General features: G+C 44.9%; 1 protein-coding gene across 5 annotated transcripts; it reads right to left on the bottom strand.

The window, feature by feature from the left end:
• Positions 1-3,257: 3,257 nt before the first annotated feature.
• LOC116943806 (uncharacterized) lies at positions 3,258-94,966 on the bottom strand. 5 transcript variants are annotated; one of them, XM_032957024.2, is made up of 17 exons: positions 94,616-94,966; positions 87,129-87,172; positions 67,135-67,217; positions 66,539-66,672; positions 65,587-65,683; positions 63,038-63,561; positions 61,051-61,125; positions 57,769-57,846; positions 53,032-53,191; positions 43,340-43,461; positions 41,172-41,237; positions 39,534-39,677; positions 35,267-35,377; positions 26,133-26,231; positions 23,849-23,969; positions 21,880-22,013; positions 3,258-19,013 (listed from the first exon to the last, which is right to left on the bottom strand). In XM_032957024.2, the coding sequence occupies exons 4-17, from the start codon at positions 66,656-66,658 to the stop codon at positions 17,259-17,261; spliced, it is 3,606 nt and encodes a 1,201-aa protein (XP_032812915.2). In that variant the 5' UTR covers positions 66,659-66,672; positions 67,135-67,217; positions 87,129-87,172; positions 94,616-94,966; the 3' UTR covers positions 3,258-17,258. The 5 variants fall into 5 exon arrangements, with proteins under 5 accessions (XP_032812915.2, XP_032812917.2, XP_032812919.2 ...); XM_032957026.2 differs by lacking the exon at positions 87,129-87,172; XM_032957028.2 differs by lacking the exon at positions 61,051-61,125.
• Positions 94,967-124,715: the final 29,749 nt, after the last annotated feature.

A 124,715-nucleotide genomic window follows, 5' to 3' on the forward strand; every position in this document is an offset into this window, starting at 1 on the left:
AGCATGAAGGATATGGACATTGAGGGACATCCTACAGCCCATTGTGCCATAGTTCTGCAGAGTCTCAACCAGCTCCACAAAGTTTGACCTTGTGATTGCCCAGGAAGCCATGAACCACTGCGACAAAAGCTGTCCCAAGGCGCTTTCTTCTTACTAGTGAGCTGCTTGGGGAATTCATTGCACTCCAGGATCTTCTTTATCTGTGATCCGATGAAGACACCAGCTTTGCCCTTTGCCTCAGACAGCTTAGGGAAGAAGTCTTGAAGGTACTTAAAGGCTGCCGACTCCTTATCTACAGCTCTGACAAATTTTGATTTAAAGCTTTTGTGACTGCAGGTATTCATATTCTTGGTTCTTTCAGTAAAGTCACGTAGAAGGGAAACAATGCAATAATAAAAATATAAAATAAAATTCTCACGTTTCGACTGCAGCACAAGCAATCATCATCAGGTGTGAAAACCACAACAAGAAAATTTGAAAAAAGTGGCATTTTTTAACGTTAGCACCATGGATAGCGATTTGACAGTTTGTTCAGATGGACGAGTCCATCTATGTTTGGAAAAGAGGGGGGAGACGAAAAATAATGGATGCGGTCTGAAAGCCACCTTAAGTGTGATCAATCAATTAAGACCCGAAATGGTTTAACAAATCCTTCCAATGATTGCTAAGCCAGAATCCATCTTCTCGGTTGAAATTGTCCCTGTGTTTGTATATGTGGATAGCCTCATGAACGAATCTCTCATGGTAGCCAGATGGCTTGCAAATAACCTCTGTCTTGGTGAAGTCAATGTCATGTGAACCTACTGAATTATAACAGTGATCTGCCACGGCCAAGGTGTTGGTCCTACCGTGTTTCAGGTCTGCTTTGTGTTCACGAATGCGGTCCGAGACATGTCGTTTGGTTTCTCCAATGTACCTACTACCACAGAGGCAACTTAGTTTGTAGATGCCAGGGTACTGTATGTCCGGAATCACATCTTTTACAGACGGAACCAGATCACGGATTATATGTAATGTGTTGAATCGGACCTGGATCTTGTGTTTATTCAAGATTTTGGAGATCTATTTTGTGATCCCCGCAATGTAGGGTAAAGTGATGGTTTTGAAACGATCCTCAAGAGGGTCCTTCTTCATGGTTGGAGTGATAGCTTTGCGGATTGTGTAGTCGGAATAACCATTAGCCTTAAGAGCTTGGTGTACGTGCTTGAGTTCACTGGTTATGTGTTCCTGGTCGGATATGCATTGGGCTTTATGGTGCAGAGTCTTGATGAGGGAATCCTTCAGTAGGTTCACATGACATTGACTTCACCAAGACAGAGGTTCTTTGCAAGCCATCTGCCTACCATGAGAGATTCGTTCAAGAGGGTATCCACATATACAGACAATTTCAACTGAGAAGATGGATTCTGGCTTAGCAATCATTGGAAGGATTTGATAAACCATTTCGGGTCTTAATTGATTGATCATGCTTAAGGTGGCTTTCAGACCGCATCCATTATTTTTCGCCTCCCCCTCCTCTTTTCCGAACATAGATGGCTCGTCCATCTGAACAAACTGTCAAATCGCTATCCGTGGTGTTAACATTAAAAAAACTCCACTTTTAAAAAAAATTATTGTTGTGGTCTTCACACCTGATGATGATTGCTTGTGCTGCAGTCGAAATGTCGTGAGAATTTTATTGTTTTATATTTTATTTTATTGTTTCCCTTCTACGTGACTTTACCGAAACAACCAAGAATACTCTGACAAATTGTTTCATAAGGCCCAATTTGATGTGCAGTGGTGGCATCGGCACCTTCCGGGGGTCCACCAGTGGCTCCCACTTGACGTTCTTCCTCCCGAGAGAACTCGGTCTGCTGTGGCCAGTCCCGCCTGTGGTAGTGCGCCTTGGTGTCCCTGCTGTCCCAAAGGCAAAGATAGCACGGAGACTTGGTAAAAACTCCTTGAAGATCCATCAGGAATGCCACCATTTTGAAGCCTCAGATGACCTCCCAGCTGTACTCATCATACTTCAAGGCTTCCAGTAAGGTATTGATGCTGTTGTAATCCTCTTTGAGGTGCACCGAGTGAGTCAGGGGAAGAGATGGGTACTTGTTACCATTATGGAGCAGCACGGCTTTGAGGCTCCTGGATGAGCTGTCAATGAAGAGGCGCCACTCATTCTGGTTACAGGGAATTCCGATTGCCTCAAACAGACACGTCACATTTGGGCAGAAGCAGAACCCACCTTGACGTGTTAAGCAGCTGCAAAAAGGTTGGTGACACTTCCTCTGATCTGTGACTTGCACAATTTTATCCAACAAGTTCCACTGCTTGAGCCTAGACATCTAAAGCTCGGCATTGGACTTGGTGAGACCAAGATCTCTGATCAAGTCGTTTGAGGTATTTTTGGTTGGGGTAGTATGGGTTTCTCTCCTCAGCTCCACCTCTGAAATTGTCATCTGGATCTACGTCTTCCTCGCTCTCTGACTTGCTGCTCTCTTCTAAAGACGGCTGCTCTCTCCCTCCGGAGGAGTGGGTATGGGAGTTCATGGCAGTGTGGCACTGGGGCGATGGATGAAGGTCCGGATACGTGATAGCAGGTGCATTCTTGCCAGTCCGACGTTTGGAAGGATCCATCATGCAGAAGTAGCAGTTTCTTGAGTGGTCAGTGGGTTCCCGCCAAATTCTTGGGATAGCGAGCATAATGGCTCTTTTCACCTCTGTACCATCCTACAAAAATATATTTATTTCACCCATGACTAATGTGTAAGAGATTCTCGCAACATTTTTCATATATGATATATTTTTTCAATAACATTGAAAATTGTAAAACATTTTAAATAAGATATAGCAAAATGTGTCTGCCGGATGCTTGCAGCCTCTTGATGCCATCTCATAATAATGTAGATATGTATACACTTCGGCAGCTGCAACTAAACTGAACTGATGGGCTTAAGGCCCCTGTATTTATACTAATATTTATATTACTGGAAAGTTCTAGATTGTTCTATAAGTTACTCCTAGTTTACTGAACACTGGAATTTTTGAAATATTCTGGAAAATAGATAAATTTAGAAATATCACTGTCCTGGCAAAGTTTGTGGGGAATAATAGCCATTTTCTGTACTTTTGAGGCACAAGCAATTCGGAAATAACACTTACTACCCAGGAACAAAAACAAATTGTTAGACAGTGTAATCTACCAGCTATAATACACCCCTTATATGTCTTGCATCATTTATAGTCAGTCGTAAAAACTTTCAAAACAACTCAGATTTTGTACAATTGCATTTATTTTGTAAGAGAATGTAAAAATCACATTATACTCTTAGTTTAACTGTAGCTAAAATACCCAACAGCCATTAAACTGCTATAATAACTCACAACAATTAGACCAGTCCCATAGACATCATGCAGCAACATAAAAACGCAGCCAACCTTATCGCTAACAAAAGCGATACAATTATAAACTATACGTAACGTAAAACAATACGTAAAATATTGCATATATCTCCATTTAGCCTCGCATAATGTCATACTTAATAAAAAACACATTTGTTTAAAGGCTTATTTCACAAGTGGAAAGCATAGCAAATATCTCCTGTGCATCAGTATCCCGTAATATGGCAAATTATTAATGCTTAAGAAGCTCAGTTTCACGAAAGATAGAATGCTTACACCTGGTTACCGTTTGATTGTGAGGTCATGGGAATACATTGGTTGTCCACGACTCGTGCTTTGTGTCTCATTTTCCATGAAAATTTCAGGGGCTGCACTGGAGAACAAAAACATTGGGACACAAGTGTTGCTTGTAGACAAATGGCTTCAGAGATGTTACTGGAATTACAATACGTCTATATCAACTTCTGAGAGGACTACTGTGGAGATGGAGGTGGATGCGTATAGCTCATGTGCAGGAGTGAGATGGATTGGTGGCATTGCAAGGACCATGACGAATGGCAACGGAGATGCCTTCATCCAGCAGTGGATAGATAATGGCAGAGAACATCAATGTTTATAAACAATGTGGTTATGGAGGCTCATATGCAGATACCGAATTACTTTCCATAGTTAACCAGTCTGATACCCATAAGACACCTCAACACCATAACACAGGGCTGCCCCTTTCTTTGGTTCCAATACATTAACATTAGCTGCCCCGCCCATCTCTAATCTTTTATAAACAGCCTGCCTCAACAGCTTTCCCCCTCTTTTTTCTCCTGATGACGATTGCTTGTGTTGCGATCAAAACGTCGTGATATTTTGTATTCACTTTATTTTCATTTTTATTCCTATTATTTTATTGTTATTATTTTTTCTACCGACGTGACTTTACCAAAAGAACCATAGAATATGAATTCCTGCAGTCACGAAAGTTTGAAGTCAAAATTTAAATGGAGATCATTCTCGGTCACATGCATGCTCGTGCACTGTGCAGACATTGTTATCCATATGTATTAACCTTCTCATAGAATATAAGGATGGTTTAATGTAGGTGTAAAACACTCAAACCCACATTTGGCATCTTTCAGCGACTACAGGCCTTAATTCCCCATCTTGGAAAACGGTGATGAAAACGGAAAGGTGCAGTCAAAATAAGGTGTGAACTACACTCCGTTACCATAGCTCTTGCGGCACATGCTGACATCTCCATGTGAAGTCAAACAATGACCTAACTGCTACTGAGCTTTTGTTGTCCAAGGTAACCACGTGGCCAGCGCTGCTGCCCTCTCCCATCTGAAGGAGGCTAACGGTCATCGTAATAAACCCTAGTAATTACACCAGAAACCCAAATACATGACCTATAATTTAGTGGTTGTGAATACTCACCTTACTTCCAATATTTCTAATAAGATTATGAATGACAAAAACAGTATTAGTATTTCAGTATTATATCTGCAACAGTAACAATAAGTAGGTTTTACTTGAACGTCCTTCATTTAAACTCTTGACCAATTGTTAAGTATTGTATGAAACCTGACTCTACACAGCAGTAACATCTATATAAAGGACAGTAACCTACTTTCTGTACAGTAAACCCTTGCAATGTGCGAGTTCTGGATTCGCGAGTTTTGCATATTCACGAGTTACTAAATGTATACTAATTCCCTACTCACGACCCGATGGACTCCAGTGTTCGCGAGTGTACGGAGTGCTGACAGACCACCCACGTCGGTGTGGGTGGTCTGTAAGCACGCAGAATGTTAATATTGTACAGTACTGTACATATTACGTTAGAAACTGCGAAGATTAGGTACAACTTCTCTGCTGCCTACTTAGTTCTCAGTGTCACAGTAATCCTGCTCTTGTACATTTTTACTTTATATATGTAGTGGATTAACACGTGCATACAGGGGGGAATGGTAAAGACGCGCGAGTTATGGACAGTGGGGTTACGTCGGGCAAGCCAGGTGTGGTGGTGGGAAACTGTGCAGTAATGACGGGCCAATTAAGCTGGAGAGCGATGTACGGCTGCGATTGGCTGGAGTTGTTGTCAAGGGCGTTGTGGCGCCGGGATGTCTGGGAATAGAGGGGGCAAGTAACAGGTGCAGGGGGACGCGGGGCGTCGGTGGCACGCGGCGCGTCGGTGGCACGCGGCCTAATTAATTGGTTGGTAATGAGAACGGGGATATATTCGGGAGGCGGGAAGAACGAGGGCAGTTGTGGTTGGGACTAGAACGACACAGGTGTGAGAGAAACGGGGAGAAGACATAGGAGACAGAACAGCTAGCAGTGGAGCAGAACAGCTAGCAGTGGAGCAGAGACAAGCAAAGACAAGGAGTGACTGAGAGGGATAGAGACAAGCAGAGACAAGGAGCGACTGAGAGTGATAGAGAGAAGCAGAGACAGAGTGAGACAAAGGGAGACAGAGAGAGACATAGATGCGGAGAGAGACAGGGAGAGATAAACAGAGTGAGACACAGAGAGACAGAGGGAGACAAAGAGAGACAGGGAGAGATAAACAGAGTGAAACATAGAGAGATACAGAGTGAGACATAGAGAGACAGAGGGAGACAGAGAGACATAGACACAGAGTACAGAGAGAGACAGGGAGAGATAGATGGAGTGAGACAGAGAGAGCGAGAGTGAGAGATGGAGTGAGACAGAGAGAGAGATGGAGAGAGACAGAGATGCAGAGTGGGAGACAGAGATAGCAAACGACGGAGAGAGACAGACAGCGAGAGACGGAGAGAGACAGAGACAGCGAGTGACGGGGAGAGACAGGGACAGCGAGTGATGGAGAGAGGGACAGACAGCAAGCGACAGAGACAGGGCGGAGCGCAGCGAGCGAGCTGTGGCAACCAGAGGAACTGTGAGGTTATAGACGTAATGTGGAGAGTTGTAATAAAAGTGGTCAGTTTAACACGTAGGCTTTCGCGACCAATATTATTCATAATAAAGGTTTTTGGGTTAGATCGCGTTTATTTATAAATGTGTCGTAACCCTCCACCACCCGACACGGCCAATCAGCAAAAAAAGTGTCACGTTGACAAAAGACAAATAATTCACTACTTTAGCCCACCGGTGTGTTGAAGAGTGAATCCACATTTACAGTTTGAGTACGACGTTTCGCTGGTAAATACATCCAGCATCATCGGGCAATTCGCCAGAATGGTAAAGCCCTCGCTTGCTCCCGATTTTATATAGAACAGCAGGGTGACGTCATCACTTAACTCATATCAGGTGTAGTGATTAGAGGCGGAGGGGGGGTATTGTAATTATATAATCGATTAGTAATCAGTCATTGGTTATTATTAGTAATGAGTTGTAGATTAGTAATTCTTTAAATCAAAATGTAATGTGTATTATTTAATAATACGCTTCCAGGCCGCACTAAGCCTGTAGCTGTCAGAGCGATTAAAGTTATTCTTGTTCCTCTCAATTTCAATGGATTCTCTAATTAGTCTTTGCCAGTAATAATTAGTTTTACACACCACTGCAACATTGTCAAAATCAATTGAGTGTCCTTGTTGCTTGTCAACAAGGAGACTCAATTGATTTTGTAAAACTAATTATTACTGGCAAAGACTAATTAGAGAATCCATTGAAATTAAGAGGAACAAGAATAACTTTAATCGCTCTGACAGCTACAGGCTTAGTGCGGCCTGGAAGCGTATTATTAAATAATACACATTACATTTTGATTTAAAGAATTACTAATCTACAACTCATTACTAATCATAACCAATGACTGATTACTAATCGATTATATAATTACAATACCCCCCTCCGCCTCTAATCACTGCACCTGATGAGTTAAGTGATGACGTCACCCTGCTGCTCTATATAAAACCGGGAGCAAGCGAGGGCTTTACCATTCTGGCGAATTGCCCGATGATGCTGGATGTATTTACCAGCGAAACGTCGTACTCAAACTGTAAATGTGGATTCACTCTTCAACACACCGGTGGGCTAAAGTAGTGAATTATTTGTCTTTTGTCAACGTGACACTTTTTTTGCTGATTGGCCGTGTCGGGTGGTGGAGGGTTACGACACATTTATAAATAAACGCGATCTAACCCAAAAACCTTTATGAATAATAAAAGTGGTGTCGGAGAAAAGAATAAAGTTGTCCGTGTGAAGTCGACCACTACATATATACTTAGTCGACTCGTTTATACATTTTGTCATGAGTCGACTGTGAGGTCCATTAAAAAGAACGTGATTGCAATCAGGGAAAGAGTTTGCGGCTAGCGCTCCCCAGTGCTAAAATGATAACTGTGGCATTATCAAACACTTGCAACTCCCGAGGAGTCATCCATCAGCACCACCACCTCCATCATCATCAAATCATCATCAAAAGTAATTAAAGAAGTGTTCTTTATAATGTATTATTTATTGTAGCCATTGTTATTAAACATTTACCATTTCCCCCATATGTTCACTCGTACCAGGAACGCAACCCCTTTTTTCCCAAATCAGCAAGGTTTATGCATGCGCGGATTCTGCGTTTTCAAGAACCTTACCCTCGCAGATAGTTTACTCTACTGCTAACCTAGGAAGCACAACACATTAACTCAATAAGATCAACCAACCCTACTTTCCAGTCCCTGGTGCACTAAATAGCAACCGCCATTCGCCACTAAGTGGCGGTGACGTCACCACGACGCTTGTGCCAGGCTATGTGCACCTTGAGGCCACGTGGAGTGTTGAAAGCCCGCTGGCAGGTCACGGGGCAGACCCAGGTGCCACGAGTCGACTGTCTGAGATGACTGGCTGATGCACCACCACACCCACAAGACAGGGTGTCAGTGGGTGATTTTATAACGTTTTAATAGTGTCAGCATCACAACAGCAGCTAAGGGTATAACAGTTTACCAGTTCCAGGTTCCCCTAAATAGACCCGTCAGTTTCCTCTAAGAAATGGATGAGAATGTTATCGAGGCAGCATTCCGTTGATACATCACATAGGTCCACAAATTCTGCTGGATAAACATAATTTCATTACTGACGCATTGCTGGCTCCGTGACCCTTGCCCAGCTTTCGCGTGACCCTTGCCCAGCTTTCGCGTGCCCCTTTTTAACCTGACCCTGCAGGTAATTACTATTGACAAGGAGGCATTTGCCGAGACGGATATGAAGCGGTGATGCTTCGGCCATTTTCCAGTATAAAACTTGGAAAAAACAGCCAACAGAGGGCAAAATTAACAAAGATGTATGCCGAACTGTCACTCATTATGATGGGAATCAGGGTCTACATTTCTTGAAAGGAACCTGCGCATTGATTACATTAATATCTCATCAGCTTTTTATCACGTCACGCTGTTACAAGAATCCCTCGCGATATTTGCGTTGTTTCGCCGATACGTGGCTGGTTAGGGAGCATATTTCCTTATAAGTGTAATGTTTCGCATGTGCGTTCTTTTTAAAGATTGTGCAATGATGAAGAGCTGTCACATGATCTGATATAGCTGTAACGAGCTGAGGAAGAGGCCAATGAAACGATACCACCATGAACATTGACCAGTGCCATTTACTGCTACACCAAGCTGTACCAGCAGCAGCAGAATATAAATGATATCCAGCTGTCTTTGGACAGATTTGTTCACCTTTCTGCAATCGAGCCAGATGGTCTGGAGAAGAGCCCAGAAAGGCAACTTCCTTTCTGGTGGACATTCCCGTGGCTACAGCTTCATCATCAGATGAACAGGCCGGTGAACCTGCCCCTTCATCTGCAAAACTCTACCACTGCTGACCCATCGACCAGCAAGCTTAACCATATCTGGCAAGTTTTACCTAATTATTTGTATTTATAATTAGTTAATTTGTATATTGACCTATAATTATATGCATTTGTGTGCACCTCATGACATTTAGTAACGTATTTCTCTCCCAAAATTATCAGCTAGGAACACAACCCCCCATTTAAAAGTTATGTCGATGGGAAATTAGTCCGCTTTAAGTAATTTCGAGTTAAGTAGCATTTCCCAGGAGCGCAACCCTTATATATAGCGGGGGGATTCCTGTATTCATCAAGACTAGTTGTGATGTCTGATAAGTCCCAGTCTTTGTGCCATAAGGGCAGAGTTGAAGGCTTGCTGACCGCTCGGTTTGAGAAAACATGCGATTGTTGGGAATTACCAAAAATATCCTTCACAAGCCCTCTCTTTAGACATATGCCCCGACATCACTAGTATAAGCCATGAACATTTACACTCAGTCTCAAGATCTCCTGCATCACATTTTCCCATTTTTTATTGAACCCAATGGTGTTTCTCTTTTTTTACATATGGTGGGATGCAAGACAAACATCTCTTATTCAGTACCAACCCATGGACTTTTTTCAAAAACTTTAAAGCATCAAATTAGAAAGTCAAAAAGGATAAAAAAATATGACAAAGCACCGATTCTCTCACAAGCCCACATCAAGATTTGCATGGGGGTGACAAGGCTTAGGATCCAGTGCCATTATCAAGTAAATGTCATGGCGCCTTCTAAAAGTCAAGGCATAGTGATGTGTAAAAAGTTTTGAGATAGTAATGGGTCACTGCTGTAGTACATCCACTGCTCTGCCCTCTTAAAAGCTGGACACCACTGTTGCGGTCGTGAAGTTGGGAGAACCATCATTGATGGTGCAGAGCTATCAGAGGCCAACACGTCCTACCTTGTGAGAAATCCAAAAACGGTAAATCATTAGATTGGCCAGCACACACATGATCAGAACCTTGGGCACCCAGGTATTTTCCATTATTTGTACAAGAGAATGTCACGTGTTCATCTCTGCAATGTTAAAGTGCAAGGTCAACTAAGTTGGTTACATTTGTGAGTTGTATATAAATTGTGGTTGCCATAGTGAAGGGCATCTGCCGCAGGCTTCAGTTTGGTTTCACACAATGTGAGCTGCTGTGCACACATGGGCCTAACAAATTGTAGTTGTTATACTCAACGAGATCTTACTCTCTAATTTCATCAATTGGATTTATGCGCAATGAGTCGTGTTTCACTTTCTATTTAATTGAAGACAATTGGCAGGTATGGAGTGGCAGTCTGTGGTGGGGTGCATTGCCTATTATGTAAGGAACACGTACAATAAGCCACCAGAAACCATAGCAGATGAGTACCAAATACCTTAAATATAGATTCATGCATCTGACTTAATTCCTGTGGGAGTATCGTTTTAAAATCCTGTGCTCATCACTCCCCCAGTTACATTGAGGAGCTCGGTGACACGTGTACACACCAAGTGCACCTTGCACTCGATCCCCTAAGAAGATGGTGTTTTATAAAGCACAAGGCTCTATTTTCCACCTGAACTAATCCCTAGTTCAAGTATCCCATCTCACGTCACAGTTGCTATTGCAACACAATTTAATTAATAAATTGGTGCCTCAACTATTTATACATTCTAGCACTAAAATGAATTACGGTGCCCAATGACAATAGCGAAGCTAATTTCCCGTATTCATCAATACAGCTCAGAAGCGATCATTTAAGTCCGAGAGAAGTGATAGCCGACCACCAATATAAAAACTAGGGCCTCAGAATTCCTTTCTGAAGCTTTACACACTTTTCCAGTCTCTAAAATATTCCACTGAGAAAGAGTGCACTCCTACTTATACCCGAGACCACTCATCTAAACATGAAAAAGATGCCAGAATATCACGCATATACAGTGAGGGAAAAAGTATTTGATCCCCTGCTGATTTTGTACGTTTGCCCACTGACAAAAACATTATCAGTCTATAATTTTAATGGTAGGTTTATTTGAACAGTGAGAGACAATAACAACAAGAAATACGGAAAAACGCATGTCTAAAATGTTATAAATTGATTTGCATTTTAATGAGGGAAATAAGTATTTGACCCCTCTGCAAAACATGACTTAGTACTTGGTGTCAAAACCCTTGTTGGCAATCACAGAGGTCAGACGTTTCTTGTAGTTGGCCACCAGGTTTGCACACATCTCAGGAGGGATTTTGTCCCACTCCTCTTTGCAGATCTTCTCCAAGTCATTAAGGTTTGAGGCTGACGTTTGGCAACTCGAACCTTCAGCTCCCTCCACAGATTTTCTATGGGATTAAGGTCTGGAGACTGGCTAGGCCACTCCAGGACCTTAATGTGCTTCTTCTTGAGCCACTCCTTTGTTGCCTTGGCCATGTGTTTTGGGTCATTGTCATGCTGGAATACCCATCCACGACCCATTTTCAATGCCCTGTCTGAGAGAAGGAGGTTCTCACCCAATATTTGACGGTACATGGCCCCATCCATCGTCCCTTTGATGTGGTGAAGTTGTCCTGTCCCATTAGCAGAAAAATACCCCCAAAGCATAATGTTTCCACCTCCATGTTTGACGGTAGGGATGGTGTTCTTGAGGTCATAGGCAGCATTCCTCCTCCTCCAAACACGGCGAGTTGAGTTGATGCCAAAGATCTCCATTTTGGTCTCATCTGACCACAACATTTTCACCCAGTTGTCCTCTGAATCATTCAGATGTTCATTGGCAAACTTCAGACGGGCATGTATATGTGCTTTCTTGAGCAGGGGGACCTTGCGGGCGCTGCGGGATTTCAGTCCTTCACGGCGCAGTGTGTTACCAATTGTTTCCTTTGTGACAATGGTCCCAGCTGCTTTGAGATCATTGACAATATCCTCCCGTGTAGTTCTGGGCTGATTCCTCACCGTTCTCATGATCATTGCAACTCCACGAGGTGAGATCTTGCATGGAGCCCCAGGCCGAGGGAGATTGACAGTTCTTTATTGTTTCTTCTATTTGCGAATAACTGCACCAACTGTTGTCACCTTCGCACCAAGCTACTTGGCAATGGTCTTGTAGCCCATTCCAGCCTTGTGTAGGTCTACAATCTTGTCCCTGACATCCTGGGAGAGCTCTTTGGTCTTGGCCATGGTGGAGAGTTTGGAATCTGATTGATTGATTGCTTCTGTGGACAGGTGTCTTTTATACAGGTAACAAGCTGAGATTAGGAGCACTCCCTTTAAGAGTGTGCTCCTAATCTCAGCTCGTTACCTGTATAAAAGACACCTGGGAGCCAGAAATCTGAGAGGGGGTCAAATACTTATTTCCCTAATTAAAATGCAAATCAATTTATAACATTTTTGACATGCGTTTTTCTGGATTTTTTTGTTATTATGTCTCTCACTGTTCAAATAAACCTACCATTAAAATTAAACTGATAATTTCTTTGTCAGTGGGCAAACATACAAAATCAGCAGGGGATCAAATACTTTTTTCCCTCACTGGACAATGTTAACGCTACTAAAGAGCCAGTGAAATTACCAATGCCCTGGATGTTTATGAACAGCTGGAGCAACAATGATTACATCAACACAATTGATCACTTCACTGCAATTTGATGTTTGGGAGCAAAATGTGTTTGTGAGCCTATTGTACAGACACCAGTCAGTGATGTAAATATTTTAAGACTTCAGTATCAATTCCACAAAAAAATCGAAGCTTGTGTCAAGTCGAATAACGTCAGCTTAACACGTAGGCTTTCGCAACCAATATTATCCATAAGAGGTTTTTGCATTAGATCGTGTAAATATAAATGTGTTGTTAAACCCGCCACCACTCGACTCAGCCAATACCTACTATAATCACCCAGGAATGTCTGTCCTTAATGCTCTTGACGTCACTACACATCGACCAGCCCCCCTCATTAATGTTCATGAGCAGGTCGTCCTCCAAATGGACACCCCCCCACTCCTCCTCATTCATAATCATGAGCGGGTAACATCACTCAATATGGCGTACTCCCCCCCCCACCCCTCACTAATAATCATGAGCAAGTGACGTCACTCCACATCGACCAGCCTCCCTCAATAATCATTAACAGGTGACGTCCTCCAAATAGACACCCCCCCCATTCATAATAATTAGCGGCTGACGTCACTCCACATGGGGGGCCAAGGCGCCTGCTCCCCCCTCCTCGGCGTAAACTTACAACCCTCACTACAAAGGCAGAAGGCTCATATCACGCGATCTCCGTAACGCTATTGAGACATCAAAGTAAAAAGGACATCATGATGAACAAGGGATTACAATCTAAAAATGAAATAGGTCTGTGTCACCGCACCCTTACAAATTGCACACGCGTTAATGCAATGAATAGCACGTCGCGGTCTGCTTTTCGCTTGCAAGCTTCAGATTTACTGCAATACACCCGTCCTTGGACGGGCAAAAGGCTAGTTAGTACGGTTTGTCACACCGGTGTTTGAGAGTAAACCCACAATATTTACAATTCAAGTATAAAGTTTTGCCGGTAATTACAACCAGCCTCATCAAGCGACAGCCAGAATTGTGGCTTGACTCTCCAACACAACGGTGTGCTGTACTAGTAACTAATTTGCACGTTTTGTTTATGAGATAAACCTTACTAATGGCCTGTGTCTGGTGGTGGTGGCTGGTTTAACGACATTAATATTTATGCGATTTAAACCAAAATAACCTCTTATGGAAGTCTAATGATCCTTGTACAATGCCGGTTTCTGCAATTTGAGGGAGACTTTCAACCGATACAAGTTTCCACTCAACCAATAACAACTCTACACGGTGCCTCCGTATCTACCTTACACACTTTGTGGTGTCACAATGTTTTATTTCACATTTTGACAGAGTAAAAAAAGAATAATGTGAAAGTGTAAAATTGTCATGAATTGATGGTTGATAAACATGTCATTAATGCTGCAGTTTCATGTGGGCAATAATCTATCAGCCAATGTTCAAGCAAAAACAGAGACACGTCCATTTTGTCTACTTTTAAATATTGGGGTGATTTAATGCCTGCATACTTCAATAATCTTGTAGAATTTTTATAAACCTTAAATTTCATGTATATGCCACTGCTGGATGGAAATGTGTTGTGAAGATTAAGTTAAAAGAAAATGTATCTAATGCATGCCAATACATTTAAACTGACAATACATTGTAGGCCACTAGTTTTGTCTTCACGTTGCTATTGTGTTATAAAAAATATATAGAACAGTATTTTGTCTGACATGCATTATTAAAAACAAGTTTTACTCAATTGAAGTTACAAATAACAATGAAGGCCATCATTAAGGATATGTAATCACCATAAATACCTGATATAAATGGCATTAATTGCATTCAAATAACTTAAAGAGTATTTTAATATTTCAGATGAACACAACGTTGTCTACTATCTAACCGTAAGCAAAACCAAAATAAAAACTATGTTAGTTGACATGTAGCATGTGTGTATTGTTTTAATAGCGAGCGATTGCCAAGCAGACTGTCCGGGTAACTCCTGTCTCGACTCAGCGCTGCATCACCTTGGCACAAGCAAAATTTTGTACAATTTACTACAACGACAAAAAACGTAAAAAAAGTATTACAATTGGAAAGAGAGAGAGATAAATCTTCAATGACCTTTCGTAAAAACCTTTTTTTTTAAATACAAAAAATATATTTTTGAAATGATTAAAGTCAGTTTCATATCACAGCGAAATTCGTGAAAATCGCTTTCCAACATTTCTATGAAATGAAACCCCCTTGTGGTGTCTGTGCTCACTCTGAGGTACGCCTGGATGAGTGTAGAGATTGAATGGCAGCCCAAGGAGATAATACATGTGAAGATAACCACTGTGCAGCAGATTGAGCAACGAGGTCAGTTCCTAAGGAGCGAGATGGAACCATGACCAAGCAGAATGGCGGCAGCTTGAGACTGCATTCACCAGATGTACACTACAGCTGATGCTTATATCAGAAGAGCTGACAGTGATAAGATAATGATGGTAGATGAGGAGCAAATGGCATTGAGGTGAAATTAATTAATGATGATAATTTTATTCCTGCTGACGACCCCATAACAAATTGCTGCTCATGCTGCCACAAGCCCTGAGGTCTGGCACACGACACGATCAGACTGTGACGAATTCATCCTATTTTAAAATTCATTCGATATCCTGCATTTAGTTTTGTCGACTAAAGTGGTTATGCACATGGTTAATTGTATGAGAATTCTGCTCACCTATAGTCACAATCAGCACCCACGACATTAATGTGGAGCGGTGTAATTTCGCTGGAAGGGCATTGGTTTTATGACTCATCACAGTAACATCATTCCACCATCGTAATGCCCTGCCGATGTGAACGATTCCTGTGGATTAAAAATAGGGACAAAATATTGCAAGCGAGGCATTGCACTTCTTATATGGCTGGCACCAGCGTGCCTCCTGATTTTGACGTGAAATTATATGAAGAAATTTAAAAAAACATCAGTGAGAAATTAGATAATGCGAGTACAAAGTACTTCCTCATTCCATGTTTAAACAGGTCTGGTTTACACGCGGCACGTTCACAGAACGGTCTCTCACGCAACCACCGAAATCCTTTGCAATTACCAAAACACAATAGGGTACCCAGGACATTGCAATCGTTTTACTTGAGTCTAAAACGTTAACGTTATTATAAAAAGTGTTGTTTTTAAATATGCTGTGTTTGAGTCCAAACAATGTTTGTTTATAATTTACTTGTATTTGATAAATCAGTAACAAAAATCCCAAATGAAGATACCTCTTTGGCTAATATGTACAGCCTTATAATCTTTGGCTTAAAATTAAAATGAGTGAACTACTCTCCGTATCATAAGTGAAGACGAAGGATTACAGAGTATTACTCAAAATAGTTCAACTTAGTTGAAGGCTAGTTTAGCTCAACTACATAATCGCAAACGACACACAAGACATTTAAGATCTTAGGCAGGTTTTAAGAGACAGCACGTGGAACGTTGCTGCACTTGTAATGTGCCATGCCGTTGAACGCAGCCTTATGATCAGTATACTGATTTCTGTGCCCTCAACAATAAACGCATCTACCATGTGATCACTGCCTTCGAAGGCCTACTGGATAATGCGTTTTACATTTCAATGCACGTTTAAAAAAACGTTTGGATTCAGTGGTTTGGATAATGCCTCGCTGTTTAAGGGGGTATATTGTGAAACAATAACCTTTGGATAGCGCTTATCGAATGCTCCCGAAAAATGTTGCAAATATAAAAATCTTGGGCGGGCAATGACTTTTGACATTGTAAATTGTATTTGAGCTTTGTATTAAAATATTCTTTGGGTCTTTTGGTAAATCCACGTAGATAGAAAAATACTAAAAATATCACGACGTTTCGATCGTAACACAAGCAAAAGTCATAACTTTTTTTTCACCTGATGACGATTGCTTGTGTTGCGATCGAAACGTTGTGATATTTTTATAATTTTTATATCTACGTAGCTTTACTGAAAGACCCAAAGAATAAGAATTCCTGCAGTCACGAAAGCTTTAAATCAAGATCTGTATTTCATGTAACAAAAATTAACTGTATTCTTTTATATAATTTCTCCATTACCCTTCGAATTGTACAGCTGTGCGATTCACTTCATTAAGCTGTGTCATTAAAACCATGCATAGGTGTACGGACACACATAAAAAAATTGACATGTGAATTCCCTTAACGCAAGTGACGACAAATAGAACCGGAAGGTCTGTTTGGATGCATGGTTGGTCTCTGGTTACTGCAGCGAACTGACATGAGTGATGACACAATGAGCAAAGAGATATCCACGACTTACTTCAGCACCGACGCACTGTACAGGGAGAGGCAAACACTGGGATGATGCGTATGTCCGTTGCCTGAGTTACGGCGCGTGTGACGTTCATGCAGAGGCCACGAGTCTCCCGCGTCACCTGTGTGCACGTGCGCGCCACTCCCCACCGGAGCGAGCGTCACATGCGGCTCAGCCCGAAAAGACGCTCGCACTCTGGTCGTGTGGGAAGCTCGGCGCGTAACGACGCTTGCACCCTAGTCGTGCGTGAGGCGGGTGCTGTTGTCCCGTTTGGGGGGCGGTGGTGGCGCCGCTGCTCGACGCAACGTGGCGTACCTCGAGACACCGGGAGAGGAGACCGACGGGCTGTCGGGCTCCCTCAGGAGCTCCGGCGGTGGCGGCGGCAGGGTCGCGTCATCCGCCCCGTGCATGGGCGAGCCCACGTGTTGCTTCAGGGACTTGCGCTTTAAGGTGCGATTGAGATCGGCAATGAAACTGGCCTGCGCCAGACCACCCGGCCGGCTTGGAGAGCTCGATGGCGAGGCGGCCGAGAGGGTGCTGGGGCTACCCGGGGCTCCCGGGTTGGATGCATCAAGAGCTTCCGCCACGGGCACTGGTGGAGAGCCCGGGGCATCTGCCTGTCCAGAGAGCCGTGTGCTGTCGCTGCGTTTGGGCAGCGTGGGCGGTGCCACTTTTTTCTGTGAAAAAGCTGCCTTGGTAGAGGAGGGTTTGGGCGGGGACTGAGCCGGTCCCTCGTGGCCGGAGGAGGCGGCTTGTTTGCGGAGAGGACTTTCTTGACCGCAGGCCACTTTGGAGGCCTGAGGCATGTGCACGGGCGGTGGCTTGGGCAATGTTGCTGGGGGCCCCGAGGGCTGCTTTGCATGAAGAGGCAGCTCTGGAGGGGGGGGTAAGCAATCTACGTTCATAAATGGCGGTGGAGGAAAGTCTGCCTCCTCTGGAGGTGGAGGGGGTGGCAGCTCAGGAGACATCACAGCAGACTTGAGCTTGCTCCCAGGTGGTGGAAAGACGATAGGAATATTCCTTGCTGCAAAGTTCAACTTCCCAGGCTTAGCCTGTGTGGAGGGAGCACGGCTCATTGCCGTTTGCTCAGTGTCGGTCACTCCCATTCTCTCCACTGCAGATGCCACGCCCGCTCTTGATTCCTTGACACTGGAATTCCGTTGTGGGGTAGGAGGCGGCCTCTTGCCAGAGCGCGGTGAAGCCCCATGCGAGGGTGAACTGGGCACTCTCTCCCCAGGGATGCTAGTGGGAAGCAGGTGATGTGGGATTTGTTTAGGAGGGGGCAGTGGAGGGGGAAAGGGTAGGAAGCCCTTTTGTGTGTCAGAATCCAGAGGTGGAGGTGGAAAATCCTCATCAGGTCTTGGCGGGCTAAGTGGAAATGTGGAATGGTTGTTGCTGACTGGAGTGGGACATCGAGCACTGAGGCTAAGCTGTGAGTGTGCTGCCAGAGGGTAGGCATTAGCAGGTGGAGGAGGAGGAGGTGGGGGTGGAGGAGGTGGGGGTGGAGGAGGTGGTGCCTGGCATGCAGACATCTGCACTGGTGGCTGTGTTTTGCAGACTTTGACTGCAGGCTGAGTTACCGCAGGAAACGGTGGCGGTTGAGGAGGGATTGGCTGTGTAGACAATGCATGGCCTGGCAGTGCCACAGGAGGTATTTGGGAGGTATTCACAGCCGATGTGGGCAGTTTAACAGAGTAGTTAATCACCTGGGCAGGCGCAGCAAGTTTCACTGGTGGCTGAGACAATGTTGGCATAGATGGAGGTGGTGGGGGTAGAGGCATCGCCTGAACTCCTGGGAGCTTAGTGAAGCTCGCTGGCAGTGGAGGGGGAGGTGGTGGTAAAGGTCCCATCGACAGATGTAGAGAGTCGGGGGGGGTGGGTGGGATAACTGAAGGGACGCTACAGTTTTGAAAAGGAGGTTTCAATCCTGACAGAGGGGGAGGTGGAATGGCATTCGCCTTGCTGTCACCCTCAGCTTTTGCATGCCTCTCCTGTTAAGGAAACAATGGGATAGGTTAGCATTCAGATACGTGTGTCCACGTTACATTCAACGAAAACCCAATTGTAGTTGAAAATGCCATGAACATTCACAATTACAGCAACTGATATGTGCCAATCTAATCATATACTAATTATAATGAATTTTTATTACACTACAGCTATTCCAAAATCACTGCTCGCCTAAGGAGTTTGAATTCGAGAGCAAATACTGATTCATTCCTTGTAATATACAAGTACACACATAGGAATGTTAAACGAAAAAGAGAATTAAACATTAAAATGCTTGCAAACTACGACAAAGCCTTTTGAACTCACAACTAAGTTTCAGCTCAAGAGACATTGATGAGCAGCAGCAAGTCAAGGGCCTTACACACACACACACAGGACCTATAGCAAAACCTCAAAGAGTTGGATTTGGGTAAGCCAGAAATGTTACCAAAACAATGGAGACCTTTATATTTTCAATATTCCAATTAAGTAAGCTGCAATGCAGCGAGATAAGGTGCAATGCCCGATGTATATATTGTGTAGGACATCTCAGGTGTGCTTATTAAGACCAGGAAGTGTAAAAGCACTATCCCGAATCATGGAGAGTAAATACAGCTGACATGCTGGAGCCATTCGAGCTGCATATACAGTTATCTATAAACAAGCACTGGCCACACATTTGCGAGGGATATAACTGAAGTGAATTCCTCTCTGGCCTGCTCTCAATCACAACATCAACAATAATAATGACATAACAGTAATATAACATTGAAATATGAAAAAGAACATCAACAAGAATGACATATCAACATTAACAACAAAAAGATGACTACTTATATTCTTGGTTCTTTCGGTAAAGTCACGTTGAAGGGAAAACAATAAAATAATAATATATAAAACAATAAAATTCTCACGACGTTTCGACTGCAACACAAGCAGTCATCATCAGGTGTGAAAACCAACGGCAAGAACATTTGAAAGAAGTGGCGGTTTGTATTCATTTATTTTTAAACGTTAGCGCCACGGATAGCGATTTGACAGTTTGGTTAGATGGACGAGTCCATCTATGTTCGGAAAAGAGGAGGGGGGAGACAAAAAATTAATGTATGCTGTCTGAAAGCCACCGTAAGCGTGAACAATCAAATAAGACCCGAAATGGTTTATAAAATCCTTCCAATGATTGCTAAGCCAGAATCCATCTTCTCGGTTTAAATTGTCTGTGTTTGTATATGTGGATAGCCTCATGAACGAATCTCTCATGGTAGCCAGATGGCTTGCAAAGAACCTCTGTCTTGGAGAAGTCAATGTCATGTGAGCCTACTGAATTATAACAATGATCTGCCACGGCCGAGGTGTTGGTCCTACCGTGTTTAAGGTCTGCTTTGTGTTCACGAATGCGGTGCGAGACATGACGTTTGGTTTCTCCAATGTAACTACTACCAGAGGCAACTTAGTTTGTAGACACCAGGGTACTGTATGTCTGGAATCACATCTTTTACAGACGGAACCAGATCACGGATTTTATGTAATGTGTTGAAACGGACCTGGAAGTCGAAAAAGATGGCAAGCTACCTTTTTGGATGTCCTAATAAAAAAGAGACTTTATGGTTCAATGAGCCACTCTGTCTACAGGAAAGCTATCCATACGATGCTTATCTGAAACCGGATTCCCACCACCATCCATCACAGAAGAATTCTCTCATCAAGACTCTGCACCATAGAGCCCAATGCATATCCGACCAGGAACACATAGGCAGTGAACTCAAGCACGTACACCAAGCTCTTAAGGCTAATGGTTACTCCGACTATACAATCCGCAAAGCTATCACTCAAACCATGAAGAAGGACCCTCTTGAAGAGACTTTCAAAACCATCACTTTACCCTACATTGCAGGGATCACAAAAAGATCTCCAAAATCTTGAATAAACACAAGATCCAGGTCCGTTCCAACACATTACATAAAATCCGTGATCAGGTTCCGTCTGTAAAAGATGTGATTCCGGACATACAGTACCCTGGTGTCTACAAACTAAGTTGCCTCTGTGGTAGTAGTTACATTGGAGAAACCAAACGACATGTCTCGGACCGCATTCGTGAACACAAAGCAGACCTTAAACACGGTAGGACCAACACCTCGGCCGTGGCAGATCACTGTTATAATTCAGTAGGCTCACATGACATTGACTTCTCCAAGACAGAGGTTCTTTGCAAGCCATCTGGCTACCATGAGAGATTCGTTCATGAGGCTATCCACATATACAAACACAGACAATTTAAACCGAGAAGATGGATTCTGGCTTAGCAATCATTGGAAGGATTTGATAAACCATTTTGGGTCTTAATTGATTGTTCATGCTTATGGTAGCTTTCAGACAGCATACATTAATTTTTCGTCTCCCCCCTCCTCTTTTCCGAACATAGATGGACTCGTCCATCTAAACAAACTGTCAAATCGCTATCCGTGGTGCTAACGTTTAAAAATAAATGAATACAAACCGCCACTTCTTTCAAATGTTCTTGCCGTTGGTTTTTACACCTGATGATGACTGCTTGTGTTGCAGTCGAAACGTCGTGAGAATTTTATTGTTTTATATATTATTATTTTATTGTTTTCCCTTCAACGTGACTTTACCGAAAGAACCAATAATATGAATCACTGCAATCACGAAAGCTTTAAATCAAAAATATGAATGTTCGCATCAACAACATCAACGACCCCCCCGATAGATGATGGGCCAAGATGACCACCCCTCAAACCCGGATGTGAACCTCATTATTGCGAGTCACCTAAGGCACTGTAACTACTTCAACACGTGCCGTTAATGGCTGCGAAATTCCAACGCAGGGCTCAAGAGCGAGCAGCTCACCTTGCTCTGTTCCTCTATCTGAGTGCCCCGTCGCCAGGCCTCCGAGAACATGGTGCTCACGATGCTCTGGGAGCGCGTGTGGCTCCCCGACGTGGCGTCCGATATGCCCACTTCCGTGTGGCCCGAATGGGACTCTGCATGAGAAACGGGCGATGAAAACATGGCAGGCCCCCCCACGGAAATGCGTCCGCGGATTCACGGTGTCCCCGTGCCAGGACATGTGCCGAGCGTTTCTTCTCTCAAGCTGATGCCTCTCGCTACTCGCTGTGGGGAATATTGAGCAGTGCTGATTATCTGGGGTAGAGAGAGCCAAGTTCATGCCTCGCTGCACTTGATAGAATGCAATGTAAAGCAGTTCAGGGCGATTTGTGATCCGAAACTCACCGATTCACTAAAGTCACTCGCTCACTGTCAGTCAGTAGCCTCATCATTACTCTTTAATTGCTACTATATTGTTATGATGCATACATTGTTATTTTTCCTGTGAATTTGACACATTAATTACACCACCCATGATGAGGACTTGGGTCTGCCAGTTTTTTTTTATCAACACTGTGTTCAACAACCACAGTTCAGCTAACATCACACCCACCCACCCACTCACTAAACCACCTACTCGCCACACTGCAGGTCACTACGCTTCCCCTTCTGCTTCTTCCCTTACACTGCTCCACTTTGGAATTCCCTCCCATCATCCATTTTCCCGACCTCTCATGTAAACCTCACTCAATGCAACAAACGTTATAACTCCTTAACTACTACAGATTTTATTATAGTGATGTTTGTTGTTGGCCGCTTTACATTATGGGTCTTTTGGCCTGTGCTCAGCAAGTGTTTATAAAAAAACGGACGTGGTAAAAATACACAACTCCATAAACAACAGCTGTACATGTTGCTCTTTGTATGCTTCTACTCATGTACAGGCACACAATACGGTCGTCCCTCGGCTAACGTATTTAATCCGTTCCACACAAACTACTGTTCACCGAAATAACTGTTAATCGAATTCACTTATAAGTTGAATAAAAATCACTGAGTATGTAAGAGAGCCGTTTCCACTGCCAAAACAGAAAGCGTAATGTAAACAAAGGCAGTCGAGGTCTAAACTCTCATAAATGGGTGTTACTGATTGACCGATGCATGGTTCAGTCCCACATGAGTGCTCGGATTGGCTGAAATTGGTGCCCGCGTGCATAACGTAAACATCCTGTTAATCAACATTTTTATGGAAGTCGAAACCATGGGGGGTCCTATGGGAGGCGAAACGTTAACTGAAAAACTGGGAACCGATGTCACTGTTAACCAAAGGACTACTGTATGACTACCCATTCCTGTGTATGCCGTGCCGGCCTTCATAGGTTTTCGCAAACAGCACTTGACCCAACAGTCTGACAAAGCTATACGGGGAGGATGTTTTGTCTTTGCCTTTATTTTCGTGTATACAAACATGCAGGCAGCTTTAAGAATCAGGGGATGGCTAAACATCGTTTTGTTTAAAGTAGATATGCAAGTTCCAGTGAGTCTGGGACGTGGCTGCCGTTGCTATGGACGAGGTCGTCGTCGTCCCCCCTTTACAACCAACCAACTGCCAGGCAGACAACCCCATGCAACATGGCCACCGTGAAATCATTGCTCTGCGCGTTCCAGCAAGTCTGTGGCTGCTTATGTACGTGTATTGGAAATTATGTACATGTTATTATTCATGATATGCGCTATAAATGTAATTCACGTTATTATTAATGTTTTTTTACATGAATGTTGGCAATATTTGTTATATTATTAACTATTGGTTGACTGACAAAATCAACTTAAGATTGGTCCTCGACTATCCCCAACTTCTCTCCTAACTCTACAATGCTTAGCCATCTTAACTCCCTCATGGAATCTGGGTCATGGCAAGACTTGGCTTATGCAAATTTTATAACAGTGCATGTCATTCTGTACTCAGGCCCCCAGGGAAGTAACGTACCCGGAATGCTTCCAGAGCTTGAAGCGGACTTCATGCTGGAGGAGGAGAGGGATGACCAGTCTGAGGTCACCTCGGCCCTCTTCAAAGCATCTTGATAGTTGTCGTACATCGTGCGCCCATACTATAAAACATAAAACAAGTCCATTGTCTCTATTGTGCACACCATTATTAAGAGGCATCATTACTTCCCCTAAGAGCCCCACAGGATGAAAGAATTATAACAAGGAGACAAATATGGCCGGTGGGTGGGCAGGGTGGCGCATTGGTAACAAATGGTTGCTCAGCAAGAAGGGCCTGGGTTTGATTCCTGATTTGGGCACCATTGTGTATGATGTTTTTTTGTTGTCTCGCTCTGTCCTGCATGGGTTTCCTCCAGCTTCTCTGGTTTCCTCACATACTGTCAATGGTATTGGCCAAACATGTCAATGCTAAAAAAATACCTGAAAATTAAGTAATTTGGATCATACTTTCACTATGACGAAAAACATTTTGCAGGACCCTCCTGAAAATATTTTTGGGACTCAATAAGGCCTTTCAGGGTAACAAAATATAAATAAATAAGTTTGAAATACTTGCATCATATGCATTCCATAAAACAATGGATAGTTTCTAAAACGCAATGTAACATACCGGGTCTACAAATTTCATTATTCACGATCGACTGCTTTAACATCAACTTACTGAAGGTGCGATATGGACACAATTGAAATTGAATGTCTGCTAAATTGCAAACGTAACTGAAATTAGACAGTTTGTAAAACACTAACGAGTCACGTGATGCAGCAAATTAATGGTCAGCTCGCTGGGCTTGAAAGCCGGAGGTCACCGGTGGAATTCCATTTCCTGGTGCTGCAGTTGCCAATAAAAAAGCAAGTGGCCCAAAATCTGCCCCTGGCTGTGTCCACTCAGCCTTGTAATGGAGACTCAGTGGTTAGCTGGTCAGCAGAGACTGTGTTTGGTGGGGTAAAGTGTGGGTAACTCTCCAACGTCTTTCACGACGTCTGACCGTCATGGCGAGCAGTCTGTTCTCCTATAACGCCGTGTGTTTTCATTATGTAAAATGGATATAAGGCAATGAATGTATTAGGGAATGCATTTTTGTTATAACGCAGATGCACACTGGATATAACGTGATGGAATTAACAGAACTATGTTGCGCAAGTAGGAATGAGCGGTTGCACGGCTGCCTTGGCGCAGCATCAAACAAGGCATTGGGATGCTGCTGGATGCTTCTAAATGCTACCCATGCGCCTCATTCTTTGTTAGGCCTGCGTACGCATCTCACGTGTTATCACGGACTGTGCTTTACACCCTATATTATATATTATAGCGCGATTTTACCATCACATGGTGTTCTTCAGGAATGTAACTACCACTGCGTTATAAGAGGACAGACTGTGGGTGGTGTTAGCAGAGCTCCCCCTGGGGTGGAGACCCTTCTGCCAACAGTGGTGTGAGCCAACATTCGCATGGTTGCACAATACCTCTTTATTTTTTTACTTATCACAATCGGTTTTCATGAAACTAAATTGTAACTTGAATATCAAGGAAGGGTAAAGGAATATAAATATCATACTTGCTGGACAACCGGGTATAGCTCAGGTAAAGATATTTATCACGGAAGATGAAGGGTGTGTAGCAGCCATAATATCAAGGGTTGGTTGGCGAGAGGTATTTGGTAACAGGGGAGAGTTGTAGATAAGGATAAGATAAATTGTCAAGAGGGAAATAATCATGACAACGGTGCGGAGAACAGCTTTGAATGGAGAGGACATGTGGACACTGAGAATGGACAAAATGAGAGAGTTTAGAAGTGTTCATGATATGGATATGGAGAAAGATGCAGAGAATGATCTGAGCAGAGAAGACAAATGAATATATCTTGAATGGCATCAACGAAACACACCAATGGAAGTCACCAGAGAGAGAAAGAAGAACAGGATTGGACAAATTATATGCGGGGATCGTTTGACGAAGGACATTATAGAAGGAAAAATGAATGGGAAAGATCGAAACGGTTGGGATGTTGGAGGAGCTGAAGGAAGGGAGCATATGTGGATATGAAGAGGGCAGAGAACAGAGGAGGGATGGAGACGATGTCAGCCATGGACCTGCCGCTCAGACAGAGCACCAAAGTAGCATCGACAAGTCAGTGCTTTTGACCATGCAAAACAGAGGGAGCATGGAATTAAAAAGCCACATTTGTATCGTGCATACTGTTCGTGTTTCCATTTACGAGCGAGATGCTGAGGGGTGGGGGGCAGGAGATGCGATGGAGACCCACCTTGGCGACACGAATGCCAGTCACCCACTGCTGCAGCCCACTCGCATCGTCACAGCAAAGGTACTTGATGTACTGAGACTTTTTCTGAATTTGTGGATGCTGTGAACAGAGACGATACACTTATTTTCCCATTCCATCTATGCTGCTGTTTTGTATTATTTAGACGTGTTTTACTTAGGGCTCGGTTTATTTGAGCTTGGATGACTAAATACATTTCCACTGTGTCGAATTACCTTTCAATTTGAATATTGAACAAAAATGCTAAACTTAACAAAAAAAATATCTTGAAAATTAATGAAATTCAAGGTATGGAAGAAATAATAATGCTGTTATTCTCTTTATTCAGGTTCACCAACACATGGTCCCCACTCGAACAATAAACATACCGCCCGGAGTTACAAGTCGTACGCATTCTTTATGGAGCCCATCATTGGGATTTCGCAGGGTTGGATATTATTTTATTGTATTAAATATGAGGGGTGAGGAAGGAGAAGGGGGGGTTGAGAGCAGGGAGCTGCAAGCACTGTCCGAGGGAGAATCACGAACGATTATAAGGAATGTGCGGCTGATAGCACTGGGCCCATGGGCTATCCAAGAGTGGATCCCACAGTCTTTTTTAAATCTGCCTCGTTTCCTTTAAGCACAGTTACCCCAAGAGGTACTGAGAAGCGAACCGATAAACAACGCACCAAGGACACAGGTTAAAAAGGAATCCCGGATGCCCTGTATAATTTTACCTGCTGCTACATCGAATGTTTTGAGTGTATTATTTTGACTTTTTGAGAAGCTTTGGCGTGGGTTGATTGCTAAAAGTGAGACCTCTAATTGACAGTGATGTTTGTGATGTAATTTTTTATGTTACGTAATTGTTCGATGGTAGTGGTGTAAAACTCTTCGATGTCCGGGCAAGACCAGAGCGCACGCTCGCACGTTCGGGCCGCGCCTCGTCGGCATCTGGTGAGACGTCACTCGAGAATGAGCGCCACTCCTAGCTGGTGCCGCAAGTGCCGTGCGGAAATTGTAATTAGATGGTCCCTAGGAGGGAGGATCTGGGACGATTATGTAGTGACTGAAAGTCTGATGGGATTAGCAGATATCCCATCCCATAGCGCCTTAGTTCTATATTTGATTGTTTCAGTTTCTTTATTTTGGTATAGCCCTGTGAGCCATTCGGCTCTTGAATCGGGTGCAACCACAACAAACAAAAAAACAAAAACACGAACAAGAAAAACATCTTAAAGTGACTATGTGACTGTGCAAACAGAAAATCCATGAAAAAAACAGCAAAATATTCCTGAAAAAAGCACCGTGTGCAAAAAATCCCAGTGGGATGCAAGTCAAACAACAACAACCACAAGAAAACTTAGATTAAGGCCATCAGTCTAACTCCGTACTACAACAAAACAAACATGTCCAAACCAAAAAAGTTTTCTAAATCACCAAAAAATAAAGCCAGAATTGCAACATAACAGTGATCATAGGGACTGTGACCGTTTTTTTACAATAAACTACATAAACAACATGTAACACCAATTCCTAGAGCCAAAGCTGGCTGCATGAGTTACTCCACAACAAAAGAAGCATCAGTCGGAGTATCAGATTTTTCAATGCACCTTTAAGATCAGCACGCTAAATCAAAATACAGATAATACTTTTCTGCGTCATCTGGAGCGAAAACATTTTATTTTATTTTACGCCAATGAATAGCAGTGGCAGCTAGGGGTGTACAACTCCTCTAGAGCAGTTTTGAGAGAAGATCTCATTGGTCGCGATTCAAGTTGCAGTTTATTGGCAATAGCATTCCAGACCCTGAGGGCATCAATAGCAAAGGCCCTTCCTCCAGTTTTTGTAAAGCAATAGGGAATGTAAAGCTGGTAAATGAGCAAAGACCTGAGGTCAAATTTGTTCTTTGAAACAGAGAGGAGATCCAGCAGGTAGTCTGCGGATTTTTTGTAAGTACATCATGAATAAATAAGATCTGGTGCACAAGCCGTCGAGCATTAAGAGATGTTAAGTTTGACCCAATGTAGAGATCATAGTGGTGAGTCCTATATGGGCAGTTCAATGCAAATCTTAAGGCCGAGTGATAGATGGAATCATGCTTCTTCAGTACATTACTTGGGGCTGATTTATACACAATGTCACAGTAGTCAAGTAGAGGCAGTATGGTAGCTTTTATCAATTCCAAACGGAACATTGGGGGGAAGCAGTGCCTGTGTCGATACAGAAAACCAATTTTTATTTTTGTCTTTTTACCAATATAATCAATGTAATCTTCAAAATTTAGTTTTGAATCCAAGATGACCCCAATATACTTATAGATCTTGACTTGCTCTATTTGATAATTATTTAAGGAGTGTAATTGGGGAAAAATAACTTCCTGCTTTAGTCCTGGTGAGAAGTATAGCACCTTGGTTTTGGAGGTATTCAGGACAGTTTAAGAGCAACTAGCTGATCTTCTTTGGTCCTTTCAGTAAAGTCACGTAGAATGAGAATAAAATAATAAAATAACACGATAAAATTCTCACGACGTTTCGGCCACAACGCAAGCGGCCGTCTTCAGGTGAAAGGAACAGACCTGTCAGGACGACAGAGCTTCAATGAACGATGTTAAGTTTCGTAGCGACTTTTAAGCTGATTGGGAGAAGTGAGGCACCTTGACAAAGGGGTTTACATATCAAATAGCTGAGGGATTAAGCTTGTGACTGGTCACAGAAATGGCTATGTTAAAGTCAAAACCTACACATCCACAGAGGCAACTAGTAATTTAGCATTGAAATAGCTAAGGGTTAGCTTGTGACTGGTCACAGAAATAGATGTTAAAGGCCTACACATCCACAGAGCTTCAATGAACGCTGTTAAGATTCGTAGCGACTTTAAGCTGGTTGGGAGAAGTGAGGCCCTTGACAAAAGGGGGTTTTGCATATCAAATAGCTGAGGGATTAGCTTGTGACTGGTCACGGAAATGGCTATGTTAAAGTCAAAACCTACACATCCACAGAGGCAACTAGTAATTTAGCATTGTTGCTGTAAATGTTAAGTGTCTACATCGGATTGGGAACATGTAGACAATATGTCTACCTCTTCGGCTGCCACTATGTCGACTAAATGTAGGGACAATTTGATTTCCAAATTCAATCACCTCTCCAACAAAAAATTAGATCCACACACCGAAAAGATAGACGTCAACAAAGTCGTAATTAATCGCAGTAACAGTTCCATTTCTGATGGCCTGAAATCCGTTTTAGCTAAAGGTCTAAACTTTGCTGTCACACCGAGACACATACCAGTTAATTATTTCATTGCCCATGTCGACGTTGCACTCAAGGGCTTTAGTTACATCTCTGCAGATGTAGCAAGATCAGAAATCGCTGAAACCCTCAAAAACGCTAAGATGCAACCTAGCAACATCAGCAAAGATGAACGCTTTGAATTATCTCAATTAAAAAAGAGAGATGATATTGTCGTCCTCTCAGCCGACAAGGGCAATGCCACTGTCATCATGGACAAAACAGAATATAACAACAAAATTCAAGAACTACTCAACGATGGCAGCTATACAAAAATAAAAAGAGATCCCACCAACAGCCTGGCTACCAAAACGAACAAAATCATCTCTGATTCAACAGCATTAATTGATCAGACCAAACAGTTCTCGTTGAAACCCTCTGCTGCCAGACCACCAAGAATATATGGCCTCCCAAAGATAGACAAAGAAGCTACACCCCTTCGTCCCATCGTCTCTACTATCAACTCCCCCACCTATAAACTGGCACGTTTTCTTGCTGATATACCACGACCTTTCACTGGAAAAACTACCTCTGTGGTACTAAATTCCACTCACCTAGTATCGACAATCAAAGGCATTTCCCTGTCCCCAGACGACCTGCGTGTCAGTTTTGATGTGGTGTCTTTGTTCACCAAAGTTCCGGTACCTGACACCATCGCTATCATTGAAGACCTGGTTCATCAAGGACTGCACACTGATGTACCCCCCCTGGTGAGACATTGCTTAACCAACACATACTTCACCTGGAATGGAACTTTCTACAAACAAACTGAGGGCACCCCAATGGGCTCCCCCCCCCCCCCCCCCCCATCTCCGGTTGTAGCCAACGTATTCATGGAAAAATTCGAAACTGACGCCATCCAGACTGCCACTCTACGGCCGACCTTATAGAAGAGGTACGTGGATGACACTTTTGTCATCTGGCCACATGGTCAGCCTGCTCTAGACCAATTCCGCGACCACATCAATTCCATACACCCAGCCATCAGATGGAGGTCGAAAAAGATGGCAAACTACCCTTTTTGGATGTACATAAAATCCGTGATCTGGTTCCATCTGTAAAAGATGCTGTTCCAGACATACAGTACCCGGGCATTCATAAACTAAAGTGCCTCTGTGGTAGTAGCTACATTGGAGAAACCAAACGACACATCTTGGACCACATCCGCGAACATAAAGCAGACTTGAAACACGGCAGAACGAACTCCTCTGCCGTGGCAGATCACTGTTATAATTCAGTGGGCTCACATGACATTGACTTCTCCAAGACAGAGGTTCTTTGCAAACCAACCGGCTACCATGAGAGATTCGTTCATGAGGCCATCCACATATACAAACACAGAGACAATTTCAACCGAGAAGATGGATTCTGGCTTAGTAACCATTGGAAAGATGTTTTAAACCATTTCGGTTCTTAATTAATTGTATTTTACGAGGACCTTCAGACCGCAGCTCTTTCGCTGGCACTGACTCTTAATACCTCTCACACCACGGTTAATGGTATGGTTTATAACATTAAGCATAACAGCGCCTTGCAGCTGTTTCTCCCCTCCTTCCTCCTCCGCTCCGACCATGGATGGACTCATCCGTCTGAACGGGGCTCGTAGCTGTCCGTGGTGCTGAAGTGGAAGGTAAGAATCCACCCGTTTTTTCACCATATAACTTTGTGATATAACATTGAGGTAGTTTATATTTTAGTTTTTATTGGTTTACTATATGGTATTCATTATATAGTGTAGTGTATACCCAGTTAATGTTAATAGCTTAGCTTATTGAAGAATATAAAGTACATTTATTATATTGATGTAATTTAGAATTAGGTTTTTCACATCGGTTTACTGTATGACAGTTGAGTTGTTGCAGCCCCCTTTGGCGTCCATGTATGAGGTGCCTCTGTGGATGTGTAGGCTTTGACTTTAACATCTATTTCTGTGACCAGTCACAAGCTAATCCCTTAGCTATTTCAATGCTAAATTACTAGTTGCCTCTGTGGATGTGTAGGTTTTGACTTTAACATAGCAATTTCTGTGACCAGTCACAAGCTAATCCCTCAGCAATTTGCACAAGCTAATCCCTTAGCTATTTCAATGCTAAATTACTAGTTGCCTCTGTGGATGTGTAGGTTTTGACTTGAACATAGCCATTTCTGTGACCAGTCACAAGCTAATCCCTCAGTTATTTGATATGTAAACCCCTTTGTCAAGGTGCCTCACTTCTCCCAACCAGCTTAAAAGTCGCTACGAATCTTAACATCGTTCATTGAAGCTCTGTCGTCCCAACAGGTCTGTTCCTTTCACCTGAAGACGGCCGCTTGCGTTGTGGCCGAAACGTCGTGAGAATTGTATTGTTATTTTATTATTTTATTCTCATTCTACGTGACTTTACCGAAAGAACCAAAGAAGATGAATCCTTGCAATCATGAAAGCTTTACATCGAAATTCAACTAGCTGATGTTGTAGTTTGTTGAAATCACCTTGTAGCTTAGCAATCACGTCATCTGGAGAGCGGCCAGCAGTAATCAGTATCGTGTCATCTGCAAAAAGATTTACCCTGGAATGATCCAGGTCAGTGCCCAAGTCATTGACATAAAGAGAGAACAGATTGGCCTGTTATATTATGGTGGGATATTGTGAGATTCTGCAATTGTATACGTAGTTCTACCGCTCCAAAGCCAGGTTATCAATTCGGGGTTTAGTAGTTAAGTCTTTGTTCCGTGTATTGTTGATGGCGCTTCTGATATGTAAGGTGTCTGAAAAAATATCAATTAGGAATATCGTTCATGGTTCCGATGTTTTGAAAAGTATCGACCCCATTAGCAGCTACGCAAATTATTTTAATATTTGCATTGCTCCAGGAGAGGCAGTCCACACCACCTTTGTTATTTATGCAGACGCTTAGGTTCCCCCAGGTGGCCAAGTGGGGCTGGATGCTTGAGGCGGACTCAGCATTAACATCCGAGCGATTCTCCACATCGTGCAGCTGGCTGACCAGTGGATTAAAGCGAGTGACTGTGTCCTTGGGGTAAGGAGATGATGGTTGGTCCTGCAAAGCCCCATGGAGCTACTGATACCTCTACCTATTCCTTCCAAGTACCTCAAAGACTGCCTGAATTAATATAAATTTGTATAAGTGCTCCTATTTAGCCAGTTCATATTTACAGAAGTCTGGGATCGCAAGACCTCATTTTCACTTCGCGGAGGATATAGTCTGGTAATCTATACTAACAAGTTTGTGGCCACAGATTAATGGAGAAATGTGCAAATTCTTGTTGGAATCATCAGAAGGTGGTAAAGAACATTGGGTAGAACCATCATTTTCAGGAGGTAAACTCAATTCAGAAGGGAAAAAAACTTATTCCAATCGAGGAGAGAAGCCTTGATTTATTGTCATACGAGGAGAAAGTTTGCCTGAAAGTTTATTTGGAAACCTCATGATAGCCCCAAGTAGTCAATGTGCGAGGGGGCTCCAATGGAAGGGGCGGATCAAGGCAGAAGGTTTGGCGAGCGTGAGGGACATCGCCTCTGATTTATCAGTGTATAGTTTGTATCCTGATGCCGTTCCAAAAACCTCGATTCCCTGAAAAAGTGTTGGGATTGAGGTTTTGATTTCAGAGAGGGTCAGAAGGATACACTCTGCACGTAGCTTTATTTTATGCTCTCTTGCTCCAAATTAAATTCCCCAAATCTCTTTTGTGGCTCTAATCATTGCTGGAAGGGGTTAAATTGTATATTCCAGTCTGGAAAAGAATGTTCTTGTGGAATTGGAGGAGCTGCTGAATGGCAAATTTGAATTTCAGACAAAGGGTGGTGATTTTCTCATTCAGGAGTCTGTCAAGTTTAACTTTGGTCTGAGCTATCTCCTCCTGGGTGACTGGCTTCTTAGAGGATGTACAGAAATTCCTCACCAACCATGGGTTTTCCAACCGCGGTTTCAAGTACCCATGCATCCATAAAACCAACCCCCCTCTTCCCCTAACATCACCAATATCGTCATCATCATCATCGTCACGGCCATCGTTATCCGGACTTCACTCTCAATATTAAAGGTAATTCAAAATATTTTTGCTCACTATTAATATTAAAGGCGTTTTTGTTTATATTTTGTTTTACAGTACACATTTCTCATGTTTTCTGAATGCATAGGATGCATAGCGAGGCCTCAATGAGTGTTAACCACAGCCACGGAACCTAACACCTTATTTTAAATAAGCCTCTAGTCTTTCCAACCACGGTTTTGCCAAACAAGGGGGGTGTTCAGGAACCTAACCACCGAACGCAGTTGGCGAAGGATTGCTGTACTCAGCATGGATGGAAGAAAAAAATGAATTTGAACAAAAATCCAGAACCTCTTTGTTCCCATAGTTTTCTCTTTTCTTTCAGACACTGCACTGATGCTGAGAGCAGCTGTCAAAGTGATTTGCTGCGACTGTACTCTATATTTTTTACTATATTTGTTCATTTAGTTTTACCAAGTAAGACCCACTGAGTTGTGTAGCTCTTTTTTCAGAAGCGACCTGGCTACAACTGGAGTGGTTTATCACGTGGAAATTTATAGCAGCCAATACTCTAAACACACGTTTATAAATGTGGAGGGAAAAACTGGAGGACTTGGAGAAAAATCACCACGACCACAGGGAGAACATGCAAACTCAAAAGATAATACACGTTTTTTGGGTTAGATCGCATAAATATATAAATGTGTCGTTAGACCCGCCACCACCCAACACAGCCAATTAGTAATTGTCACGTCAACAGAACATGCTAATTCGTCAAGAGTACAGCACAACGATGTGTTGGAAAGCCAAGCCACAAGATCTACAATCTGAGTTCGACGTTTCACCAGTAATTACAACAAGCTTCATCAGGCGACAGCCAGATTTGTGGTGAAGTCCACCTGTTTCGTTCCTTATGTAGTGACTTTGATTGTCACTGTGTGGTGCCGGGCATACGAAGCCACGGCGGATAATGTGCTGACATTATGTGTAGCCCGCTTACTGGGCGGAGTACCAGCCCTAGCGGGGCTTGGGTGAGCGCTGGTCAGCGCGGAGGCACCACGAGCAGTGTGCGGTGTGGGCTCCCGGTGCTAGAGCGAGAGGGAGCGTCAGCCAACTAGGGTTACGTTGGGGCATGATACGCTGGTTGACCTGCTGACACGTGACCGGATGATATTGGAGGGGGGTCACGGGTGGATATGGGCCGCTGGGCGGTCACGTGGTCTAAAAGAGCTCTTGGGAGCCTTCGAGAAAGAGCTCGAGAGATCTGGAAGGTGGGCGGGGTGAAGGGCGGAGCCAGCCCCAGCCCAGGGGGATATAACGGGGGTCCCGTGAGGAGCTCAGGGTTCTTCGTGTGCTGGTGTGAAGATCCACGTCGGGGAGAAGAACCCTCTAGCCACGCGGTTAGAGGCCGGGATAGCGAACAGTGTCTCGTTCTGCCGTAGCATGGTTAGATGGGCATTCGAGCCCCGAGTGTAGATTGTGGAATGTTGTGTTAAAGTTGCGTGATAAATAGTGTTGCTCCCAAGATAACGTCTACAACTAGTTGGACTCACTACACTTATATAGAGGCATAGATGTGACAACACAGCTTATCAAGCAAGGTTGTTACCATTGAAGGAGAGCTGACCTCCTGTTTACAACCTTGAGCCAGTAAGTGGGCCACAAAATGTATGGCCCAGAGGTTGTTTTTAATAATTCTGCAGGGTCAGCCTAAAGTTATAAATTGTAAAAAGAAATATCTCTCTAACCACTCATACATAATAGGTTCCCAACATTAGTGAATCAAGGGGTGTGATGCTGAAGCCAATACAGATCAGGAAAGGGTGACCACGAGCATGTTGCAGAGCTCACCTTGAGGGCAAAACAGTATTCCGTAGGAGCTTTGTATTTAGTCCGGAAGTCTTGACCATAGTACACGCTCACGTGATCAAACTGAATGAAGCACGACAGGTCACGCAATGTCTGCAAATCACACACACATGCAAAAACTATTAGATCCAATCACTGTATCAATCGCACAACTGGAATACTTTTGGCAGCCTACATTCCCATGAGAGCAATGTGATTGTCATAGTTGCTTTAATCCGCGTAATCTCCATGGACACATTTGCACACAAAATGTTCCAGGATTCTTAATAGATTTTCGGATTAGGCCACGTAATGGCTTGACCAAATCTGTGACATGTTAAACCCTCTCCCATCCAACACAACTGAAAAAAATCTAATTGTCTTGTGTACAACGTTTAAAAGGCCAATTATCATTGTTTTAACTCACTGCTGAGTTTAAGAACAAGTCTTCTCAGGCACATTCAGCATGAGATATGTGGCGTTTAACGTTACACTACAATCCAGGTAGTATGATACTCCAACTTCCCAGACTGTTACTCTGACTTCCTGGATCTTGTCCTGATGATGCTTGATGCCGCACTCTTAAGCAGACAGTCTGACTCAACTGCTGCATTTGGTTGCGAGAATTGTTCTTCAACTTACTCGTAAAAGCTGAAATTATAATAAATGATGCATTAAACACCTTGGCTGTGTCGGGTAGCAGAGGGTTTTTAGACACAGATGTGGGGCAACATGGTGGCGAGATGTTAACTACCTCACTTGGTATGCAGAAGGTCATGGGTTCTATCCCAAACCCTGACACCTGTATATTTGGAGTTTGTGTCTCTCTCCCCGTGATCGCGTGGATTTTTCTTCGGGTCTTCTGGTTTTCTCCTCCACTTTTTGAATAAACATCATGTGCAGTAAAACCTTGGATTGCGGGTAACTTGATCTGCGAGTGTTTTGCAAGACGAGCAAATTTTTAAATAACATTTTAACTTGATAAACGAGCGAGGTGTTGCAATACGAGTAGTACGTATACGCTTTGTCTGCCAAGCATCACGTGATCACAACTGAACCAATGGTTCTTCTCTCTCTCGCTGCGGGATTGTGGGTAATCATCTCCCATGCTCGGTCTCAGTCGGCGTGCCTCACTCATATAGTCAACATCCGTGCGAGTGTATGCTGTTTACTAAGTGTTGTGACCACGTGTGTGTGCATAAAGCATTTTTATCTATTTTATGTCCAAGTGTAGTGACTGTTCTTTGGTAACTGTACTGCAACAATGGCCCCCATGAAATCTTCAAAAGGAGGCAAAAGCAAGTGTCACTGGCTAGGTTCCTTGTTAAAGTCGCACAAAAAGAAAAATATTCCAGTGAGCCAACAGATAGCAGTGATTCCGTTAGTGACAGTGAAAGTCGTCCTACACAATAACCCTCCTCTCCTCTCGTCTCCCTCACACCAGCCACGATTAAATTTAATTAATAAATAATAAAATATATAAAGGTATTTTGTATTAATCATTTTTACATGAATATTTTTGGGTTGTGGAACGAATCATCTGAGTTTCCATTATTTCTTATGGGGAAATTCGCTTTAATATACGAGTGCTTTGAATTATAAACACGTTTCCGGAACGAATTATGCTCGCAATCCAAGGTTTTACTGTATTTAGAGTGTTTAGGCTGTTGTAAATTTCTACGTGATAATCCACTTCTTTGAGCTATCATTTGGGATAGCCAGGTCACTTCTGAAAAAAACAGCTATATAGCTCAGTGGCCCTTACTTGGTAAATAAAAAATCTTTACAGTTGTAGTTTAGTCAAATCATTACACTGCCTAACCCAAAACTCTTAGAGGAATCATATTACGGCTACCTCTCGTTTTACGTGGGGCTTGTGTTCTTGAAAAATGGTGCGTAACTCAAAATCGGATAAATTAAACAGAAATGTCCCATAAGAAAAAAAGGAAATGGTTTGCAGTTAGGGAAAGCATGCTATCGAACCCCATTCTCACGTCTACATATTTCATTGGTTACAGTAACATATTTACAACACAAGCATACATGTATTAAAGATAGCAACAGCCAATTTTAAGAAAATAAGAATTAAGTAAACCAAAAATATTTGTAGCATGTAGTGAAGTATGCAACACAATATTCATGCGGGATAAGATCTTAAAAATGGTGCGTGAGAAACTGACTGATGCTGCTGCCCGTGCTTTGTGGTTGCCGTACTGCACCTCAGGCAGCATCGTGACTGAACTTTGCTGCCTGACTAACGATGAGCTCGCAACGTGTTCACCGTACACCATGGCCCGATGCGCTGGAGCGCATTATTTCCATAACAGTGCACGCGCAACAAAAATAAGTGTAAATTAATCAAATGCGCTATTTCAAAAATCTCGCTACGTTAAACGTGTGTAGAGACACAGATGCCTCCGCAGGTAGCACGATATAAGGGCACGTGTCCGTAAATGGACCCGATTGGGCGACCTAAGGGCAGGTACCCGGAAGCGGTGCTCGATTGGGCGAGCTAGGGGCACATGACCGGAAGTGGGCCCGATTGGACGACTCAAGGGCACGTGACCTGAAGCGGGGTCTCAATTGGATGGGTAAGGACACGTGGCCTTGATACAGTAAGGGGCGGGGCCGGGGCCAAGGGATAAGGGGGGAGCGTAAGGGGGATTCGCGGTTCGTTTTGGTGATCCAGCTAACTAACAGACACCCACATAGTGAGCAGCCTAACTAGTAAGAGAACCCAGTCTACAATAAAGTTTTGATTGAAAGCTTCCGTGACTGCAGGGATTCATATTCTTGGTTCTTTCGGTAAAGTCACGTAGAAGGGAAACAATAAAATAATAAAAATATAAAACAATAATATTATCATGACGTTTCGACTGCAACACAGCAATCATCATCAGGTGTGAAAACCACAGCAAGAAAATTTGAAAAAAGTGCCGGTTTTTTTAACATTAGCACCACGGAGAGTGATTTGGCAGTTATTCAGATGGACGAGTCCATCTATGTTCGGAAAAGAGGAGGGGGGAGACGAAAATAATGGATGCGGTCTGAAAGCCACCGTAAGCGTGAACAATCAATTAAGACACAAAATTATTTATCAAATCCTTCCAATGATTGCAAAGCCAGAATCCATCTTCTCGGATGCTTACCTGAAACCGGATTCCCACCACCATCCATCTCAGAAGAATTCCCTCATCAAGACTGCACCATAGAGCCCAATGCATATCCGACCAGGAACACATAGCCAGTGAACTCAAGCACGTACACCAAGCTCTTAAGGCTAATGGTCACTCCGAATACACAATCCGCAAAGCTATCACTCCAACCATGAAGGACCCTCTTGAGGAGCCTTTCAAAACCATCACCTTACCCTACATTGCGGCGATCACAAAAAAGATCCCCAAAATCTTTAAGGAACACAAGATCCAGGTCCGATTCAATACAGTACATAAAATCCGTGATCTGGTTCCGTCTGTAAAAGATGTGATTCCGGACATACAGTACCCTGGCGTCTACAAACTAAGTTGACTCTGTGGTAGTAGTTACATTGGAGAAACCAAACGACATGTCTCGGACCGCATTTGTGAACACAAAGCAGACCTAAAACACGGTAGGGCCAACACCTCGGCCGTGGCAGATCACTTATAATTCAGTAGGCTCACATGACATTGACTTCTCCAAGAGAAAGGTTCTTTGCAAGCCATCTGGCTACCATGAAGGATTCGTTCATGAGGCTATCCACATATACAAACACAGACAATTTCAACCGAGAAGATGGAGTCTGGCTTAGCAATCATTGGAAGGATTTGATAAACCATTTCGGGTCTTAATTGATTGTTCACGCTTACGGTGGCTTTCAGACCGCATCCATTATTTTCGTCTCCCCCCTCCTCTTTTCCGAACATAGATGGACTCGTCCATCTGAATAACTGCCAAATCGCTCTCCGTGGTGCTAACGTTAAAAAAACCACCACTTTTTCAAATTTTCTTGCTGTGGTTTTCACACCTGATGATAATTGCTTGTGTTGCAGTCGAAACGTCGTGATAATTTTATTGTTTTACATTTTTATTATTTTATTGTTTCCCTTCTACGTGACTTTACCGAAAAAAACAATACAGTAAAGTTGTTAATAAACGCGTTGCCTCCAAGAACGGTGTGTGCGCACCTCAGTTATATACACTACACGTGCGTAAAACGTGAGGCGGCCATGCTGGCTTGGGGGTGGGGGGAACGGAACACAAATGTCGCCCGAACTCCTGACTGACCAACCTTGGTCTTCCCCTTGGGTACGTAGTAGATGCCAGATGCTCGCAAAAGGAAGTAACGCTTCTTCCACGATTTCTTGCCATCCTCCTTCAGGTACAGCACTCCCTCCAGCTCTGGCACCGTCACAGTGGAGCCACAGAAACACTCCTGCAGCGCGACGCATGCGCAGAGAGAGAGTGACGATGCAATGCCGTACACAATATGGGACGTCAAAACACGTTTTGAAATTATTGAAATTGAAGGTATGTAAGAAAAAAAATCTAATTGGAACAAAATATTCAGAACCTCAGCATTCACATTGTTTTTTTACTTACACTGCTTTTGAGAGCCTTATCAAAAATATGGATAGCATTTAACATTAACTTTGAATTCAAAAGGCAGTGTTTTCCTGCTCAAATCAGGACCGAAGTAGCACTGATCTTTTTTCATAGGCTTGAGCTCAGAGTGCAAATTCCATATTCCTATGGTGGGTACGAGTGTCCACAGGACAACCACATGGCAACACATTTTTTTGCACTTCCCCTCATCTCACTCTGTTGCTAAACCCCTGATGCACTCCCTCACTTTCCCTCACATCTACAGCAACTCTTCTTCTCGGCTTCCTTGCCGACTACAGCTTCTTCGCTCCTCTCCAACAGATACAAAATTCCTCAGCCAGGATCATTTTAACCTGTGGCGCCACAGTGGCGAGATATTAACTCCCTCGCCTGGTATACAGGAGGTTGTGGGTTCGATCCAGACCCCGACGCCTGTATATTTGGCATTTGCATGTTCTCCCCGTGATCACGTGGATTTTTCTCTGGGTCCTCCAGTTTTTCCCTCCATGATAACATGCGTTTAGAGTATTTGGCTGCTTTAAATTTCCACGTGATAAGCCACTTCGATGACCTATCATTTGTGGCCAGGTCCCTTCTGAAAAAGAACTATTACAGCTCAGTTAGCCTTACCTGGTAAAATAAAAATAGTTTATAGTTTAACCTGCCATACAATTGTCACCGTTCTGCTTTACTACTTTCTTAACTCAGCTGGCTCCCTGTCTACTATTGCTGTCCGTTTAAATGTCTCACTCTAGTCGATAAATCCCTCCATCGTCTTGCCCGACCTCTCATCTCTCACTACTCTATCCCATCCTGTCCTCTACGCTCCCCGTCTCTACCGTCCCTCTCTGTGCCTCCCTCACTATCCTGCACCCAGTGTCGCTCTCTCGCTCCTTCTCCCTTCTCGCTCCCGTTCAATAGAACCAACTCCCACTGCACATGAAACAATCATCTTCATTCACCTGCTTCCACTCCTCCCTTAAAACAACCCCCATCTCTTCTCCCCTAGTCCATCATCCTGCTACTGCTACTCCCTCCCCCCAAACTTCGACCAGGCTTATCCCTATCCGTATCACGAGACCAACCACTATCACTCTCCCTACCCCTTCTTAACCCCTCCCACCTGTTCTCCTGTCACTACAACTACACCGCGACTTTCAATAATACCTCTTTATCTCAGCCACTTTCATCTTGTATACAATTGTATAGTTTCTGAAAAGAAGCCCTCAACACGCTACAACAAGCAGCGAACGCTCCACAACGAGAAGTGAACGTGCTGCCGCTGGACCACGTCACCGCCCACGCACACGTCCGATGACCTTACCTCCAGCAGAGCCTCCTTATTGCGATCTGCCATCTCACTCGTTTCATTTGTACCCAGAAGGTAGTTCTAGATAAAGAGCAGCGAAGCATCAAAATCATAAATCTCGCATGAAATCAGTTATTCATTATATGCTATTATGTTGCGTGTTTAGCCAGTAAAGCCTCATTGAGTCTCAAGACAATTTTTTAGGAGGATCACGCCAAGTTTTCGTTGCAACAACGGGGCGATGTTTCTGCTGAGTCTTAATCCCAATGGAGTAATTGCTGGTCATTTTTAAGCATTGGAATGTTTGGCCAATGCCAGATAGATTATTTTTTTACTCTCACAAGAAATCAGAGAACCCAGAGGAAACCCGTGCCGAACAGGAGTTGAATATACAGGGGCGCCACAGTGGCTAGATGTTAACTCCCTCGCCTGGTATGCAAGAGGTTCTATTCAGACCCCAACGCCTGTATATTTGGAGTTTGCATGTTCTCTCCGTGGTCGCATGGATTTTTCTTCAGGTCTTCCCTTCAAATGTTGAAACAATGTACGTTCAGAGTATTTGGTTGCAATAAATTTCCACGTGATAAGCCACTTCATTGAGCTATCAATTGTGGCCTAGGTTGCTTCTGAAAAAGAGCTACATAGCTTAGCGAGCCCTAACTGGTAAAATAAAAAATCTTTTTATCGTTTAGTTTATACAAACTCCACACAGAAAGGGTCCGAGTTCATAAATTAAATCAATGCCCTTCTTTATGTGAGGCATGAGTATTGTCACTGTGCCCCCTGCTGACAAAAAATAAATATATCCTATACCACTCTGGATGGATCAAAGGTGAGATATCATTTTGCCCTCAAAGCCGGCTCTCAGCTGGTATTTGAGAGTTGGTTGGACGTGCGTGTGGGGTCCAGCATGGCCCATTTGCTGTGAGGCCAAGCCCGACGATCCCATTACACTAAATCCAATTGACCACTAAACACAGCAACAATAAGCATTGCGGTCGAGAAGATAAGCAACACAATAAATAATCAGACAATTTACCTCCTTCCTATATATGTCCCACCGCATGAAAACACGTTAGGTGCACATCCCATCAAGTACATGGCATTCGGTGTTGAAACGCACCTAAAATTACGCATTTCCTAGAAGGCCGGTGTGACTAATGGAATGACTAAAACAACATTTTGTGTGCACAGACAGATGTATGTAAATGCACGAATGGTGAACTTCTTTCGCACCATACACAGCCAAATGTGCTCATTGGAGGTGCAGGGGAAGGACAACAAACTACACACAAAAAGCAGTTCTAAATAAATGAGTTTTCAACGTAGAATGAAGAGTGCATAGCTCCAGTGGCTTCCTAATATCGGAAAAAGAGCGTTCCAGACAGCGGCAGAAGTGCATCTGAAAGCAAGCGATGGTTATCCAAAAGCTGCTGCGAGCATTATCGGAGTTCGCGTGATGGTTTATGCTCCTTGACGAGATCAGCAAGGTATTGTGGTTCATTTGTGGCAAGCACTTTGTGTGTAATGAGTGCGATCTTATAATGTATTTGTTCGGCAACTGGAAGCCAATGCAGCTCGATGAGCACTACCATCACGACACGTGCCAAAGATTTTTATACATGCTACAAGCTTGGTAATGTTTTGCCAGACGTCCCGTAGAGTAGTGACAATAACCGAGCCTTGTCGATACTACGCTACACACCACCGTGTTGTCTATGTCATGACTCAATAGTGATGGAACGTGTTGTAAAGTCCCGATATGAAATTTGCAGGACCTAACTATATTTTGCACGTGGTGATCAAACGACATTCTGGGAGAGTATGGTGCCGAGGCTCTTTAGAGGAGTAGAAAACTGAATCCTGGAGTCTATGACCGCCACACCTGATCCTCCCACAAATGTTTTTGCCTGAGCGCAGCATTTCGTTTCGTGCAAACTACACATGCACCGCTTGCGTGTGATCTTCGAGGTTACAGAGGCTCTCCATACCTAACTTTGACTTCACTGCGATGTACAATTGTGTATCATCAGCATATTTCTGCCATATAATATTTCAAAAGGAAAGATTCATGTTCACACTGAACCAGCACAATAGTGGCGTATAAAGGTGTGTAGATTCACCGACTCTCTTTGGGACACAATGCATGTGTGTGCCAGTGGTACCTAATGCTTGCGCCTTACCTGCGGGTTTTTAAATATGGCGTACTTTTCCTTGCGCGCCACAAACATGAGCATATTGGGACTGTCCCGTGTCCAGTTCAGCAGGTTCTCCACCAGGTTCTCGCTGTCTTCAAAAAAGCGCTCTGCAAAGCAGCACAGCAGTCCAAAGAACCACAGCGGAAATCAGTACCACCCAGTAGCAGCAACGTTTTTGGTCATACCAATGTATTGTGATGCTAAGAGTAAATTATTTGATAAGCTGCTCATTTCAAATGGTTGTCGCGTAATTTACTTCTGTTGGCCAGACAGTTACAGCCACCTCAGTTGGCACTAATAAGTGAAATATCTGGCTCATTAACGATGCAACACAACGTACTGGTAACGTTATTTGTGTGCATGCATTTACGGGTGCCTGTGTGCACATTGTTTTGTCATCGACTCTAAATATATTTTTGGGAATGTCTTGCAATTAATCATATAAACGGCCACATTTATCTGGGATGAATATGATGAACGCTGCACTTACCGTCGTTTTCATGCAGGGGGCGCTGCAAACCTATGCGCCCCCTGCATGAACGACGGAGGCGCAGGGACAGACGTTCGATTACATTGGAATCGATCTGCAGACGGCGGTCTTCTCGCTTGGCCAGTGCTATGTCGCCTTATCTCGATCCCGCAATCCCAAACATGTGAAAGTCCGCATCGAACCGAACCCCCAGAAAGGACATCTACCGTATTTTCCGCATATAACCTGCGGGGTATACCACTTTTTACAAACAAAGCAAGACCCTGCGGGGTATATGGAGGTACGGGCTATCCCAAAAATATTTTACACGTGTGACATGTTGACTCGTTTAAATGTTTTCATGGTAGGACTATCCACTATGCAACACTTACCTTTGACTAAAGCACTGCTGAATAAACCACTCACACTAAAATTGCACGTTATCACGTTTTAAATAAATTGTTTGTACAATTAAACGACAATGTTTGAAGTGCGAGCACTGTTTACTGGCGATGGGAGAGCTGGGTGGAGATAGAGGTGGGGGGTGGGGCAGCTGGGGGGAGAGAGAGGTGGGGGGGCAATGGAGTTACCGGAGTGCTCCTATTTGCGCAGTGTGCAATCTACCAGTGCTAAAACTGTACTTATCTACCAGTTATGTGTTATTTATTGGACATTTACCGTTTTAAGTTCACTCGTTTCCAGTTAATTTGTTTTCTTTGTGCACGTTATGTTTTTAATGTTAACAATTGATAGTGGAATGTATTACAAATGTAAACTTCGTATTAATATGATGGAATTAAGCTGCGGTAACAACGTTAAATATATGAATGCATGCGGGGTATATGGAGGTGCGGGCTATCTGAAATTAGTTTTACAGAAAACACTATTTTTGCGGGGTATAGGCGTCTGCGGGTTATATGCGTATGCGGGCTATATGCGGGAAAATACGGTACTTAACGACGAGAGAAAATTCACACGAAATTTCGTTTTCAATGAAGTCTTCCAGATGTAAAATGCTATTTATATATAAAAACTCTCTATTTGTCTATGATGAATATGATGAACGCTTGAGAGAGAGAGAATGAGGCGATTCGGAATTGATTCCCAGAATCGACTTGGCCCCCACTGACACGACTTTGCCATTTGTTTTGCGACGATGACAATTTCCCATTCTCCCCGCATACGCTATCACAATCAACAAGTCGCAGGGACAGACGTTCCATTACGTTGGTAAGCGCACAATTTCATCTATCTTTCTATGATAAATACTAGGTTGTTGGGGGGCGACGCAGGCACCCCCCAACAACCTCGTATTGTTATATTTAGAGTATCGCCACATCGCTGAAGACATTTGTAAACAATATGGGCCTTGGAATATCCCCGTGTATATCCCACAATGGACAGGATTTGAGCTGTTTCTTGGAGTACCATGGAGGCTTATGCTCAAGTCTGGCAAAATCTCCCATGATGCTGGATGTAATTACAAGCGAAATGTCGTACTAAAATTGTAAATGTTGTGGGTTTACTCTCCAAAACACCGGTGTGCTCAACTAGTAAATAATTGTCACGTTTTGTTTGTGACAAACATTACTAATTGGCTGTGTCGGGTGGTGACAGGTTCTGACACGTGTCGATATAACCCAAAATTTACAATAAAAAATATTGGTCGCGAAAGCCTACGTGTCAAACTGATCTTTGTTTACATTTGGTCAGCCAATGAGAGCGACATATGCTCTGAGCCAAACCGCACCCCACTCCCCCCACGATTAGATTATCATGATTCATGGTCACAATTATATTTTTTACGTCGATTTTTTTTCTTTTAAGAATGTATTATTCAATGTTATCACGGTATAAGCTCGAGCCACGCAGTGCTCGCCAGTTTTTAAGAAGACACGCCCTGCCCGCCGTCATTCAAAGAAGCATCAGTTCCTCGAGAATGGAAACATTCCTATGTCCGTCCACTTCATAAAGGGGCCCTAAAGATGATCCCAATAACCACCGACCTATCTCAATTTGGTCCCCATTGATGAAAATTTTTGAAAAATTATTGAACGACCAAATTAGCAGTTTCCTGTCCACCAAACAATCTACTACATTCAATTCTAGATTTAAAGCTTTCATGACTGCAAGAATCCATACTCTTTGGTTCTATTCGGTAAAGTCACGTAGGTAAAAAAATAAAACAACAAAAATCACGACGTTTCGGCCACAACACAAGCGGCCTTCATCAGGTGAAGGGACCAGGCTGTCTCAAGGACAGCACTGGAGTGAAACACAGCTACGCTCAGACCGCGACCTTTAAGCTGTGTGCGAGGAAACAAGGTGCCTTGACAAAGGAATTAGCATAAAAATTAGCATTTGATTGGCCGACTTAGCATGATGAACGGTGTAGAGGTGCTGTACATGCGGGTGCACATGCCGGTTGGCGCGAGGGGGGGGGAAGGAGGAGTTTACCTATTGATGGTGTGAAAAGGGCATTTTTAAGAGCTGCGAAAGTTTGGGGTACCACTACTTGAAAAATATACTGTACCATTGAAAATTAGTTTAATGTTTGGTTCGATTTAGAACATCTTTCCAATGGTTGCTTAATTTGAAACCATCTTCTCGGTTGAAATTGTCTTTGTTTGTAGATCTGAATTGCCTCGTGAACAAATCTCTGATAAAAACCCGTGGGTTTGCAAAGAACCTTGGTATCGGAGAAATTTATATCGTGATCACCCACAGCATTGTAACAGTGATCAGCTACGGCAGAAGAATTAGTTCTGCCGTGTTTCAAATCTGATTTGTGCTCGCGAATTCGGTCAGAGACATGTCGCTTTGTCTCCCCGATATAGCAATCACCACAGGTACAACTCAATTTGTAAACCCCGGGGTACTGTAAGTCAGGAATGACATCCTTCACGGATGGGATCAGTTCACGAATTTTGTGTACTGTATTGAACCGGACCTGGATCTTGTGTTTGTTTAGAATTTTGGAAATCTTTTTAGTAACGCCTGCTATATATGGTAGTGTGATGGTTTTGACCGGAGTATCAAGTGGTTGTTTCTGTATGGAGGGAGAAACAGCTTGGCGGATGGTACGGTTAGAGTATCCATTCCTATTGAGGGCCAGGTGTACGTGTTTTAATTCACTGGTCAGGTGGTATTGGTCCGAAATGCAATGAGCCCTATGGTATAAAGTTTTGATGAGAGAATTATTTTGGGCTGGGTGGTGGTGGGAATCAAGTTTCAAGTAGGAATCTGTGTGGGTGGGTTTCCTGTAGACAGAATGCCCCAATGAGCCATCAGGTCTCATCTCAAACAGAACATCTAAGAATGGTAGCTTGCCATATTTCTCCACTTCCGTGGTAATTTTGATGGCGGGATGTCTGGAATTGATGTGGTGTAGGAAAAGGTTCAGAGCTGGGAGGCCATGTGGCCAAATGATGAAAGTGTCATCCACATATCTCTTCCACAGGGAAGGTCTACATCTAAAACAATCTGGGTTCCGAAAAAAATACAGCACCACATCTGCTGCATTAGACTCTCTGAATCAAATTTACAGTAGCCTTGATAATAAGCAGTACTGTGCTTGTCTTTTTCAAGACCTGTCCAAAGCTTTTGATACAGTAGACCACAACACCCTGCTTAAATTTCGATTTAAAGCTCTCGTGACTGCAAGGATTCATCTTCTTTGGTTCTTTCGGTAAAGTCACGTAGAATGAGAATAAAATAATAAATTGATAAAATAAAATAACACAATAAAATTCTCACGACGTTTCGGCCACAACACAAGCGGCCTTCATCAGGTGAAGAGACGAGACTGTCTGGAGGACAGCGCTGGAGTGAAACAGCCATGCTCAGATCGCGACCTTTAAGCTGTGTGAGAAGAAACAAAGCGCCTTGACAAAGGAATTAGCATAGAATTTAGCATTGAAATAGCTGAGTGATTAGCTTGTGACTGGTCACAGAAATGGCTATGTTAAAGTTAAAACATACACATCCACAGAGGCACCCCTTGACAAAGGAATAAGCATAGCATTTAGCATTGAAATAGCTGAGTGATTAGCTTGTGACTGGTCACAGAAATAGCTATGTTAAAGTCAGAGCATACACATTCACAGAGGCACCTAGTACAAATATAACTAGGAGAATTTAGCATTGAAATAACTCAGAACAGAGGAGGGGGAGAGAGACAGCTGCGAGGCACTGTTATACTCCATGTTGTAAAAGAGCTGCGGTCTGAAGGTCATCGTAAAATCCAGTTAATTAAGAACGGAAATGGTTTAAAACATCTTTCCAATGGTTACTAAGCCATAATCCATCTTCTCGGTTGAAATTGTCTCTGTGCTTGTATATGTGAATGGCCTCATGAACGAATCTCTCATGGTAGCCGGTTGGTTTGCAAAGAACCTCCGTCTTGGAGAAGTCAATGTCATGTGAGCCCACTGAATTATAACAGTGATCTGCCACGGCAGAGGAGTTCGTTCTACCATGTTTCAAGTCTGCTTTGTGTTCGCGGATGCGGTCCGAGATATGTCGTTTGGTTTCTCCAATGTAGCTACTACCACAGAGGCACTTTAGTTTGTAAACGCCCGGGTACTGTATGTCTGGAACAGCATCTTTTACAGATGGAACTAGATCACGGACTTTATGTACTGTGTTGAATCGGACCTGGATCTTGTGTTTATTCAGGATTTTGGAGATCTTTTTAGTGACCCCTGCAATGTAGGGTAAGGTGGTGGTTTTGAGTGGCTCCACAAGAAGATCCTTCTTCATGACTGGAGTGATGGCTTTGCGGATTGTGTAGTCGGAGTAACCATTAGCCCTGAGAGCCTGGTGTACTTGCTTGAGTTCACTGGTAATGTGTTCCTGGTCGGAAATGCATTGGGCCCTATGGTATAGAGTCTTGATGAGGGAGTTATTTTGGGATGGATGGTGGTGGGAATCTGGTTTCAAGTGAGCATTTGTATGGGTAGCTTTCCTGTAGACAGAGTGGCTCATTGAACCATCATATCTCCTTTTAATTAAGACATCCAAAAAGGGTAGTTTGCCATCTTTTTCAACCTCCATGGTAAATCTGATGGCTGGGTGTATGGAATTGATGTGGTCGCGGAATTGGTCTAGAGCAGGCTGGCCATGTGGCCAGATGACAAAGGTGTCATCTACGTACCTCTTCCATAAGGTCGGGCGTAGAGTGGCAGTCTGGATGGCGTCACCTGGAATGGCCAGACTGCCACTCTACGCCCGACCTTATGGAAGAGGTACGTAGATGACACCTTTGTCATCTGGCCACATGGCCAGCCTGCACTAGACCAATTCCGCGACCACATCAATTCCATACACCCAGCCATCAGATTTACCATGGAGGTCGAAAAAGATGGCAAACTACCCTTTTTGGATGTCTTAATTAAAAGGAGACATGATGGTTCAATGAGCCACTGTCTACAGGAAAGCTACCCATACAGATGCTTACTTGAAACCAGATTCCCACCACCATCCATCCCAGAATAACTCCCTCATCAAGACTCTATACCATAGAGCCCAATGCATTTCCGACCAGGAACACATTACCAGTGAACTCAAGCAAGTACACCAGGCTCTCAGGGCTAATGGTTACTCCGACTACACAATCTGCAAAGCCATCACTCCAGTCATGAAGAAGGATCCTCTTGTGGAGCCACTAAAAACCATCACCTTACCCTACATTGCAGGGGTCACTAAAAAGATCTCCAAAATCCTGAATAAACACAAGATCCAGGTCCGATTCAACACAGTACATAAAATCCGTGAACTAGTTCCATCTGTAAAAGATGCTATTCCAGACATACAGTACTCAGGCTTTTACAAACTAAAGTGCCTCTGTGGTAGTAGCTACATTGGAGAAACCAAACGACATATCTTGGACCGCATCCGCGAACATAAAGCAGACTTGAAACACGGTAGAACGAACGCCTCTGCTGTGGCAGATCACTGTTATAATTCAGTGGGCTCACATGACATTGACTTCTCCAAGACGGAGGTTCTTTGCAAACCAACTGGCTACCATGAGAGATTCGTTCATGAGGCCATTCACATATACAAGCACAGAGACAATTTCAACCGAGAAGATGGATTCTGGCTTAGTAACCATTGGAAAGTTATATTCTTAGTTTTTTCGGTAAAGTCACGTTCAACGTGACTTTACCGAAAAAACTAAGAATATGAATTACTGCAGTCACGAAAGCTTTAAATCATTGGAAAGTTGTTTTAAACCATTTCCGTTCTTAATTAATTGTATTTTACGATGACCTTCAAACCGCAGCTCTTTTACAACATGGAGTATAACAGTGCCTCGCAGCTGTCTCTCTCCCCCTCCTCTGTTCCGAGTTATTTCAATGCTAAATTCTCCTAGTTATTTCAATGCTAAATTCTCCTGTTTGATTTGTACTAGGTGCCTCTGTGAATGTGTATGCTCTGACTTTAACATAGCTATTTCTGTGACCAGTCACAAGCTAATCATTCAGCTATTTCAATGCTAAATTCTATGCTAATTCCTTTGTCAAGGGGTGCCTCTGTGGATGTGTATGCTTTAACTTTAACATAGCCATTTCTGTGACCAGTCACAAGCTAATAACTCAGCTATTTAATGCTAAATTCTATGCTAATTCCTTTGTCAAGGCGCTTTGTTTCTTCTCACACAGCTTAAAGGTCGCGATCTGAGCGCGGCGTTTTCGCTCCAGCGCTGTCCTCCAGACAGTCTCGTCCCTTCACCTGATGAAGGCCGCTTGTGTTGTGGCCGAAACGTCGTGAGAATTTTATTGTGTCATTTTATTTTATCAATTTATTATTTTATTCTCATTCTACGTGACTTTACCGAAAGAACCAAAGAAGATGAACACCCTGCTTAGTAAACTAAGTTGCCTCGGTTTTTCCGAAAACACAATAAATAGTTTAAAAATTGCCTCTTTTCTCGCACCCAAACTGCATTCACAGATGGTTGCAGGTCAAGTGTTAAGATAACAAAAGGGGTTCCACAGGGTTCCATCCTCGGCCTCCTCTTGTTCTCTCTTTATGTCAATGACTTGGGCACTGACCTGGATCATTTCAGGGTAAATCTTTTTGCAGATGACACGATACTGATTACTGCTGGCTGCTCTCCGGATGACGTGATTGCTAAGCTCCAGGATGATTTCAACAAACTACAACATCAGCTAGTTGCTCTTAAACTAGTCCTGAATACCTCCAAAACCAAGGTGCTATGCTTCTCACCGGGACTAAAGCAGGAAGTTATTTTTCCCCAATTACATTCCTTAAATAATTATCAAATAGGGCATGTCAAGATCTATAAGTATCTTGGGGTCATCCTGGATTCAAAACTGAATTTTGAAGATCACATTGATTATATTGGTAAAAAGACAAAAATAAAAATTGGTTTCTGTATCGACACAAGCACTGCTTCCCCCCTATGTTCCGTTTGGAATTGATAAAAGCTACCATACTGCCTCTACTTGATTACTGTGATATCGTGTATAAATCAGCCCCAAGTAATGTACTGAAGAAGCATGATTCCATCTATCACTCGGCCTTAAGATTTGCATTGAACTGCCCATATAGGACTCACCACTGTGATCTCTACATTGGGTCAAACTTAACATATCTTAATGTTCGACGGCTTGTGCACCAGATCTTATTTATTCATGATGTACTTACAAAAAAATCCGCAGACTACCTGCTAGATCTCCTCTCTGTTTCAAAGAACAAATTTGACCTCAGGTCTTCGCTCATTTACCAGCTTCACATTCCCTATTTCCGTACAAAAACCGGAGGAAGGGCCTTTGCTATTGATGCCCCCAGGGTTTGGAATGCTATTGCCAATAAACTGCAACTTGAATCACTACCTATGAGACCTTCACTCAAAACTGCTCTAGAGGAGTTGTACACCCCTAGCTGCCACTGCTATTCAGTGGCCTAAAATAAAATAAAATGTTTCGCTCCGGATGACCGCTGCAAAGTATTATCTGTATTTTGATTTAGTTTGCTGATCTTAAAGGTGCATTGAAAAATATGATACTCCGACTGATGCTCCTGTTGTTGTGGACTGACTCATGCAGCCAGCTATGGCTCTAGGGTTTGGTGTTACATGTTATTTATGTAGTTTATTGTAAAACATTCGGTCACAGTCCCTATGATCACTATTACATTGCATTTGTGGCATTATTTTGGTGATTTCGAAAACGTTTTTTGTTTTGGCCATGTTTTTGTTTATTGTAGTACGGAGTTAGACTGATGGCCTTAATCTTAGTTGTCTTATGGTTGTTGTTGTTGTTTGACTTGCATCCCACTGGGATTTTTGCACACAGCGTTAGTCTACGGTGCTATTTCAGGAATATTTTGATGTTTTTTTCCTGGATTTTCTGTTTGCACAGTCACATAGTCACTTCAACATGTTTTCTTGTTCATGTTTTTGTTTGTTGTTTGTTGCGGTTGCACCCGATTCAAGAGCCGAATGGCTCACAGGGCTATACCAAATAAATGAAACTAAAACTAAACTAAATTCTTACTCCACCTCGGTCTCTCTTGCTCTGCCTTAGTTCCGTGTGCTTGTGAGCATTTTAGACCCATAATAATGTATGGGGGAAACGACTGCAAGTGTGTTAGTGCCGGAAATGAGACCAAAGCGTAAAGTATAGTTCCACTTTGGATGTTAAAATGCAAGCAAATGAGGCGGGTCAAGGCGGCAAGTGGCAGGTGGATTGTGCGTCGTGAGCGCCAGGTGGATTGTGCGTCGTGAGCGCCAGGTGGTTTGTGCGTCGTGAGCGCCAGGTGGATTGTGTGTCGTGAGCGCCAGGTGGATTGTGCGTCGTGAGCGCCAGGTGGATTGTGTGTCGTGAGCGCCAGGTGGATTGTGCGTCGTGAGCGCCAGGTGGATTGTGTGTCGTGAGCGCCAGGTGGATTGTGCGTCACGAGCGCCAGGTGGATTGTGCGTCGTGAGCGCCAGGTGGACTGCGGGTGTGAGAGTCAGGTGGATTATGGGTCTTGAGGGCCAGGTCGATTGAACACAGTTTGCATGAGATTAAACAGTCAGTGTCCGGTAGACAAAGCTCTCAACGTGGGTGGAACGAATGAATGAGTGAGAATATCACGGGAACAGTAACCACGGTAGTACCGATAGATGAGTGATGAAGAGTAAACTGACCATCTGTGAGCGAGTGATCGAAGTTGTGAATCGGTGAGTGCTGTGTACCCATGTGTAATTCTGGGATGACTTCGACCAGGGACCAGTCCGGACTGCCGTCCGTGTGGGACTTCTCCGCCAGGCTGTCGAGGACTTGCCGCACCGTCTGACGTTCATCCACCATCATCGTCTTCGAGCTGCTATCCGTCAAATGAATGCGAACCACCAGCTGCCAACACACGCACACAGCAAGAGACGGAACATGCAGCGTCACAATCACACAACATGTATGCCAGCTAGAAACAAACAGATTTAGAACAGAGGTGTAGGGAAACATGGGGTTAACCTACACACATTTGCAGATGACAAGCAGCTATACGTTTAATGTGTGCCCGATGGCATAGCGGCATCAGCCATTGCCCTTGAACAATGTGTTCTCGATGTTAGTTTCTGGATGGCATCCAATAGACTGAAGCTGAATGCAGACATAACAGATGAGATCTGGTTGGGTACCACCCATAGCCTCGATAAGCTGATCAGCCATAGTCCATCGCTCAATTAAGGTAGTCTCGGAGTTCTAGTGGCACCTGACCTCCAAACCTCACAAACTTGTTGCTATGATCTGTAAAACATGTTTTTTCCAGCTTTAAGAGCCTAACCAGCACTGCCGCTGAATCTACTGGGACACCGAGGACATGCTTAGGGAAGGCAGAAATCGCTGACAGGCGTACATTCATAGACTGAGTCAACCAGCGTTCTCAAACTCCGGCTGGCAGTGACTGTAAGCCCTGCATGGCAGAGGGTCCTGTCCAGCCCCGACACACTCATAGGAGATTGACCTCCGCTGGCTAGGGTAGACCTTGCATGAGCAGGCGCTCCTTGATTTCGGCAGAAAACCCTGCACCTAATAATAGGGGTTTTCCCCTTTTTTCTGACAACAAAACTGAAACCTTTTACAAGGATTCATGTCTGCATTAACCACAATACCTACAGTCAAAATGCAAACAAAAAACATACTATGATAATATATGCATTGTCCTTGAAACTGATTGGTCCACACCAAGGGATGGCACACCTCTTCTGAAAAACCCTGGCTGGTAAACCTTACCGTTTCAACGTCCAGGCAGTCGGTCAAAAACGCCCGACGTCTGTACAGTGAGCCACACCAGTTGTGTGTTGGAGAGTAAACCCACGACAACATTTACAATTTGAGTACCGTGACATTTCGCCGGTAAGTACAACAGTCAGCCTCGTCAGGCAGCAGCCAGTTCTGGCTGTCACTGAACTAGTTACTAATTGGCACGTTTTGTTTACGTGACAAACCTGTACTAATTGGTTGTGCCGGGTGGTGGGTTTAACGACACATTTATATGTATGGGCTCGAACAAAAAAAACCTTCATTATGGCTAATATTGGTCTCGAAAGCCTACTACGACTACAATGTGTAATCGCAATCACTCGCCGCCTGCTACACAGCAGGCTAAGGGGGCCCTGACGCCAAGGCCGTAAATCGATGCAATTTCAGAGGTGCACCTACGCTGCGTTGCACCCATGCCAACCTGCTGAACTAGACACGGGACAGCCCCAATATGCTCATGTTTGTGGCGTGCAAGGAAAAGTACGCCATATTTTAAAACCCGCAGGTAAGGCGCAAGCATTAGGTACCGCTGGCACACACAAGCACTGTCCCAAAGAGAGTCGGTGAATCTTCACACCTTTATACGCTACTATTGTGGTTGGTTCAGTGTGAACATTAATATTAATGTATTCTTTTGAACTATTACACAGAAAGTGCATGCCACAAATGAACCACAATACCTGATCACTACTCCCCATCCTATCACCTTCTCCTCACCCTGACCATCAAATTCACCCATCCCTCCCACCTCTATCTGCCCCCCCCTCCCCGCCCTTCTTCCACTGCCGCAGTCTCCGTGCTTTCAATCCTTCCTGGCTAATCTCCTTTCAGTCCTCAGCCTTCCTTCCTACCGACTATTCCTATCTTCACGATGACGCTGCCACTTATACTCTTTGCGTTGATTCTCCCTTCCTCTCCCAGCACCATCTCGCTGCTCTGCGTTCCCCACTTACCCCCCCCCCCCGTCCGTGGCCCCCTATCCATGGATTTCTGTCCCCCTCAGACTCACAAATCTGAGCGCTGCTGGAAATCCTCCCACACTCAGCTCAGACCCTTGCACCGAACCTGTTTTCTAAAATTTTTGCAGATCTTGAATCTGCAATACTGCACAATGTCCTATCTCTCATTTTTCTCCCTTCCCCATCATAAACTCTTTGCCACCATCAACAACTTGCGCCATCCCTCTTATTCTACCCGATCGTTTCCTCCCAATACCCAATGCTCCTTCTGCTCTGGCCTTCCCCCACCATTTCTCCTCTAAGGTTGAGCACATTCAGTCGTCCATTCTGCCTATCATTGCTCCATCTTCTTCTCTTTCCTCTCCTCGCATCACTGCACCCCCTCTCTCCACCTCCACCTCAACATCTTCATCGAAGCTCTCCACAGCCATTTACAAAACTCACCCATCTCTTCACCCCTTAAGCCCATTCCTGCCTCCCTTCTTCCTTGCCTCCTCCCCATATCCTTCCCTACCTCGTGTCCCTCTTCAATTCCCCCCTCTCCAGTGGTGTCTTCCCCCTCCAACTTCAAATCTTCCGTTATTTTTCTTTTCAAAAAAACCTTCCCTTAACCCCACTATTCCTGGCAACTATTACCCTATTTCTTTGACTTCACAACAATTCTTGAACGCCTTGTTCATAACCGGCTCTCCCACCGCATGTCTTCACATTCCCTATATCCTTAATTTCAGTCTGGTTTCCACCCTTTTTTATTCCACCGAAACAGCCCTTCTCAATGTACAGAATCATCTTGCAAATTCCTTTCTGCCATGCATCATTATTCTTGAACTTTCCTCCACTTTTGGCACTGTTGATCACCCCACTCTAAAACGAAACTATTTTTTTATTTTACCAGGTAAGGTCTACATGTCTACTGAGCTATGTAGATCTGTTTCAGAAGTGACCGGGCCACCAATGTTCACTTAACCAAGTCCCTTATTACGTGGAAAAATTACGTCAAGGGAAAAACCAGAGGACCCGGAGAAAAATCCACATGACCACGGGGAAAACGTGCAAACTCCAAATATACAGGTATCAGGGTCAGGATCAAATCCACAACCCCCTGTATACCAGGCGAGGAAGTTAACATCTCACTACTGTAGCGCACACTCTTATACCTCGGCATTTCTGGCAACCCTCTCTTGGCTCAAGTCTCACCTTCCCTCTCGCACATTCTCAGTCCCCTTAAATCACTCCGTTTCCCCTCACTCTCATCTCAGTGTCCGGTGTTCTGCCGGGTTCTGTTCTGGGTCCCTTACTATGATCTGCATAGTTTGTCTCTTGAATCTGTTAAATCTTCTTTCCTCATCATTTCTATGCTGATACCACAATCTTCTTCTCCTTTCCTTAATTTATCCATGACCTTTCCTCTCCTATCACATCCCATCTGGCTGCCATCCAATCCTGCATGGCGCTTCACTCTACCGTCCCAATCCTTCCAAAGCATCAATCATTCGCTTTCTTGCCTCTCACTCTCCTCCTCCCCCCCAACCCATCTCCTTCCCTACTCTCTTTCTCACTCCCAATTCCTCTGCTCTCGACGTTGGCATCACCTTTGACCGTTCCCACACTTTACACACCCACATCTCCAACACTACTTGAATCTGTCACGTTCATCTATTCAACAGGAGGAACATCCGCCCTCTGGTTTCAATTTCTGCTGCGAAACTCCTCTTTCATTCTCTGATCTTTAACTGTCTGGACTATGACTGTAACTCTTATGTTTGGTCACCCTGCCTCTACCCTCACTCCCCTCCAACAAACATAGAAATGCTTCTGCAAGATTCATTTTCAATCTTCTCTTTAATTATCACGCCTCGCCTCTCCTGCTTCAACTCCCCAGCTTCTAATTCACTACAACGCTGTCTTTTCAAATCCCTGACGCTTTTCTTTCAATCGCATGATGGCTTAGTCCCACGTCATCATCCCACCTCTCTCATCTCCTTCCATTTCCCCTCTTGTCCTCTTCCTTCCCAGACATCTCTCTGTCGCTCTCTGTGCCTCTATCTCCCTGTGCCCAATCCCGTTTTTGGTTCTCAGTCCTTGCACCCCTCCACCAGAATCAACTTCCTCTTGTCAATTAAGCAGTCCCCCTCAACCTCTCTAAAAGCATCACCTCTTCTCAATTGTCTATTCTCTTCTTTTGCCCTCCTCCCGTCCCTCCCCTAAAATTTCGTGAACCCCAAGTACCCCTCTATCGCTGCACTCATTCCTCAATCCAAGTACACCCCTGTCAACCACTTAATTCCATTCTGCCATCGTTTTCCAAGTTATAGAGCGCCATGAGTGAAGGCGGTGTAAATATAAGTTAAATTAGATTATATCCAAGTGCGTGAAAATAACATTAACTTTTACTTTCAGCTGGCCGCTAAAACTCTTGACTGCGGCCCGCAATAAAGTGCAGCAAACAGAGCAAGGCTTATGGGAAGATCGCAGAGGGGGACACAGTGCTCGCCCCAATACTCTATGAATCACCTACTATGACCCTAACGGGCATTGCTAATTGTTAATATTAGCCAAGTGACCAGTGGGTGGCAGCCTGGATGCAGAAATATCATCTTCAGAGACTGTTCTCCACCATGAAGCCTCAGATATATAATAGGCCAATGTACGCACACTCCACTGTTAGAATATAAGCACACCACTATAAAATTGTAAGCACACGCGTACCTTTTTGATTTGAGCCTCCTTGATTTTCTCTAGAGCCATTTTGATCTTCTCAGCTTTGAGTTTGGCTTCCTGTTCCTCCTACAAAAAAGGACAATCCAATACCACATTCGTTTACACTAGGCAACTTCCCTTCTGTGACAACGTTAGTCAACCAGGAAGGGGTCTGTTAACAAAGTCTTAGAAGTTTAAATATACGTATAAGAATTTGATCATTTTGTTGTTTTTGCATGTTGTTTTTGTTGTCCTTCCCCCGCACCTCCAATAAGCATGGTTGGCTACATATTGTATAAAAGAAGTTTAACATACATACGACTGCTCACAGCCTTCCATCAATACAACAGCGTAAATACGACCATTCATAGTTTTGTAGTAATCTTCATAACAGAGAACGCATCGTGGGTTATAACTGAAGAGAGAGGTTAAAATTATTTAGAAACATTTATTTGATAATGAAAAGCAACACGACAATGTTTATTATGATAAAAGTTGTCAATCTGTGCATATTGGTGACTATGACACCTGGGACAGAACCTGGCCAATGACAAACAAAAGTTAAAAGTACACAAACAAGTATGGAATGTGCAAGTTGGGAACTGCACCGAGAGACAACTCATAGATCAGAGGACAAACTCGTTACGTTGACTGCTAAGAAGTGTGCATGGACAGGACACGTCACTAAAATGATGGCCAATGGACAACGCTGGAGACAGAATGGCAGCTAAACGAGGGAAAACACGTCCAAGAGGAAGAACCAAAAAATTATAGGATTCCATTGGCAGTTTTATTTTGGTTTTGAGTGAACAGCCGTACTCACAGAGGTCTTACCCATGTATTTACAAGTGGTAGCAGTGTAGAGAGCTTCCTTTTGTTTTGGATGATCAAATCCCACTATAACCTACAATATATAATTAATTATATAATTCGACTTGCCAACGGCAACTTTGATTGGCTTGTGCAATGTTGCAATAAAATGGCAATGCAATTAGTTATTTATTTACAACATGCAAATTACAATCTCACAACGCTGAACACGTTTTGGCGAGCTCAGCTTTCTAACAAGAGGCATGGGAAAGTACAAATGGGTAGGCAGCCAGAAACTAGTACCAACAATTAGCCCAAGCTCCGTGGTCTGCCAATAGGGGGCGATAGTTTGCTGTGTACAGGGACTCCTCTACTTACGAACGAGTTAAGATTCCTGGTCTGTCCTTAAGTCGATTTGTTCACAACTCCAACTTTACTCCTGTCAATTCTAAACATGTTGTAGGCGTGTACACTAAACATGGGAAATGGCTTTAAAAGTTGTGTACTCTCCTGTAGATGAAGATGCCAATGGTTCTTCATGTTCTGCAGATGTAGATGCCACCACCGCCATCTATTGCGCAGCGGTTTAATTTACGACTCGCGATCCGAACAGGCAATTGGACATACGGACAGATTTGCGCGTATCTCTGAAAGTTCATAAGTCAAATGTTCGTAAGTAGAGTAGCCGCTGTAACACCGAAATTAGTTATTTAGAAAGTATTTTTTTGCCACAAGTACATGTGGTTACTGCAGACTTGATACCTTGCAAAAGGAATCTACTTGACTTGGTGTTTGAACCTATTAACACCTGTTGTATTGCCAGAAAGGGGTAAAACTTATTACTATTTTTCAACATTTTTGATACTCCCAAATAATGTCCCATAGATAAAATGTTTTTTTATTTGGCAAATTTAGACCATGACACAGGCACACAATGGCCTACTCTTGACAAATGACATGATGACGGACGCTTGTGTTGCACCCGAAACATCGTGATTTAATTTAGTTGTTTTCATTTATTTTATTGATTTTTCTACCTACGTGACTTTATCGAAAAAAACAAAGAGTATGAATCCGTGCAGTCACGAAAGCTTCAAATCTAGAATTATGGGACATTTAACGTGGTAAATTTCATATCCCTGTGTGAAGCAGATGGCGTGCATGTTATGGTTGATACACCTCCAGTAATGAACAGGGCAACCACTGCAATGCCGCTCTGAACGTGTGTGGGAGCAAATGTGCTCCCACTAGGCCATGAGACTACCCCAAAACAACAGGTTTGTGCATTTCAAATATAGTGTCGAATGTTTACATGTACATTTCTCACAAAATGTATTTTCATCAATATTTTACATTGAACAATATTAGCCAAAATGGTGCGGAAACCATTGTGCTAAGGATACTTGGGCATTGTACACACATGATGAGATTTCAGCACTCCATCTCCTCAGTGGCGAGATGATAATGCTTGACGATTGGCCATCATACCTTCTAGGGCAGTGTCCTGCCAAACACACTTACCTTTTTATTAAAGTGTGGATGTCATTAACCTGCGGATGCTTTCTATGCCATGTGTTCTCCTCTATAGATATCTCCACATTTCTTAGAGTATATTTCAGTTTTCGTTTAATAATTTTAATTAATAGCCGCACAAATGAATTAAGCCACAACAGGCAAAATGTCCAAACTGAATGTATGTTTAATTACTTTCACACCGTACATAGCCAACCGTGTTAATCAGAGGTACGGGGGAAGGGCAACAAACTAAACACAAAAAGAAAATTCTAAAGAAATTAGTTTTCAATTTAGATGTAATATAGTGCATAGCCCCAGTGGCTTCCTAATATCGGAGGAGCGTTTCAGACGGCTGCAGAAGTGCATCTGAAAGCGAGCGATGCAGTGGCCATCTTTGTTCGATGATTAGCCAAAAGCTGCTGCGAAGATGATCGAAGTTTGCACGAGGGTTTATGATCCTTGACGAAATCAGAAAGGTTTTGTGGTTCATTTGTGGCAAGTACTTTGTGTGGTATAATGAGTGCAACCTTATAATATGAACTCATTTTATGCTACAGGCATTTTAACTATTTGCTTAGTCAACCAAAAATCCACTATCTGCTGCCCTGGATAAAAACAAACAAACAAACCAGATAAACAATACGTACATAGGTAAACAATACATAGATATATTATCTGGATTAAAATGTTTTAGCATTATTAATGTTTTTGTTTCATCCAGGCCAGGGGACTGCACGAATGAATCAATAATCTCTACACACAAATGCAGCAATTGAACAGGGCCATTGAGTGCACGTCACGAAGCAGTGACAAGACAGAGCATGTGCAAGTATACAATCGTGTTCGTGTTGGCGTTTGTTAATACTTTTTTTGTAAAGGAAAGTTAGTAAAGCATAGACAGAGGTGGTGGGCGAGTGGCAAAATCATGCAACACCAATGGGGGGCGCAACTGGGATCAGCAGTCACCTGTGTCAACAAGTGGTTGGGTTTTCCCGCCAGGTTTCGCACAAGCACTGAAGTCCTCCTATCCAGGTACGGGTGCTTGGGTGTGCGTGAAACACGAGAGGAAGAGAAGGCAAAGCGAAGGGGTGCACAATGGGCAAAGAGGCTTCACGTTATCAGCCACGGCATGCAGGGTATCCCGTCCACGCGCAACAGCATTCTCAACCCAGCGAGCTCCGTCCACCACCACCAGCACCACCACCAACCACCACTACCAACCACTAAGCACCACCACTAACCGGCCGGCTTTTAACGCGTTACACCGAGTGACACCGTTTAACCGAGAGGTGACGTCGCTTCACGGTAACACCAGCACGATAGCAAGGGTGAATATTTATTTATTGTTTATTGTTTTTTACCCAGGAAAGCCTCACTAAGTCTCACGATTCCTTTTCAAGAGGGTCCTGCCAAATGTTCACACCTTGATTAGCACGGTTGGCTACGTGTGATGTGCAAAATAAGTTGAATGTACATACGTACATACTGCTGTTTACATTTCAATTAAGTAATTATCAGGTATTTTTTTTTACTCTGGAAAATTTGAGTGGTGACGCCAGCACACAATGGAACGTTGCAAGATCGTTAACGTCCACTGTGAACCAGCTGGCGTGCATTATGGTCAATATTCACTGTAGTATTCAACAGGGGGGGTCGCTGGATTGCAACACCATGAACGTCTGCAACGGTAATTGCCCTTACACTGGGCCATGTGGCTGCTCAATAATAAATATTGCTCTTGCTTTTGGTGATGCTCGGTGGAAATAAACCATTTTGATAACCAATGCAATGATATCATTGTTATCATTTAACTAAGAATGCAGAGGGGCTTTAACACTTGGAGTATGCAAGCAAACAAGGTTGAAAACCAGCACCCAGCAGAACCTACAACAGAAGTAAGAACAATCACGGCAACATTATGGCTTTAGACCCCACATGAGACACACATTGCTGCACAAGTGGCTGTGCCCGAGATTTATTTGGTTGCTCACGATCATGAAAGGCACCAGTCAACATCCTCTTCTGAGGCATTTGTTGGGGGCACAGGCTTCAACTACTTCTGCATCACAAGGCCCAAACCACATCCTGACTAAAATGCTAGAAATTTGGAAACACCCTTCTGCCTTCTCTTCCGAATGAGAAGAAGACTTCTGACTTGATCCTGCTCATCTCTCTGGCCACTTGACCAAGAGTGCAATTTCTCCATCATCATATTCTTACCAGTTTATCCAGTGTTTGATGCTACCAATATCCCATGCTATACTGTTTAAGCTCACCGCACTTACCTGATGTGTATATAGACAAAGCATCGCTCCAGTATAAATAAAGATTCTGATTCTGATGCAATATCTGTGTCTGGACCTGATTGTTAATCTTGGGACTTCCTTGTTGATGCATTTAAACAAAGGTCAATAATTTGCCTGGCACCCATTCTTTATGTCTCTACGTAGACAGAGATTGCTTCCCCAACGTTAAACGTCACCTTATGATGCCGCATTGTATTGCGCAACTCGGTTCATCTGAATGTCCTCTGAGCTGGTGTGATTGTTGGTGGTTGACAACAGCTGTTCCTCTCCCAGTCCCCAGCTCAATAAAAACACATCAACTTTTGAACATTGCAGCTGTTGATGAGGAAAATGGCAAAAAGTAAACACATTTTAAGCGATTAAAAAAATTGTGGGTTCGGCCATGTAATCGTCAAGCACAGTTTAAACCATCAGATGCAGCCAAACCAATTTAACGGTCACGTGCACAAGCGGTTTAACGACGCACCAATTACGACCATTACGGCGCACCCGCTGGCAAGTTGGAAAACAATCCTCACAACCAAACCACAGCGATCATTAGAGATGCGACGTATTTGCTTCGTATTGCACCCAGCATCTTGAGCACGGCACCGAGGAAGCGGGAGGGAGCCGAAGCGCCGCGCTGCTGGGCGGCGTTGTGCCGTTACCTCATTGACAGGCGTCGTCGTGGAGGCCTGCTGGGAAAGGTCGGACTCGCGTGAGCGCGACCGCTCCGAGTCCTGGCTGGAGGCAAGCGAGGCGAGGCTGGAGCGAGACGATGTCGAGTCGGAGCTGACGTCGCCCGATTTGGACTCCTGGGCGACTCTGTCCGTGGGGGCAGGCTGCTGCTGCTGAGGAGGGTGTAGGACTGCCGGCTGGGCAGCTACAGACGCAGCGGCCTCCTCGATGCTGAGGGAAGCCTGCTCCAGCTGCGCCGTCAACTCCTCCAGCGATAGCTGTGCTTGGTCGCAGGCGTTCACCTTGGCGTGAGACTTCACTGAAGCCGGCTTGACCCACACACCCGCTGCTACGGGTGCAGGGATAGCCCTGACCGGCTCCGGCGCCGCAGGAGGCTTAGGAGGAGCCGCAGGCTGCGAGGGCTCTTTGGTGATGTTTTCCAGCTCCTGACCCATGGAGCACAGGTCAGCCATCAGAGCGTCGAGGTCCACTTCCTCTCCCTGGTTCAATGCCTCTGGAGAGGACACGCAAGGGGAGTGCGTCAACACGAATCTGTTTTTTTTAAACACAGATTTATTTTCATAACCAGTGATATGACTTATGATTGACCATTGGGCCAATTGTGCGAGCGCGGTGCCTATGTGTGTCGCACTGCCTGCTCAATGCTACACAGCCAAAAAACATAAGTTGTCAAGTAAACAAATGTCCCAAGCTATTCTTCAGAGGTAGTTTGGGTTTAGAGCGTGTAAATCTCAATGCGTCATTGAACCCACCACTACCCGACAGAGCAAATTAGTAAGGTTTGTCCCGTAATAAAAACATACCAATTAGTTACGAGTGGAGCACACCAGGGTTGAGTGGGTGAGTGTGTTGAAGGGTAGAGTGGGTGAGTGTGTTGAAGGGTAGAGTGGGTGAGTGTGTTGAAGGGTAGAGTGGGTGAGTGTGTTGAAGAACTGAGTGGGTGAGTGTGTTGAAGAACTGAGTGGGTGAGTGTGTTGAAGGGTTGAGTGGGTGAGTGTGTTGAAGGGTTGAGTGTGTTGAAGGGTTGAGTGGGTGAGTGTGTTGAAGGGTAGAGTGGGTGAGTGTGTTGAAGGGTTGAGTGGGTGAGTGTGTTGAAGGGTTGAGTGGGTGAGTGTGTTGAAGGGTAGAGTGTTGAAGGGTAGAGTGGGTGAGTGTGTTGAAGGGTAGAATGGGTGAGTGTGTTGAAGGGTAGAGTGGGTGAGTGTGTTGAAGAACTGAGTGGGTGAGTGTGTTGAAGAGTTGAGTGGGTGAGTGTGTTGAAGGGTTGAGTGTGTTGAAGGGTTGAGTGGGTGAGTGTGTTGAAGGGTTGAGTGGGTGAGTGTTTTGAAGGGTTGAGTGTGTTGAAGGGTTGAGTGGGTGAGTGTGTTGAAGGGTAGAGTGGGTGAGTGTGTTGAAGGGTTGAGTGGGTGAGTGTGTTGAAGGGTTGAGTGGGTGAGTGTGTTGAAGGGTAGAGTGTTGAAGGGTAGAGTGGGTGAGTGTGTTGAAGGGTAGAATGGGTGAGTGTGTTGAAGGGTAGAGTGGGTGAGTGTGTTGAAGAACTGAGTGGGTGAGTGTGTTGAAGGGTTGAGTGGGTGAGTGTGTTGAAGGGTTGAGTGTGTTGAAGGGTTGAGTGGGTGAGTGTGTTGAAGGGTAGAGTGGCTGAGTGTGTTGAAGGGTTGAGTGGGTGAGTGTGTTGAAGGGTAGAGTGGGTGAGTGTGTTGAAGGGTTGAGTGGGTGTGAGTGTTGAAGGGTAGAGTGGGTGAGTGTGTTGAAGGGTTGAGTGGGTGAGTGTGTTTAAGGGTAGAGTGGGTGAGTGTGTTGAAGGGTAGAGTGGGTGAGTATGTTGAAGGGTTGAGTGGGTGAGTGTGTTGAAGGGTAGAGTGGGTGAGTGTGTTGAAGAGTTAAGTGGGTGAGTGTGTTGAAGGGTTGAGTGGGTGAGTGTGTTGAAGGGTTGAGTGGGTGAGTGTGTTAAAGGGTAGAGTGGGTGAGTGTGTTGAAGGGTAGAGTGGGTGAGTGTGTTGAAGGGTTGAGTGGGTGAGTGTGTTGAAGGGTAGAGTGGGTGAGTGAGTGAATGTGTGAGCGAGGGAGCGGCTGAGTGTGTTTGTGCTTGAAAAGTGTGGATGAGATGCAACAGGCAGTCCAGTAGGCAAAGTCATTGACATCGGTGGACGAATCAATGAGTGAAGTTGACGGAAACAGTAACCATGGTAGTAGTGATAGAAGAGTAACGAGGAGATGACTGACCACCAGTAGGCGAGTGAGTGGAGTGAATCAGTGAGTGCTGCATCATCAATCACCTTGACTGCTCAATTTTCAATTCTATCAAGTGCAATGAGTTAGGAGCTGGGTGCAGCACCCCAGACATGGGGCCGAATTTGTGCTTTGCATTACAGCAGTAACGCTCGTTGAGTCAATGATGAAAGATTTGGCGTGGGGAAAAAAAATCGATACGTCCTTTGCTAGACAATTCACACAGCCATTCCGCGAGTGCAATGTGAAAGCAGACCTGCAGAATTCACAATACCAAACCAGCACTTACCATGGAGGTTATGCATTGAAAATCTGTATCGGAAGTTGGCCAAGTTGGATTCATTCTTCGCAAGTTTGGCCACTGGCACCTTGTTCGTGTCCAAGTCCTGAAAAACCAAACAAGGCACGGGGTCAACGTCTCGGAAATAAAAAAAAATAAGCACGGCACTTTAAAAAAAGGGTGACTGATTATACCCTCGTTATAGGTGTAATGCTACATGGTGAGTTCCATCCTAACCCTGACACCTGCTGCATATTTGGAGTTTGTGTGTCTCTCTCACTCTCCCTGTGGTTGCGTGGATTTTTCTCCAGGTCCTTCAGTTTTCCCTCCACATTTAGAATCAACATCATGCGTTTTTGAGTATTTGCCTGCTATACATATCCACGCGATAAGCCACTTCATTGAGCTATCATTTGTGATAGCGAGGTTGCTTCTGAAAACGAGCTACACACCTCAGTGGGCCTCGCACCTGGAAAAATAAACAAAAGTGTTGCTATAGGTGGTTTATTTACTATTTAGTTATTTTTATTCATGTGCGGGCCTATTACGTCACGTTGTAACGCAAGTACACACAATCAACATAAGCGAAACCGGTAATGAAAAGCTGGGGATAGAAAGATGGGGAACGGGTGCTCGCTACACCAAACCATACCAGGGTCCCACAGAAAGGGGAAAGAGTGACTTTTTTTAAGCAAGGGTAAAGAGGGATATAAGCGAAATACAGCTGACAAAGATAAGAAAAACATAAGAGGCGACCTAAACCTTATCTTTCCACCCCTCTGAATCCGGCTCGTCTAGTCTGCAGTGGTTACGCACCTTTATCCTCGGTCCCTGTCTCCCAACCCTGCATCCTGCTAACTTACTTCAGGTCTTGTATAAGGTGGGACCATCTGGCCTCGAGTTTAGATGGATTCTTAACAAAGGGCGTATGTGAGAATGTGGATGACCGGAATTGCATCACCTTGGTGAGCGTGTCAAGCTCTCCCAGCCAGTTCCCAAACATCTTGTCCAGATCTTCGGCATCATCGTGGTCGCTATCCTCCTCGGCCGGGTGCTCCAGCTCCTCGTCAGACTGCTCCATGTGACTGCTTACCGCTGTGTGTGCATACCACTCTGTGTCACTGCGTGCGCGCCCACCGCCCTGCGCGCGTGCCCACCACCCTGCGTGCGCGCCCACCGCCCTGCGCGCGCGCCCACCACCCTGCGCACGCGCCCACCGCTCTCTGTGTGCGTGCGTATCGCTCTCTGTGTGCGTACCGCTGTGTGTGTGTACCACTGTGTGTGTGTGTACTGCTCTGTGTACCACTCTCTGTGTGTGTGCACCGCTCTGTGTGTGTGTGCACCGCTCTGTGTGTGTGTGCACCGCTCTGTGTGTGTGTATGCACCGCTCTGTGTATTTGTGTATGCACCGCTCTGTGTATTTGTGTGTGTACTGCTCTGTGCATTTGTGTGTGTACCGCTCTGTGTGTGTGTACCGCTCTGTGTGCGCACCATTCTGTGTGCGTACCACCCTGTGTGTGTGTGTGTGCGTACTGCTGTGTGTGTGTGTGTGCGTACCACTCTGTGTGCGTATCGATCTGTCAGCGTCTCGGACTGTTGAGAGCTTTTAGGCCAGAACCCGGTTTCCTCGACTCCTCTACCTGTAAAATAAAACAAATCAAAAATACGAATGGAGTAAAAAAAACTAAACCCACAGGCATGCTATTCTCAACAGTGACGAGTAGAAATACCATGCCAGTATAATGGTGGTAACAGTATCCACAATTGTTTTGCAGTACTACAGTAAGTTAGTCACATACAGCTGACCATCGATTATCTGGCGCGAGATTATCTGGTTTCGAACATTATCCGGCGGTCCCATGCCGATCCAGCGAAACCAGCAAAAACCTCTCCAAAAACTGCATCGGTCCGATGATCTTCAAACACGTGGTTGTGTTGAAACAAGAGCGTAGTAGTAATGCGTACACCACCCGATGCAGAGTCTTCGAGATTGGAATGGAAAGTACGGTACAGTAAATACAGTAACTTTTTACATAAGGATATTTATTCTTGTCTATTTGTATTTTTATTTATGCTAATTTCATAGAGTAAACACATTTCAAAAACAAAAAACCACACACACAACACCTAAAAACATAATGTAATACAAGACTGTGCAAACACATTTTAAATCATGATTCGTGATTATCCGGCGTTTTTGAAAATCCGGTGTCACCTTCCCCCCCCCGAAGCCGCTAGATAATCAATTATCTACTGTATATCTCCTCCAAAAGACTGACGCGTTGATGAGGGAATTCTTCTGGGCCGGATGGTGGTGGCAATCAGGTTTTAGATAGGAATCTGTGTGGGTGGCTTTCCTGTGGACAGAGTGTCCAAACGAGCTGTGAGGCCTCCTCTCAAAGAAAACATCCAGGAATGGTAGCTTACCATCCTTCTCCACTTCCATGGTGAATTTGATGGATGGGTGTATGGAATTAATGTGGTTGAGAAATTGGTTTAATGCTGGCAAGCCATGTGGCCAAATGACGAACGTGTCATCTACGTATCTCTTCCAAAGGGCCCACTGCATCTCCGACCAACACCACCCTGGCCAGTGAATTGGAACACGTACACCAAGCCCTCAAGATGAATGGTACTCGGACCGCATTATTCGCAAAGCTGTTTCTCCAACCATGGAGAAACAATCTCCTGATAAGCCAATCAAAACCATCAATTTATCATGCATAGCAGGTGTTACCAAAAATATTTCCAAAATCTTAAACAAACACAAGATCCAGGTACGATGCAATACAGTACACAAAATCCGTGATCTAATCCCATCTGTGAAGGAGGTCATTCCTGACATGCAATACCCTGGAGTCTACAAATTGAGTTGCACCTGCGGTAGCAGTAACATTGGGGAAACAAAACGACATGTCTCGGACCGTGTTCGCGAACACAAGGCAGATCTGAAACATGCCGTAGCTGGCCATTGTTATAACGCTGTGTGCTCACATGATATTGTTTTTTTCCGAGACCAAGGTACTCTGCAAACCTTCGGGCTACTATCAAAGGTTTGTTCATGAAGCCATCCAGATATATAAACAGACAAAACTTCAACCGAGAAGATGGATACAAATTAAACAATCATTTGAAGGATGTTATCAACCAGGTAATGCCTTAACTGGTTGTTGTTGTTTCCATCGTACCTGCCAGTTTACTAGCACATTTTTATCTGTTCTTCCCCAGCTTCCCACTTCTAGTCCTGCTCACTCCCCCCCCCCCAGCCTCAGGTCCTCTTCCCCGAGCGCTTACGCGGTCCCCCCCTACCCAACATCCCCCCCCCCTCTCTCTCCCCCCTTGCCTCATCCCCCCTTTCTTACCTATATAACCTCATGCCACGGCAGCTCTCCCGCCGACTTCAGCAATTTCTTGCTGTGGTTGTCCCACCTGATGAGGATTACTTGTGGTGCGATCAAAACGTCGTGATTTGTTTCATTTTATTTCTACCTACGTGACTTTACCGAAAGAACCAAAGAGTATGTATTTTCATAATCTTTTTTAAACCTGTATATACGAGTCCTGTACCAAATGTCTGTGTGTTGACAGAAGACAGATAGGCACTGTAACTGACACAGCTCATGCGTAAACACTCAATGGAGTTGAACAAACATCCCAATATAGGAGCACAAAGCTTGGGAAATTATTGGTAGAAGTTATGGTTGCCCTCCCCATTCGTCTGTGGGCCTCTAAATCTCTCTCTGAGAGCAAACAACCACTGAGCATGTTAGATTCAAAATGGTTATCGGCAGAAAATGGTTATCGGCAGATCCTGGTAGTGTCACTTCTCGTCACAAAATTCCAGGTACGCACTGACGCACTTCTGCCATTGTGTAACCAACTTTAAAATGCCACCATGATAGAACCATCACCAAACTGTTCCTTCCTCATCTTAGAATTAGGGGTGTAGCAACGAATCGATCGAATAATGTCCATTATGATATAAAGCTCACGCACCGCTCACGAATTGTGTTAGGTAACAAGAATTATGTTTGGGGCTCATATGTATTTTGCTTGTTTGCCCAAGAAAGAGTTTAAAATACTTTTTCATGAGGGTCATGTCAAGTTTTTGCAGTAGGTGGCGATGTTGCCGCTGCTGTGTGTAATATGCATTCAACTATTTTCATGGCAATTATTCAGCACTGCTGTTTTTGGTCCAATATCGATTACACGGTGGTTGTGTTTTGCGCTTGACCTCAGCCGTTCAGACGCTGCTGCTTTCTCACCACAACGAGGGAGAGATAGAATCCATTCTCGAGTTGAATTGTTACCCAGGAAAGCTGCAATCACCGGGTGCGGCTCTTTAAATCAAACTAATAATAAGCAAAGCATGCTTTGACATCTTTGAAATTCCGTACAAATTGAAATGCTTTCATACTTGTAGCCACCCCGGTGACAGCAGGACACATCTGCTGGAAAGTCTGAACAAAGAAATGAGCTAAGCTGTCGTGAAATTGCATTTCATCCTTTCTTGTTCTGTTGACATCTGGAAACATCATTAGTTTTTCTTCCAATTCCATTCCGATGGCATATGTGTACATTATGAAAAGGAATCCGAAAGAAAAACTAGAATTAAATAACTTTATTGGTACTGAGGCTCCCACAAGGCCATGCGGGAGGGAGTGGCACAGTTTTGTCGCCAGCTATCAGTGTGGCGGTCTTATCACTGCGGTTCTCTGCAGTGAGTACAACATCTTTAAAAACAGCGGCGCTATGCCCCTCTAAATAAAATTAACACTAACAGCTTGCACGTTCTGAGATTCAGCGATGAATGGGACCCACCCTGCAACTTGCAGACATTTTGCAACAGGAACAGGTCAACCCGTATATACTTGTCTGTTTACATACGTGTGCAATTGTCACCCTATGTCTGTTTCATGCTTCTGTAACTTAATTGTAATTGCACCACGATCAGTCTAAACACAATCTGCCTGAGCTGACTTGTGCCACAGAGGAATTATTATTTAATACTGGCACTGCCTGCCTGACAGCAAAAAGGCCCTGCCTGGGGTTAGATTCCCGACTTGGGCATCTTTCCGTGTGGAGTTTGTTTGTGCTCCCCCTGTTCTACGTGGGTTTCCCAGGGGTTCGCCAGTTTTCTGCTCTCATAGCTAAAAAAAACCCAACATATACTGGAAATGGCCAAACATCCCAAAGCTAAAAAACCCTGCAAATTACACAAACGGGATTATCCACAGCAATACCGTCCCTAGTGTGGAAACTTGGCAGGGCCCTCTGGAAAGTGTCGAGATACGGTGAGGATTTCCTGGGTTAACAAGCGTAGTAATAATAGTAATATTAGATGATACTGAGATACATGAAGTGAGATAGGGGATGTGGAAACCAGAGATTGATTCCCTGCTACAATTCGCATCAGGGACGAATCAGGTTGCTACCCTCTTGCACAGACCAAACCCTCCACGTATTTCTCAGTAAGCCTAGGCCTATCAATAGTGCAGAATTCTATCAAACTTCAAGACAACACCCCCAAAATTTCAGTACAAAGACGTAAATTCCCGGATTTTCGGGGTCCAGCCCAGACAGGTGGCGACCCTAGAGGCAGCGATATCTGCAGCGAGCCGTCCTGACAGGCGTAGGCATGCGTGGTCACAACAACAACAACCGCCATTCGCCACTAAGTGGCAGTCACGTCACCACAGCACTTGTGCCAAGCTACGAGCACTTCAAGGCCATGTGAAGTGTCGAACGCCCGCCGGCAGGTCACAGGACAGGCTCAGGTGCCATGGGTCAACCGACTGAGATGACTGGCCGATGCACCACCTGTGATTACCGTATTTTCCCGCATATAACCCACGGGGTATACCACTTCTTACAAACAAAACAAGACCCTGCGGGGTATATGGACGTGCGGGCTATCCCAAAAATATTTTACACGTGTGACATGTCATAACTAGTTTAATTTTTTCATGGTAGGACTATCCACTATGCAACACTTACCTTTGACTAAAGCACTGCTGAATAAACCACTCACACTAAAATTGCACATGTTATCATGTTTTAAATTATTCGAATTGTTTGTACAATGAAACGACAATGTTGGAAGTGGGCGCACTTTGTTTACCGTAATACTTTCAGTGGCTGTAGTGGGGTGCGAAAGTTTCAGCTGAGGCTATGGATTGCACAATGGGAAGGGCCTTAACAAGCGTCTACCAGACGCGGAATCATAATTGCCGAGTCCCTTAGGCCACTGCTATTGGCTGAGCACTATACAGTCGCGACCATGACCTTTGTTTCAAACTTCCAATGGCTTTGTTGCCAGGAGGCAATGGCGTTACCGTAGTGCCGCTATTGTCTGCGCAATGCTAAAACTGTACAGGGGTAACTACCGGTAATATGATGAGGTCGAATGCTGGTAAGCCTAACAGTACGCTTACTTACTTATCTACCAGTTATGTGTTACTTATTTATTGGATATTTCCTTTTGTTACTTATTTACTGTTTTAAGTTCACTCGTTTCCGGTTAGTTTGTTTTCTTTGTGCATGTTATGATGCTAATGTTAACAATTGATAGTGGAATGTATTACAAATGTAAACTTTGTATTAATATGATGGAATTAAGCTGCGGTAACGACATTAAAGATATGAATGCATGTGGGGTATATGGAGGTGTGGGCTATCTGAAAGTTGTTTAACACAAAACGCTATTTTTGCGGGGTATATGCGTCTGCTGGTTATATGCGTATGCGGGCTATATGCGGGAAAATACGGTACTACTGTGCCAACGAAGAGTGGTCAAACAACCACCACCACAACCACCAAACAACCACCACAACCAAACAACCTCCACCACCACAACCAAACAACCTCCACCACCACCACAACCAAACAACCACCACCACACAACCAAACAATCACCACCACCACCAAACAACCACCACCACCACCACCACCAAACAACCACCACAACCACCAAACAACCACCACAACCAAACAATCACTACAACGAAACAACCACTACAACCAAACCACCACAACCACCACAATACCCAAACAACCACCAAACCACCAAACAACCACCACCACAACCAAATGACTATCACCACCAAACAACCACCACAACAAATAAACAACCACCACAACTAAATAATCACCACCCAAACAACCACAACAAAATAACCATCACCACCACAAACCTACATCACCACCAAACAACCACCACAACCACCACACAACCACCCCAACCAAACCACCACCACAACCAAACAACCACCACAACCAACGTGCCGTGGGGGGGGGGGGGGGAGAGGACATTATCCACCAGTGATTTGGCAAGATCGTGGTGACATTTCAGCGGACATTATCTCCAGTTTGCAAATGCTGCCGCCAACGATGTTCTTGGGACTCAGGAAGATGTGCTCCCACACAGCTTGGTGAATTGAGCTCACAAACAGACAGCTTGTGAAAGACCTCAACGCAAAGATCCCTGGGGTTTGATCTTCCACAAACCTCATTATCCACAATAAACCGCATTCACACAAACCATAGCAGGAGATAACGATACCTGATGCACACATCTAAAACAAATAAATACGTCCAGTATTGTGCGACTGTGGTCATCCAGAACAGACCGTAACATCAAATAACGACAATTCCCAATCTACCAGTACGAAGGAGACATCACAGCGATACACTCCTCTACTCCTGACGCGATTCTCTGGCTTGACCACCTCAATGTAAAATTGTAGTTGTTGCTCTGCATCTACATCAGCAGCCGTACGACAAGCAGAAGAAGCAGTGTGAGATGACGATTCGCCTGCTTGAGGGAGTTGGAGAGTCAATGGAGCCACGCATTGTGTGGATAATAATTAGGATGCCATGTCACTGTAAATATATTCTTAGCGTTTACAATCCTATACATTATATATTTACATAATCAACTGAAGCCACGTGAATATAAGTGTCATATTTTTAGAAGTGTAGATAAAAAATAAACAAGGGCAAGGGCCAATTAGAAGGAGAAGTTAAAACATTCGGGACTATTTGCCTTTTGGCCTTTCGTGGAGATGGTAAAGACTTGTGAAGTTGACGTAATATTTATTACCCACAATTGACCTAGACGGCGGACAGTGAATGTCTTAAAGTCGTATTGTGCTGCTCTGGAAGGGCCCCACTCTCTTGAAAGGGCCTCGGCTGGCAGCGATCCAGCAGTCCCCGTCTAGAACAGATTTGCCGCACGTTTTCCGCAGTGTACAGCGGCATATACCAATACACACCGCCACTGGCTTGCATTGTAAAGCGCCCTGGAAAGGACGCTATATAAACCCAAATTATAATAGAATGCGCAGAGGCCTGAGTCGGTCTAAATGTAACACACTTCACTTTCAGGTCGTGGTTCTATCCAGTCTCCAATTTCTTCAATTACCTCACCCAGCAGCCTAATGGCTACTCCACAGTTAGTCACTTGGCAAGATTCACGTGGAGACCTACCCCCTTCCTGCAAATCTCGGTCAACATGGAATAGAAGTGACCAAATATTCTCTCAGAGCTCCCCCCTCCGCCTTTGGTGGGGGAGGCCCTACCGTACACAATGGCGTGAGCGAGCGATTGCCGGGCTGCGCCTCCGTCCCTTCACCTTTGACCCACGGCGGCCACGCTGCTTGGGGCCCTCCACACGGCTGCCGTGGGCACTGTGGGGCGGCCACTGCCACTGGGCACTGTGGGGCGGCCGCTGCCACTGGTGCATCCACGACATTCGTTCCCCGACATTCCAGAGAAAATGGCTGCCGGTTCCTGACTTGTGTACTGGTAACCGATGGTGCGATCAGTTACCCGTTTACCAGTTGTCGTGTAACCATGTCGAGAGGGCCTACACGGTAATGGCCCCAGATGTAATTTGCTTTTTTTGTTTTGACACTCACCAATGTACAACTCACTACTGACAATAATGTGCATTTCTACAAGCAGAGGCCTTGAAAGTGAATATACATTGCACAGCCCATACAAATATTTCCCAATGGATTGGATACACTTGTGTTCACTGATGTGTATTTAATTAAATCCTACAAGCAAGGAATTAACTTTACTCTCCATGTCAGTATACTTCTGCCGTGAGTACATCAGAGTTTTGGACACTCGTGGACCTGGTGAGGTATTGGCCTACCAAGTTGACTTTGTTTGATGATGTGAGCACTAAAGAGATGCACGGATAACCTCAATTATAGGAGACCTGGCTCACGTTTTTCTATTAGCTGCACAAGAGGGTGGCAGAGTTGGCCATTGGGAAGACTCGTGCCTCACAAGAAAGGCGTAAAAGTTCAAATCCCAACTTGGGCATCTTTCTGTGCAGGGTTTGTATGTTCCCCCACCTCTTCTATATGGGTTTTTCTCTGGATCTTCTGGTTTATTCCCATGGCTACACACACATACACACATTGTAACCCCCATATGAAAGACGCCGTGCCACCCGATTATGTACAACCCTGAAAAGCCACGACCTTGCTCCCCTAGTTGCCAGAACATTGCTCCCTGGACAGAAGCTGCCTTTCTCACTCTGCTGTCCGGATATGAAACTACCTCCCCGATGAAATATTGCTGGTGATTTCACCGATTTTGGTCTTCAGGCCTTCAATTGCCGAGCACACATGGAAATCTCCTAACTTCACCACACACCTTGTAGGGACTGAAAATTTGAGCTGCAGTGAACCAATATTTATGCAATTAGATGTATTAATGTCTGATATTGCTAATGTTCACAATTCCACCCAAGACAAAAAAATTTTTTTTAAAATTTTACTTGGATTGGCCAAACATGCCAATGGAAATTACTACATACAGCATATTACATACAGCAAGCAGCAGCAACGTCGCCCCCTACTGCAAAAAACTTGGAACCACCCTGCTGAAAAAAAGTCTTGAAACTCGGCTAGGCTTCAATTAATAAACAAGCATAATTATAGTAATTAATAAATGATCCATTCTACATAGTGGTCTCCTTCAAGTGTGCGTACAATACGTACGCAAGACTTACCACAGGAAAACCTCGCCCAATGTGTTTTCATCAAACGTGTGCTTCGGCTATACAGTCTGGTGTTCTACTGTAATGCGGTGGTAGTTACATTCATGAAGAAGTATATATTATTGGGTCTTTCGGTAAAGTCACATAGATAGGTTCAAAGAAAATAACAAAAAAAATACAAAAAACATGTCGTTTTTTGTTATTTTCTTTGAACCTATCTATGTATACCGAATAGAACCAAAGAGTATGGATCCTTACAGTCACGAAAGCTTTAAATCTAGAACTATCTATGTGACTTTACCGAAAAACCCAAGAATATATACTCAACACGCTCACGCACAACGCCAAAGTTCACTCATTGCCGCATAATTCTAGCCGTCCAGTCATTGAGGACGTCAGTCATGAGGACGTCAGTCATATGGATGCCTAGATGGCGAACCGTTGACGTTCAAATGACTGTGTCAGGCTGGCAATTCGGCATCGGGAGCGAGCATTGGGCGCGAGTGCTGCGGTGTGGGAAGAGTAATGGACATGGGGGTTTTGTGTTGAAGACAAACTGAATGAGTATACACATAAAAGATATGGAGAACGCCTCAGATAGACAATAATATGAGGTTTATAATATGTCAAACTCAGTTTTGCCCAATGTGGAATTTTCCAACCCTGTGTGTTCTCACTCAAAATCACTTTTTAGACCCTATGGGATGTTTTCGCCAGTATCCAGAACGATCAAAAATAAGACTAGGTTTTAAACTTTCTGGTAATAAAACAGGTGTTAAGATGTTCAAACACCAAATAGATACCTTTTGCAAGGCATCAAGTCTGCATTAACCACACAAATTGTGGCAACACATGCAAACAAACATGCTCTAATAACATAAGCATTTTGTTTTAAACTGCTTGGCTTACACCAGAAGACAGCATTCTTTATGGTCTAGTCTCACCAGTGTCAGACAAGAGAACGCCAAATGGTGAAAAGTACAAAAACAATGCAAGACAATAATATGAGGTTTATAATATGTCAAACTCAGTTTTGCCCAATGTGGAATTTTCCAACCCTGTGTGTTCTCACTCAAAATCACTTTTTAGACCCTATGGGATGTTTTCGCCAGTATCCAGAACGATCAAAAATAAGACTAGGTTTTAAACTTTCTGGTAATAAAACAGGTGTTAAGATGTTCAAACACCAAATAGATACCTTTTGCAAGGCATCAAGTCTGCATTAACCACACAAATTGTGGCAACACATGCAAACAAACATGCTCTAATAACATAAGCATTTTGTTTTAAACTGCTTGGCTTACACCAGAAGACAGCATTCTTTATGGTCTAGTCTCACCAGTGTCAGACAAGAGAACGCCAAATGGTGAAAAGTACAAAAACAATGCAAGTATCAGAACACATCGCTCGGGTCAAACAGTTATATCTAGTTAGAGTTATAATATTATCAGAGCATGTTTGTCTGCATGTTTTGCCACAAGTATGTGGTAAATGCAGACTTGATGCCTTGAAAAAGGTATCTATTTGGTGTTTGAACATCTTAACACCTCACATTTTAGTGCCAGAAAGTACAAAAACTATTATTATTTTTCATAGGCTTTTTAGACTTTTGGATTTTCTTAATTTTTCTCCAAGACATAGAACACTATAACAAATCAGCATTCTACGGGGTCGTGCTAAGTGACATCTGCCTGAACTGCAATACAACATTGTAAGTAGTGATGTAAAAAAAACCACTGAAGTGCAATATTTTGAGTGAAGAAGTCTGCAAGGCATTGGAAAAAAAATTACACGAAAACCCACTGATGAGCAGAGAACAGGAGTAAAGTTTCAAAGCACAGAGCTGCTGTTTCAGGACGTGGTTTGCTTATCACTGGAAGGCATTCATAGCCCACAACAACCACTCCTTAACACAGCAGCACATGTGCTTACATTTTAGCCACGAGGTAGGGCAGCACGGCTAATGCACAATGGGGGGGGGGGGGAAACATTGCTGCTGCTGCTGTCGTCTCGAGAGACCGTGAAGTGGCAACACCCTGGCCCAGCACAGCCCACAAAAGTTGGACGCATATAAGGCCCTGCGCCTGCACCGCATTGGGCACAACGCAAAGCTGACACTATTTCACAACTGGCAAATCCCACTTAATAACGGTGACTTTGCTTGCACCTGACGGTGATGCTCCCAAAAATACATTGGAGAGGGGACTGGGTTTGCGAGCCAGTGAACATTCTCAAGCGAACGCTTGCACTGCAATATTGAGAATCGTTCACTATAAAAGCAGTCCCAATGTCATGCAGTAGAAAAATACTCAATCTACTTTTTGGTGCGAGAAAAAGCCATCACACATCAACGTTTCTCAACTGTGCATGAATACAGTGCGTCCCCAAAGGGGTGACTGTACATCAGGCCCTGGCTCATACCACATCATTCAATCTGGCCCTCAATGCAAAGCATTTGGACAGCGCTGACAGACAGGAGAGCTCTTGTTCGACACGACACAGCCACGCAGACCGCTGGCCCACCAGTCTCCCAATCACATCCATGCGCTCTCCGGCTCCGAAAACCGAAATCGTCTGAAAACAAAATCAATAATTGTGCACACGGCAGACACCTGTGGCCACACTGGGGCGCCTGAAGACCATTATTGAGAGTTGGGAGGCTCAAGGTGTCCCTATAGGATCTTGCTATAGGATCTGACAGATAGGATGCCTATCATTCCTCCCCTCATCTACACCGGGATCGTCCCTCCCTATTACACGTGGGCGTTTTACGGTAAAGAGGAGCGACCTGGAAGTGACAGCACATTACTTGAGCTATAAGTGTTTGTGAGGAGCATAAAACAAGCAAACAAACCAGCACGGCTAACAATGGCAGTTATCCACAGGTTGCTTCATGTCTCATAAGAATTGTGTAACGACTGCCTAACGTCTAAGATTCATCCAGGGTTGTGATGATGATGCCCGGTGGTGATGATTATGATGATGCCCGTTGATGGAAGCGTGGGCAAATAACTCCTGTTACATTCTTTGGTTCTTTCGGTAAAGTCAAGTAGATAGAAATTAATAATAAAAAATAAAGTGAATAAAAATATCGATGTAAAGCTTTCGTGACTGCAGGGAATCATCTTCTTTGGTTCGTTCGGTAAAGTCACGTAGAATGAGAATAAAATAATAAAATAAGAATAAGACAATAAAATTCTCACGACGTTTCGGCCACAACACAAGCGGGCTTCTTCAGGTGAAAGAACAGAACTATCGGGACGACAGTGTCTTATTTTTATTTTATTATTTTATTCTCATTCTACGTGACTTTACCGAAAGAACCAAAAAAGATGAATAAAAATAATAAAAATATATATTGAAAAAATAAAAACAAAAACACTAATGTAAACTGTAGCCTGGTTCTTAATCGGAGTGAGTGTACTGGCAGTATATAATGTAGACTGTAGCAATGGTTATTAAACTGAGTGAGCGTACTGGCAGTCTATAATGTAGGCTGTAGCCTGGTTCTTAACCTGAGTGAGTGTACTGGCAGTCTATAATGTAGACTGTAGCAATGGTTATTAAACTGAGTTAATGTACTGGCAGTCTATAATGTAGGCTGTAGCCTGGTTCTTAACCTGAGTGAGTGTACTGGCAGTCTATAATTCAGACTTATTCTTGTTTCTTTCGGTCGTGGTTTTGTTTTTCATTTTTATTTATTTTTATTACAGAAATAACCAATAATAAGTCTACATTAGACTCCCAGTACGCTCCCTCAGGTTAAGAACCAGGCTATAGTCTATATTATGGACTGCCGGTACACTCACCAAACTTAATAACCAGGCTACATTCTACATTATAGACTGCCAGTACACTCACGCTGATTAAGAACCAGGCTACAGTCTACATTGGTGTTTTTTTTGTTTTTTATATTATTTTTTATTCACTTTATTTTTATTTTCTATCTGCATAACTTTACCGAAAGAACCAAAGAATATTAATTCCTGCAGTCACGAAAGTTAAGTCAAAATTGAACTCCTATTATCTTCGTTATGTGGAGCGGCCCACTTGGATAGCAGTATGATTTCTCAACTACATCTATATATATAAAAAAGGGAAATTTGTGATTATGTGTCTGTTCGAAATGTTGAGCATACTTCCCGACATGCAACAAACTTGAAATTTGGCATGTGGGTAGCTTCCAGACTGTACACAATGCAAAACGTATAAAAATTGGCTTTGGTATTTTGGGGGGGGGGGGGGGAAATGACCATTAAGTGTGTGGCGTCAACCCGCATACAGGACTGGCGATAATCGATATCTGGTGAGCGTTTGTGGTATCGATTAAACGGGAATAGGCCGATTCTAAAGAAATCTACACCATTCGATTTATTGCGCGATTTAAAGAATCGAATCTTGGCGCGCGAGCGAAAGTTTTTTTTCCGCGCGTTAGGTTTTATTTTAATTTTAATTAATGAGATAATGATCAAAGTTTTCTTTTCATTTGTATATGTTATGTTTTTAAGTTTTGATAAGTTTTTAAATATATTTTTCCCCCGGGCAACGCCGGGTACTTCCCGCTAGTTGTGAATAAGAGGATTTGTAAAACAGTACATCCATATAACAGATAATAAGGCTTTGATTTAAAGCTTTCGTCACTGCAGTAATTCATATTCTTAGCTCTTTCGGTAAAGTCACGTTGAAGGGAAACAATAAAATAATAATATATATAAAACAATAAAAATTCTCACGACGTTTCGACCATAACGCAAACGGTCGTCATTAGGTGTGTCGGTTTGCATTAATTTATTTTTAAACGGTGTATTTATTTATTTACAAAAAAAAACGTCAGCGCCACGCGCAGCGATTTGGCAGTTTATTTAGAAGGACTAGTCCATCTATGTTCTGAAAAGAGGAGGGGGGAGACGAAAAATTAATGTATGCTGTCTGAAAGCCACTGTAAGCATGAACAATCAATTAAGACCTGAAATGGTTAATCAAATCTTTCCAATGATTGCTAAGCCAGAATCCATCTTCTCGGTTGAAATTGTCTCTGTGCTTGTATATGTGGATAGCCTCCACATATACAAGCACAGGTCTGCTTTGTGTTCACGAATGCGGTCCGAGACATGGCGTTTGGTTTCTCCAATGTAACTACTACCACAGAGGCAACTTAGTTTGTAGACACCAGGGCACTGTATGTCCGGAATCACATCTTTAACAGACGGAACCAGATCACGGATTTTATGTAATGTGTTGAAACGGACCTTAAACACGGTAGGACCAACACCTCGACCGTGGCAGATCATTGTTATAATTCAGTAGGCTCACATGACATTGACTTTTCCAAGACAGAGGTTCTTTGTAAGCCATCTGGCTACCATGAGAGATTCGTTCATGAGGCTATCCACATATACAAGCACAGAGACAATTTCAACCGAGAAGATGGATTCTGGCTTAGCAATCATTGGAAAGATTTGATTAACCATTTCAGGTCTTAATTGATTGTTCACGCTTACAGTGGCTTTCAGACACCATACATTAATTTTTCGTCTCCCCCCCTCCTCTTTTCAGAACATAGATGGACTAGTCCTTCTAAATAAACTGCCAAATCGCTGCGCGTGGCGCTAACGTTTTTTATAAATAAATACACCGTTTTTAAATAAATTAATTCATGCAAACCGACACACCTGATGACGACCGTTTGTATTATGGTCAAAACGTCGTGAGAATTTTTATTGTTTTATATATATTTTATTGTTTCCCTTCAACGTGACTTTACCGAAAGAGCTAAGAATATAAGATAATAAGGCCTTCACTGAACCAACATCTGGTAATGGTAAAGCTTTTGATTTAAAGCTTTCGTGACTGCAGGGATTCATATTCTTGGTTCTTTCGGTAAAGTCACGTAGAAGGGAAACAATAAAATAATAAAAATATAAAACAATAAAATTATCACGACGTTTCGACTGCAAGACAAACAATCATCATCAGGTGTGAAAACCACAACAAGAAAATTAGAAAAAAGTGGCGGTTTTTTAACGTTAGCACCACGGATAGCGATTTGACAGTTTGTTCAGATGGACGAGTCCATCTATGTTCCTATTCCCTTCTACATGACTTTACCGAAAGAACCAAGAATATAATGGTAAAGCTGTTAATTTTAATATGTACAGACAGAATGAACAGAGTTATTAAGACTTTACACGCTAGACTGGAAAGTACAGACCATACATTTAACGCATTTATGAGTTTAGAGCCATAACTTAACAAGTTACTATGAGCCACAAATCCGCACTTTCAAGTATTGTACATATGACAACATAAATACATCAGGGTGGCAGGGTGGCGTAGTGGGGACACTCGTGCCTCAAGCAAGAAGGGACTGGGTTTGATCCCCGACTCGGGCGCCCATCTGTGTTCAGTTGGTGTGTTCTCTCCCCCTCTTCTGCAGGGTTTACACTCTGGGATCTCCGCTTTTCCTCCCAAAGCTAAACCAACCACACAATGTAACTGGTAGTATTGGCCAAACATCTTTAATACTGGACGATTACCTGCAAATTGCGTAATTGGATTTCACATGGCAAAAATCGTCCTCTATTGCAAAAAGACTTGGCAGGACCCTCGTGAAAGAGTCTTGAGACTCTCTTTACCGAAAGAACCAAAGAAGATGAATCCTTGCAGTCACGAAAGCTTTAAATCGAAACTTTCCTGAGTAATGAGTGAAACAATAATTTACAGCGCTAAATCCCCTCTGGCTGCAATTTTTTCTTGCACAGCTTCCAGTGTGCACGACACAGCGCCACGGGGCAGCAGCAGGAGTCTGTTACCAAACACACAGAACCTGTCAAACGGCTCGCACATTCTCACCTGCAGCGGTCCACTTGTGTTCCCACACGGCGTGCACCGTCAAGTCACGAATGCCGCGCGGTTACTAGCCGTATCAACCCCATCAAACCGTTACTGCGCCCAAGAGATTCCGAAAATGCCGTCTCCTCTTCTCATCGTGGGGGGGAAGGGACCATGCTCATCATCATCTATTCCACACGACCACGTTCGTCAACAATCACCTCGCGAGTGTGACTTCGTTCGTTTAACAAGGAGTGCCTCACGAGAGGGTTTTTTTTTCCTCTAGTTGATCCCTCCCAACCCGGCCATGCAGCCGCACCCCATTCTAGGCAAGTGGTTTTCATTGGGAAGGCAAAGGATACAATACACCTACACACAAAACGCACGTGACACACACAGACCCCCAGCAGATCCGAACACAAGGAGCGCAACGCGGATCAGACCCATATTTGTTTTCTTTTGAAGCAAACCGCAAGAACGACTTAAGAGCGTTTTCACACAGATGCATTGCATTGTATAATTAGCAGGGTAAAGGTGACGCTTTATACTCTCGAATTTTAAGCTTTTTTATGGTTTTGAAGAATTTATTCTTTCATTCACGCCCACTGACATTGTTGACTTGTGCCCGGTATCTCTCCCAGGTCTCCACTGCAACAGAATCGTCGTCTCATTGGCTCCTTGCGAGTAAAAACGCGTTACAGGCCCCGGCCAAGTTGCCCTTCATAAAGAGCTGTACAGCTCAATTGGCTTCACTGTGTAATAAACTTTTGACTTCTAATAGTTGCTGACACACACACACGATACACAAAGACCCCCCCATATAGCCTTATTAACAGGCTGTTGGGGAAAGTGATGTTAGCGAGCACCTATGAAGGCCGGCACTGCACACAAGGGGGTGGGTGGCCAACCCCACTGTCTCTCCAGTGGTATTGTTTACACACTGTGGCACCCAGTACTCATTTAAGGCTGAAACAATCTAGGGGAAGCCCAAAATAGATCCAGATATGCATCACTTGTTGGCTATTGAACTTGGGTCGCTGGGATCTTAGCACAGCTACCCCCACACACAAAGACCCCCACCCGGTATAGCTTAAACAGACTGTTAGAGGAAATACTGTTAGTGAGCACCTATTAAGGCTGGCATGGCACACGATGTGGTTGGTGGCCGGCACCACATGCAGAGCCGCCTCTGTCCCTGTTGTGGTGATGTTTACACATCGCACCAGGTACTCATTTGAGGCTGAGTAGACCTGGAGGAGGCCCAGGACCGGTTCAGATATTCGTTGGCAATGAGCGGGAATTTAAGTCGCTTGGTTCATGGTACAGCGTGCTAACCACCGCACTACTGCTGCTCTCACATTCACTGACATGCACACAACCATTGACACAACAGCCGCCATTCTTCACGAAGTGGTGGTGACGTCACCACAGCGATTGTACCAGGCTAGGTGCACTATGAGGCCACGTGAAGTGTCGAAGGCTTGCTGAGAGGTCACAGTATAGACCCGGGTGCCATGAGTAGACAAATGACTGGCAGATGCACCACCTGTGCCCCCTGCTGTGCCAACTTGCTGCATTTTAGCCGCCTGGCGCTCAGCTCATTGTTGTGAACGTCGCTCCTCTGCCCTCCACTGTTGTTGGAGGGTGACTGCCTCCAACTGCCCAGTTACACCTCTGGCACCAGCTTTCTGCAAGTCCTCTCAGCTCCACATCCTCCCATACCGCATCAGTGCATCACTTCTCCAACCCAAGCCGCGCGTACATTTAGCTCCTTCTGTCCGGCCCATCATAAGTTCCTTGGGCATGTGGTGGCTGGACTTGTGGGCAACGTGACCCAGCCAATGCATCCTTGCCTGCTGGAGGAGCTTACTAGCTGAGACCAAGCTACTGTGAATTTGAATAGAGTACTCGGTGGACGTCCACCACCGCAGTGGAAGAATGGTAGGCACATTGTACAGATGATAAGCCGGTGTTCAATGGGCAGATCAGGACATGGGCCCGCATCCACTGTTCCATCACTATACAGTGCAGCAAATGTCCTTTCTTGGACGTCGCATGCACCCATGATGTTGTGTGGATGCGCCGATGCCGGAACAGCATGTTGGCAATTCCAAGCCCATGGGGTGTACAGAAATATAACAACCTCCTACTGTTGGTACTGAGCTGATCTGGCCCATGTGTGATATTCATCGTCGGTGAGGGCATAAGAAATCACAACCACCATGGGAAATGAGCCCACAGCAGCCTGGGACTTACGGCTTCCCACCCCTCGCCTCCACGCTCCCACACCCCATTCATTCTGTTGTATGTCAGCAATGCCACTCCCTGTTGTTTGGTAGTTTCCTGCCGCGGGTGGAGGACTGTCCAGCCCTCATAATGACTGTAGCCAGAGCGGGTCCACCGGACCTCCTGTAATTCCACAGAGGTCCAGGCGGTACCGGTCCATCTCCCCATAGAAGAATGGCTGTCTTTCCTCCGCAGCGAGAGTTTGAACATCCCATGCGGCCAACCACAGTGGTCTCCTTTAGGAACCCCGAGTAGGGGGGGGGGTGGGGGAGGGGTTCAGTCTGGCTGCACCAAATGGGGTTTGGCCAGATGGCGTCATAAACGCCTGTTCCTCTGGGGCCTCGAGCACGCATGTATGCTGAACCTCTTTCGCACCGTACGGAGCCGACCATGCTAATCGCCACAAGCTTAGTTGGGCGTTTCCACCGTGGTATTTAATGAAAAGTAGTACCAGGTGGAGGGGTTACCAGGTCCTCGCACACACTAACATAACTACTACAGACACTCACTGACTTATAAACCCCCCGCTCACACACGCTCACCCCCCACTCACACACGCTCACCCCCCTGTTCACCCCCCCACTCACACCCGACCAACCGCAGTGCTCCCAAACCCGACCAACCTCAGTGCTCTCACCCCCACACCACGTCACCCACATACTGCCCCATACACCACACACCACAATACACACCACCACATACAAAATGTACCACACAGCACTGTAAACCATGCATCACACTGCAACCATAGAAACCACCACACGAACCACTTCACACTCCCGTGCTGTGCACCACTCCAGTGTAAGACATTCACTGATACACATACAAATATCCCCCGTATTACCCTAAAAGACTGTTAGCGAGCACCTATGATGGCCCGTACGGGACACGAGGGGGTGGGTGGCAAGCACCACTCCCCTTTGTCTCCCCAGTGGCGATGTTTGAACACCACACCAGGTACTCATTTGGGGCCGAATCGACCTAGGGGAGGCACAGGACTGGTTCCAATAATCGTCACTGGTGTTGGCCGTGAGCGGGAATTGAATTCGGGTCGCCGCTACACTACCGCTCTCTATAACACACAGACACATTTGCCGACACACACACATGCTGGGACCCGACGTGACCCCCGAGTCCCCAGGCCCCACCTCCCTCATTACCTCCTGGCTTGTCCGAGCACCACCCAAGTCACCCTTTCTCCTGCACTCTCACTCTGCCCTCTCTGCCTCCCCATCTCTCCGTTTACTCTGCATTACCCTCTTCCTCTAGATCTCCATGTCTTCATCGCTCTTTCTCTTGGTCTCTATCCCTGTCTACATACAACCACCTCTCTGTCTGCTCCCACATGCAGCCTTAATGTAGTCTCATCCCGTATGGGTTCAGGTGCTCTTTGGCAGCTAAATGTTATCTAAATCGCTCGATGAAGACTCAAGATGTGAACCTCCTAAACTGCAACATGACTGGCGATGAGTTCATGTTCTCAGGGTTGCAATACTGCCCAGTGGCAGCGCTCGCTCGCTGCTTGTTCCAGAGGTTCACAGCTCGAGTTGGCGGCCAGTGCGGTGATTACAGTTGGCTATGCGCGGTGCGAAAGAAGTTTAATATGCACGCTGTACCAGTGTACGTTCAATATTCCACGCTGTCATTACAAAAAAGATTATGCCATTGTGTGCCGGGAGTTATGGGCCACCTTTGCCAGATTAACAACAAAAATACACCGCAAATTGCTCAATTGGGATCACACCGCAGCAATAATCGCCCCCTACTGGTAAACTAATGTCCACTTGCAGGTCAGGTGCTGAGTTATCTTGAGCCCACAGGGACAGCAGCCACTGGGGGTGCCCCCTTCAAATGTTTTACTGCCAAATCACTCAACTCTGTACGGCGTTCAACCTCAACCTGTATCCACTACTTTGTCCATTCTGCTGCCCAGATACTTATAAATGCATTTTTCCACATTGACTCCCATAACTCTCCAAAGTGCATATAATCCAAAATGCCACAATCAAACCTCGCACACATATACGAGCCCACACAGAGACAATGCATAAAGATATCTGCAGTAGATCCCAATTTCCGAGTCAGCAACAAGATCACCCTCATCGTCTTAAACATCCTCCATGAGCTTGCCCCATGCCTCACGCTGCTTTAAAGTGACTCCACTTCCACAGCCTTGCTCCCTCTGATTAAGTAAACATGGCCCAAATCAATATCCTCTGATTAATAATTGGGTTTATGGGTGAGATCGCATAAACACAGAGTCAGAGTGTCTACAACCCTCCTCCTCCCTACACCCCAGCCCCTCATGCTTCCAACCCCCTTGATCTGTTCAAGTCCAGGCTCAAGACCTTCCTCATCTCGTCCGCATCCTGTGGCTGCCTGCCTCTTCTCTATGAAATGTCATTCAGTCACAACTCACCACAGAGTCTGTTCTTCTCCTAGAAAGCGGTGGTAGTTGAGTTCCTGAAAAACACAGCGTTATGGAAAATCTCGTTATAATAAATAATACAGGGTGTTTAAAAAGATGGACCCAATTTCAAAGTAGTATATTTCACGATGGCAAAATGTTACAATTACACAAAAAGTTACAAACGGTTTAACGAGTTATCAAGTTTTACTAACCATTTTATAAATGCTCTATGTGCCCTCCACCTGCTGTACAGACAACATCGAGACGATAGTTGAATTCGTCCCAAACGCCTCTCAAAGTGTCTTCTTCCACTGAAGTCACCGCTGCCGTGATTCTGTTTTTGAGGTCATCCAGATTAGTCGCTAATGGTGGCACAAAAACACGATCTTTGACGTATCCCCACAAGAAAGTCGCAGGGTGTGGTGATGTCTGGGGATCTTGGGGGCCAAGAGTGTAGCGCCAAGTCTTGGGATCCCATGCGACCTATCAAACGTTGAGGCAGTGTTGTCTTGCGAATGACTGAGGCTCGGGGCTGTTTGTGCGCTGGGAGAGGCATCTAGCGGTAATCAAGTGAAACTCTATGCCCCCACTCTTTCAAGTGGTAAGAGTTTCATTCATGGGCGGTTCGTGGTTGCAGAGATATAGTGATTTCAAATCGGGTCCATCATTTTTAAACACCCTGCATATAATATAGGGTAAAGCACACTCCTCGATAACATGTGAGATTCGTACGCAGGCTGAACAAGGACTGACGTGCATGGGTAGCATTTAGAAGCATCCAGCAGCATCCCAATGCTTTGTTTGATGCTACACCGAGGCAGCCGTACGACCGCGTATTCCTACTCGCGCGACGTAGTTCTGTTCGCTCAATCGTGTTAGATCCAATTCACATCAGTGTTGTAAAAAATGTGTTCCTTCATACATTCAACATGTTGTATCCAATTCGCGTCATGAAAACACGTAACGTTATAGGAGAACAGACTTTACTTCATATCCTTCCCCCTTCTTGCGACCTCGTGAAGCACATGCCCAGCTATGTTTTTTTACAGGAACTCGCGACGCGGTGACATTTCATCATCGCCATCATCAGCAGCCATGAACAGTACACTGCTACGCTTGGCCTTGACATTTCTCTAAGATGTGGGTGTTACCATCAACCGCATCAGAACATCAACAGGCCACTGTGCACACCACCTTTATGGATGAAAAAAAATCAAAGACCAGCCACAGTCGTGCGATTGTGGCTACGCAGCCCAGACTATGGACCATAAAGTGAATCCTGTAGTCTGGGCTCCCTCAACAAAGGTGGAATAGAAAACCTAAAACTCTCTCCTGAAGACCTATCATGGCCAGCAGACCTCGACATTCGCATTTAGCTCCTGAAAAGTCATTCGCAAGACTAGAGAACAGTCCACTGCTGGATGACAGCACCCCGTGTCACAGTCATCCTTCACGGCCTTGCGATACCAAAATCCATTATGTCCCTGATGAGATGATGTCATCGCTTCTTCTCCGTGGTGGTCATCCTCTCAGGAGAGTGCCTCAATTTGGAGCGCTGCATTTCTGTCAGCCTCTAATATCAGCCTACATTATGGGACCTCCTTTGCCGGTACCAAAATATGAGAATAGGTTTTCCCTTTTTTCTGGCCACAAAACAGGTGTTAAGATGTTAAAACACCAAACTGAAACCTTTTACAAGGAATCATGTCTGCATTACCACATATACTTGTGGTCAGAATACAAACAAAAAACTTACTCTGATAGTATATGCATTGTCTTTGAAACTGATTGGTCCACACCAGAGTGGACCAACCCTCCTATGAATGTCTTAGCTGCCTACAAACACATCACAATGCACTTTCTCCACCCCCTTCTTCATCCAGAGTGGTGTGGACCAATCAGTTTACCAGGCTTGCTGGGTCTTTTTCTCCCCGACCGTGGCGAGGTGGATTTCCACACAGCTCTCTCATTGACATGCTAATTTCTCTGCTCCAGCAGACCCACCTCTCCCCCCCCCCCCCTCTCTCTCTATTTAAGGCCTCGGCACAGAGGCGTTGGGTCTCTGTGTGTCTATGTTGTGTGTCTCTGTGTCTCTGTGTAGTTCCTCTCTGCTTGTGTCTGTATGTGTGTCCCCGTGTCTGTGTTTTGTCTGTCTCTCAAATCTAGCAATCTTTGGAAGAACGTAACCACCAGGTAAGGTGATGACTTACCTGGTGGTTAGCGGACTCTCTGTTGGATTGCATTGTATTTCTAAGTTCACGGGTTTCTTTTCTACCTGATGACGATTGCTTGTGTTGCAATCGAAACGTCGTATTCTATTATTTAATGTATTTTCTTTCTACGTGACTTTACCTAAAGAACCAAAGAGTACAACCATTATTTTCTTTCATTTCGTGAGCTGCACTTTTGTTTTGCTTTCACTGTGTGCATCTGTAGCCCCACTCTGAGCCCTCGGTGTTTAAGTTCTTTAGTTATTTCCTTCTGCTCATTTCCATTGGCTGCCATATTGATGGTCGCCACAGCGAATCTAACAGGGTTCACGCTTTCTCTAATTGTGTTTTTGCCTTTTTCGAATTCAATTAAATGCAAATGTCTTCTAATGTTGATGACAGTAGCCTCATGAGGGAGCATTTCCTTGCCCAGTCCCTTTTCTCATGTGCATTGTTAGTTCATACATGCAATTCAGGGCAGCTGACTGCGTCAGTTTTAAATTCATGAAATGTGGACTATAACAAGACAGTTATATGTAGATGCGAATAAAACCACACACCACCCTCCAGTACTGGAATTATGCTGGTTCATTCTTCAGAATCAGAATATTTTTTTGATACTGGAGGAATCCGATGAGCTATGAAGCTCTTTTTCACGGATGTCCTGTAGGGGGTGGGTAAGAACGTTCCAACAATAAAAAATAAAAAAAGATAGGAGTGCAAAGTACAACAAAGGCAAACAAATCGCCTAAAAACATACGAATAAAGCTAAACCATCCCCATCTTATCAGGCAAAGCCCACTGAGGTATCAACTTATTTATCACAAGCAACTTGACCACAAATTATGGCTCAAAAAAGTGGCTTATCACGTGTAAATTTATCACTGCAAAATAATTCAAATAATCTTAATGCACGTTTCTAAATGTGGAGGGAAAAACCAGAGGACCCGGCGGAAAAAAATCCACGTGACCACAGGGTGGGGGAGACGTGCAGACTCCTTGATTCAGTCTCTGCAGAAGTCCGCCTCCTTAGCGTCACGTCACATCGTGAACTTACCCCAATTTACCCCCTCTCAGATCTACTGCACAGTAGCCAAGTTCACAATCCTATATTTCAGGAAATAACCTGTAAAACCCTCTATGATAATAACAACTTTGACCAGTAAAAATGCACAATCTACCCTCCCATGAATGTCTTAGCTGCCTACAAACACATCATGATGCACTTTCTCCAACCCCTCTTCATCCCAGGTAGTATCCACATCACGAACGTGGATCACTATACTAAAACTAAACTTTTTCTTTTACCAGGTAAGGCTTACGGAGCTATGTATGTAGCTCTTTTTCAGAGGCGACCTGGCCACAAATCAAAGCTCAACGAAGCGGCTTCTCAGTGTGGAAATTTAAAACACCCAAATACTCAAAACGCACATTTCTAAAACGTGCAGGGAACAACCGGAGCACCCAGAGAAAAATCCATGCGACCATGGGGAGAGAGACATGCAGACTCCAAATGTTTAGTCGGCAGGGTCAGCATCGAACCCGCAAACTCCTACATACCAGGCAAGGAAGATAACATCTCGCCACGGAACACGGATCACGAACGCATATAGCCAAGGCAGATCACTAACGTGGAGCATAACTCTACAGGGTTTAGGAGAGCTGGACCAAATCCCAGTTTCGATATTTTATACTATGATGCGAAGAGTGTAAACAATAATAATAAGTGTTTTACATAGCAGTATCATTCATGCAGACTGCATCGCACAATCCACGACACACAGCGGTGCACATAAAATTAAGATGTTTTCATTCTATGAATGATGAGTGTTCATCCGTGTGGGAGGAAATTGGAGCAGCCAGAGAACAGCACACGTGTGATGGGGACAACAATGTCCCATACAGATGGAGCCAGATAAGAGATTAGTCCACAGTTGCTGTGCCACCTCTGGGCAAGCCATAGTACAGCACCTCGACGCTCACGGGAAGGGCGTTTCACAACATTTGCGCGATCCACCAACCCTCACTGCCTTATACAATGCTGGATTACGGACTGCCACAAGCACCTGGCAACACAAGTGTTCCCAGTTTGATTGTAAGGTACCGCACCATCTGTCTCCATAGCAAAACAAACCACACTACCATTCAAATAACCTGAATGCAATGAACACTAATTTTAGCAACAGTTCCTGTAGCAGCCCAAATACTACTTATTGCAGTTAAGTGTTTACGCAGAGGCAATGGCGTCCAGGTAGCCCATGTTAACAACCATCTTCATGAAGGACATTGGTACTGTAAGGTTACTTTCATTATCAAATTTAGGCCATCATCCGTTCAAGCTGTGGCGTTTTCTGCCCAAGCCCACTTACATTACTTCACTATTTCAACGATGTCATTAACCTTGAGGTGTTCTCCAATCCACGCTTTCCACTTTGTCTCTCAAATTTTTTTCTCGGCATGTATCTCTACCTCAGTTTATTGACACATAGGCTTTCGCGACCAGTATTATTCATAATAAAATAGATTTTTAGGGGTTAGATCGTGCATGTATAAATGCCGTACTCAAATTGTAAATTGTGTATTTACTCTCGAACACATTGGTGTACTGAACTAGTAACTAATTGGCACGTTTTGTTTACGTGACAAACCTTACGAATTGGCTGTGGTGGCGGGCTAACAACACATTTATATTTCCACAATCTAACCAAAAAAACTTATTATGCATCTCTACCTGCTTCTTTGCCCACTTCAGTTGCCGTTCTAATATCTTTATATATGACCTTTTTTGCCATATGTCAGAGCACCTCGTACGCAAACACATTTACAATTTATTCCACAGGCACATTTCAGGTACTTTTCATTTTAGCGACTGATTTCAAAAGTTATCCTAGGTACACATAGACTGCTGTGTTTACAGTGGTGTGTGTGCCTCCCAACCCTAGAACATTCACAGTCGAAATTAAAACGTGTTTTTGTCCCCATGCTTATAATCAGTAAAACGTCATTGTCATCCTTGAGGTATAAGCCAAGCATCCTGTCATTGTTTCTCTATGGTGAGCATGGCAGTAGCGTGCAGCAATAATGCACATGCACCTAACGTTGCATGCATCTTCATTCAAATAAACTAAACTATTATTTTACCAGGTAAGGCCAACTGAGCTCTTTAGCTCTTTTTCAGAAGCAACCTGGTCACAAATGATAGCTCAACGAAGTGGCTTATGATCGTGGAAATTTAAAGCAGCCACATACTCTAAACGCACATTTCTAAATGTGGAGGGAAAAACCGTAGGACCTGGAAAAAAATCCACACGACCACACAGGAGAGCCATGCAAACTCAGGAGTCAGGGTTTGGATCGAACCCACGACCTCTATACCAGGGGAGGTAATTAACATCTCGCGTGGTATTACTATTCACACCACTGTGTGAATGAATGGGCCGATTCACGCACATGGTGGTGAAACCTCAGAGGCTGACTACAGTAATTGGGGGCAGGGTTCCTTCCTGTTACAAGGGATGTCCGGCATGCTGCAAAAAATAATCTAAGTATTTACCGAAAATTACATTTGATTAATAATATAATGCCGCTTGTTAACCCAGGAATGCCCTGCCGGGGGAGGGGGTAATGCGACGTATTATCCCAATCGAGTAATTTGCAGATACATGTTCAGCATTGGGATGTTTGGTTCAACACTCGTGACACTGCATGTTTTTAGCTATGAGAGCGAACTGGAGAAGCCGGAGGAAACCCATGCACAACAACAGGGAGAGAACATACAAACGCCACGCAAAAATGCGTTCGAGTTAGTAATCAAATCCAGCGCCTTCTTGCTGTGCGGCACGAAGTATCATCACCACTCTGCCATTCGGCCACCCAAAACTGCATCAATTGCTGAAGATGGCAAATGTCTGAGATGTCTTTCCTTCTCAAATGTTCACAGCCACGTTTAGTGCGCCAGTAATTACACTACTCGCTGTTCTAGTCAGGTTTAAGCAGTGCACTGCCATGCATTTACGACAGATGAAGGCTACAAGGTTCAGAGTCCATTCTACAATGTCAAGTCAGCCAACGTTACCAACTCGCTGGAAAAGCTAACAGCAAGGGTGGCACACATATAGTGTGCATAAGAAAGCACGTATGTCTGTCATCAGTCTGACCCAGCCGTAAATAAGGAAACATTACAACCGACCAATGTGAATACACGGACCAAACTGGACCAAGTACACGGTACAAAATGAAGGCAAAGATCCGCCATGTAGTCTACAAAAACGATTGGGGCAACTGCTGTAAGCGAGAATCTATGATGGGTCCATACGGCACACGAGGTGGTGTGGCCAGGGAACACGCCCGGCCGTATTTTTCTGTCCAGTGGCGATATTTACACACGGCACCAGGTACTCAAATAAGGCCTAGTCGACCTTCGAGAGGCCCACAAATAGTTCGTATATTCATCACTGATGTTCGCTGTGGCCGGGGGAAACTGGAGAATTGCACAAACCACTGCAACAACATTATCCTCTACGGTGCACGCACACACAGCCAGTCCAAGCAAGCGGTCATCGATGTAGATAAGAGTTGATACGTTTGTTGAATAGAGCAAGGTAATTATACGAGTTTGGGAAAAGATACGATGGAATGGAATTCCCAAGTGCAGGAGTGCGAGGGATGAAGCAGAAAGATTTGTGTTGTGACCTGCAGTATGATGAGCGGATGAGTGAATGGATGGATGGGTGAGTGGGCGAGTGAGTTTTTTGTGATCTGCAGTGGTGGTGGCTGAACAGTACGGACGAGACGAAACAGTTAGAATGAGATACCGAGTCCTAAACATTGGTGGAGGAATCAATGAGTGATGTTCACGGTAAAAGTAACCATGGTCGTTGCGAGAGAAGAGCGATGAGGAGGCTGATTGACTACCTGTGAGCGAGTGACTATTGTGAATCGGTGAGCGCTGAATCATCAACCATCCTCACTGCTTTTACGATTCTGGGCGTAGGCAGGCAGCATCATACTACACAACAGCTGTGTGTCACCAGCACGAGCTGGGGACACGGAGACACACACAGTGGGCACACGGACTGACAAATCCCTCCTCACTCGCTCACCACCCCTGGACCTCATTCGCTCACCACCCCGGGGGCCCAGCTCCGGGCCACCCTCTTGTCCCCCACCTCGTCCCCGCGTTGTCTCCGTTCCGTGTCCGCGGCTCGGGGTGGGGACCCCCCCCCCAGCTCCGGGGCGAGGTGACGCGCTCGGCGCTCGGCATCTCGCGAGGAAGGAAACACTCACCCAGACCGCGACCACAACCACCTCGTCCTGCGGGCGTGGACGAGGAGAGATGGCGACGAGGAGGAGACGCTCATCCAGGGCCGCAACCACAACGAGCTCCTCCGGCGAGGCGAGGAGTGAGACGCGGGGCGGAGGGGGACGAGGAGGAGCGGGGAGACGCCGCACATCCAACGGAAGCCGCAGAGCTCGAGGGGAGGAGGGTGTGGCTGTGGTGAGGGTGAGAGTGGAGGGGTGAGTGGTGGGATGATGGTGGCGGCAGAGGAGTCGTGGATGGGGAACGGTGGGGGTGGAGGGAGGGAGCAGGAGGAGAGGGGCTCTGGATTGGGTGGCGGCTGAGAGGAGAGGTGGGGGGACAGAACGGGGGAGGGAGGAGGCTCGCGGGGGGTGCACAGCGGATGGAGGAGATTGCTGGGGGGGGGGGCAGAGGGGGATGACGTCACCACGTGTCCGCCTGCTCAGGCTTGGCCGCCTTGAGCCCGGCGCTGCTGCTAATGAGTCACCGCCGGCTCGCCTGAGCCAAGTTGCCGTGCTGATGATCAGATAGCAACTCCCTCACAGTGGCTCTTCTTAACCTGGGGTGCACGCACCACCTGGGGGTGCAAGATGCCCTTTCTGGAGGACCCTTGAAAGCAGGGGCGGAGCCAGGATTTCAGGCCGGGGTGACATTCAACCAATTTTAATTTCAAGAATGATTAGAGAGTCAGGTTGTTGAACTAGACGCTATCGGTTGGCGACACACTCTGACAATGCAGTTGCACGGAGTCCGCCAGACCGAGTGTCGTACACTTATACGCAGAATGTCACCCCTGTCACCCCCCCTGGCTCCGCCCCTGCTTGAAAGTGCAGGGACCGTAGCATATGCCACTTTCGCTACTAGGATAATCCGGCACTGTGTGGGCCCCCCTCCTTTTTCAAGATTCACTTCTACTGAAATAGCTACGGATGTTTTAACCCGTAAATATAGCTTTGGTGATCTGTGCCTAACGCCTGACACTGTACGCTGTGTGTAACGCTGGGTAGGTTATGTGGATCCGAGTGACGTCAAATTATTATCCAGTAGAATTCATGCACACGCTTAGTTTTCAGTTTCAGTTTTTCAGTTTATTTATTTTGGTATAGCCCTGTGAGCCATTCGGCTCTTGAATCGGGTGCAACCACAGCAAACAAAAAAACAAAAACACGAACAAGAAAACATCTTAATGTGACTATGTGACTGTGCAAACAGAAAATCCATGAAAAAACAGCTAAATATTCCTGAAAAAAGCACCGTACACCAACGCTGTGTGCAAACAACAACCGCAAGAAAACTTAGATTAAGGCAAATAGTCTAACTCCGTACTACAACAAAACAAATATGTACAAACCAAAAAACTTTTCGAAATCAAATAATAAAGCCATAATTGCAAGGTAACAGTGATCGAATTTTTACAATAAACTACATAAATAACATGTAACACCAAATCCTAGAGCCATAGCTGGCTGCATGAGTTACTCCACAACAACAGAAGCATCAGTCGGAGTGTCAAATTTTTCAATGCACCTTTAAGATCAGCACGCTAAATCAAAATACATCCGGAGCGAAACATTTTATTTTATTTTACGCCAATGAATAGCAGTGGCAGCAAGGGGTGTACAACTCCTCTAGAGCAGTTTTGAGAGAATATCTCATTGGTAGCGATTTAAGTTGCAGTTTATTGGAAATAGCATTCCAGACCCTGGGGGCATCAATAGCAAAGGCCCTTCCTCCAGTTTTTGTACGGCAATAGGGAATGTGAAGCTGGTAAATGAGTGAAGACCTGAGGTCAAATTTGTTCCTTGAAACAGAGAGGAGATCCAGCAGGTAGTCTGCGGATTTTTTTGTAAGTACATTGTGAAAAAATAAGATCTGGTGCACAAGCCGTCGAACATTAAGAGATGTTAAGTTTGACCCAATGTAGAGATCACAGTGGTGAGTCCTATATGGGCAGTTCAATGTAAATCTTAAGGCCGAGTGATAGATGGAAGCAAGCTTCTTCAGTACAGTACTTGGGGCTGATTTATACACGATGTCACAGTAGTCAAGTAGATGCAGTATGGTAGCTTTTATCAATTCCAAATGGAACATTGGGGGGAAGCAGTGCTTGTGTCGATACAGAAAACCAATTTTTATGTTTGTCTGTTTACCAATATAATCAATGTGATCTTCAAAATTCAGTTTTGAATCCAGGATGACCCCAAGATACTTATAGATCTTGACTTGCTCTATTTGATAATTATTTAAGGAATGTAATTGGGGAAAAGTAACTTCCTGCTTTAGTCCTGGTGAGAAGCATAGCACCTTGGTTTTGGAGGTATTCAGGACTAGTTTAAGAGCAACTAGCCGATGTTGTAGTTTGTTGAAATCACCCTGTAACTTAGCAATCACGTCATCTGGAGAGCGGCCAGCAGTAATCAGTATCGTGTCATCTGCAAAAAGATTTACCCTGGAATGATTCAGGTCAGTGCCCAAGTCATTGACATGAAGAAAGAACAAAAGGGGGCCGAGGATGGAACCCTGTGGAACCCTTTTTGTTATCTTAACATTGTTTGACCTCCAACCATCTGTGAATACAGTTGTGCTGTATTTTTTTCGGAACCCATATTGTTTTAGATGTAGTAGATTGTTGGTGGACAGGAAACTACTAATTTGGTAGGTCAATAATTTTTCAAAAATTTTCATCAACGGGGACAAAATTCAGATAGGTCGGTAGTTATTTGGATCATCTTTAGGGACCCCTTTGTGAAGTGGACGGACATAGGAATACTCTTTGGTTTTTTCGGTAAAGTCACGTAGGTAAAATGAAATAAATGAAAACAACTAAATTAAATCACGACGTTTCGGTGGCAACACAAGCTTCCGTCTTCAGGTGGAACAGACACAGCAAAATTAGCTGTATCAAGTGAACAACTCTGGGACACACGAGATTATATACAGGTTAAGGGGGGGGGGAGGAGCCAGGAAGGGACGTGGGTGGGGAGGGGGGGGGCTAAGTTAAGCCGCCTTTTGTTATTCTGCAGGGGATTCTGGGGGAGGCGGTGGTGTACTTTCACGTAAAACCACCTTTTGTTATGCTGCAGGGGGTTCGGGGGGAGGGTGATGGCGTGCTGCAAGAGAGCGAGTACAATCCTGGTAGAAAGGGAAATGGCTGTATCATTTTAAGCCAGCTAAAGTTGGACTTGGTTGATGAAATCTTTCCAAAAGTTGCTCAATTTAAAACCATCCTCTCGGTTGAAGTTGTGCCTATGTTTTTATAACTGGATGGCTTCATGGACAAATCTTTGGTAATAACCGGGAGGTTTGCATAGTACTTTGGTATCGGAGAAAATAATGTCATGAGAACACGCTCTGTTGAAACAATGATCAGCCACGGCCGAAGAATTCGTTCTGCCACGTTTCAAATCTGATTTGTGCTCGCGAATTCGGTCAGAAATATGTCGTTTCGTCTCCCCGATATAGCAGTCACCACAGGTACAACTCAATTTGTAAACACCGGGGTACTGTAAGTCAGGAATGACATCCTTTATGGATGGGATCAGATCACGGATTTTGTGTACTGTATTCAACAGGACCTGGATCTTGTGTTTGTTTAGAATTTCGGAAATCTTTTTGGTAACGCCCGCTATGTATGGCAGTGTGATGGTTTTGATCGGAGTTTCAGGTGGTTGTTTCTGTATGGTGGGAGAAACAGCTTGGCGGATAGTACGGTCAGAGTATCCGTTCATCTTGAGGGCCAGATGTACATGTTTTAATTCACTGGCCAGGCGGTGTTGGTCAGAAATGCAATGAGCCCTATGGTATAATGTTTTAATGAGATCATTATTTTGAGCCGGGTGGTGGTGGGAATCAGGCTTCAAGTATGAATCTGTGTGGGTGGACTTCCTGTAAACAGAATGTCCCAAAGAGCCATCAGTCCTCTCAAACAGAACATCCAAGAATGGCAGCTTGTCATCTTTCTCCACTTCCATGGTGAATTTGATGGATGGGTGTCTGGAATTTATGTGGTCTAGGAAATGGTTCAAAGCTGGGAGGCCATGTGACCAAATGACGAAAGTATCATCCACATATCTCTTCCACAGGGAAGGACGAAGGGTGGATGTCTGGATGGCGTCTGATTCAAATTTCTCCATGAAAACGTTGGCTATCACTGGTGACAAGGGGGAACCCATAGGGGTACCCTCATTTTGTTTCTAGAAGGTACCATTCCAGGTAAAGTAAGTGTTGGTGAGGCAGTGCCTAACCAGCGCAGGTACATCAGCGTTCAGTCCATGTTGGACCAAATCTTCAATTATTGTCATAGTGTCAGGCACTGGGACCTTGGTGAACAGAGAGACCACATCAAAACTGACGAGGCTATTGTCAGGAGATAGTACAGTGTCCTTGACCATAGAAACCAATTGGGTTGAGTTAAGTAATGCTGAGGTGGTCTTGCCAGTGAAGGGAAGCAGAGTATCCGATAAAAAGCGGGCTAGCTTGTAGGTAGGGGAGTTGATCGTGGACACAATGGGTCGTAGTGGGGTACCTTCTTTATGGATCTTGGGAAGACCATAGAATCTGGGAGATCTTGCAGCCGTGGGTTATAGGGAGGGACATTTGGTTGGTTCGATTAGGAAAGTTGAACTAGTGCTGCTCTTGTTGGTTTTTATCGTTAGGCTGTTAGTAGGATCACTTTTATTTTTTGAGTAACTCCCATCATTGAGTAGGTCCTGGATTTTGTTGTTGTATGAGTTTTTATCCATAATAACAGTGGCATTGCCCTTGTCGGCCGAGAGGATGACTATATCTTCCCTCTTTTTTAAATTCGCGAGTTCAGAGCGTTCGTGTTTGCTAATGTTGCTAATGGGTTTCTTAGGATTCTTAAGAATAGTGGCTATTTCAGCTCTCGCAACGTCTGCTTGGATGTGTCCTATGCCTTTGAGGGCTACATCGACCTGAGAGATGATATCCTCTACTGGTATATGTTTAGGGGTGACAGCGAAATTTTGCTCTTTAGCCAGTTCCGTTTTGAGACTGTCCGAGATCGGGATGTTACTCTGATTAATAACACTCCAGCGCTGTCCTCGAGACAGCCTGGTCCCTTCACCTGATGAAGACCACTTGTGTTGTGGCCGAAACGTCGTGATTTTTGTTGTTTTATTTTTTACCTACATGACTTTACCGAATAGAACCAAAGAGTAATAACGATTTTGTTAACGTCCAGTTTTGTGATGTGTGGCTAAAGGGCAACATTTTACTGTCACCCCTAAACATATAACAGTAGAGGATATCATAATCTCGTGTGTCCCAGAGCTGTTCACTTGATACAGCTAATTTTGCTGTGTCTGTTCCACCTGAAGACGGAAGCTTGTGTTGCCTCCGAAACGTTGTGAATTAATTTAGTTGTTTTCGTTTATTTTATTTTACCTACGTGACTTTACCGAAAAAACCAAAGAGTATGAATCCTTGCTGTCACAAAAGCTTCAAATCTAGAATTAAGGACATAGGAATGTTTCCATTCTAGAGGAACTGATGCTTCTTTGATGGACAGGTTGAAAATATGGGCTATATGTTTGTATATTAGGTGACAAACAGTTAGTAGAGCAAAGACGGGAATACTATCTGCTCCGGTAGGGAGGACCCTTTGAGGTAGGACAGTTGTTTCAGAACATTACTTGCGTGGATTGGCTGGAAACTAAATTCGTTTAATGTTTGAACAGAGGTGTCGGAATTTGCATGAGCAGGGGTGACTCCCAATACATTATCAAAAAGATTACCAACTTCAGAAAATATATTTTTGGTTCTTTCGGTAAAGTCAAGTTGAAGGGAAAACAATAAAATAATAAAATATATAAAACAATAAAATTCTCACAACGTTTCGACTGCAATACAAGCAGTCATCATCAGGTGTGAAAACCAACGGCAAGAACATTTGAAACAAGTGGCGGTTTGTATTTATTTATTTTTAAATGTTAGCACCACGGATAGCGATTTGACAGTTTGTTTAGATGGACGAGTCCATCTATGTTTGAAAAGAGGAGGGGGGAGATGAAAAATTAATGTATGCTGTCTGAAAGCCACCGTAAGCGTGAACAATCAATTAAGACCCGAAATTCTTTATCAAATCCTTCCAATGATTGCTAAGCCAGAATCCATTTTCTCGGTTTAAATTGTCTCTGTGTTTGTATATGTGGATAGCCTCATGAACGAATCTCTCATGGTAGCCAGATGGCTTGCAAAGAACCTCTGTCTTGGAGAAGTCAATGTCATGTGAGCCTACTGACTTATAACAGTGATCTGCCACGGCCGAGGTGCTGGTCCTACCGTGTTTAAGGTCTCCTTTGTGTTCACGAATGCGGTCCGAGACATGTCATTTGGTTTTTCAAATGTAACTACTACCACAGAGGCAACTTATTTTGTAGACACCAGGGTACTGTATGTCCGGAATCACATCTTTTGCAGACGGAACCAGATCACGGATTTTATGTAATGTGTTGAAACGGACCTGGATCTTGTGTTTATTCAAGATTTTGAACATCTTTTTTGTGATCCCCACAATGTAGGGTAAAGTGATGGTTTTGAGAGGCTCCTCAAGAGGGTCCTTCTTCATGGTTTGAGTGATAGCTTTGCGGATTGTATAGTCGGAGTAACCATTAGCCTTAAGAGCTTGGTGTACATGCTTGAGTTGACTGCCTATGTGTTCCTGGTCGGATATGCATTGGGCTCTATGGTGCAGAGTCTTGATGAGAGAATTCTTCTGTGATGGATGGTGATGGGAATCCGGTTTCAGATAAGCATCCGTATGGGTAGCTTTCCTGTAGACAGAGTGGCTCATTGAACTATAAGGTCTCTTTTTTATTAGGACATCCAAAAAAGGTAGCTTGCCATCTTTTTCGACTTCCATGGTAAATCTGATGGCTGGGTGTATGGAATTGATGTGGTCGAAGAATTGGTCTAGAGCAGGCCGGCCATGTGGCCAGATGACAAAAGTGTCATCCACGTACCTCTTCCATAAGGTTGGGCGCAGAGTGGCAGTCTGGATGGCGTCAGTCTCAAATTTCTCCATGAAAATGTTGGCTATAACCGGAGATAGGGTGGAGCCCATTGGGGTGCCCTCAGTTTTTTTGTAGAAAGTTCCATTCCAAGTGAAGTATGTATTGGTTAAGCAGTATCTCACCAGGGGGGGTACCTCAGTGTTTAGTCCTTGATGAACCAAGTCTTCAATGATTGCGATGGTATCAGGTACAGGAACTTTGGTGAATAAGGAAACTACATGAAAACTGACAAGCAGGTCGTCTGGGGACAGGGAAATATCCTTGATTATCTATACCAGGTGAGTAGAATTTTGTACCGCAGAGTTGGTTTTTCCAGTGAAAGGCCACAGGATTTCAGACAGAAAACGAGCCAGTTTGTAGGTGGGGGAGTTGATAGTAGAGACGATGGACTAAGGGGTGCATCTACTTTATGTATTTTTGGTAAGCCGTATAATCTTGGTGGCCTGGCAGCAGAAGGTTTCAACGAAAACTGTTTAGTTTGATCATTAATGCGGTTGAATCAAAAAATATTTTGTTGGTTTGTGTGACGAAGCTGTTGGTGGGATCTCTTTTTACTTTTGCATAGCTGCCATCGTCGAGTAATTCTTTAATTTTGTTGTTATATTCTATTTTATCCATGATTGCAGTAGCATTGCCCTTGTCGGCTGAGAGAATTACAATGCCATCCCTCTTTTATAATTCATATAATTCAAAATGCTCATCATTTGATCCCCTGCTGATTTTGTACGTTTGCCCACTGACAAAGAAATTATCAGTCTATAATTTTAATGGTAGGTTTATTTGAACAGTGAGAGACAGAATAACAACAAAATCCAGAAAAACGCACGTCAAAAATGTTATAAATTGATTTGCATTTTAATGAGGGAAATAAGTATTTGACCCCTCTGCAAAACATGACTTAGTACTTGATGGCAAAACCCTTGTTGGCAATCACAGAGGTCAGGCGTTTCTTGTAGTTGGCCACCAGGTTTGCACACATCTCAGGAGGGATTTTGTCCCACTCCTCTTTGCAGATCTTCTCCAAGTCATTAAGGTTTCGAGGCTGACGTTTGGCAACTCGAACCTTCAGCTCCCTCCACAGATTGTCTATGGGATTAAGGTCTGGAGACTGGCTAGGCCACTCCAAGACCTTAATGTGCTTCTTCTTGAGCCACTCCTTTGTTGCCTTGGCCATGTGTTTTGGGTCATTGTCATGCTGGAATACCCATCCACGACCCATTTCCAATGCCCTGGCTGAGGGAAGGAGGTTCTCACCCAAGATTTGACGGTACATGGCCCGTCCATCGTCCCTTTGATGCGGTGAAGTTGTCCTGTCCCTTTAGCAGAAAAACACCCCCAAAGCATAATGTTTCCACCTCCATGTTTGACGGTGGGGATGGTGTTCTTAGGGTCATAGGCAGCATTCCTCCTCCAAACACGGCGAGTTGAGTTGATGCCAAAGAGCTCCGTTTTGGTCTCATCTGACCACAACACTTTCACCCAGTTGTCCTCTGAATCATTCAGATGTTCATTGGCAAACTTCAGACGGGCATCTATATGTGCTTTCTTGAGCAGGGGGACCTTGCGGGCGCTGCAGGATTTCAGTCCTTCACGGCATAGTGTGTTACCAATTGTTTTCTTGGTGACTATGGTCCCAGCTGCCTTGAGATCATTGACAAGATACTCCCGTGTAGTTCTGGGCTGATTCCTCACCGTTATCATGATCATTGCAACTCCACGAGGTGAGATCTTGCATGGAGCCCCAGGCCGAGGGAGATTGACAGTTCTTTCGTGTTTCTTCCATTTGCGAATAATCGCACCAACTGTTGTCACCTTCTCACCAAGCTGCTTGGGAATGGGCTACAAGACCATTCCATCCTTGTGTAGGTCTACAATCTTGTCCCTGACATCCTTGGAGGGTTCTTTGGTCTTGGCCATGATGGAGAGTTTGGAATCTGATTGATTGATTGCTTCTGTGGACAGGTGTCTTTTATAGAGGTAACAAGCTGAGATTAGGAGCACTCCCTTTAAGAGTGTGCTCCTAATCTCAGCTCGTTACCTGTATAAATGACACCTGGGAGCCAGAAATCTTTCTGATTGAGAGGGGGTCAAATACTTATTTCCCTCATTAAAATGAAAATCAATTTCTAACATTTTTGACATGCGTTTTTCTCGATTTTTTTGTTATTCTGTCTCTCACTGTTCAATTAAACCTACCATTAAAATTATAGACTGATCACTTCTTTGTCAGTGGGCAAACGTAAAAAATCAGCAGGGGATCAAATACTTTTTTTTTCCCTCACTGTATATTTGTTTTGAAATAAGGAACCATTGTAATGCTGATTCGTGAAATGCACTGTAATTTTTTTGTGGTTGAAATCATTTCAGAATCCAATCGTGGAGATATTGTCTTTATTCTCAGAATTGATCTGGCACCGTCTGATGTGAATTTACCAGTTATTTTGAAGCGAAGACAGTTTCCAATCATTCCTGTATTTGCTATCACTGTCAATAGGTCACAAGGGCAACCTTTTGAGTATGTTGTACTTCATATCAAGAAACTTGTTTTTTCCCAGTCAGCCTCATGTTGCTTTGTCAAAATGCAAAAATCCAACCAGCATCAAAGTGCTGATTCAACAAAATTTATCTCAAGGAAAGCTTTTGGGAGATGATCATCAATTTACATCAAATATGATATATAGAGCCATTTTTTATTCAATAAATTCAATGAATCAAATTTTTTGTCTTTTTCATTAAATTTAAGTTTCATGAACCCGTTATATGATGGCCAATTGCACGAGTAACTATATGTATACGGTAAACTCTTGATTACGTGTGTTTCGGTTGATCCGATTTGCAGATTAACTGTGAATCTAAGATTGTGACATAAATTAATAACTCATTGATTTTGCCTAAAGCCCAAATTCATAATCTAAAGACAGTTATCCATTGTTATTCTTGGAAATGTTTATTACAAGTCACGTGCTTAAACCAACCCAATATGTGCTCCGGTTAATCCGACATCTGCGTGATCGCCTCTGCAGTACTGTAGTTGCATTCCTTTACAACAGTGGGTGAAGTTAGACTTTGATTGGCGTGGCTCTGCTATCCACTTAGTGGACGGAATCTTCTGAGCGGGAGCAGGAAAGTTATCACTGAGCATGCGCATCGATCCGTCAATTCTTTACTGCAAATTACATTTTTGTTCACGAACAAATTCAATTTTCTTAACTTGAACATAATTTACACCTATATTCGTGTTTTTTTTTCATAGAGATCCATGGAAAATCGATATTTTTTTATTATCCGCGATTTTGAATTATCCTTGGTCGTCCTCCCCATCATTAGCGTGTATAATCGAGAGTCTGCTGTTTACACCAATTAAAGGGCTGCCAAGTAATCATTGCACCTCGCTTTACACACTCACACTGTTGATGGTGGAGGTTGCTGCTAGAGGTGACGGTACTCGTAGAGGGCCACGACGGCACTGGAAGTGGGCTTCCACCAATTGAAGGGCTGCCAGGTCTAAAATGGAAACATTATAACCAGTTATGACTTAAACTGGTTGATAACGTCCTTCCAGTGATTGCTGAGTTTTTACCATTCTTCTCGGTTGAAATTGTGTCTATGTCTGTATATATCTCGGCCTCGCTGTGCGCTGCGTTGCACCACTATCCGAGTAGTTAACCTCGCATTCAATAAACTTTCAGAGCCAAGGTGAACATCTGACTCCGACGTATTTAATGAATTGAACGAGGTAAAACTGATGGAAAAACACAGCACAAAATACAGCATCTGTTAATACTTGCAATATCGATACAATGAATGAACACAAGGAGCATGATAACATTGTCTTAGATAACATGAAACTCAACCAGGCACCTACATTGGCACTGAATAGCTATACAAGAGAATAAGCTACTGTCTTAAATAAGGTCACTTCGTGTAATCACCATACTGCAGCCTAAATGTACAGCGTTGCACATAACACTGAACTGTGGATGAGATACTTGTTCATCCTTGCTCTCAAGATCGCATTAAAGTGACATGGGTACAAATCTGACTCGATTTATTCAATTACAAGTAACATTCACAATAATGCAAGTGGCAGGCTTCGTTGTTAACTAGGCCTCATATTTATCATAACAATTTAACAGCATTATAAAGGCGTTTACAGCATTATAACGGCAATTCTGGGCGGGGAAGCTAATGTTAATGTAGGAGAAAGCTCCGACACTGGCAGTAGGTCTACACCAATCAAAGCATTGCACCTCGCTCCACACACCCACACTGCTGATGGTGGAGGTTGACAAGAAAACACAAATCAAGTCATGACCCAAAGTGGTTGATTACATCTTTCCAATGATTGCTGAGTCGATAACCTTCCTCTTGGTTGAAATTGTCTCTGTGTCTGTATATATGTGTAATTAGTGGCTCCAACACGGTAACAACTTTACGTTTTTTATTAATAAATCTTCGGTACAGCTTGGTTGTCTCTCACTCTCACTACGGATGATATGCCGCCCAGGCGACATCACTGCCCCGTGCCACGTGGCGCTCACCCGCTCGCTAACACGCCACTGGCTGACGGCGCGCTAGGGAACGGTTGAGCGGCTGAAGGTCGAGCCGCCACGTGGCCGATGGAGATGGCGGGGCAGCAGCGACGGGGAGCTCCTCTTGATCTTCAACACCGACCTCATACCTTGCTACGGCCCCCGCTTATATGCGCTCCCTGGTGACTAAGCCCCGCCTCTGGCCACGTCCCTCCTGAAACCTTTGGGAACGCTCCAGAGGCTTCCCGGGTGGCTCCGCCCCCTCACCTTTGCTCTAGATATAACCCCTACCACAGGTAAACCATAACTGCATAAGTAACGGCCCCCATAACACAGTAGATGGCGCTCTCATTACATATGGATGGCTTCATGAACGAATCTTTGTTGATAGCCAGTAGGCTTACAAAGTACCATCGTCTTAGAGAATCAATTTCGTGTGAGCCAGCCACATTAAAATAATGATCAGCCATGGCAGAAGTATTCATCCTACCATGTTTCAAATCTGCCTTATGTTCATGGACACGGTCCGAGACATGTTGCTTAGTTTTCCCAACGTAACTACTGCCGCAGATACAGCTTAGTTTGTATACGCCGGGATATTGCATGTCAGGAATCTTGTCTTTCACAGATGGGATCAGATCACGAATTTTATGTACTGTGTTAAATCGGATCTGGATCTTGTGTTGTTCATGATTTTGGAAATCTTTTTGGTTACCCCTGCTATATATGGCAGGGTGATGGTTTTTATTAGATCCTCAGATGGCTCCAACCAAAACCATCAACCTATCTTGGGTCCGGACTGCGTTGCTACTCGCCGTCATCTCTCTCCATCGTTCGGCCACATGGTGGATCTCCTGCGGAGTTCCACCGCCCTCCCTGGCACACCGTCAACCAGCGGCGAGACCGGGAGCGGATGGGCTGAATCCGCCGTGTGATCAACCGTGTATGTAGTCTGTAGAACGTAATAGCTAAATGTGTACTTGGAGAGGAAGCCGATACTGTTGGCCTGTGCTGTGTCCGTACGTGGAATAGAAGAGTACCCTCTACACGACGTGTCGTGGAAGTTGCTCATTACATTGGAGTCAGAAGTTGTTAAAAACAAGGAATATAGTTGACAGAAGATGTCTAAACATCAGAAGAAGCGTAACCCACCTGTGGCGCCTTCCGACAATGATGATGAAAATGGTACCCAAGACCTGCCGGTCCCAGGAGCCGTGGTCCCAGTTATGGAAACCACGGCAGGAGAGGTCGCTGCGCCGGAGACGGTCGGCGCGAATGCAACGCCTCCGCACCAGCAGCCCGAAGACGGCTGGAGGAGGGTGACGGAGCAACTGGACTCATTGCGGGCGGTGGTTGTGCAGCTGGTGTTGCACAGCACCGCTTCTATGGTGGTAGGGTGCTCAGCGCACGCATCGCCGGGAGGTAGCGACCGGGAGTGGAGGTTTCGCCGGGTTCATCTACAGGTACGACGGCCGCCATTACGCGTACGGAGGGAAGTACGCAGTCGGACGCCGCCATTTTAGGCGGCGTGGGAGAGGCGCAGACAGAGTCCTCCATTTTACAAGAGACATGTGGTGCACAAGACACGGCGGCCGCCGCTAAGGATACACGGAACGTAACCGATCGTCCTCGAAGACTTCCTCAAGTTAAATCATTCGTCGTGGCAGGCAGCGACTGGAGCGCCTTCACTTGGCGATTTGAGGCAGCTTTCCGTTCAGTACATTGGACGGAGGAGGAGTTGCTTGTCACTCTGCCGACTGTTTTCGATGACAATGCTCTTGCGGTCTTCAGAGCTATTCCTGCTGAGAAAAAGTCCACTCTTCGGGGTGCTTATGCTGAGATGATGGACGTGTATGAGCCGCCTTCCGACACGTGACGCAAATTTCAACGTAGGCGAGGGGAATCCGAGATGCCTCTCGCCTATTGCAGCACGCTGTTGGCATTATCGGGTGCTGCTTACCCTGGCGTGAATCCGGAGGCCCTCGACTCGCTCGTCATGGAACAAATGTTGGGACTGGCTAGAGACATTAAGTGGTCCTACCTGTATGTGACGAAGACATCTAAACGTCTCGGTGGGCTGCCAGGTGTCTTCAGGCCCACGATAATCTACAGCGTTGGTCTCAGATGGCGGCTTGGACGGGGGACCCCAGCCGAGATGGGGAACCGAAGGGATGGACGCCGAGAAAGGTGGCTCGGCGATGCGCCTTCGGTGGCGGACATCGCTGCTGCCATTCCACCATGGAATCAGAGACAGGGGGACGCTGAATGCCGTCGATGGAGCTGGAGACCATGTCAACGCGGGGAATGGGGGGCGCAGAGGCTGCCTTTGGCCTGTTTCAGCTGCGTTCAGCTGGGGCACTTCACGAGGGAATTCCAGAATCGCCCTCCAGCACCGACTGCTGCTCCGGCGCCTGCTGCCCCTCCAACGGCTCAACCTCAATCCCAACAGGCGGTACACATCAGACACCCAGCCCATTTTACAATCTCAGACACCGGGCACCAGGGTTTGATTGCGCAGGGGTGGCCTAGCTCCAGGACACAGTGGAGGAAATTGGCGCATCGCGTGGTCGCAGCGGCTGCAGGTTCTTCGGCGGTGTCGGGTTCCATGCAGGGAGTGGAGGTACGTGTCTTGATGGACACGGGAGCCTCGGCTACCATTATTTCAGACGTTATATTTCAATTGTTGTCGATTCCGGCTCGTCAAATACGACCTGTTCCTGCTTGTGTCGCGGCGAATGGTGGGAGCATAGGCATCATTGGTCAGGTGGATGCCCGCATCGTAATTGGTGAAATGGCTGTGCTTGCGCCTGTCCTGATCTCGAGGTCGCTAGTGGTCCCCTGCCTTTTGGGTACCGATTTCCGTAAGAGGATGCCCATCAAAATCCTTCTTGACCAGGGTTGTTTGGAAATGCCGTTGGGTCAAATTTTTTTTTTTTGCCGTCGTTGCAACCACATTCGGCAGCATGCGTCACGGTACAAGCCCTTGTTGATGTTGCGGTGGAGATCCCGCCGGGATCCCAGATGCTTGTACCGCTACGCTGTCGTAAGGAATTTCAACATGTTGATTCGACGGCTGGGGTCCTTTTGACCCCGTCGAATACTGTGACTCGTGGACTGGCGCTAGTTGGTGCACAGACGGTCCTTCGCTCTGACCAGGGGGCCCGGATACGGTGGTGGTTCAGGCGGGTACGGTGTTGGCTCACGCCACCACTGCGTTTTGTGAACATGATGCCGTTACGCCGCAGACTGTTGTGGGTGCTATTGATTGCGTTGGGGTCGTGGATGAGATGTGGGCTGAAGCTCTGTGTCGGGAGAATTTGCAGTTGTTTTCTGAGCAACGGAACGACTTGCGGTTCCTCTTGTGTGAATTCTCTGATGTTTTCAGTAAGAGTGAATTTGATATCGGTGAGACCTCCCTATTGCATCACCGTATCCACACAGGGGAGGCCGGCCCTATTCGTCAGAACTCGTATCGTTTGAGCCCAGTGGAAAAAGAACGCGTACAACGGGCGGTCGACGACATGTTGGCCGCCGATATTATTTCTCCATCTAATAGCCCTTGGGGAGCGCCCATCATGCTTGTTAAGAAGAAGGACTGTAGTTTTTATTTAAAGCTTTCGTGACTGCAGTAATTCATATTCTTAGCTCTTTCGGTAAAGTCACGTTGAAGGGAAACAATAAAATAATAAAATATATAAAACAACAATTCTCACGACGTTTCGACCATAACGCAGACCGTCATCATCACACCTGATGATGACCGTTTGTGTTATGGTCGAAACGTCGTGAGAATTTTTATTGTTTTATATATATTTTATTATTTTATTGTTTCCCTTCAACGTGACTTTACCGAAAGAGCTAAGAATAAGGACGGTAGTCTTAAATTTTGTGTTGACTTCCGTAAGTTGAACAAAGTTTCTGTGGCCGATGCATACCCGCTCCAGCGCATGGAAGACTCCCTGGATGCCTTGTCCGGTGCGCGGTTTTTCTCTACTCTAGATTTGTCTTCGGGGTTTTGGCAACTTCCCCTTGACAATTCATCAAAGTCTAAAACCGCGTTCCGCACTCCCCAGGGACTCTTTCAGTTTAATTGCCTTCCGATGGGCTTGAATTCGGCTCTGGCCACCTTTCAGAGACTCATGGAACTCGTCTTGACTGGCCTGCAGTGAGACTCTTTTCTCATTTATTTGGACGACATTATTGTGTTCAGCTGCACTTTTGATGAACCTCGCCGACGTCTGCGTTCCGTTTTCGCTAGGATGAGCGCAGTTTCATTGAGTTTGCGTCATACTACCGTAGGTTTGTGCCGCAATTTGCTACGGTCGCCAAACCCTTGCATGCTTTGACTGCTAAGAATCAAAGGTTCCGGTGGGGTCCAGAGGAAGAGGCTGCGTTTATAGCCCTTCATGAGCGGCTGTCTGATGCGCCCACCCTCGAGTATCCAGATTTCTCCCTGCCATTTATCCTGGACACTGATGCCAGTGACACGGGCATAGGTGCTGTTTTGTCTCAAGTTAAAAACGGGGTTGAGGAGGTGGTCACGTACAGCAGCCGTGTCCTCTCCCCCGCGGAACGTCGTTATTGTGTCACTCGGAGGGAATTATTGGCCATTGTTTATTTCATCCGACAATACAGGCCTCACGTCTATGGCAGAGAGTTCATTATTTGTACGGATCATGCAGCCCTCCAGTATTCCCTGAAGGTCGAACAACCTTCTGGCCAATTTTGCGTTGGCTTGAAATCTTGCAGGAATTCTCGTTCTGCATGATATATCGGAAGGGTGCTCGACATTTTAATGCAGATGCCTTGCCCCAGTTGCCTCAATCGCCTCGTTGTCCATGTTCGTCAGGGGTGGGCCGTTGTAAACCCTCTGTGTTGCAGCCAACTGCCATTATGTCTGTGGTTGCTGGTTCGGAACCCGCTGGGCCGGCTGCGACGGTTGATAGTGTGTTGCAGCTTGCATGCTCTGCTTGGGTGCACGAGCAGCTGAATGACGATTCCTTACGGGTCTTGTGGGGCCTCTATGGCTTGGCCGCTGCCTGACCAGTCGGCGGCCTCCATTGCAGAGGCGTTTTTGTACGGTTATGTGATGGACAAGGGAGTCCCGGAGCAATTGCTCACTGATTTGGGGTGCAATTTCTTGTCTAAATTGCTGCGTGAGGTTTGCGACGCTTTGGGTACTAGGAAAATTAGGACATCGCCGTACCACCCACAGACGGATGGGATGGTGGAGCGCCTGAATAGAACTTTGACTTCCATGCCCTGCCAGGCAGTCGACACTGGGCAGACGGATTGGGATTTGCATGTGCTGAGTGCACTCGCCGCATATACGATGGCCCCTCAAAAATCCACGGGGTTTTCACCGTTTTTTCTCATATATGGGAGGGAGAATGTGCCCCCTATAGATGCCCAATTGGGTTCGTCACTGTATAAAGGGAAGTCCATATTGTCTGAGCATTTGCAAATTTCCTGACAGCGCATTTTTACGGCTTGAGAGGCGGCCAGAGTTAACACCGCCAAAACACAGGCGCGCAATGAACGTAATGCGGGGAAGCGGGATCATGTGTTGCCATGGTCCATCGGCGACAAAGCATGGTTGCATTGCTTCCAGATGCCGGTTGGTACATCTCCTAAGTTACATAAGCCCTGGCAAGGACTCATGGAAGTGGTCGAGGTGAAGTGGCCACAATGTGTGCGTATCCGAGCGGGCCGTCGCAGTTGGTTCGTCCATCTTTCGCAGTTGAAGCCGTTTGTCCCTTTACGTATCGCCTCTTCATCTCCAACGATGGGCCTGCTGGTGTCTTATGTGTCCGACGGGCCGGGGGTGGTGCATTCGGAGGGTGTGTGTCGGAAGTACTGCGTCGTGCCATCCACAGCATCCGGGCCAGTGACCGTGGACGAGGCTCAGGACCTCGCCGGGATCGAGAATATGCCTGTTGTTGCTGAGCCTGCTGCTACTGTGCCTCCTGTGCTGCAGTCCGTGCCCCTGGTCGATCCGGTGGTTGGGGCACCGCTCAAGCGGGAGCAGGAGACCGTCCCCATGGACGGAACGGCGTCGCGGACTCGGTCCAAATGCTTGCGGTTCCGTTGATCCTTGTTCTCGAGTCACTCGGGAATGTCGCAGTGTTTAGGGTTGTTGCGTTTTGTTCCCTTCCTCCATCGTTCCCCTTATATATTCCCTTTTCGCCGTGTTCCCTCGTATTGCGGGCTATTGTTCCACGCATTGTCCCGCTTTTTAAGGCACACGTCACGAGTCCTCCTTTACTCCTCTTTATTGTCCATCTTATGCTGCACATATGTGCTCTTACATGTTACTTGAATATTAGCCGGGACGGCTTAATAAGATATCTGTGGCTGATACGTACCCTCTTTCTGAGATTGACGATTCCCTGGATTCTAGATTTGAAGCTTTCGTGACTGCAAGGATTCATACTCTTTGGTTTTATTCGGTAAAGTCACGTAGATAAAATAAAACAAAATAAAACAATTAAATCACAACGTTTCGGAGGCAACACAAGCTTCCGTCTTCAGGTGGAAAAGTCAACGCAGAATATCTGTGTCAGGAGCACAGTTCAGAGACGACCTTGGATTATATACAGGTTAAGGGAGGGGGGAGGAGTCAGTAAGGGGGTGTGGGTGGGTGCGAAGGCTGGGCTAAGCAGCCTTTTGATAGAATGCTGCGGGTAACACCCACTTCTCAAAGCTCACATCAAAGGGCCCCCCGATGTGGGCTCACATCAAAGGGTCCCCCGGTGCGAGCCCACATCAAAGGGCTTACATCAAAGGGCCCCTCGATGTGAGCCCACACCAAAGAGTCCCCCGGTGCGAGCTCACGTCAAAGGGTTCACATAAAAGGGCCACTCGATGTGATCTCACATCAAAGGGCTCCCCGATGCGAGCTCACGACCCCCAGATTGATGTCCTATTAGATGCCCAGCCAAACAAGGCTAAATCAAAAATTTCGGATTCCATGCACTTTACCCTTTAGAGGCTTTCGGAAGCGCGTGAGGCTTCCAGAGAAAATTCCAATTCGCGCCAATTGGCAAATGAGTAGCTGAGGGGTCTACGTCTTTCCACACTAGAGTGGGCACCAGGTAACAGAGCCTGGCTGCACTGTCCCCAGGTACCTCTGGGTATGTCACCCAAATTGTTTAAACCCTGGAGGGGGCTGGTTGATGTGATTCGGGTTGTCCGGCTCCGGTGTGTTCAAATTCGCTGGGGCCGGCGGAGTTGGTTTGTACATCCCTCTCGCCTCAAGCCTTTCATTGCACCGCGTGAATTCATCCCATCTCCACTATGCAGGGGCTGAGTGTGAGATGTGTCTGGCGAGCTGAGGTGTATATCCGCTGAGGTTGGTCCTCAGGGGAGTCGTGTGATCCCGTCCTTAGGTGCCGCGCGTTTAACGTCCCCTGGGGGCCTGGCCACAAGGACTCGATTAAAGACTCTTCAGTTTTCGTGATCCCCATATACACACACTCCCACACCATCAGTTGGTTATCGCACTCGTTCTTGGTTGAACCTGGCCTTTATTGTTCTTGCGGGTGTTGTTACATGGTGAGGGTGGGAGATGCTGTTGCTGGAGGGGTGCCGAGGTTTCACGTGTTACTGTGTTTTTTTCTCTCTCTTCCCTTCTATCTCTTCCTTTGTTTTTGTCGATTGTTGTTCTGTACTTCCATCCCCTTCCCCAGTTAGTTACTGTATATTCTGTATATAGTGTACATATTGTATAGATGGGTTGAGGTATTTATTTGTTGAGGCACACTAAGGGGTTGTTCGTTTTGTTCTTTTTTTGAAGGGGGAGTTGACAGCCAGGACGGCTGAGTGCTACGACGGGGTGGGAGGGGGGGGTGATGTAGTGACATTGCGGGATATCACTGTGCGGTGCCGGCCCTAGAGAGGCACGGCGTGCGGTGTAACAACATCGCGGATACCACACGGGTGTGGGTGTAGTACCAGCCCTAGAGGGGCTCGGTGAGCGCTGATTGATAGCGCTAGATGGCACTACGCTTGATGTGCAGTGCCAACCCTACAAGACAGGGTGTAGGAGTGCCTGCCATAGGATGAGGTTACTAAAGGCCATGGCACTCTGGTTGACCCGAGAGGACACATGACCGGTTAAGTCTACAAAGGGGCCCAAGTGAGGGCGAGGGGTGGTCACGTTGTTAGCATCCAGATCTTTCCCGAGGATTCTGGAAGGTGGTCCTGGCCAAGGGCGGAGCCAGCCACGTCACAGAGAATATAAGCCGGGTCCCTAGAGGGACCGGCGTTGTTGTTGATCCTAAAGAAACCTACGTGTACGTTCTACGTTCTCCATTCAACGAGTCTCCAACACATGGACCTGGACCCGAGCTGTGTACCCTGGCGTCTACAAACTAAGTTGCCTCTGTGGTAGTAGTTACATTGGAGAAACCAAACGACATGTCTCGGACCGCATTCGTGAACACAAAGCGGACCTAAAACACGGTAAGACCAACACCTCGGCCGTGGCAGATCACTGTTATAATTCAGTAGGCTCACATGACATTGACTTCTCCAAGATAGAGGTTATTTGCAAGCCATCTGGCTACCATGAGAGATTTGTTCATGAGGCTATCCACATATACAAACACAGAGACAATTTCAACCGAGAAGATAGATTCTGGCTTAGCAATCATTGGAAGGATTTGATCTGATCATCCATTTCGGGTCTTAATTGATTGTTCATGCTTAAGGTGGCTATCAGACCGCATCCATTATTTTCGTCTCCCCCCTCCTCTTTTCCGAACATAGATGGACTCGTCCATCTGAATAACTGCCAAATCGCTCTCCGTGGTGCTAACGTTTAAAAAAAAAACGCCACTTTTTTCAAATTTTCTTGCTGTGGTTTTTCACACCTGATGATGATTGCTTGTGTTGCAGTCGAAACGTCGTGAGAATTTTATTGTTTTTTATTTTTTTTATTTTATTGTTTCCCTTCTACGTGACTTTACCGAAAGAACCAAAAATATGAATCCCTGCAGTCACGAAAGCTTTAAATAAAAAAAATGAAATATAAAAGTTAAAATGGCATTGGTACATTAATTCCCAAGCTTGAGAAAGGCAGTAAAACAACAGCAAAAATAGTCCCAGAACACACTAGGACAACACACGCTCCTTCAATAAAATTGTCCATTACATGTTAACTATGAATACATTGATAATTGTTTTATACCCTTTTATCTGGCAACAAAACTGACACCTTTTTTTACGAGGAGTCATGTTTACATTGACCACAATACCTGCGGTCGGAACGCAAACAAAAAACAACAACTCTGATAATGTATGCACTGCCCTTGAAGTTGATTGGTCCACACCCGAGACAGCTTTTCTTTAGAGCCTCGTCTCACATGGTGTTGGCGTCAGTTTTGTTGCCAGATAAAAGGGTAAAAAAAACAATTATCATATTTTGTTACTGGCAAATGAGGTTTCCAATGGTATGAATGCATTGTTAAGGATCAGTATTTACAAACCACAATAGCAAATGTAACTGTATCTATGTTAAGCGAGGAAACAAGGTTATTATAAAAGTTGGTCTTGCAACGGCAAAGGCTTTATCACCTATTCCAATTCTTGTGCGTGGGATAGTCAAAAGGCAATTAGATGGACGTCTTATGTTTGTTGGATTTGAAAATGGGGTTAATGAATTAGCTAAGTATAGCACATATTTGCCAATAAGGATTTCATGGATGAACATTGCCTAATGTAGATTTGTTTCTTTCATCAAGTGATGTGAGATTGGATGTTTAAATAGAGGTCACAATGGCGGGTCCTGTATGGTACATCCAGTGTAAATCAAAGAGCAGAATGATAAAGTGGGTTTATTTAGTTTGTTTCGTGATTCATTCGTACCTGATCTGTAAGCAGCATCACCATAGTCAAAAAGTGGTATCATTATATCTTCAACAATTTGCAGGCATTATAGAATGGGAAAACAATGTTTGTTTCTAAACAAAAACCTAATTTTGTTTATTGTTTTCGAGGTGTGATTAATATGGGGCTGGAATGTAAGATTTTAATCAATTAGTAAACCCAAGTATTTGAAGCACTCCGTTCAGTTATGTTGTTTCTGATATACATAACAGGTGAAGACCACGATCTTCATTTCTTTTTGGATTTAGGGACAATTTCAGTGGTGGCAATTAATGTTGAATTAATCTAAATTGTGTTGGAGATTCTGTTTGACTTAGTTTGGAGGTTTACCTGAAGGCTGTGGTAAGCCTCCTCATTCACCAACATGGGATATTGTAGATGGTGCGAGTGGGCCTGCAGTTTCTCTTCAACTAGCCAGAATACCTCCTCCATTAGTCAGGGTTTCTGCTATACCTGCATTCGCGTACCGAATGCAGGCATAGCAGCTGTATAAGTTGCTGTCTTCAAACTCAACATTCCCCTAGACATCAGGAGGAGGGAGGGGATGATGCCAATCCCAGTTACAAGGGATGATAAAATTATTGCTTGCAACCTTCAACGAGACGAAACCAGATTATTATGGGTTCGAGCATTGCCCTAGATGGACGATTGCCACGACTGTGAAAGTATCGTAGGCTTGATTTGAAGCTTTCGTGACTGCAGGAATCCATACTCTCGGGTTCTTTCGGTAAAGTCACGTAGATAGAAAAAATAAAAGAAAACACGACGTTTTGGTCGCAACACAAGCGTCCGTCTTCAGGCGAGAAAATTATCTGCTGTTGTGGCTTTATATAGGCACGGGAGGGGGGGGGGAGACTTTTGTTGAGTCGTTTCTGTAGGAGTTCACGGGGGAGAAGGGGGGGTTGTGTCGTGCAGGGACGGGTGGGGCTGGAGAAATTAGCAAGTCAAGGAGCTCGAATTCGTAATCGGACAAGTTTTGTCGAGTCGTGGCTGTAGGAATTCACGGGTGAGAGGGGGGTTGTGGCGTGCAGGGACTGGTGGGGCTGGAGAAATTAGCAAGTATAGGAGCTCGAATTAATAATCGGAAAATCCATAAAGAGGGTACTCCACTCCGTCCTGTCGTATCCACCATTAACTCACCCACTTACAGACTGGCACGATTTCTGTTTGAGACTCTGCTTCCCTTCAAGGGCAAGACCACCTCAGCTGTACTTAATTCGGCCCACTTGGTTTCACTAGTCAAGGACATATCACTGTCCCCAGAGGATTTGCTTGCCAGTTTCGATGTAGTCTCCTTCTTCACCAAGGTACCCGTACCTGATACTATTGCAATCATTGAAGACCTAGTTCAAAATGGATTGGATCCTGATGCACCTTCGTTGATAAGGCACTGCCTTACCAACACTTACTTCACATGGAATGGTACTTTCTACAAACAGAATGAAGGTACCCCAATGGGTTATCCCCTATCACCAGTGGTAGCGAACATTTTCATGGAGAAATTTGAGACAGACGCCATCCAGACATCCACCCGACGTCCTTCCTTGTGGTAGAGATATGTAGATGACACGTTCATCATCTGGCCAAATGGCCGGATGGCACTATACCAATTTCTCAACCACATCAATTCCATGCACCCATCTATCAAATTCACCATGGAAGTGGAAAATGATGGCAAGCTACCATTCCTGGATGTTTTGGTCGAGAAGAGACCTGATGAACGCGCAAGCGGTTCAGTATTAATTTATTTACAGAGGCGTAGCTTGAAGATATGATACTCACCGCAAGTAATTTTAGCGACACGACCACCACAATCACCCTGGCGTCTGGGTATCGTGGGTATGGGATGTAGACCACCCCCGTATTGTCCCGTTTTGATGACCTAAGGGGCAGTCCATGAATGACGTCACGCACCTAGGGGGGGGGGGTCAGACATTTGTGACGATGTGTGACGTCACATCAAAATGCGCAACTTTAAATAAATATAGACAACACGTTCTACTTAAATTTTGATTTAAAGCTTTCGTGACTGCAGGGATTCATATTTTATTGTTTCCCTTCTACGTGACTTTACCGAAAGAACCAAGAATACGTTCTACTTAATTAAATGTATATTTTTTAAATAAATGTTTTCTCCTACAACATCAGAGTGCAGCACCACATTAAATACGCACTACAATGACATTCGTTTAAAGCGATGGGTTTTTTTTTTGGGGGGGGGGGGGGGGTTGGGGAGAGCAGAGCTTTATGACGTCATATTTGAAGGGGGTCTGACTTTTTGTGACGCCGTGTGACGAGGGGGGGGGGTAAAAAATCGTCCAAAATCGCGTGACGTCATTTATGGACGGCCCCTAACGACGAAGTATCGTGCAGGATCAGTGTCAGGTGTGATGAGGTCCCCTGTTGTCAGAGGTCCGCCTTGTTCCACCCTGCACCTGATCTTTGCCTTTGCAGTCCGTGCTGCTCCTGGCTCCGCGACCGAAGTCCTGGTCACAGGAATGCCGTGAGGCCACGTGCTCCCTGACTACAGTGGAGCGACTTGATTTGATCGCGTCAGCAACTTATTATTCTTGGAGTGACTGGTATGTAACTGGACTTCTTTAGCACTGGAGAAGCATGTTCCATGTTTTTCTGGGTTGAACACCTCAGCTGGTGAGAGGTCTCAGCCATCGATGGAAGCTTCGTTTTCAGAACGACTCCAGCCCGGTGGTTGTTTCTCCTCCCCACGTGCCTCTCACTTACCTCTCCCTCACCTTTCACCCAGTTTGCCCGTCCTTCGCAGTTGCAGCATTGGCGTGGTTTTAACCCACGCCCCTGCAGGATTTATGTTTTCTTTCCCATGTCACCTTCACCCCCCAGTGCCGTTACTAACACTTCGTATATTGGCTCTCATGGGGGCAAATTGAAACTCGCTCAGTCACACATTTATATACACAAAGACAAATATCCCCCGTATAGCCTTCACAGATTGTTGGCGCATCCACCTCCTCGTGTGCCGTTCCGGGCGTGGTGGCCAGCACCACGCCCGGGCGCCTTTGTCTCTCCAGTGGCAATATTTACACACCGCACCAGATAGTCATTTGAAGCTGAGTCAACCTAGGGGATGCCCAGGACCGGCTCAGATAATCGTCACTTGTGTTGGCCGTGAGCGGGAATCGAACTCGGGAGGGCCGGGTTCGTAGTGCAGCGCGAGAGCCGCAACACTACTGCACCCACACAGACTCAAACACAAATACATACACGTGAGACACACACAGTCAAACAAGGAGACACATATATGCTCTCGCAGAGGGAAAATTTTTGTCACGGATATCGGCGCCACTTGATTTCATGTTCTCGACAAGATAAACCAGGGATTGGGAATGATCTATCAGCTCCCCCACCTGGGCCCAGTGTACCACGGAATAAAAACGGTTGAGAAGCACACTGGTTTAGACCACCAACTCAAACATCTGAGAAAATATGATTACCGAATGGGAAATCCACATCAGTAACAACTTAACACAACCTTTGAACAAAACTACCCAGTGAAATAAAAGCGACCTTTTTTGAAGCTGCACTCGCGTACATGTGGGAAATGTATAACTTTAAATACAGTTGTGTGCCCAGGTGTGGCGTTCATACACCCATTACCAGGAAGGACAGGTGGGGTCACTTGAATTCACGTGGAATTAATCATTGAAATTCATGTTTTACTCATCATCTGTAGCTCTTAGTTCATTCCCACGTGTGGCCAAACGCTCACACAAAGACGTGGCCAAGTATACGAATGCAGTACCCCCCTGAAAGAGTCTTTGAGACTCTTGATTCGTATCGTTTCGTGACACGGCGCCGATGCCATAGTGGGAAATATGGAAAATTTAAACAAAACAGACCATTATTTTTGTAAGCGTTATTTCAGTGCGCATACTTTTGTTTGCTGGGAATCTTCAACTCTCGCTCATTTTCACTTTGCGCGCGTCAGCATCATCTGGGGATTTCAAAGAATGTAGATAGCGCATGCGATGAGGAGGACTTCTGCTGGTGCTTATGACATCTCAGCGGAATGCGGAGTCGGGGGGTGAGGCGCAACATCTGACTTACATAAGCGCCGGAAGCCGCGCGCTGCTCTCCCAGCAAATGTGCCCCTTGAGGAAAAGCAGCCGCAAGTGGAGGCTCTTTCCAAAACTAGTTTAGTAAACAAATCAAATTTGCCGGATGTTGGTGACCATGCCATGTGCCCGTGATGCAGCACTGTGAGTGTGCGACAAGGGTTGGTGGATCACAAAAGACCATCGTGAAAACCCCCCTCGCTGCCCACGCGTGTCGAGGCTGCCATCTCCGAAATGTGCAGGGTATGGCGGTACAGTGAGTGTGGATTTATCGCCGTCTCTATCCCACCTGGAATGACCACCCGGAGGCAAAAGTTCAGGTGGCCAGCGATTTATTATCAAAATCCAACTGTTTTATGCCAGCAATGAAATAATAATAGCAATGGACACTACGTGTGTCTACGTGTGTTGCGAGTTCACTCTGTATTGCGGTACGGTTAGGTGTAGTACAACGCACACACGAGCCATCTGACTGAGGTCTCCGTCTCGTCTGGGCTGCAGGTTCTCTCGAGCAGTGGTTTCTAACCTGGGGTGCGCGCATCCTCTGGGGGTCGAGATGCCTTTTCTAGGGGTGCGAGACATGCCTGATTTTTATAGAAGGCAAATCATCGAAACACAAATTAAGAACGGCCACAAAAGTACAACTACATTGTTTCATAAAACCGATGTATTAACATGGGGCATGTGTTAACGATTAAGAACGAAAGGGGTGCAAGGCTGCAATAAAGTTTAAGCACCACTGCTCTCGGGGCTCGCTCGACTCTCGCACCAGACGAGTCCGGTGGCCTGGCCGCTCGGACATCCACCTGCGCCTCGCGACTCACCCCACCCGTTCTTTCTTATTGTGTTGCACGTGATGATAATACCCCACTTCGTTTATAAGAGGTTTTTTGGATTAGATTGCGTTAAGCTATCATTTTTGATAGCCAGGTCACTACTGAAAGTTAATACCTCAGTGAGCTTTACCTGGTAAAATAAAACATAATTTAGTTCTATCTATATTTTAAGTGATTTGTTTACCTTTCCGATACTTTGCACTCTTATCGTGTTTTGTATTGTTTGTTGTTGTAACTTTCTGACCCGCCCTGTGAAAAAGAGCTTTATAGCTAATCGGTTTCCTGCAGTATAAATAAATATCATATGAGTCTGCCCATCTCGTCACATCTCTCCCCTCTGGCCCTGCCTTCCTTTAGTAACTCCCACCACGTACCTGGTGGACTACTCCCCCCACCTCACCTTATGGGCATTGTCAACAATTAGGATTTGGGTCCCATAGCAACTCCCGCCGAAACACCTGCGACATTTGTCCCTCCGTCACCTGCCACCCTCCGTCTCGGTTATTCCGACCTGTCCTTAACCCACCCCCCATTTTCTATTGGTCACAACATGCACGTACGGGGATTGAGTGTTAACCCCCGTGCGTGAGTTTTCTCCGGGTGCTCCGCTTTCCTCCGTCTTGTATGCACACTCATGAGTGGAATTGGCCAAACATCCAAATGTAGGACCGAAGAACTAGGGAAATTATCGGTGCTAATTCTGTCTGTGCGCATTACAAATTCAAAATTATTATTTTTTGTCTTTGTTAGCCATTGGCAGGAATACATATATTATACGTTTGATGTTGAACTTATTTCGCACCATATGCTGCCAACCATGCTAATCGGAGGTGTGGGGGGAAGGACAAACTAAACACAAAAAGCCGTTGTAAAGAAATGATTTTAATCTAGACGATTTAAAAGTGCATAGCTCCAGTGGCTTCCCATTATCGGAAGGAAGAGTGTGCGATGCTGTAAAACACAGACTACTAGAAAAGGGCAAATGCAGTGCTGGCTAGGGGGCTATCACCACCCTGGTTAGTGCGGGTTCATTAAGGCGTAGAGCAAGGAGTTGTGGTGTATGCCTACTTCACGCGTAGGGTTCTGGCATAATTCATTGTGCGGAGTCGGTGTAGCCTCATAATAAACAAACTCACAGCCAATCAGCAGCCAGGGGAGAGCCCAGGAGATTTATTTTAATTTAAAATTTCACCTGGAGGATCGATTCCACCAATCACAACAACGCATGCAGAATGCTCGTAGGAAGCTTCACTGCTGACAGACCACGAGCTCTCTCGAAGTCCCCCTTTTATCCTCTTTTCCCCGTTCCTTCCTGAACCTTCTAGAATCTCCTCCTCCAAACACCGTCCTTTCTCCCTCACCCACCCCTATCATCCCTCAACCTCGTCATCCTGTCTTCCCACCTCTCACCCCCATTTGAACCCCCCAACCATGCCCTGCTCCCAGCAAATATAGAGCAATTAATTAATTAACGTTAAGTGTCTTTACATGACCCTCACATCACCCCCTCCCTACTTTTTTGAGAATAAGCCATCCTCGTCTCTAACAGCCTCATTTACCATTCATCCCAAGCCCCCACAGCCTGACGCAACTGTGAAAACAGATAGCACAGAACACGAATACCCACATGGATTTGGAGAAAGAAAAACAAAGAGATAAAACAAATAATACAGCAACCAAAACGAATTGAACTCGATAGCATCCCAACAACAACCGCCATTCGCCACTAAGTGGTGGTGACGTCACTACGGCACTTTTTCTAGGCTATGTGCACGTTAAGGCCACGTGAAGTGACGAACGCCCGCTGGCAGGTCACAGGGCACACCCAGTTGCCATGGATTGACTGAGATGACTGGCCGATGCACCACCTGTGCCCCCCACTGTGCCAACTTGATGTGTTTTAGCTGACCGGCTCTCCACTCATTGTTGTGAGCGTTGCTCCTCTGCCCTCAATTGTGGCTGGAGGGCGACTGCCTCCAACTGCCCAGGAGCATCCTTCACGAGCCTCCTCTACAGAAGCCGATCTTGACACCGCTGGTACCAGTCATCAGCAAGTCCACTCAACTCTACATCCTCATGTACCACATCACTCCATCTCTTCTCTAGCCCATGCCACGCCCGTTTAGCCCCCTCTATCTGGCCATACAAAAGCTGTTTAGGCATGTGGTGGCTGGGCATGCGGGCTACATGACCCAGCCAATGCAGCCTTGCCTGCCGGACGGAGCTCACCGATGGGGACTTTGTCCAAATCTTTCAAGGAATTGTGAGCTCCTCACACAATCCAGCCTGGTTAAACCCAGGATGGATCATAGGCAGGCCAGCCAAAATGTTTCTAATGAGCGAAGATGTTCCGTTAGGGGGTCCACAGCATCCCTGCACAGTCCGACATCCGCAGCGCGACATCACAGGGGGAGAACAACGCAACAACCAACCCAAGGCAAACACACTGACAGGACCCTTTATCCCGGAACTGCTATCGGAAGATAAGCGACAAAACGCCTATGGTGGTCCGTGGAAGGGAACGGAGCTGGTTGAAATTGGCAACTTCATGGCCAGATATGCGACGGATGGGGACCCCGGATAAATCCGGTGAACCTCCAGATGTGGATGATGAAAGTTGAAGAGTATCCGAGGGATGGACATACAGCAAGAGAAAAAAGTATTTGATCCCCTGCTGATTTTGTACGTTTGCCCACTGACAAAGAAATGATCAGTGTATAATTTTAATATTAGGTTTATTTGAACAGTGAGAGACAGAATAACAACATGAAAATCCAGAAAAACGCATGTCAAAAATGTAATAAATTGATTGGCATTTTAGTGAGGGAAATAAGTATTTGACCCCCTCTTAATCAGAAAGATTTCTGGCTCCCAGGTGTCTTTTTTACAGGTGTAGTGTTGACAAAGGAAGCAGAGACTTCTTTGTAGGCAACACTGGTTATTTACTGACGTCAGAGAACGTCCCTAACACAGAGAGGTAACGGCCTCTCCCACCCGATAGCCTAGAGCAGGGGTCGGGAACCTATGGCTCGCGAGCCAGATGTGGCTCTTTTGATGATTGCATATGGCTCGCAGATAAAACAAAATATTCTCACTTGTTTTAATCCATCCATCGATTTTTCACTGCGCATGTCCTGTTCAGGGCTGCAGGAGCAATTGTCCATTATTTTAATTGGATGATACTGGCCTACGTTTGCCGTTGCTGGGTAAAACAGGTAAACGCCCCCTTTTGAATCAGTCTGAGACTGCGTCTGCTCGGTCATTAGCTCAAAGCTAACCCTTCGACGAAGAAGATGGCGAAAAGAAAAAAAGACGAGTATCGTACATTTCAGGACGAATGGACCGAAGAATTCGCCTTTGTGGAGAGAGCGGGTTCTGCGGTGTGTCTAATTTGCAATGACAAAATTACATCGTTGAAACGGTCGAATGTAAAGCGGCACTTCGACACGCGCCACGCTACCTTTGCATCAAAATACCCTGCGGGAGACAGCAGAAAGAAAGCGTGCCAAGAGCTTCTGAGCAGGGTGCAAGCTAGCCAGCAGCAACTCCGCGTATGGACCCGGCAAGGTGACTATAATTCGGCTAGCTTTGCTGGTTCTTTAGCAATAGTGAGGAACGGAAAACCATTCACAGATGGCGAGTATGCTAAAACGTTCATGCTGGATGTAGCCAATGAACTTTTTGATGATCTTCCGAACAAAGACAA

The sequence above is a fragment of the Petromyzon marinus genome, chromosome 19 (assembly GCF_048934315.1).
Source record: "Petromyzon marinus isolate PM22_M1 ecotype Great Lakes invasive population chromosome 19, UKy_Petmar_22M1.pri1.0, whole genome shotgun sequence".
NCBI lineage: Eukaryota > Metazoa > Chordata > Hyperoartia > Petromyzontiformes > Petromyzontidae > Petromyzon > Petromyzon marinus.

What these genes read in the sequence shown, in the direction of transcription:
- LOC116943806 (XM_032957026.2), bottom strand. Translation starts at nt 66,658, where the DNA reads ATGGAGCAGTCTGACGAGGAGCTGGAGCACCCGGCCGAGGAGGATAGC. An exon ending in CGACGACGCCTGTCAATGAG is followed by an intron (nt 61,126 to 63,037) that starts GTAACGGCACAA and finishes CGCACACCCAAG; the next exon opens with CACCCGTACCTGGATAGGAG. An exon ending in AGGAGGCTCAAATCAAAAAG is followed by an intron (nt 53,192 to 57,768) that starts GTACGCGTGTGC and finishes GTGTGTTGGCAG; the next exon opens with CTGGTGGTTCGCATTCATTT.